This window comes from Pinus tabuliformis, chromosome X (genome assembly GCF_031772625.1).
Source record: "Pinus tabuliformis cultivar Carrire ecotype Pingquan chromosome X, CPIR1, whole genome shotgun sequence".
NCBI classification, from domain to species: Eukaryota; Viridiplantae; Streptophyta; class Pinopsida; order Pinales; family Pinaceae; genus Pinus; species Pinus tabuliformis.
The window spans coordinates 1,253,704,779-1,253,848,957 of record NC_142308.1 but is presented as its reverse complement, the minus strand read 5'-3'; the positions used below and the strand labels follow the sequence as shown (position 1 = coordinate 1,253,848,957).

Below are 144,179 nucleotides of genomic sequence, written 5' to 3'. Positions count from 1 at the left end.
TGCCAAAACTATGGGCCCCATTTGGATAAGTTGGTACATCAAATTCCGAGGTTGGTAAATATGGCATATGATCTCCATTTGACGCACACAATATCTCGTTAGAAATATATATCTAAGGAATACAAATTTCAAATGCAAACATCAATCAAGTTCTCTTATTTTCTAGGTTTTCCAAAAAACTGTTGTTTAGGGCCTCAAAATGGCTATGGAAATTCAAGACCCAAAAAACTACCAAAAAAGGTAAACTATGCTACGATTAAGGAAACTAGAAAAATGAAAGAGACAGTGGTCAGGGTCCAAGTGGAATAGGTGGGTGGCCACCAATATCCACCTAGATCAGTCCTCCCCCCTTAGGAAGAAATGGTCCCCATTGCATTGAGTGCCTCCATGAGATGGGGAAACATTTGCTGAACTTGGTCCCTAGTGAGCCACTTGCCTTGGTTCAGGAGTTGGCCAGATTTGAAAACCCGATATAGTTGGATATTTTGTGGGCAAGTTTTCTTGATTTATATGTCCATGATCTAATCAGTTGTGGCCTATTCCATGCAGCCTGGGTTTAACTCTTTCAGTGTGAATTGTTCTGCAATGTTGGATGTGTCCAACAATCTCTTGAATGTTGCAGGGGCATTCGGGAACCCGAAAGGCATGACCAACCATTTGAAAAGGCCCTCCTTGGATTTAAAGACAATATTCCATACATTGGAGGGTTTGATAGGAACTTAGTGATAACTAGACTTCAAATCAATCTTGCTGAAATATTTGGGCCACTTGAGTTGGTACAAAATGTCATAAATTCATGGGATTGGGTACCTATTCTATATAGTGATCTTGTTCAACACCCGATAATCAATAAGGAGTCTCCAGGTCCCATACTTCTTATGTACCAATACAATTGGGCTCCCACAGGGTGACGAGTTGGGCTTAATGTGCCCTTTCTTACCAAACTCTTGTATTTGCCTCTCGATATCATCATTGTCCAGAATAGAGTGTCGATAGATTGGTCCATTGGGTAGAAGCACACCCAGGTTCATATCGATAGAGTGCTTGAACTGAAAGTGCAGAGGCACCCACGCGGGTGAGGAGAAAATATCCCTGTACTCCTCCACGACCTTGTCCATTTGCTACTATTGTGCGGAGGAACCCTATTTGGAAGTTGTGGCCATAATCTTCTTCTTGCCTTGAGGGTGAATCATAAAGAAAAAAAATTCTGGTGTGAAATGATCTTGCTGCATTGCTTTGTAGTTATCAAATTTATGGCAGTAGGTGGGGCTACCTCCAGTATCCTGTACAGCTTATTTCCCAAAGTAATAATCACAGAGTGAGGTCTAGACTCATATACAACATGTCACTTGCACAAGTATGGTTGTCCTAATAATACATCACAAAATTCAAGAGTGGAACATCACACAATACTTCATCTATGAAGGGATTGATTTTGTAGGGAAGGTGGCACTGCTGGCTGATGCGAAGGTATTGTCCTTGGCGAAGCATGTTGATGGTGTATGGCTATGAATGTGTTGTAGTTAGTAGGACCAACCGCTTCACGACCTCTACTGAAATGAGGTTCTTTTGGCTCCCGTTGTTGACGATGAACTACAATGTAAAACCCTTCACCCACATCTGTGAGTGGAAGAAGCGTTCCCCCTCCTCTGGATCTTCAGGCTCATTCATATGGATCTTGGTGGTGACCATGGTGGCACTGGGCTCTACATCAATGATTTGCTTCCCTTTGTCATTCCCCTTGTTGGGTTCTGACTCAGAGTTGGAACATGCATATGATTCGGAAGCCTTTCGACCACCAATGACTCATTTCCCGACACTCGCTCATGTTGTGAGTGGAGATCTTATGGAAATCACACCATTTTCCCGTGTCCTTCTTTGTCTTTGTGGTGTTTTTATTTGCTTGAGGCTTCAGAGGGATGTCCTGGGTCACCCCACCTTGGCTTTGTCCTTCGCTCTACGGTTTGGGGGTGCCTTTCCCTTGCTTTGGATTAAAAGATCCAAAGTATCACTTCTCTTTAATCTTTTTCTCAATCTTGATAGCGTATTAGTACGTCGTTCTAGGCGAGGAGGTGTCCAAGAACTCCATCTCGTCCTAGATGTACTTATGTAGGTAGTCATAGTACTTGAGTACGAAATGTCATTCAAAATCCTTGATACCCAACTTTGTGCAAAGGGTATGAAAAATATTGGTAAACTATGGCACGTCTTGGTCCCTTCCGTACCGCATCGTGGTCCACTTTATGTATGTATCCTCATAGCTCCCGAAACGGTAGTATTGCTCCTTGATGGCATCCTGAAACAAATTCTAAGTGGGTGCGGCTGAAAATAGTGAGGGTGTACTTCCATCCTTCTTCTCACAGTAGGTTTCCCACCAGTCCTTGACGTGGGGTGGAACTTTGAGAAGTGCAAAAGTAATCTTTTCCCGACTGGAAAAATCATGAACAAAAAAATATCCTTCGAGAAGATTTAAACAGTTATCTACAACGTCCACATGTATCTGACCTTCAAATATGGGGATGTCAAAGTTAACTTGTACCTTAAAGGGTGTGGCACTTCTAGAGTAACTGATGGGAGGAGGTGCATCACCTTTTGGTAGCCGCTAAAGGATCTAGGAAAAGTTGTACATCATCACATTCCTCTATCACTCGAGAGCTTCTTCAAGTAACATTTTGAAAGGATCTCCCACCCCTCATATTTATTCTCTTCCGCCATAGGAGGTTGTCAGGATTCGTGAGTCTATTCTTCCAAAGGTTCAACAAGTTCGATCCTTGACTCCTTATATCTCGACCTCGCTGGGGACATGGAAAGAAAAATAGAGAAAGAGAAGACCGCTCTAATACCACTGATCCGAACTTAAACATGAACACAACAAATTACAGATATAACCAAAAATACATAGGTGCAACAGAAATAACACTTCATTTCATTAATATCAAATACTGAAATATGATTACAAACATAAAGGAAATAAAACTAGCTTAGGTGATGGTAGCTTATCTCTGAGGAGAGATGTGGAAGCTACACGCCTCTAATCCATGTTAAAATGAGGCTCGAAGGCCTATTTATTTCCGAGAAACAATGGAAAACCATAAACACCCAAAAACCAAACCCTAGGAGTTGAAGCACCAAAACTATGGGTCCCGTTTGGATAAATTGGTACATCAACTTCCCAGGGTTGTAACTTTGGCATACTACCTCCTTAGAAAGATCTATCTAAGGACTAAAACTTTTCAATGAGAAAATAAATTAAAATATCATGTTTTCTAGGTTTTCCTAAAAAATGTCATTTAGGGCCTCAAAACGGCTTTGGAAGTTCAAGACTCGAAAAAATGCCAAAAATAATAAACTATGCTATGATTAAGGAAACTGAAAAACAAAAAGAGACAATGGTGGGGGTCCAAGTGGAATAGGTGGGTGGCCACCAATATCCACCTGGATCAGTGTTATAGATCCATTTGGGTACATCAACCTCGACTTACATATCAGTACTTGGGCCCATCAAACCCTAATTCAGTTGTTACATGCCCTAATGAAGTCAACCATCAGAATGCCTCCTTCCTAAGAGATTCCATCACTGAAATCATCCAAAAAATGCCTCTAAGAAGATCAGTGTAGGCAGGCCTTTATCAGGGTGCACTGCAATGCAGCCCAGTACACTGCCAGGGTGCATTGCAGCGCACTTGAGCCCTCTTTGGACTACGCTGGGCGAATTTGAGCGAAATATGCATTGGGGTTTGGAATATTCTTATCCATCGGATGCTTTTGGATGTTTCCAAAGGCTATCCACTCCTTTGGACTCGAAATTGGATGAGTGAGGAAGTTAAGGAACATCAATCCCTTTATCCCTTCCTCCATGGGACTAAATCCTAAGTTTGGGAGGGCATTCATTGCCACCATTTATGGCATAACTTCCTTCATTCACTTATAAAAAGACCACTCATCTAAGTGATCAGGGGTTGGAAATCATTGAATTATAGGGAGATGCTGTTAGTATGAGACTTGAGTTGGTTTCAAGTATTGTAATGATGTCAAAATGTCTTACTTGTTATGAGGAGAGGATGGGATTGAACTAGAGGAGTGGCACTGAATCAAGCAAATTGGGTTGTAACTCTTCCTTTTACTAATAAAGTGTTCAAAGATTTTTCCATATGTTTGTATTGTTTATTGATGCTTTCATATGTGTATTATGCACTTGATTCCATTTTATGTTTAATCAATAGATCATTATCATATGCTTTGATCAGTTTTTGTCTTCTGTCTATGTGCAGGTACTTTTCAAGCGGATTAAGTACGGAAAGGAGTGACAGAATTGGTCAAGGGAGATAAGGAGTAAGAGAAAGCTTCAGGTAGGCTTCTTTACCATCTTATTTAATCTATTGGTTATAGAAAAAGTAGAGAATGCTTTGCACTGTTGTTATAGACTTAGCTACTAGTCTAGGGGTTTAGTTGTTTATCCATAGACACTAAAACTTCCAAAAACAAATTTGTGACTCCACTGGGGATTGATTATCCATCTTAGTAGCTTATCAGCCTCTTTAAGACATTTTTGCATACTGTACTTGTGGTCGTTGATTGGATTTTAGTCTTATTTGATTGAAAATTGAGTCAAAACTCTATCAAATTGCCTTAAAAAATGGCTTACTGTCACCAGCGCAGCCTAGTGAAGGACATAGTGTGCTGCAATGAACTTCCTGCACTGAAGCACACTGTCTCTCACTACAGCCTGTGTTGATCCCTTGAGGGTCAGTTTCTCATCTAGGAGCTGAATTTTTTGCCAATTTTCTCCTGTTTGAATGATTTGCTGAATGTCAATGATGTCTTATCTCTGAAAATAGTTTTTCATATCCTTAGCTAGCCCTACTTAGACTAGGATTGATAAATGTTTCTTGTGTATTTAATTTTTCATTTTCAATCTATAGTTGAAAGTTAGTTTTTTGGTCGATTGATCTTTGTCAGAAGAAAGTGTCGTAAAATCATCTTTTCCTTCGAAAATTGAATTGTCGTAAAGTCTTCATTCATGAAAGATTGATTGATTGATGTGTGCATATGATTAGTCTTTTTGTTGAAAGTGTCGTAATTCCTCATTTCTTTGAAAATGAAAGTGTCGTAAAGTCTTTCTTTCCTTGAAAAGAAATTGTCACAAAATCGTCATTTTTATGAAAAGGGTTTATTGATTGATTGTGCATTAGTTTTCTTTTTTGTTCATTCACATTAAGGGAAATCAAAAATAAATACGTGCATGTTGCATTGAAAAATTTTGTGTGTGATGAAAGGAATAGCTAGGGAAATTGCATTAAATGTGCTCTTTTCTCTTTGTCAAAGATCTGATTTCTCTATCCCTACTAGCTAAAAATTTTCATTGTTAAATTGAATGGAAAGAATGCTTATCATATTAATTGCATTTTAGGAACTGCAAACATACATCACGTAGTGAACCTTGAAATGAAAATTATAAAGAAGATCAACTTAAAATTTATCTGAATCTACCTAATGGAGCATTGTCACCTAACGAAAAAAATTTAGAGGTCTAGTCTAGAGACGTGTTCCAGCGTTGTAAAATAAAGTAGCTGTCACTAGCTTGTCTGCAATACATCCTGAGTGTGATACCTCATTCCACGTACGTGAGTATATCATAGCTCGTCCACGTACCTTCGGGTAAATAAGGCGGTGGTACAGTGTGTAAAGTATATGGAAATTCTCTCACTATGCGGTTTTGCATTAGATAATGCTTATAAGGATTGGGTCTCCACGTATTTTCGGGTATATATGGGAGGACAACACTAGGTTTCTATCCATCCTTAAGTAACTGAGTCAGCCGCCTTGTAAACTGTGATACGACGAACACAACATTCAGGGAGATTGCCTGCCCATACTTCTTGGTTCGCCAGGAGGTATTCCACAGTTCACAGTTGCTTGGTAAACCTTTTGCCTAGATTATCCCTCTTTTGTTTTGTTATGTTACATTGATTAAAATAAAATTAATTGATAGTGGATAACATCCTCCACACTTGCTCCTTATTTGATCTTAGGTTGAAGCATATGGCGACAAATCCTGGGTTCACCGATCAAGGAATTCCTTTTGATGGGAATCCTAGTCCTTTTCCTCCTTTTGGAAATATTGGTGCTCCATATATGGCTACATTGTCCCTTCTAGGATTTACCGTTGGCTTGCTAGTATGGTTGTTTTCAACCTCCTTGGTTCAAAATGTCGTGATTTCTCCACAATTGAGTACACCTCCAACTGGACAAAATCAACCTCCAATTGATCCTAAAGTTGACCCTTTGCCTCCTTCCTTAGTTGTTTCTTCCTTCCCTTCTTCCTCTTCGCCTAGTGAAAGTATTGGTACTAGTAACTAGGTGGCTAAGAAGAAGAAGAAGAAGAAAAAAATTCAGCAGAGGGCCAACCAAGCAACCATTGCTTTGAATGAAACATTTGATGAGAAACTGTCCGTCAAGCCTCACAAAGTTCGATATCCATGCAAAATTTGTACGGGAGACCATCTTTTTCGAATTTTTCCTGATATTCCTCAGATCTTAGAAGAATGGTCTTCTCGTTCACATCATCTTGTGTCATCAACTTTTGGGGATCATGTTGGTGAAACACCATCAACTAGTGGTAGTAAAGTTCATGGAAAGAAGGGTAAAGTTAAGTTTCCATGTAGGTTATGTGAAGGGAATCACCCCATTCACCTTTGTCCCTATCTGGATGAAGCCAAAAAAGTGTTGGATAACCATCCTACTTCACCGCAGCGATTTCCATCTGGTTACAGGAGACTATCCCTTAATCCTTCACTAGTTGATGAATTGATTGACTCAAATCAATCATCGGTCAAAGCCACTCTCGCTAAAAGTGAATCCTATGAGTATATACCAGACCCAAATCAATAGGTCGAGATAACAATTGACCCGATTTCACCTTCAGCTAATCATACCTTTCCTAAAGAGAGTGAATATGATACCACTTAAGTTCTTTTTGTTTCTTCAGATTCCAATGAGCTTGGGGGTAGTCCTCTTGTTCCATCAAGACAAGAGGAAAATCCTCCTACTCTCGTAACTCAAGGGGTTAATTCCTCTATTTCTACAGTACCCCCTCCAAGTAGTCTAGTCACTTCCTTTGATTGGAATCGACTGGTAGGATTCTGTCTTCCTTCTTATGTGCCTTTCTAGATCATAGTACACGTTTGTAAGATGATTGTATCTAGCACTATTATAGATGAAGGTGCATCAGTGAGTATCCTTTCCTCAACTGCTTGGCAAGCGCTCGGCTTGCTGCCGCTTGTGCCAGTTACCCAGAATATGTTTGCTTTTAACCGAGGAACTAGTCAACCATTAGGGATGTTGTCGTAGTTACCTATTACTTTGGGAGGAAAAATCATTTATCTGAATGTGATGGTAGTCCCAGGCCTTTAGATTACAATTTAATTCTAGGGCGTGACTATGTTTATGACATGGGAGGTGATTTGTTTCCCGCATGAAGATAAAATTGTCATGGTTAACCAGCTTTCATTTCCTAGTCCAAATATGGCTCCTAGTCAACCATCTTCCCTAAATGGTCCTTTTGTACCAATGGTATCATCCCCGCCATGGGTTAATTATGTGGCAACCTGTTCCGTACCTACATCAACTGATGATCAATTCAGTGATGTTGTACAACATGTACTGGGGGCATTGGAATCAGATCTCTCCTTCATGACATATTATGAATCGTGAAACAAGGATCTGCAAGGACAGTTCTTGGTCTTGTGTCAACCTTGTTAAAAAATGAAACAAGGAATACGAGGATAATTCTTTTACTATGTCAACCTTGTTAAAAAAGGAAACAGGTCTACGAGGATAGTTCCTTGTCTTGTGTCAACCTCGTTAAAAAATTAAACAAGGAATACGAGGATAGTTCCTGGTCTTATGTCAACCTCGTTATAAAATGAAACAAAGAATATGAGGATAGTTCCTTGTCTTGTGTCAACCTCGTTAAAAAATGAAACAAGGAATATGAGCATAGTTCCTTGTCTTGTGTCAAGCTCATTAAAAAATGAAACAAGGAGTCTGAGCAGAGTTCCTTGTCTTGTGTCAAGCTCGTTAGAAAATGAAAGAAGGTCCCCTGGAGAAAAGTTCCAAGTCGAGTCTTTGATTAGATTTCCTAAAATCCTAGTCGAGTCTTTCACTTGATCTCGTAAAAGAACCTTCATTCCATCCACCTGATAGCCACGAGTAGTCTACTTAGGTGAATGTAATGAAGCTTAGGGGGCATGAACGTAGTGGTAAATTTAAGTTTCCTTGTAGGTTATGTGAAGGGAATCACCCCATTCACCTTTGTCCCTATCTGGATGAAGCCAAATAGGTGTTGGATAGCCATCCTGCTTCACTGCAACGACTTCCATCTAGTTACAAGAGACTCTTCCTTTCATCATGTTGGGGGCATGTAAACCAATCTCAAGCATAGTTTTTCATTTTAAGCTTGTGTAAAAATGAAACTGAAGTTAAGCATAGTACTTTTTTTTAAGCTTGTGTAAAAATGAAACTGAATCCAAGCATAGTTTTTCGTTTCAAGCTTGTGTAGACATGAAATTGAATCTAAGCATAGTTCCCTACGGTTCAAGCTTGTCTCAAAATGAACCCATTTCCATTTTAACCCTCATGATTGCTATTCTATCAGCCTCTTTCACTAGATAAGCCTTGGTTGTTTTCATCCCATCGCCACCATCCCTTTGGCCAATCATACGCTTTCACTTGGTTGTTTTACCCTTTTTGAGGAACAGTTGCAATGAGTGGTCTTATTAGCCAACCTCTTCACATAAATCAACATGTTTTGAGAAGTTCCAACATCACCGGAACCAGTTGCTACCTTAGACACCACTCGTTCCTCAAAATGGAGTCCTCTTTAAGCTCTTTTCAGACTCTCTAAATATGAAAAGATTGTTGAGCGCTTGTCCTTTCCAGCTCGTTAATGGATTGGAAACGATATCTCTCTTGTATTATTTTACGCTTTTTCGGACTTGAGAGATTAATTTATGAAAAAGAACTTGTGGATTTTTCTTTTTGTCCCTTTTCAAACTCTCTAAACATGAAAAGGACCGAGTTATCTTTGTTGTTAAACTCGTTAAAAACATCAAATAGTGACAAACTTGTCCATCTAGACAAGACCGAGTTTCACCTTGACTCGTTAAAGCATCAAATAGCAATGGATTCACTCGAAGGGTGGAATTATACAACAAGCATATGTTATCCTCCTCAAGCTTGATAAAAATAAAGAGATACTAGTCAACAATGACTCGGGAAAATGGGAAAAAGGGGAGAACACATTATGGTAGTAAGTTGCTCTTGAACATGACACTTTCACCTCATCATCGTGACTATGTGGATTGGGTCAATCAGGTTAATGGTTATCACACCGTTGGTCTATCATACCATCCATTACTTTGTTTTGGGTCAATTCTACCAATTCATTTTAGTGTCGCCGACATGTTCAAGAGAAGTCATTCAATTCAAACTTCATCTTTTGCAATACCATAAACCTTCATTTTCATGACCACCATTTGTGAACCTTCTGTCGTCAGTCGATTTTCATCTCCAAAATCATTTACCTCGTTTCGTGTCGTTGATGTGGGATACATCAAGGCCCTCCTGCGACGAGTCGCTTCTTGTCGAAATCAGCCCATTATCCAAGAAGTTGACTTAGAAACACCCGTTTAGTACCTTGAGGCTTGCATAGATCAATGGCAGGTTTCTCACTTCCGGCAATAGGTTGACATCACTGTCCTTCGACCGAAAGAGTTTGTATGGTGTTCGACATCAAATCATTTATTCACACTATGAGAAATGTACAATAGTACCTTGAGAGTCATTATCATTATCGGTGATTCCTCTCGTATCTGTTAATAGCTTACATCATCGGCTGGTAATTAGACAATGTCTTCCCATGTTCGACTTCAGATCATCTATTCACATGGTTAGACTTGTACTTGAGCGAAAGATTGAACGAGATTGAAGGCTCCGGATCTAGTTTCATTCATCTGGGTTGCGTTATTTTCAGGAGTACTAAATCAAATGTATAATGGCCTTACATTCATGGTCATCCATTCATGGGTCTATATCTGTAGATGACTATATTTATACATGTAATGAAAGTTTATAAGTTGAGAATGGGTGTGCCTTCCCTCAGCAAGTTCATGAGAAAAAATCAAATTATCATGATATATGTATTGTAATTGATGCAGGTCTCCTTCCACTTGGAAACCTCCTCTCCACATAGTAAAGTATTTCACTCAACATACATATTTAAGACTTCATGCTTTAGGGGGAAACTGTTACAGATCCATTCGGGCACATCAACCCCAACTTACAGATCAGTACTATTAGGGCCCATCAAACCCTAATTCAATTGTTACATGCCCTAATGAAGTCAACCATCAGAATGCCTCCTTTCCCAAGAGATTCCATGACTGAAATCATCCAAAAACTGCCTCTAATAAGATTAGCGCAAGCATGCCTTTATCAGGGTGCACTGCAGTGCAGCCCAGTACACTGCCAGAGTGCATTACAATGCACTTGAGCCCTCTTTGGACTGCGTTGGGCGAATTTGAGCGAAATATGCATTGGGGTTTGGAATATTATTATCCATAGGATGCTTCTGGAAGTTTCCCAAGGCTATCCACTCCTTTGGGCTTGAAATTGGATGAGGGAGGAAGTTAAGGAACATCAATCCCTTTATCCCTTCATCCATGGAACTAAATCCTAAGTTTGGGAGGGCATTCATTGTCACCATTTATGGCATAACTTCCTTCATTCACCTATAAAAATACCACTCATCTAAGTGATTAGGGGCTGGAAATTATTGAATTATAGGGAGATGCTATTAGTATGAGACTTGAGTTGGTTTCAAGTATTGTAATGATGTCAAAATGTCTTACTTGTTATGAGGAGAGGATGGGATTGAACTGGAAGAGTGGAACTGGATCAAGAAAATTGGGTTGTAACCCTTCCTTTTACTAATAGTGTTCAAAGATTTTTCCATATGTTTGTATTGTTTATTGATGCTTTAATATGTGTATTATGCACTTGATTCCATTTTATGTTTAATCAATAGATCATTATCATATGCTTTGATCAGTTTTTGACTTCTGTCTATGTGTAGGTGCTTTTCAAGCAGATTAAGTATGGAAAGGAGCGACAGAACTAGTCAAGGGAGATAAGGAGTAAGTGAAAGCTTCAGGTAGGCTTCTTTACCATCTTATTTAATCTATTGGTTATAGAAAAAGTACAGAATGCTTTGCATTGTTGTTCTAGACTTAGCTACTAGTATAGGGGTTTAGGCGTTTATCCATGGACACTAAAACTTCCCAAAACAATCAGTCCTCCCCACTTAGGAAGCAATGGTCCCCATTTTGTTGAGTGCCTCCATGAGATGGGGAAACTTCTTTTGAACTTGGTCCCAGGATAACCACTTGCCTTGGTGTAGGATTTGGCCAAGTTTGACAATCCAATATAGTTGGATCTTCTGTTGGTGAGTGTTCTTGCTTTGTATGTCTATTATCTAATAAGCTTTGGAATGTTCCATGCAGTTTGGGTTTAGCTCTATTGGTGTGAGTTGTCCTGCAATGTCGGATGTGTCCAACAATCTCGTGAAGGTTGCTAGGGCATTCGTCAACCTGAAAGGCCTAACCAACCTTTCGAAAAGGCCCTCCTTGGATTTGAAGGTAGTCTTCCACACATTGGAGGGTTTGATGGGCACCTGGTGATAACCGAGCTTCAAATCGATCTTGCTGAAATATTTGTCCCCCTTGAGCTGGTCCAGAAGGTCATCAATCTGTGGAATTGGGTACCTATTTCGTACAATGATCTTATTTAGTGACTGATAGTCAATAAAGAGTCTCCAGGTCCCATCCTTCTTCTATACCAATATAATCGGGCTCCCACGGGGTGATGAAATTGGCTTGATGTGCCCTTTTTGTAACAACTCTTGAATCTGCCTCTTGATCTCATCATTCTCTAGAACAGAGTGTCGATAGATTGGTCCATTGGGTAGTGGTGCAGTCGGGGTCAGATCGATGTAGAGCTTGAATTGATAGTGCAGAGGCACCCCCGTGGGTGAGGAGTAAATTCCCCTGTACTCCTCCATAACCTTATCCATCTTCTGCTGCTCTGCATAGGAGCTCGGTTTAGAAGCCATGGTCACAATATTCTTCTTGCCATGAGGGTGATTCATAAGGAAAAAAAATTTCTTGTTGTGTAAAACGATCTTACTGCATCGCTTTGCAATGATCAAAGAGATGGTGATAGGCGAGGCTACCTTCGATATCCTGTACAACTTATTGCCCAAAGTAATAATCATAAAGCGAGGTCTAGACTCATATACAACATCTCACTTCCACACATATGGTTGTCCTAATAATACATCACAAAATTCAAGAGGGGAAACATCACACAGTAACTCATCCATGAAGGGCTTGATGTTGTAGGGAAGGTGGCACTACTGGTTAATGTGGAGATCTCATCCTTGGTGATCAAGCTACTCAATGGTGTATGACTGCGGATGTACTATAGTTGGTAGGTCTAGCTGCTTCATGACCTATGCTTAAATGAGGTTCTTTTGGCTCCCGTTGTTGACGATGAAATGCAACGGAGAACCATTCACCCACATCTATGAGTGGAAGAGGCATTCCCCCTCCTCTGGATCTTCAAGCTCATTCTTCTAGATCTTGGTTGTTGCCACGGTACCACTAGGCTTCGTATCAATGATCTGCTTCGCTTTTTCATTCCCCTTGTTGGGTTCTGACTCAGAGTCGGAACACGTATCTAATTTGGAAGCCTTCAACTTGCCCACCATTGACTACTTGGCCCAAAACTCACTCATGTTGTGAGTGGAGCTCATATGGAACTCACACCATTTCCCCGTGTCCTTCTTTTTCTTTGTGGTATTGTTCTTTGCTTGTGGCTTCAGTGGGTTTTCTTGTGTCACCCCGCCTTGGCTTTGTCCTTTGGTATGTGATTTGGGGCTTCCTTTCACTTTCTTTGGGTTCATAGATCCAAAGTCTCACTTCTTTTGTTTAAAATTATGCTCAATCTTGACAACGTATTAGTATGCGTGCCAAGCGAGGAGATGTCCAGGAACTCCATCTCAGCGTGGATGTATCTGTGTAGGTAGTCATGATACTTGAGTACCAAATTTCACTCAGAATCCTTGATACCCAACTTGTGATAAGGGTATGAAAAACATTGGTAAACTCCAACATGTCTTGGTCCCTTCATTGCCGCAATGTGGTCCACTTTATGTATTTATCCTCATAGCTCTCGACAGGGTAGTACTACTCCTTGAGGGAATCTTGGAAAATATTCCAAGTGGGTGAGGCTAAAAATAGTGAGGGTGTACTTTCATCCTTATTTTCGCAATAGGTTTCCCACTAGTCCTTGACGTGGGGGGTGGCTTTGAGAAGTGCAAAAGTATTCTTTTCCTGACTAGAAAAATCATGAACTGAAAAATATCCTTCTAGTAGATTTAACCATTTATCTATGATGTCCGCATCTATCTTACTTTAAAATATGGGGATGTCAAAGATAACTTGTACCTTAAAGGGTGTGATGCTTCCAAAGTAGCTGCTGGAAGGAGATGTGTCACCTTTGGTTAGCCATTGAAGGATCTAGGCAAAGTTGTCCATCATCATGTTCCTCTATCGGTCGAGAGGTTATTCGAGAAATATTCTAAAAGGATATTTTGCCTCCTCGTCTTTCTTCTCTTCCCCCATGGGAGGTCGTCGGCATTTTTGAGTCTAGTCTTGCAAAGGTTCGACCAGTTCGAGCCCTAACTCCTTATATTGTGACCTCATTGGGGAAATGCAAAGAAAAACAGGGAAAAAGAAGACTGCTCTTATGCCACTGATATGAACTTAAATAGGAGTGTAACAAATTATAGATATAACCATAAATAAAGAGATGCGATAGAAACAACACTTCATTTCATTAATATAAAATACTGAAATATGTGTTTAAATAGAAAGGAAATAAAACTAGCTTAGGCGATGGTAGCTTATCTCTGAGGAGAGATGTGGTGACTACATGCCTGTGAACTGTGTTACAATGAGGCTCAAAGGCCTATTTATTATTGAGAAACAATGGAAAACCCTAAATATCCAAAAACCTAACCTTAAGAGATGAAGTCCCAAAACTATGGGCCCCGTTTGGGTAAACTAGTACATCAACTTCCCAGGGTCATAACTTTGGCATACGATATCTGTTTGACGCGCACAATATCTCGTTAGAAAGATCTATCCAAGGAATAAAAATTTTGAATTCCAAAATCAAACAAAGTCTCATGTTTTTTCGATTTTCCCAAAAAATTTCGTTTAGGGCCTCAAAACATCTTCGGAATTTCAGGACATGAAAAGCTGCCAAAAATAGTAAATTGTGCTACGTTTAAGGAAACGTAAAAACTGAAAGAGACAGTGGTGAGTGTCCAAGTGGAATAGGCATGTGCCACCAATATCCACCTGGATCAACATCTTAGCCACATGCATACCAAGTTGTGCATGCGGTTGGAAAGCTATAGTCGCATGCATAGGCCTTCCTCCATGCAGTTGCAACCAAAATATCTCAGTCTAGAGGGTACAACAAATAAACTAGATCTAGATTTTTTGGGGATAGATATAGGCCAACTACCTAGAACAACCTAGAACATTCCAGAACTCAATTTAAGATGATAATAAGTCAATATGATGAATATTAAGGGTAGATCTTGATAATAAAAAAATCCAATGCACATACTAAAAATTCTGTCGAACACATGGTAAACAAAATAGCTACAGGTCATGAATGTATATATGTTCGCTATCTCCTTAACTTCATAAGAGTAACATCAATAAGGCTCAATTTCATATCAAACTAGCTACAAAAACACTTTTTATCCAAGGTGTTACACAAAAATATCATCACCATGATTATTTGCAGTCAGTATGGGTCTATCATCACTTGTACTGACCTCCTAAGCAAGTCTCAGACCTCAGCTCTTCAAGTCAAGCTTTGAAAATGAGAGAAAGACATTGAAAATAAACAAAGCTCTGGTTCCGCACTTTCTCTCACTGTTGCCTGCGGTCCCGCACCCCCTGTTTACAAAAATTGCTGACCTTCCCACTCTGTCTCTAAAGGAGTGGGTGCCGACCCCTGTGAAAGTCAAAAAGGCGCAAGTTTATTCTAAAAAACTCACTTTGGGTTAATTCTAGATGATTCTAGAAGGAATTTTAACGTGGATTGGTCACTCTTAGGTGGTTCGTGCATCCCAAAAGAGAAGGAGCTAATCACTTGATGAGAGGAGCTATCCCTTTGAAGGAGGGCTTTATCCCTTTGAAGGAAGACCTAGTAACTTCCGTCCATTGCACTATAAATTAAGGCATTGGGCTGGTTGTTAGAGAGGTTAGAAGCTGAACATTTTTTAGGGTAAATGCTGGTGGAATTGAGACTTCCTAGTTAAGCTTGAGAGGAGAGATCACATACCTTTTTGGCTTCATTGGGAAGAGAGTGAAACTTGTCAAAGTAGAGAAGACTTCTTGTTGGACCCTGGGAGGAGCTTGTACAGCATCAAGGCACATGTTGTAAAGTTCTTCTTTGATTTGAATTAATACAATCAGATTCATTTTTCTCAACAAATTGTCCTATGTCATTTGTTTCATGAATTCCTTGATCTTCATGTTAAGTATGCTTTATGATATTGGCTTTTCAGGTGCTATTTAATTTGTTTGCTTGTTTGTGTTTGCAGATTCGCAACAAGGTAGCTCATTTGGATCAAAGGAGCGAGGCTTCCGCAAACTTGCATTGGACCCAAGGTAGACCTAAAACACTTGTTTGCCTTTGTTTATAAATGCATGTTTAGAGAAAGATAGTTTTTGATTGGCTTGCTTGTCACTAGATATCGTTATATTCTAGGAAGGTCTATCTTGTCCGCAAGATCGCCTCATTCCTTGTGACAAAATGGCGACTCCACTGGGGACTTGATTTTTCCTTGTTTTTTACTTTGACCTGAGAAACTGTGTTTTTGTTTTTGTTTTTGGCTTGTGTGTGGAATTGGGTAGATTTAGTAGATCTAGGATTATTTTTTGTTTTTCATAACTTTGGGAGAGGACCGCACCCTAGGATTTTGACACAGTGCGGACCTATCGGCACTTTTTCTTTTAGCACAGAGCGATACTGCACCTGTGTTAACTGTGGGTCTGCGGACCCTGTCAAAATTTTAGAAATGCTAAGATTTTATCTATTAGTCAGCTTAGTTTTTTGTTTAGATGTTATTATCCCCTGCCGAGACCTGCATATAACCTGTCAGAAGCTTTCCTTAGGTTAATTTCATTGGTGTTAGGGTTTTAGGTGAAATTCCTAGAAGTTTTGATTTTTGGGTTTGGTTTTCAGTTTGGTCTTGTAGTAGCTCTGAGCTTAGAAGCTGTAGAAACCTAAGATCACCTTGGTTTTTGCTAGCCTTCTTATGAGTCTGACCATTTGCAAAATCTACCTTTGTTGAGGAATCCACCTTGTGTTTTCTCTTTACGAAACTTCAAAAAATCTTGTGTTAAAAGTTTGGATTTCATTTTTAGAAAAGAAAACAAAAATTGGTTGTTTTTTGATTGATTTGTGATTCTGCATATATTGGTCCTTAGTTTACATCTAGCTAAGTAAAACATCCTTAAAAAGACATCTTGTAAGCTTTGACTTCAAATAGGTTTTTATAGTTTATAGATCTCAAGATTAGTCATTTCCATAGTTTTGAGTGTTTTATAAAAAATAAAAAATCCCTTTTGGAAAAAGTTTGTTTTTGTAGTGGTTGAGTGTTTTGAAAGAAAAGGGAAATTTTTGTGAAAATAACTAGTTGTCTCGTTTTGAGTGCATTGGAAAGGACAAAAAGCTCTTCTTTTAATTTGTTTGTTAAGAAACATTTGTGTTTACAAGTATTTGCATTCTCAAACTCTTTCCTAGCTAGAAGTTCATTGAAGGGAAAAGATTGCTTAATCATCTTAAGTGCATTTTTTTAGTGATTTCGAGTCGAGTCTTCATACCACGAGTTTCATCTCCGCACCTCTTGACTTAAACAAAAACCAATAAAAATAACTCTTAAAGTGAAATCTATCTAGTAATATTTTTATTTCTAGGGCTCTGATACACCAATATAACTTAGGCTAGTGTCTTGGAGTAGGGAGTAATTAACTCTCCAAGACAGTAAAACAAACAAGTAGCTGTATCTTGCGGTAGGATAGAAATCAAATTGTTGCATTTATGCTCTGGGAAAGCTCCTCTTAAAGGAGAAGCACGAGATCGTGTCCAAACCAGTGTGGGAATCAATCCTTCCTCATTGGGGACGACGCCAAATATTCACGTATTAAAAATGGTAAACCTCGGATTAACCATTGTCGAGGAGCCTGGGGTCACTTGTTGGTAAACCTTGGATTATGTCAAGGAGCCTTCAAGGGGATTGAGCTTGTTACTCTACCCTTGCGTGCGTATCAGATCGTAGACTGTTCCCCCAGGTATATTTGTTTCCGTTGGTAACCTTAGTGACCATATTCTTTAGGATTCTTACTAAGGTGACAGTGGTGGGAATATCCCACTGTACCTAGAGCAGATGTCGGCTAGACTCACTTGGATTTTCTGGGGGGTTCTCTTCACTCGAGACGGTTAAGTGGAGGAACTTGTGCCAGTCTATTCATTAAGCAGGTTGTCGGGGTAACTGTTCTAACTGCCATTTCTGTATTGAACTCTGCGATGTTGGGCTTCATCACCAACTAGTGTTTTCAGTACGGAAAGTTACTGTTTGTGTGTGTTTGATATCCTAGATTCTTTAGGCGTGTGATTCAAATTTGTTTGGTTCTTTAGAGGCTTTAGGTGGTTTTCATTGAGATTTTACTTTGTTTGTGTGTGAAGTAGTTAAAATTTTTTAATCGTGGCTGAATTACTGAGGAAGTCTCGTAGACTTCGGGGCCAACCTCCTGAGTTTTCACCGAGCCAGCCTGAAGGGTTAAGAGCCCTAGTAACTCCTAGAGACAATAGAGTTGGGTCACCTGAAGAAGAAGAGTCTTCTTTGGTGGTACATCCTGATTTTCAAGCTTTAGTAGCAGATTATAATCCACAATCAGTGTATGTTTCCAAAGTTACTGGTAGCTTTTCATCTACTAGTGATATAGGTGAGGAACCTGAAATATCCGAACCTGAAAGTGAATTTGCTGCTACTCCAACATCGGGGTTTACTTCTCCAGCTTCTAGTGGTCCTGGTTCACCTAGGTTAGAAAGAATAATTACCCAAAATCTTCCTTCTGGACTTATAGCTATCGAAGAACTTACTACTCCGGAAGAAGAAGTAGGCATCCCTATCCCTGAAAATCAACCTGCTATTGAACTAAGGGAGCGTGAATCAATTTTTTACAGTCCACCTAGGAGCAGTGCTTGGTATCTTTCTTTGACTAATTTCTTGGAAAATCCAGGGCTAAGTTTTTCACCACCTCGTGTTCCTTATCACCCAACACCTAGAGGTTACTATCCTCCGTTAAATATGTCAAGACAATCGTCCATGTTTACTCAATCACCAGAATCCTTTTTGTACGGCAGTCCTTCTGTTCCCTCTGGGTATCAGTCATTTTCTGGTACTTTTGCGGGAGCATCTCCTTAACCCATTGAACAAGGGTTATTAGCTGGAAGCAATGGTACTAAGCCATTGAGTGTAGAAGATATTCTCATGATGTCAGGTACTATTCCTAATCCTCAACCTCAAGGTGGTCAATTATCGCCTGGGGGGCAACCTCAAGGTAGCCAATTTGCGCTTGGGGGGGAACCTCAAGGATAGTACATACTTACGGGATAGTACATTCCTCAAGGTCAACCCCAGACGCAATATGTACCTCAAGGTCAACCCCAATATCAATATGTACCTCATGGTCAACCCCAGTATCAGTACGTGCCTCAAGGGTATCAACCCCAAGGTCAGTACTCGAACCAAGGTTTCTAACCACCCTCCGGTCAATCATATGTTCAAGGAATGGGAAATGTACCTTTGAATTATCAACCCTACCCTCAACCTGGTTATGGTCCTCAATATTCTCAACCTGTTATGGGTCCGTACCCCGGAATGAATTTAGTGTGGGATCCATCGCAAACTCAACAGGTCTTGGAACCGAATGTACAGTTGTCATCTCAAACTGGACAACCCTTAGTTTCTAGTTCACCCCAGCAACCTATCCAGTCTACTATTCAAACTTCTGTACCTTCGATAGTTTCTCAGCCCGGGCCTAGTACGCCTCGTTCTTCACCTCAAACGGCTGCTGCAACTGCCGCAACATCTGTTCAATCTACCCCACCTACTTCTGGAGTATCGACAGCTCCAGTTTCTACTGTTCCTGTATCTATTCCTTAGACATCTTTACCTCCGTTTGGATCCACGATTCAAACTTCGGTTCAGATGCCTGTAGGACAACCTGGTTCAAGTACGGTTGTCACAAGTCAACCACAATTTACTTATCAATCATACAAGGGACAGTACCAATTCGGTCCTACTATGCAGCAACCAGTCTATCAATATCAACCGTACCCTGGGTACACATATCAACAACCTCAAAAACCCTAGTATGGTCCGGTTAATCCTGGTTTTCCGGGAGGATACAATATCCCAAATGCAATCCCTATTCCTAGTTATCCTGGATATCCTCCTCCTAGGGTTGGTCTCATGAACCAGAGTTTTAGGGACCCTAATCGTTAGTTACCGTTTATCGCAACTTTGGACTTGCCTGACTTGTCGCGCCTAACGAACGATCCCATTAATTATCTTCTGTTTTGACCGCCAATGCCGAATAAGTTTCCTAGTGATATTCCTAAGTTTGAAGGCAAATCAGGAGAGGACCCGTCGAACCATGTGATGACTTATCACCTCTCGTGTGCGTCTAACTCCATTTCAGATGATTCAATCCGTCTAAGGCTTTTCTAGTGCACTCTAATTGGTCTCGCAGCCAAGTGGTACATTGAGTTACCACGAGGCACTTTTTATAACTTTAGTCAGTTAGCTACCTCGTTTTTAACTCATTTTCAGTTGCCAATCAGATATGACAATGGAACGGAATTACTAACTTCATTAAAGCGGTCGACGTCCACTTACATTTCAGATCAAATTCATGAATGGAGACATCGACGACGTTTAGTGAAGGTTTATATTCCGGATTAGATCTTAGCTGAATGGTTTGTAAAATATTTGTTGCCAAAGATCACTGAGGATGTAGCTAAGGCCAGAGTCATTACTGAGGAGCAAGTAATTGCTTAAGCACAGTACCTTGACTTGGTTTATACTCAGTCAGCTACGTTACACGAGAAAATCCCCGATCTTCCTAAGCAAAATCAAAACACTGCAGCTCCTTCAGGGTCTCATGCCGCTGATGGTATGATTGGTACGGTTAACACCAAAAGTAAGAAGAAGTGTTCCAAGAATTCTTCTCCTATCATAACCTTGCCAGATTCCCCGACAGGAGATTCTTTCGCAGAGATTTCCGTCGATATTCACGTTGTAGAATCATCTACAGCCAAATCAAAATCAGGTGGTAAGAAGAAAGGGAAGAAGAAAAATAAAACGGATAAAAATTCAAAAGAGAAACCTGAAAAAGTGGAATCCAATGATGAAAAATGCAAACCTCGTTATCCTTGTATCATTTGTGATGAGGAGCATTTTACAAGAGACTGCCCTCATCGTGCAGAGGTTGCGAAGATTGTGAAGGGTTCCCAAACGCCTGCTGTTTTGAAGGATCCTTTTCCAAGTCAAGACAGTAAGATGATAGGTTCTTCCTCGAATGCCAATGAAGAACCCATATTGATGATGTCCCATGTTAGGATTGCAACTCGATCGCATGATTATGGTAGTAAAAGTCCTGTTGATGGTAAAGAAGCAGAATCTTCTCATTCTAACCCATCAACCTCAACTCCCGTTTCCGATCCACTACAGGTCGAGAAACCTAATCCAGACTTGGTAATCAAACCGCCCCCTAAGGGTATGCTTCGAAAGTCAGCTTTCAATCCACATGCGAGAGCGGCTCAGAACTATAACATTGTTGAGGATTTAGCTGTTTCACCTTCAACAATGTCAGCTTTGGAAGTGCTGAAATCATGTCCAGCACAACATAAATTACTTTTGTCGGCTATAGGAGCTGTTGACGTTCAGGACTTGAACCTAATAATTTTCGATCTAGAAAATAGTACACCGCGCTTACCTCATCAAATGGCTTTCTAGATCCTAGTGATAGTAAAAAATAGGCCTATTCATAGGACTGTGATTGATGAGGGAGCCTCAACATGTATTATGTCGATACAATGTTGGAGATCGCTTGGTTCTCCTTCACTAAATCAATCCCCGACGATTCTTAAGGCCTTTGATGGTCGTGGGTTTCATCCTTTTGGCATTCTACAGGATCTACCTATAGGGGTTGAAGGAAAAACTGTTAATCTAGATGTGGAAGTGGTTGATGCCCCTCTAGATTACAACCTTCTCTTGGGTCGTAGTTGGTATTACGCTATGAAAACTGTCGTTTCATCGGTCTTTCGGGTTATAAAGTTTCCTCATAATGGAAAGATCGTAACAATAGACCAGCTGGCTTACTTTTCATCCGACCCAGCCTCTTCTGAAAGTATTCAGCATGTCGGTAAAACGACTATCCCGTATAAGGACGTTGGAGTAGGACTAGTTAAAGATGCCGGTTTACTGGGAACTTTTCCTTTTCCTCCGATCAATGCATCGTCTTCTTTTGCAACCATTCATATGATTTCGTCAGACGCCATTGTTTATGATGATCCTTGGATCAATCCTTCTGAATCTGAGATAGACTCATTTGGTGATGTTATGCCTTTGAGTCCATATGAAATTGCGTATGAGGCCGTGCAATTGTTTACCGACCCATCTTCAACCAAAATTGACTTAATGAATGTGGTTCGTGAGGAATAATTTTTCACATCAAGCTCGGATTCAACAACGTTTTCCGAACTTGTTCACTTCGATGAGAAAATTCGTGAAATCCTATGTGTAGATGATTTACCATGGGAAGATCTCCATCACAGATCTTCGTTCTTACCCGAGAATGATCGTTTTGAAAATGATTTTTCATCAATTTTTACGACTGAATATGTCAAGGAACCTCAGAATCCAATGAAAAATCATGATTCAGAGTTAAATTTGGGAAACATTTCTCGAACTATTCCTATTGACATTTCGGTTAAGCCTGGAATTGTTGAAAACATTCATATAGGTGCCTCGTGTACAGAAGATGAAATTCAAATATATAAGGCCCTATTTCAAGAATTTCGCGACGTGTTTGCCTGGTCCTATGAGGAAATGCCAGGAATTGACCCTGCAATTGTTGTTCATGAAATCAAGACTTACCCGGATGCTAAACTCGTCCGGCAACGTTTGCGTCAGATTCACCCAAGAAAAGCTGCTGCTATTAAAGCAGAAGTTGAAAAATTACTCAAAGCATGTTTCATTTATCCGATCCCGTTAACGGATTGGGTATCGAATATTGTTCTGGTTAACAAAAAGCAAGGGACAATAAGAATATGTATCGATTATAGGGACATTAATCGAGCCTGTCCAAAGGACAATTACCCAACTCCCTATATCGATCAAATCATTGATGATTTTGCCGGCAACGAAATATTCTCCTTCATGGATGGTTTTTCCGGATACAATCAAATCAATATTCTACCTGCCGATCAACCAAAAACGGCTTTCATTTGTCCATGGGGGACATTTGCTTATTGCAAATTACCTTTTGGGCTCAAGAATGCCGGGGCAACTTTTCAAAGGGCCATGTCTTATGCGTTTCATGACATCAAGCACATTGTGCAACCCTATCTTGATGATTTTCCTGCTCATTCATTACATCGAGCTGATCATCTCATCCATTTACGAGCAATCTTTATGAGGTGTAGGCATTATCGGATTAGGTTGAATCCACACAAGTGTGCTTTCTGTATAGAAACGGGTCGATTACTGGGGTTTGTTGTTTCGAAAGTCGGCATTCACGTCGATCCCTCGAAGGTTGAAGCTATTGTCAAATTGCCTCCTCCTTCGATTCTTCGCCAACTCCAAAATTTGCAAGGGAAAGAAAACTTTTTACGACGATTCATTCCTAACTACGCCAAGGTTACAAAGGGTTTTACCCTGTTGTTGAAACAGAATACTCCATTCTATTGGGATGAGATAGCTCAGAAATCTTTTGATGCACTAAAACACACGTTGACCCATGCACCGTTATTGCATCCTCCCAACTACAACCAGGACTACTTCTTGTATCTCGCCACCTCTCATTCCACCATTGGAATGGTCTTAGTTCAGGAAGATGAATTCGGTACTGAACATGTGATATATTACCTTAGTCGAACTTTAAATCCAACTGAGCTAAAATACTCACATGTGGAGAAATTGGCATTGGCAGCTGTTCAAGCTGTCCAACGTTTTCGTCACTACATTTTACTACGTAAAACTACAGTAATTTCTGATTGCAACCCTATGATCTACATTTTGACCAAGCAATTGCTAGGGGGCAAGTACTCTAAATGGATTTTCATCCTGCAGGAGTTCGACTTGGAATTTGAAAAATCTAAGTCTAAGAAATCTTTAGTTTTTGCGGAGTTAATGTGTGACTTCCCGCGTGCTGACACGGAAACTGTGGTGGAGGAGCCCATTGTGGACGAATCCTTGTTTCTAATCAGTACTTTAGATCCGTGGTATGGGGATATCATCGTTTATCTCCAGACCCAACCCTTTCGGCCAGAAATTTCAAAGTCAGAACGTCGGAAAATATGATTCCAGTCCCAACAATTCAGAATTATTAGAGATACTCTTTATCACTGTGGGGCAGACTCTGTTTTTCGACGTTGTTTAACTCACGAGGAAGCTGAAAGGGTTCTAAATGACTGTCACTCTGGAGCATGTGGCGGTCATATGTCTGGGTATGCCACAGCCCAAAAGATATTGCGCGCTGGCTACTTCTAGCCGTCTTTGTTTAAAGATTGTATTAACGTGGTCCGAAAATGCCACAACTGCCAAATTTTTGATCGAAAGATGCGTGCTCCACCTGCTCCTCTACACCCTATAATTTCCATTGGTCCTTTTTCCAAATGGGGTATCGATTTTATTACATGTAACCCTCACTCGGCTGGGGGGCATGCGTATATCATCCTTGTGGTAGATTATTTTACCAAGTGGGCCGAGGCGATGCCTACATTTGAGGCAGACGGCAAAACAGCTGCAATTTTCATGTTCAATCATATAATTTCTAGGTTTGGTATTCCACAAGCGATCATCACTGATCATGGGTGTCATTTTTGAAACATTATGATGACCGAACTTATAGGCCAGCTTGGCTTGCATCACGACGATAGTTCAACTCCTTATTATCCACAAGCTAATGGTCTGGTTGAATTCATCAACAAAGTTTTAGTCATCATGATCCGACGAATCATTGGGATTCATCAGTCGAATTGGCATAACATGCTATTTTCAGCGCTTTGGGCATATCGAACCTCAGTAAAAACGTCAATAGGGTTCACTCCTTTCCAACTAGTTTATGGTCTGGAAGTTGTGTTACCCATTGAATGCGAAATCTTGTCATTGAAAATGGCCATTGAGTTACTTCCAGCCACTTCCGAAGAGGAAAAATGTTTATTATACTTGGCTCAATTAGATGAGAATCGACGTGATGCTGCATTAGCGATCAAAACTCACGCATAACGTATGAAAGCTCAGTATGATCGAAATGTGACCCCTCGAAATTTTTCGGAAGGAGATCTAGTCTTATTGTACGATCAAGCTAATGATAAATTAGGCGCTGCAAAATTTGTTCCTATGTGGCATGGTCCCTATGTTGTCAAGCGAAAGCTAACAAAAGGGGCCTATGAATTGGTAGACTTTGACGAAGACTCTTTAGGTAAACCCAGAAATGGTCTTTACCTGAAGAGATATTATGCTTAAAAAATGGGTATGGAGATTTTTAGTTAGGATAGTTTTCTTTCTAGCTAGTGTGTTTTAGTTTAAAAAGTGTGCTTAGCTTAGAGAGTGTTTTTCGTCATTATTCCTGCTTATCTTGGTTTTACTCTTGATATTGCAGATGTCGATGCCTCTCCAAACATACATTGGTTTCGCTGATGGTGCTTGTCGTAATACACGGAACATTTCTTCCGCAGCTTGGGTTATCTATTCGCCCTCTGACGAGTTGGTATCTATGCATGGGGTAAGCCTCGGTCAAACAACGAACAACATTGCCAAGTATAGTGCAGTGATTGAGTTATTATCTGAATCTATTTCATTTGGGATTCGGAGTTTGATAGTGAGGTTAGATTCTGAACTCGTTGTATTACAACTTAATAGAGTGTATGCCATTAGAAATCCAGTGTTATTGAGATTATTTTTGAGAGTGCGTCTCTTGGAACATGAATTTGATTATATTGAATATCAGCATATTCCAAGATCTTTAAATACATTAGCAGATGCAATTGCTTCTCGAATGTTAAGTAGACATTTGCAATAATCATACATGTAAATTTAAAATCATTCCATAACGTGATTTACAAGATAAGCCGGTAATAGTGATATATATATATAGGAGTGTGTCAAAAAATACATCGTCCTCGATCATAGGTTGAAAAACACCTTATAATCGGCAAAAATGATAAGTACAAAAAGCAAAAATTTCATATGTGCCTACAATAGGCGATCATCCTATCACTGGTGATGATCTCGATAAGAAACCACTGCACGGGCCACTTTGCAAAGGAACCTCCTAAAAGGTCCTGGGACCCCAATCACATAGCGCTGAAGTCGACGAGGAATGTCATCTATGCTAGTCTCCGGAATGTCTCCTGTCAAGCGCTCTAGATGACTCTCCAACTCGGCCAAGGTCTCTGCTGATTCGTCCTGTGGGGCCGGCGCAGCTGCAGCTGGTTGTTTCCTCTCATAAGTCTGGAGAGCGGCTGGTCATTGTGGACCCACATCTGCATTTGAAACTTTTACTATCAGTTTTGGGACGAGATAAAAACAAAAAATTTTAAATAGGAAAATGTTGAAAATGATTTTACCTGAGTCATCCCATTGCTCTCCTGGTGGAAGAGCCATGTCTGGGTCACCACGAAAATCTACCCCAGCGTAAGGGAAGTCATGAATAGAAAAAACCTGTTTTTCCAACCATTGGAAATACTCAAGTTTGAATTGAACAACCTCTGTCCCCTCGTCCGGATGACGGGCCATAACTGCAACCCATCGCATCTGTTTGGGCTCTCGAGGAAGCCCAGCTCCAACTGTAAGGTGCTGAGGGACCAACATTGGGACCCTCTCCAGACCAAAGCTCACAACCAAAGCCCCATAACCAAAGGTCTTCAGTTGTCCGTTCTTGGCTCTGTTCAGTTGGCCTTTTACATTGGCCAACACAGCATCGCACCAGTTGAAGATGGTGCCTCGAAAGCAGTCAACTGCCATCTGCATCTAGGATCTGGTGGCAATATGTAATGTGACACTCCCGCAAAGTCTGGTGCCAGTAAACGCGATCACCATCAGTTTAGGCCGGGATATGGTTTTAATGTCTATCCCTTTGTCTCGAGCCTGGCTGTTGCAGAATTCTAGCCGGAGGCTATCGACACACTGGCCACCTGGCCTAGTCCCGAATAGAGTCAAGTCTTCGCCTCTCTTAGGCAAACCGGTCAAGAAGTATATGTCTGCCAGCTCAATTTTAAGCTAGTGGCCACCAATGAAGAAGCACTGGTCCTGTTTGCTCCACCTGTCTACCAGCCACTGTAAGAAATCCACCTGGGCCCTCATGCCAGGTATGGCCCAGAATTTGTACAAGCCGCATGCCTTCAATGCATCAATTGAAGGTTGGTGATTCAACGCGGCAAGATTCACGTCCTCATGCTCCCGTTCACACCAATCTAGCATGATGTACACTCTACATCTAACAAAAAGGAAATTTAGAATGCAAGAAATAAATTGTTTGGGTCAATTTTGAGAATTTTTGGGTTAAAAACCCTTACTGCGGGGACTGCACCCTCTGTATTAGGGACAATGCATGGGTCTGCACCTTGCCTTCATGGAAGGTGCGGACCCCTGACTTTCCCCTTTGAGAAAAAGTCAGGGTCCGCGGGCTTCCAGTGTTATGCCTGCGGGCCCCCGCGCGCGGGTTTTTAGCTTAAAAACCCTCTAAAAAATGAAATAAAACCCTAAAACAAAAATTGAAACAGTTGAAATTGAAGAGTAGGATGATGTGGATTACCTGGAGAAGACGGCGTTCGATTCTAACGGTTGGATTTTCCGCAATCTTCACGGGAAGTTTCGGAACAAAAGCACTATTTTCTCACCCAAATTTCAAACGATAAAAATGAATTGACGAAAGCCCTTTTATAAGTTTTTTGAATAAATGAATTGCAAATTTGTTTATGTTTCACTTTAGAAAGGTAATTTTTGCAGCATTTTTATCCATTTCAAACAGGTATGAGTAATGTTTGCATTTTTGTTCAGGATAACGGATTATTCAGGCGAAATCTATCATTTTCAACGAAAAAACATTTAGAGTCACCTTTAAGCTATTTTCTGACTCCTAAAACATGAAAATATCGCCGAGTTTTTCTTTTTAAACTCGTTAAAACGGAACTAAAAATATGGTCCACTTACAACTCTTTTCTGACTGTAAAAACATGAAAATATTGCCGGATTTTTGTCACTTCAAATTCGATATTGGTTATAAAACGACGTGTCGTTGATCGCTTTTTTACTTTTTGGATCAGGGGAACTAATTACGAAAAGTACTCCTTGGTCGTAAAGATCAAGCGGTTCTCTCAAGTATTATTTTATACTTTTTCGGGCTTGGGAGACACAAATTTACGAAAAAGGTCAACCCTGGAGTCTTCTTAAGTTTTTTCAGACTCTCTAAAATAGAAAAACGCCGAGTTTCTCCTATACTGGACTCGTTAAAATTTCATAGTAAAGGACCTGTTCAATTACAAACAGGAACGAACCACTCCTTCTTAGGGTTCGAATTTAAACTAAGTTGGACTCATCCGAAGGATGAGCTTACAATCAAGCAAATGTTATCCTCCTCAAGCTTGTCAAAAATAAAGAGGTACTTGCCAGAAATGGTGGGGGAAAAGAGAGAAAAATGAGCCTGTTTGTCATACTTTGTAACCACTCTTGAACACGACATTTTTATTCACCTGGGTTGGGATATCCTTTGCCTAACAGTTGATCAAACCACATTTGAAAGTCTTCAGCCGGTTTCTGGGTATTAACTTTGGGTCAATTGTCACCAAACCATCTACTGTGTCGATATGTGTTCAAGAGGTCACTGCCAATAAAGCCATTCATCTGCAAAATATCTGTCATCCATCTTGACCATCCCTGAGTCAGTCCTTGCAACTAAATTTCTTCAACTTGATCTATGATTTCGTGTTGTGGGCTTGCCTGTGACGGATCGCTTTCTATCGACTTCAGCTCATTATCTAGAAAGATGATCTAGAAATCGTCAGTACCTTGGGATTTGCATGCCTCAATGGCAGGTTTCTCACCTTTGACGACAGGTTGCATCATTGACCTTCGATCAAAGGATTCCGTGACATGTTCGACATCAACACATCTATTCACATCTCATGGATTGTACTGGGTACTTTGAGAGCCATTGGCATCACTGGTGGTTTCTCTCACACTTGTTAACAGTTTACATCATTGACTGGTAATCAAGTGGTTTCTACCATGTTCGACTTCAACACATTCATTCACATGGATAGAATCGTACTGTTTCGGGAAGTAGAAATGAAGACCCTGGATCTAGTTTCCGCAATCCAGGCTGCGAGGAATTTTGTATTCATTATATAGTGGACTATTCATAAACATATGGCTGCGTCCATACTGTGTCCACATGAGTCTATACTTGTGATGTATTACAAGATCATTCCTGTATCAGAGCAGTAGTTAGTTTTCTAAGTCAGTTTTGATCTGAGGATAGGAATTCCTACCTCAACGATGATATGATCCATATATATATCTTGCATTGAATGTTTTTACAAGTTCTGACCAGGCTCTCCACAAGATGATCCTCGAAATGATAAAGTACTTTACTCTTCCTAAATGATAAATGAAATCCTTATCTACTACAGACTTCGCACTTTAGGGGGCAATCAATTACACAAAAATATCGTCACCATGATTATTTGCAGTCAGTATGGGTCTATCATCACTTGTACTGACCTCCTAAGCAAGTCTCAGACCTCAGCTCTTCAAGTCAAGCTTTGAAAATGAGATAAAGACATTGAAAATCAACAAAGCTCTGGTTCCGCACTTTCTCTCACTGTTGCCTGCGGTCCCGCACCCCCTGTTTATAAAAACTGTGGACCTGCCCGCTCTGTCCCTAAAGGAGTGGGTGCCGACCCCTGTGAAAGCCAAAAAGGCACTAGTTTATTCTAAAAAACTCACTTTGGGTTAATTCTAGATGATTCTAGAAGGAATTTTGACATGGATTGGTTGCTCTTAGGTGGTTCATGCATCCCAAAAGAGAAGGAGCTAATCCCTTGATGAGAGGAGCTCCCTTTGAAGGAGGGCTTTATCCCTTCAAAGGAGGACCTAGTAACTTCCCTCCATTGCACTATAAATTAAGGCATTGGGCTGGTTGCTAGAGAGGTTAGAAGCTGAACATTTTTTAGGGTAAATGCTGGTGGAATTGAGACTTCCTAGTTAAGCTTGAGAGGAGAGATCACATACCTTTTTGGCTTCATTGGGAAGAGAGCGAAACTTGTCAAAGTAGAGGAGACTTCTTGTTGGACCATGGGAGGAGCTTGTACAACATCAAGGCACAGGTTGTAAAGTTCTTCTTTGATTTGAATTAATACAATCATATTCATTTTTCTCAACAAATTGTCCTATGTCATTTGTTTCATGAATTCCTTGATCTTCATGTTAAGTATGCTTTATGATATTGGCTTTTCAGGTGCTATTTAATTTGTTTGCTTGTTTGTGTTTGAAGATTCGCAACAAGGGAGCTCATTTGGATCAAAGGAGCGAGGCTTCCACAAACTTGCATTGGACCCACGGTAGGCCTAAAACACTTGTTTGCCTTTGTTTATAAATGCATATTTAGAGAAAGATAGTTTTTGATTGGCTTGCTTGTCACTAGATATCGTTAGATTCTAGGAAGGTCTATCTTGTCCACAAGATCGACTCATTCCGTGTGACACCATGCACTCAATAACTTATCAAACCATAAGCAGAATCCATAACAAGAGCACATTATACAACAAAGTGTATCATGGATATAACTGGAATTTAACTAGAATAAATCCATGACAAACCAGTCATAAAATAAACACAATAATCCATACAAGTGCTCATTGATCTCAATAATAAATAACGCATAATAACATATGCATAGAGCCAACCAAGTTAGGGACTTCCACGTACCACTTGACCATAGATTAGGTTGAACCAAATCTCTCTTTAAGCTAATCACCCTCATTCCATATCCCAAGCATGGATGTGGGATCATATGGGTTAAACCAAAGTAGAACCAACCAGGGACTTTAGAGGTTAAACCACCTCAACCCTCAACCACAGTGATTTCACCTAAACCGGTCTAGAAATCAATAACACTAAACAAGCTTGGATGCCTTCAACTTTCTTCACCATACCCAAAGGAATTTTCTTGTCTCCACTCATCCATCAAGAGTTCCAAGAGAAATCCCATATCCACCCTCAGCCCTTGGGAATTTTCCCGAGACCACCTCACCAGGATCCAAATTCTACTGGCCATCCAAAGCTTAATCATAACAGGGAACCCACTACACCATGGTTATCCAGGAAATGGAAAGGCAAGGCTGAAACTACTTTCAGCCCAGGAAAATCCCATGCCAATGACAACAAAGCAACCAAATAACCAAATTCATGTACCATGCATTCAAATCTCAACAATTAAATCACACATGCAACATGTTACTTGCAATGTTCTCCTACTGTAGCTGCTTTTCCAACCTTCTCTTTTGTTGCCCACAAATTCCTTTGCTTGCTTCTGGCCAAGTGTTTTCTCTCTCCAAATCTAAGTGAGGATTCCTCTATGTCTAAGTGAATGCTAGAATTCTCCAAGAATGCTCTAAGTGTGTAAGAGTGTATCAATGACTAAGAGAGCAAGAGTAACTAATAGAGGCATATAATGTTCTTTTTCTCCTTTTGTTTCCTTTTCCTTCAGTTTCCCTTTTCTCCAATTTTCCTTTATTTCTCATATTAAATTATCATTTATTTCCTTTTTCGTTTTCCAATGCCTTTGCCAATTTCCACAGCCATCAATAAACCACAAGTGATGCCCACTATAATCTTTTCCCCTCCATTCAATTTGGAATACATGTATCATGGCCTTGGTTTAATTTATTTAAATAGAAAATCAAGTTGGGGTTGTTACATCGAGTGAGGAAAACCAATCTGTTATTTCTTTCACTGTCTGCATTGCCTCATGGAACATGCAATGAGTTTCTTCCTCAAAGATCATCCGACACAAAACCTTGAAGAAGTGCTCAACAAGTTTCTCATACATTCCCCTATAACTGTGCTCTGACAACAAATTACAATGCACATAGACAAAGAGCTCTCTTGGGGTCCACCTCCAATATAGACCTGAGAATTCATGATGAGCACATATTCCATCCAGTAAGTAGGAAGACATGTAAAACTGTGGTTGCTTAACTAGAGGTGGTTTTTTCACCTTATTCAAATTGATATGCAGTTGCTAGGATAATAGATGTGACCAATTGAATATCTTCCCTTTTATGATGATTAGGTACAACACATAGATCCATCCTTCGAGGAAGAATTCAATATTCCTCCATCCATAGATCGATAGCACATAGCCATCAAGTATTGGTAAACTGTTCTGAGAGACTTAGTCTTGTAAGTACTGTTAGGCTTTTGGGTGAATTTCGCTAGTTCTCGTCACCATGACTTGATTACTTCTTTGGTATTTAGATAACTCTAAGCTGCATAGAATCAAGAATCTAAGTGTTTCTCAGGCTTGGGCAAGTTGTAATATAAGTGAATGTCATGTGGCTTATAAGAGGCAAGTTGCTTCCCACCGACACTGTTCAACACCATGTTCTTGGTGTCTAGGCCCTGCAATATCCACTTGATAACATTGGCACATGGTAGCGTAGGATACTTGCAGGCAGCTTTGTGGAACCCTGATCACTGGATGTTCTCATAGACTTCCCTATCCTCCAGATCTTATGTGAACTCTGTTGAAGTGAATACATCTTTGATATTAATCCATGTGACAATATAATCCTTTTCAATGAAGCATTGGGCATCTGAAAAGATATGAACTCCTAACAAGGTGTTGTCAATGGCCTCCTTAGTACTCCTCTTAGTGACCTCCTTTGATGATCCTTTCTTTGGAGGAATGTTGTTGTTTGATAATGAAAGATTGATGTGTCTTTGACCTATAGTACTTAGTGAACAAGATGCGCTCATGGCGATATCAAGTTAGTTCTTCAAGAGATCAACTAAAAAATAAACTTACAAGAAGAAGACAGTCATTGAGAAAAGGGATTGTGAAATGTTGGGCATTGAAGGGGAAGACTGAGCACTGTGTTAGTTCCAGTCTTCGCAGCTTGTCACCAGGGATCAACATGAGCTCTTACTATGTCTGGTTTTGTTAGATGTTTTGCACATGATGTTCAGCACAAAACATGTCACCAGTGTGTCCATAAAAAGAAGCTCGGAAAAATCTTTCCAAAGGTATATCACACTCCCGTAATCGGCTCCCAGATTAGAAGATATGATCGAAAAGAATGAGTGATTCTTCGTTATGCATGTTTTGAGGCCAATTGCTACACACAATGACAAGTTTAGTACAAAATCAGTTTCTGAAATAATGGTAAGGAATTTTTCAAAAGGGAAAGAGTTTTTGTTCATCACATACCAAATAACAAAAACCTCCTTCAGCTTATGCACAGGTGCTACTATGTGGGAGATATACAGTGATATTTGGAGCCTACATTAATACAAAGCAAATTTTTCATTTTTTTACTGTTTTAGTCATTTTAGTGCGGTGCCATTTTACACCAGATGGAAATTAATTTTTCAAACCCCAAGGACTTTTTTGTTAACCACAAGCCATATAACAAAAACCTCTTTCAGTTTATTCACAGGTGTCATGAATTGGGATATGTGACTAGATCTTTACAGCTCATTTTCACAGATTTAAATTTTTAATGATTTTATGTTTTAGAGATGATTTTGTGGCACATATTACGAGCAACTGGAAATGAATTTCCAAAATTTGAGAGAGTTTTTTCTCCAAAATGACCTTATCTACAAAAACCTCTTTCAGTTTTGTAACAGGTGCTATGGTTTAGGAGATACGAGTTCATATTCAACACCTATTTTTAAAAATTCGGCCCAAGTTCAATGTAACTAATTCTATTTTGAAGAAAATGGTTGAGCTCAATTCCCTTAGTACAGGGATGAGAAAATGTATATATTTTATGAATTTCATAGTGTAGGGGTTTGACTTTGGCAGAAGGTTGGACTCTTGTGAATGCTTTGAGCATTATTGTACATTCATCTCTGCAGTTTGGCAAAGGAATAGACCAGGGTTTGCAGCATTTTGTGGGATTCTTGTGGCAAGTTGATTTGGTATTGTTTTTCCTTCTGTGATTCAAGTTTACATGTGTTTATGTGTGCCATCATCTCTCTCTTTTTAGCTTAACTAAATGAATCAAGTATAAAGGTAGAAATCATTGATGTTGCAGTGCTCTACCTAGGGTTTGTTTAGTTTTTCATGTTTTCAATTGTTTGAAGAGGATTCTTGAGACACTCATTCCCTCTCCAACTCCTCACTAGTCTTAAGACTCTCCATTTCACTTAATCCAAAGTACTAAACCATTTGCCTACCTCGCCCCACAGAAACCTCTGCAAGATTGAGTTCATTCCCTGGACCCAAAACTGCCTTTCACATTTGATCCAGCAACCAACCATTAAATTCAATCAAACTTCTCTGAGCTTATACCTAGCCTAAAATTAGTCTTTACATCAGTCATTTCAAGCCTTATTTGCTATATTTTCCTAATATTGACAAGGAGAGACCCCTCTCCCAACCTGGTAGGGCTAGCTACCAGGTTAAGCATGTTTTGATGTTACCCTAGACCTGCCTTCCTCAACCTGAGGTAGATTTAGGCCCTAACACATTGGAAATGCACACTGTGCAACTTCTAAAGGAGGATTGCACAATTCTTATTTGTAGGGGAGATAGACTATGGAATAGATATGTGTAATGCACAGTTTCTTTTGGGAGAGACCTCTAGACTGCATAGTACATAGTTTTAGTTGGCAGGGAGGCCTCATTGCTACTCATGGTTACATAATCTGCAGTTGGAGAGGCCCGTTATTGCACAGTGTGCAGTTTCAGCTGGTAGGAAGGGACCTCTACTGGAAGGGATTGTGTAATGCGCAGTTTAGGAGGGAAGAAAGGCTTGAAGATTGTGTAGTCTTCTCTGGAAGAAGGGAATACTTTAGATCTGATGATCGAAGAGAGGAAGGTTGTGGATCAACCCAAGAATCATTTAAACTAGTCACTAACATCGAAGAAAAAATAGTGAAAAGAGAAGGACATGCATGCATAAATAAACCCAACAACAATAACTACTATTAGGAAAAAAGATAAGGAATGTGATGTGACACTTGAAAAGAAGCTCAAAAGAATAAAATGACACTTGTAAAAGTTAATAATAGCATAAACACTACTTGTTACAATAATAATGAAAAAGTGACAAAAGTGAAAGAAAGAGTGGCAAAACGCGACACTTAAGAAACTTTCTCAAAAAAGCAGCGCAAATGGAATCCAAAGTTCCTTGTGCTCATGAGAATGGCTAGAGATCCAATGGCAAGTGTGAGAATGAGCTCTTTTAGCATTTATTATATAGATTAGCACTCATGAGATTAGGGTTAGGGTTTCAGGTTTACATGCCTAGAATCAAGGAGCGACCTCTAGTTAATTAACACATGTCAAAATATGAAATTAGAAACTCATGCCACACTGATCCATAAAAATGAGTACTTTATATTTTCTAGGAATGCACATTTGATTGATTATGTGGGTTGTGTAGTTCATTGGTTGAGGGGATTGCGCAGTTCACTGAGGCAAGGGATTGTGCAGTTTAGTGTCTTAATGAATTGAACACTTTTTTCTCACATAAGGATTGCGTAGTTTTCTTTCACAATTGATTGTGTAGATGCTTAAATTACAGTAATGCACAGTTCAGTCTGACAAGGAGTTGCACAGTTCATTGTAATAGAGTATTATGCAGTTCCTGAAGGTAAGGCATGTAATCCGTGCTGATCAAGGCAAGAGTTAGCTTTTGTTCAAGAATTGTTTTGCTTTTCTTCACAAGTTGAGAAACAGATGTTGATAAGACCTAACTGTCATCAAGAAGCATAGTCAAGACATCACAAGCTTAACATGAAAGAATAAGTCATTGAGACACTTAAAAAACAAGAAGAACACTTGACGATAGTTAAAACGATAGTTCTTATGGTCAAAGGTAGGCTCCAAAATCAAATCGTAGGAAAATTTTTGGAGGGGGGTTGTAGCAACTACAATGCCTTCTATCTCCAAAGTGACTATAGCGAAACCACAAGTGCTCAATGTACAACATCAAACACACTAAAAAGTATTCATCCTTAGCATCAACCTCCTTCAATCAAGCATGCTCGATTCCTAATTATTTTACATAGTACAAGGATAATGACCTTAATAATATTTTTCTTATCTTCATGGGTTGGATCAAGGTATAGTGACCCCAGAGTCATTGAAGCCGCCTTTAATAGATCAAGTTAGCAGGTGACCGACATCTGCATAGAATTTAGGGAAACACCTTAAAACCTCTATGAGTTTTAGATAAACAACACCATCTTTGCAATATTCAGAACCCTATACACACATATTTTATCTCCACATATGTCTTCAACTTGTCACACACCTGCCACATTATGTGTTTGACGAGATTTGCACACCCATAACACATGGTACATCAATAAAACATGCAATCACCATATTAATAACTATAAAATTTAAAACACATTTAACAAAGGAATTGTGCTCTTGTCACTAAAACATATTTATATATATTATATAGAATATCATAGTTAATATATTAGGTCATACCAACTTGAATGCATTGGATCCTATCAAAACTCCATATTTATATATGTTTTAACTTGAGTAGTTTTGAGTCCCCGTATGGGGTGAATAGGGAGGTGTTTGAGGAAAGGAGAGGGGGAAGCCAACTACACCCTCTTGAAGTGCCTAAGGGTAACGTGGTAGATCCCCCCCTCTCCTTTGACTATGACACGAATGCCATTTAGTATACCTCGAGCGAGTATGAGTTGGATGCAATTGCAAGAGATCGATGAAGTTTATTGTTTTTTGCGTGTGGTAATCATGATGGGAATTGCCATTAATGGTGGTTATCACCCCAGGGAACCAATGGAGTGAAAATGAATGGTAGAAACTAGTCTCATGCACTTTCCACATTTTATATCTCCAACACAAGGAAAACACTTTAGAACTATTACTACAATACAACACTTTCTTGCTTTTTTGTTTGTACTAGTCGGGAGGAAGGACCAAGTCCTCCTAGTTTGGTGCCTTCTTCCCACCCTTTGCAATCCACAATGAATTAGAGGGACATTAGATTTTGCAAGGTATGGTGTTAGAGCTTTAGTAAATGCTGAGTCACTAGCATCTTTAGTTTTATAATGCTGAAGATTATAGTTACTCTTCAAACAATGTCGATACGATTGTTGACCTCTCGAGATATGACACATCTACTTTCTAAAGTCATAGTAGTTTGTATACTATAAGTACTATACTATTCTTGTTCATTGTCTCTTTTCAAGCCCACACATTATTTGTTTTATAGGCTCAGTCAAGAGGGTCTCTATAGACTTGGTTTTGGTCTTTCTCACCGAATGATTTGTTTAGATTATCTTCTTACTTGTCACCCTAGGATAGTGAAGGACTCTCCATCTACGTCTCTTTCATTATTTTGTCCTTTACCTCCGCTCTCATCAAAACCGTTTGGCTCTTCCCATCCCCCCCATCTTTCGTTCTTTCTTCCCCACTCCTCACCATGTCAAGCCAAAGAGCCAAATCCCATAGAGGTGCAAGGGATCGTGGGGATTCTAGCAGTTATCGAGCTCATCATAGAGCCCATGCCTTAGTAAGTCATACCATCAACAAGCTCTTCTAAGGGGTGCAACAAGATCTCCAGGATATGGAATAAGAGGTCATTGAGGATGGAGAAAACCTCTTAGACTTAGATGTTATAACTGCAGTTTTAGAATGGGTGCCAGACTTGGGAAATGCTCAAGCTCGAAACAATTAATACCTACACACCATTGACCTTTATTGGCACATTAAGAAACTCTTGGGCAAGAAATATTTGAGTGTAATTAGAGTAGGGACAAGTTACTCCTTCACATGGAGGAGCTTCAACTGTTTTATCAGGATATGGGTGAAAGGATGGAGTGCGTGGAGACTGTCATTCTTCAAAGCAGGGAGCCACCTCCTCCATTAAATCTTGAACAAGCAACACTTGCAAATCTACCTTTGTGATACTCTAAGTAAAACAACATTTAGAAAGAATGTTTTATTTTCTACTCCTTTTCAATTACATGTTTATATAGGTTTTAACTTCTCTGTACTTAATCAATAAACCTCATTTTTGTATACTTGTCGATTACTATGTTATGACAACAAAGTTAGTTTTGAGACTTTGGATAAAAATTCTCCAATTCTAGATTTGATATTATTTCCAAATTAACAAGCCAAAACAAGACAAATTAAAAATTTAAACACACTGTATATAATATAAAAATTCTAAACTTAAAACAAAAAAATAATACTATTAAAATAAATAACCTTTATATTTCACCTTTTATTTCCTCATCTCACTTATTTTAATTTTTATAAACATTTTTACCATTATAAAATAAATTATAATATTAGAAAATTCGCTAAATAATTCAGGTGCAAAAACAGAGAAGAGACTTAGCACTTTCGAAAATACTAAAAGGAGAAAGGCAACCGAAATCGTCAAATAAGGCACCGACATTCATAAAAATATATTCCCACAACAATTAAAAAATAATAATTAAATACATGAAAAAATAATTAAAACGAACCATAAAAGGAATCTACATGAAAAATGTTAGCATCATTGGGCATCGGCTTTTTAGTCAACTCTTAGTTTAAGGGTTATTTAAATTTGAAAATAAAATAATTTAGTTTTTAATTTTTAAATATTAAATAAATAAAAAGATAATGTATAATATAAATATATTAAAAGTTTGAAAAATTATAATGATAAGGATATAGATTTAAGATTGGGTTTAGAGTATGTTTAAAATTGTTTTTGTTTAGTTATGAGTTTGTGTTTTTCATATGTAAAAAAAAATAGGTTAATAATCCAAAATCCAAATGTATTTAACAGAAGTGAAAGTTTGTCTTCTTAATGACTACATGTAAGTAATTTCAGATGGTGTGGTTTTCCTTAAATAACAATAATGAATCAACCTGCATTAACAAAAAGCGACTATTGATACCTATCTCACTACTAATTTGATGCCTAAATTATAATTAATATTTTTAATTTTGAACTTTTATGATCCATAATAATGATTAAAGAAAAATTTCGATGATAATTAAATTAGAACTATTTTTCTGACTTCGAACTATCTAGTATGATTCATCATCCAAACAAAATGCTAATAATAATTCGAAACACATTAATAAATTAATTATAATATAATTATAACTGTTTTTTTTAATCATTAATATTTTTATTAAAAAAAAAGTTAATAATAAAAAAGTGAGTTTCTATCATCATGCAAAAACAAGTTATGGAAAAATTTAATTAAATAAATACCTCTCAATCTCAAATTGATAGTTTGCAAGTTATAATGTCAAAATGATAGTTTACAAGTTATAGGCCATTTTCTCAAAATGGTAGTTTACAAGTTATAGGTAACTTTAACCAGATAAATAGTGATTGTTATTTAAATTGAATAATATGTTTTATTTTTTATAATTTTTAAGTTACTTGACTCGTATAACTTAAAAATAGGTAAGTGTATTAATTATTTAATTCTAGTTAATAGTATTAATTTTTTGTAATATAAGAAAATGGTTTTTTTTTAATTCATTCGGAAAGAATTTTGTTGTGATAAAGTTTTAAAAGTACGCATTTTTCTTATTTATAAACATTTCAATTTTTATTAAATTATTAATTATTAATATATTTAATTTATAAGCGATTGGACATATAATAACTTATTGATATATTTAATTTATGAACCATTAAATATATTTTTAATATGATAACAGTAATAAAAAAAATTAATTTTAAACTTCAAAGAAATTATTCTAACAATTTACTAGTTAAAAAAAAAAAAAAACCATTTTTAAATAATATTAAAAACCTCACCATATATTTTTTTAAATAATATTAAAAATTTTAATTTTTTCCCTCCCTCGGGCCCTACTACATAGATGGGAAGTAGTGGGGTGCGAATGAAAGATAGGGACATATTACAAAAGAGGGTGACATCTCACCCAAAAAAAAGACGCTGTTTGCACACCCTTTTACTTTAAAGTACAACAATATTAGGATTCTCACTTTTTCGTCCCAATGAGATTATCCTTAAAAAGGAATATACTTATGTTAAAAAGGAATATACTTATGTGGACATTGTTGTAATCATATATTTAGGTGTTTTATATATTTTTTTATAAATTATATTTTATTAGGCAGTGGTTTATAATTTTTTATTTTTTATTTTTTTATGATGTAGAAAAAGACATGTAATTTTATTAATTTTGGGAGAAATAAATTATATTTTGTATATGTTATATAATATCTTTAAGGAGAAAATGTCTTTCTGTATAGAATTCAAAACAAAAAGAAACATAACAGAGTACTGTATATGCAATAGTAGCAGGTAAATATTTGCTGACAATTATGGAATTTATCTGTCTTTTTTACTTTCTTTTTATGCACCTAATGCCATCCATTAGTAGCTGGAACAATTGAAACCACAATCAATGCACAATCTACATCCACATGGGGAGTTTCTTTATCAGAATCAAAACTCTCTGAAACATGGGCTCTTTTTGTTCCCCAAGGCCATCCAAAATATGCATGCCTACAAGAAAAGAATTTTGTTGAATATGTGTGATTGATCTTGTCTTTACTTGAGAGTCCTCTTCCATTTGATGATTAGGATGAGAGCTTTATTCTCTGCATCATGTTGAACTTGAGAATTCTCTTTGATTTCTTCTCCTGCATCATCTGTGAGGGGAATCTATGAAAACGACCATCCTTTTGGTAAGTTGGATTGCCTCTTTTTCCTTTTTGGATTTTTCTTAGCCAATGGGTAGGTATTCTGCAAGTGTCCTATTTGAAAACATTCACGACATCAGAATATCGTATTATCATAGTCCAGAACTTGCAACCACTATATGTTATTGTGCTTCAACATTATGTGGTATGGAAGTCCTTTGCTCAGATCTATTTTCACACATACTTTGGCAAAAGTGAAAAGACATTTTTCTTGTCTCTCCAAATCCATTTTTTTTAATTTGCCCAAAGCATTCCCTATGTTTTCAAGAACTTTGTGGTGTCAGAAAGGAAGGGGAAGGTTTGGAAGCCTCACCCAGATCAACATGGTAGTAACCACCATTATTGTGGCATCAAACTTCGGAAACCATGGAGTAATGAAAAACCTAACATTTCCCCAGAACCATGACCCTTCCTAGAGAGAAAAATCCAAGTCCTTTTGTGTGTCAAATTGGACTATAAAGAAACATATGGAGCACAAGTATATGTCACAATTTGGCGTCCATAATGAGAAAATCCATTGGGTTAATGCTTCAGGTTTCTCCCAAAAGCCATTTAATCTGCATATGATTGCCTACTTTTGGAGGGCAAAAAAAAGAGAAGAAACCTCTACTTTATTGACTTCCAAAGTTGGGGTTTGTTCTATTTGGTCCACAATATAGAGACCAGGAATATTTTGGCTCTATTCTACAAAGAACAAAGTAGTCGTTTATAATATTAGTTGTCATTATGTTAAATTCTCGCGTTTTTAAAATAATTTTTTAGAATTTTTTTTAATTGATAACTTACATTGTTGATGTGAGAATCGTTTTTAAAATCCTTACAAATTTTATGTTCCAAAGTGTTGATAATTCATATATTCTTTATGCTAATAATTTATATGACTTTTTATTAACAACAACTGCATAAATTTTTTCATTCCATATTTATAATTACATTGGTTTTCATGCTAATAATTTTTATATCATAAAGTTTAATTGTTTTTTGTTTTTATCTTTTTATGGAATTTGGTGATATAATTTTTTATAAGATCGATACTTTCATTATTTTAAATGCATTTTTAATTGTATAAACAAATTTAGATCCCTAAAAAAACCCTAGGGCACTCTCTTTATAGAGATTTAATAACTCAAATTTCTGATTCCAATAATATTTTGTTAGATTTCGAGTAAAAATCATCGAACAATATACCTAATACAGGACAAAAGTATACAATGCTTAGAATACACTCCTTTATAACCCTTAGGATCTATGTGTTAATATTTGTATGGTCCCTATATTAATAACACATGTAACCCATGTAACCTATCTAGTCCTTTCATAGGTAGCCCCTCTAACTCAGGTATAACTTTTATGGTTCATGTGCCAATCACATATATTATGCCTCTAATATCTGCAGATCTCATGTAAATAAACCCTATAATCATTATAATTACTATGGTCCATGTGTCAACAACCTTCGTGATCCTTATATTAATAATATTTATAAGCTATATGGTTCTTATATTAATAACTTCTGTAATCCTAATCACCTAGGTAGTTTTTAAACTCATAACTTCTATTAAACTCTTAATCATCATACTATTAACCCATATGATATGTGTGCTAATAATATTTATAGTTCTTATAACATTATGGTCTCATAAGCCTCAAAGGTTTGCTTAATTGGTCAAGTCCCCATCGTTAAAGTACCTTTTCTATTGAGATATCACAGATTCAATTCTCTTGACACTCTCAGGGTCAGGCTCTGTGGTTGAGCCATTAGGAAGTGATCCCTTCGGGTGGATCTCCCTGATACAAATAATCTATGAATGTAGAGATCATTGATCTTTGGGGTCCATGAACCACATGGAAAAAAAAACAAAAAAAAACATTATGCCCCATGCTAATATTTTTTATGCCTTCCATAATCCTCATGAGACTTAAGTTACTATAAAATATAAATATCCCTAAAATTGTTATAAACCCTATGCTTATAAAAAAAAAAATGACAAGAAAGATCCAATGAATAAACAAGATACGAAATGCCCATATTGACCATGGACAGAGTGAAAAATCCTTGGGGTTGCCTACTTGTTGAGCCTAATCAATACATGCTAAAGCATGCTCCCGAACACTTGAACCTGGGTGGATGGGATGGAAAACCACAACCCCAACCACTCGAGCTAAGAACCATTATTATAAACCCATGCTTATAATTTTTATAATGCGTGTACTAATAAATTTATAAATATCCTTATAATAATAACCTTAAAACCTATATATTACACATACTAACCAATCATAATGCTAAAATATTATTATAACACTAGTTAAAATATTATATATAAGTTATATAATGTAATGTAGAACCCATATCTTAATGAGGTCTAAATACACAAAATATGTTTGGGATTGATGGCATAAATTCAACGACATGCATCTATCGATGGTTAGAGTATTGACTCCATTTTCACCACATACATAAAAGGTACATAAATTCTTAGTGCCATAATATCTATGGACCAATGTTGTTAAGAAATCAAGATGCTAGTAGATTAGGGATGATTTCTCTTAACTTGATAATTAGTTGTTAATGTTTGTTAGCTTCTTATTAAATTTATATTCCCTCATCAAGAAATTACCAAAAATGTACCAAACATGAAGATCACAAAGAGACAAAGGACACAAGAGATTTTTCTCCAAGTCAAGGAAAAACCCCACAAGGGGGAAACCCAATAAATCCTCTTCTTATAGAATCAGATCAAAGTGAGATATCCAAGACCCAAGACCAAGACCAAGATTTCCACAAAGACCGAAGTCATCCCTCCTCCAAGTCACCTCCAGCAAATCAAAGTCAACAAAATTCAACACATGTCAACTCTTTATATTTTGGTCAATCCGTGAAATTTCGGCATTGTAACAACCTCATATAACCGCAAGAAAAAACTCGCACATGTGAACAAAAATAATGCATAAATCAATTCATCTTTTCTCTCCTTTGACCTCCTTCTCTCTCCTTTGTATTCTTTTCTTGGCATAGAAATCGATGTGAATGAGTTGGTAATGAATGATGTCAAACTTGTCTTATTTATACATGTCTAGGAGGGTCGAATAACTACCCCTAGGTACAACTTGTCCAAGGAGGGTCGACTTGGTCTATGGAGGACATTCTGACTCTTTGACTCAAGATAAAATAGTTTTTCTTTTTCTTAGAAGAAGTTCAAATGGGACTTTGACTCTGAAAATTTCTTTTTGACTTAATTGACCTATAAGCATGCAAAATATGCTTTGACTAGAAAAATAATAATAATAAATATAATAAATGAATATAATAAATACATCAAATATTGTACATTTGAATTACATTATGAAGACCTACACTAGTTACATTTCCAACACTCCCTCTTAACTAGGGAGTTATTAACTATCCTAGATCCATCTTAACTCCGGATCTACCAAGCGCCGAGAGGGGTCAAATCTCTTTTCACTCTAAAAGAGGTTTGCATCTCAAGAAATTTGATCCCTCTTGGTGCTTCGTATATTCATAGTTAAGATGGATCTAGGTTGGTTTAATTACTAATTATAATTATAATTATAAATATAATTGTTAATTTTATGTTTTTTTATAATTATAATTACAAATAGAAATATAATTATAAATTTAAATATAATTATTACTTTTATGTCTTTTTTTTCAATTAATTTTATATTTTATATTTTATTTTATTTTGACCAAGTCAAAATGTTAATTATTACAACATCTCTACCATACTGGGATCTATTAGAAAATAAAAAAGGCATAAATATTTTCTTATGTTGATAATTACTTGTGTTATTCTTGTATTCTTATTATCTTCTTTATGTTCTTCTTTTATCTTCTTTTCATCAAGCAATTATCAAATCAAAACATGAAGATCAACAACACTAGATTTAGGCACTCAACTAGGGCTAAAAAACCTCTCTAATGGAAAACCCAATGAAACTTTTCCACTAATAAAATTGAGATAGTCCAAGACATTAAACCAAAAAAAAGACCTTCCTCCTCCACTAAGTCAACCTTCCAATAATATTCTTCAACCTTCGATAGTCTCTTCTTGTTCAACACTTATAAGCCAGCAACAACTCAAAATTTTAGCCCCCAACAACTCCAAAATTTTGGCCTAGCTACTCTAGAATTTCGACCTATCCAAAGTATTGCAATTTCAGCCCTTGCATCAACCCAACAACTTCGCACGTGTGAGACAAGGAGAGAGAAAATTCAAATTCTTATGCTTGATAAATACTCTGTTCTCCTTCGCTAGGGTTTCCTTCATGTTCCTTGAATTTCACACACTTTTTTGTCTCTAACAACTATATATCGAACTTGTTGTGGATATGTTCCAAATGAGTTGAATTGCTATCCTTTTATAGTGGTTTCTACCTCTCTAATTAGGCCGACTTTTCCAGGTTGAGGTCGACTTGGTGGAGGAGGCCTAAAAGACCTAATTTACATAAAAATAAATTTCTTTCTTGATGGAAGAAACCCAATAAGGGTCTATTAAATTATGACAAGGACAAGGACTCTTGACACAATCCCTAGAAGCCTACAATGGAGGCTTTGACCTATTAACCATTGACCCAAGCATGAAACCCATGCTTTAATAAGTCAATTTCTTTTACAATAAATATATTTGTCTTCCTTTTGACAAATACATTACATCATGACTCAAACACAATTATTGAGACTGATAATAGTTACATTTTTCAACACTCCATCTTAACTAGGGAGGTATTCATAATTACATATACAGAGGTACATGGAAGATCTAACAGTGGCATACTCTATGAAGAGTTCACAGCACACGCAATGCTACAAATTAGATACCTGACCAAGGTATTCTAATTGGGTGGGACTAAGGTGTACACAACCTTTAGCCACTGTAAATACCATCAGGCTTTTAAGCAACAGATATCTGGGCCGGCTATCGAGTTTAATAGGGAGTTCCCTACTTTCCAACAGATTTCGGACTTCAAAAAAAGGGAGGGAGCCGAGTGTGTAAGCGCGGATTGCAGGTGACAGTGACAAGAATGGCGGGGAAGTGAGAAGTACCCGACGACATCCAGGGATGAATGTAGACGGACAGGGATAATCCTTTCGGAGGAGGGGACTCACCCATTTAAGAACCAGTGGCCTATCACTGGCAGGAGGCGAAGCGCACCCACCCATTGACTACTATTGCGAAAACAAGGTGCCGTAAGGCCGCTCGAATAAGGGGGACCGACAACGGAGCTCGACTAACAGGAGAGGAAATAAGGAGAAGGAGAATGGGCTCTCAGGACAGGCTGCTTGACCATAAAGGAGAGGGAGAAGGAGAAGGAGAATGGATCCTTTGCTCTGTCTCTTCAAGAAGCTGATCCTTACGGAGCCGGCTCCTGGAGGGTATATGAATGGATCCTTTGCTCTGTCTCTTCGAGTTCAAGAAAGAAATCCGACTCCAATGTTTGTCTCTTCGAGTTCAAGAAAGAAAGGCTCTTTGAGAAGCTGATCCTTACGGGGCCAGCCCCCGGAGGGTGTATGAATGGATCCTTTGCTCTGTCTCTTCGAGTTCAAGAAAGAAATCCGGCTCCAATGTTTGTCTCTTCGAGTTCAAGAAAGAAAGGCTCTTCGAGAAGCTGATCCTTACGGAGCCGGCCCCCAGAGGGTATATGAATGGATCCTTTGCTCTGTCTCTTTGAGTTCAAGAAAGAAATCCGGCTCCAATGTTTGTCTCTTCGAGTTCAAGAAAGAAAGGATCTTCGAGAAGCTGAACCTTATGGAGCTAGCCCCCGGAGGGTATATGAATGGATCCTTTTTCTCTGTCTCTTCGAGTTCAAGAAAGAAATCCAGCTCCAATGTTTGTCTCTTCGAGTTCAAGAAAGAAAGGCTCTTCGAGAAGCTGATCCTTATGGAGCCGGCCGCCGGAGGGTATATGAATGGATCCTTTGCTCTGTCTCTTCTAGTTCAAGAAAGAAATCCGGCTCCAATGTTTGTCTCTTCGAGTTCAAGAAAGAAAGGCTCTTCGAGAAGCTGATCCTTATGGAGCCGGCCCCCGGAGGGTATATGAATGGATCCTTTGCTCTGTCTCTTCAAGTTCAAGAAAGAAATCCGGCCCTCGGAGGGTATTCATCCAGCTCGAAGAGCATGAAATGCTCTGAGAGCAAGGTTTGGTTCTCTTTTTTTTTTCTTCCAAAAAAGAGAACCAGCTCGAAGAGAATGAAATTCTCTGAGAGCTAGCCATGGCTCGAAGAGCCTCTGTGCCATACCGAAAGGAAGGATTTATCTGGCTCGAAGAGAATGAAATTCTCTGAGAGCTAGCCATGGCTCGAAGAGCCTCTGTGCCATACCGAAAGGAAGGATTTATCTGGCTCGAAGAGCCTCTATGCCATACCGAAAGGAAGGATTTATCTGACTCGAAGAGAATGAAATTCTCTGAGAGCTAGCCATGGCTCGAAGAGCCTCTGTGCATTTGTTGAATTTAAAGATCCAGTCCCCTCTCCTTTCCCTTTTCTCCCCTCTCCTTTCCTTTTCTCCCCTTTCCCCCCCTTAAACCCCCCTAGCCGCTCTTACCCTTTCCTCGCCCCTCTTATGGTCCCTCGCTTATATTCCACTTCTCTCGGGCCCAGTGCTTACCTCGCCTAGTTTATGGACTTACTTATATATTTTGTGTCCTCCAGAGGCCGGTTATTGCCCTCTGGTACCCTCCGAGAGTTGCCAGTTGTTTTGTTCGAAAAAAAAGAACAATCCGCTCCACTTTGTTAGCGCTCTGCCCTACTCCGCTCCGCTCTTCTAGTTCGGTAGGAGAGAAAGAACAATCCGCTCCGCTCTGCTAGTTTGGTAGGAGAGAAAGAAAGAACAATCCGCTCCACTCTGCTAGTTTGGTAGGAGAGAAAGAAAGAATGCAAGCGCTTAGCTGATGCTTTCAGTCTAGAGAGACCGACGCTTAGCTGGGATCGGCCCCCGGAGGGTATATGAATGGATCCTTTGCTCTGTCTCTTCGAGTTCAAGAAATATCTGATCGAAGTTGCTCCTTTTCCAGGAGGGAAATTACTTCAATCTCTTATATATGTTGCGGTGGTTTCAAAATTGCATGAAAATTAGTGGGATTTAGGAGGAGAATTACTTCAATCTCTTATATATGTTGCGGTGGTTTCAAATTTGCATGAAAAATTCTAACACTAACACAAGGATTTAGGTGGGTATCGAAGGTCAAAGTTCCATGACCAACTCCACCCTCCCTACTTCTGGATCTAGACATCAACACATAGGCCAACTAGATGTCCTCCCAAGAATCTTGTTATTATAAGATGCTTCATCTCTCCTTTTTCAACTAAATCAGGTATATATATCCACCACTCCATGCATGCTTCCAAAAATGTTCAACCTTCTTATGGAGAGAATTACATGTACAAACACAACCCCAATCAGTAATAAACCTTCAAGTATATATACAAGTAAACACAAACATTCAGGGTCCTCAATCATTATGATTCTACTCATATCAATATCAAGTTATGCAAATACAACTTGTCAAAAGATTTCTTCTTTCATTTCTTTAGTAGCTCCATATACGACCTCAATACTTCTCAAGTCTTTTTCAAATTCATGAATTCATGAACATTTATCTATAGTACTTTCATTCTTCGGTTTCATTCTTTCTTCAATGTATTCATTATGACTGTCATAATATGCCCTCCCTCTTAACTAGGGAGATATACCTTTTCTTCTATCCAATCTCCCTCTCAACTTAGGGATATCAACGACTACATTCTTTTATAACATCAAAGAAATTTCAACTTTTCAAGGCTTCATTATTTCTGATGGCATCAAGGTCATCTTGATCATCATCATTCTTATGGCTTTCTTCATCATGCTCATCATTATTATAACATCTTCAACATCTTGAAGATCATAAACCTGCAAAACTTTTAATAACAACTACAACCAAAGACAAATATATAGAAGCATAAAGTTAATTATATCATAATCATATTATTACAATGGAAGCATCAAAACATTCAAACTTTTGACATCAGATACCTAAACCTAGTTAGGTTCATAATCAACAAAGGTTACATCCTTTTACATACTAAACTTCAACTTCTTGCTAGGTTTTTCTCACAAATCCTAGATTATATCTTCGAGACACAAATCCTTAGATATAATTATAGTACTATACATCTAAGGTTTCAACAATATGCTTTTATAATTACATGTCAGACTCTACTAGGGTTTATTGCAAACCCTAGATTCTATCATTAAATCATATTGATAAATGAAAACATTATCATCATGCCATAGAATATTGATATTTACCCTAGATTTCATCATTAATCAGTATATCATACTTGCATATACATATCTAGGGTTTCAGTATCATGCACTAGCATCTCATATCAATATCTTTTAAGTAAACCCATGATCAATACATCGAACAATTTTGACCTCGATAGGGTTTCGATCAAACAAATATACACCTAGGGTTTCATTCCTAGGATGACTATTACAATGGTTTGTTCATAAACCCTAATTCACCAAACCTTAAAGATCTAGGGCTTCATTATATAACTTAGACATTAACGACAAACCCTAAAGAACTAGGGTCTTTATCATAACATTATCAAGGCCCTAAACTTCAAGAGAATTGGATTTCTAGAATTTTATTAACAACCTGTAAGTAAACTAAGATTTCATTATTAACATTGACATACCCTTAGCATCAAGAGGCTAGGATTTTATAGTGAACCTAAAGACTAGAGTTTCACAAGAATAATAAGATGACAAGAGTATAACAAGGGTAGATTCAATCCAATGATTAATCACCCTAAAAAGAGTCTTTAAGATTCAAAACCCTAGACATAATGATGTCAGAAAATTTCAAAAGAGAATTATTATACCTTTTGTATGGAAATAACCTTGTGAGAAAACTTGTAATCTTAAGTCATACCATTAGTTGTTCTTTAAAAAACCTTGTAGGACTTTAGTTCTTGAAGGGCTTCCTTTGAAACAAGACTTCTTTCATGATTCAAGTCTTTTATTTGAAGTCTCCTCCTTAGCCTTTATGTATTTTGCAATCTTTCCTATCAAGGAAAAATATAAAGAAAAGGTTGTTAGTATATAATAAAAACAAATCTTGATAAGAGGAGGAAACCAAACATAAAAGAGGAAACAAGGAACAATATACTTATCTTTTGGTAAAATGGTGAAGGCTCCCACTTAATCCAATATTTCTGAGGGATACCTACAACTTATCAAAACAACTTCTATCAAAATATATTGAATCTTTGAACTATGAAAATCAAAACATAAAAGAAAACATTGTAAAACTTAAAGTAGGATATGAAAGGGATAGTATCCCTAAGAGATCTTATGTCTCGTTCTTCTTTGGTGGAGATTCATCAACAACATTTGCCTATTCTATTTCTCTCTAATTATTCCTTGGATATTCAGGTCAATGAATTTTTTAATGACCCATCTTATGAAAATTGTAGCATTCAATCTTGGATAGGTCAACTTTCTTCCTTGGTTCTTTGAACTTCTTTTATGTTCCCTTCTTGTGATGAGCGGAGTAGGCATTTGAATTGTTGTTTTCTTTATCATCATCTTTGTCACTTACCAATGAGATGCAAGATTTTTATTGATTGTATGCATTCCACATTTGTTCAAAGGTTGGAGTATATTTCAACTGCTAATTCCTTATGCAAAAGCACTCCAAGATTTTGGTAGACCTAGTAGAGCAGCAATCACTAGTTCATTTTTTGGTACAACTTAATCTATAGTTTAGATTATTCTAGAGATTCTTACAAAATATGATTACGCAATATCATATTTTGTCATCTTTATTGTCCTAAGTTCATTCTTGAGACTTGCTAGCTAACCAATGTTCTTGATGGTAAATAACTTGGAGAGGGCTTCATACATTTCTTGAGCGAAATATTAATTGGATATGTATGGGATTAGATTGTCCTTCACTCCATATAATATTAGATTTGTGGCTAAGATGTTGGTTTCCTTGAACTTCTCCTTTTGTGCATCATCTGTAGGTTTCTTAACTTTTCCTTGAACAAGATCCAAAACTTTATGCTTAGCGAGAATAAGATCTATCATCTTCTTTCATGCTCTGTATTTGGAGGATCCTTATAGCTTGTTTTCTATATTCAATGTGGTTGACATAGTCTTTATATACAGTAGGTTTCTCTTTATATGATCCTTTCCTTAATGGACTTCTCTTGTTATTTCTTCCTTAAATTTTCTTTCACTTGACCTTCAAGATGCCTTTTTCCTTCTTCACCTTAGCTCTGATACAATGTTAGAAAATAAAAAAGGCAGAAAGATTTTCTTATGTTGTTAATTACTTGTGTTATTATTGTATTTCTTATTATATTCTTTATGTTCTTCTTTTATCTTGTTTTCATCAAGAAACCATCAAACTTGTAACAACCCTCGTGAAAAGTTCATGTAATAAAAGTTAATAAAGGCAAAATAAGACCATGGTTAAGGGACACTTATTCCAAGCTAAATGTTGAGCAAATATATCCTAGTGAGCATCACTAGATGTGTGTTTTGGATAAGGAAAATTGGCAAAGGCCAAGACAAAGGCATTAAAAGGCAAAAAAACATTTTGGCACATTTATTATGAAAATAAAGGAAATTGGGAGAAAAGTAAGGTGAAAGGTCACAGGTGACATGTGAGGAGGAAATTGAACAAAAATAATGGAAAATATAAAAAATAGAGGCCTCATTCATAAAAAGGCTTTTGAGGATCAGTTGGTAACTTTTGTTAGTTCAAGTTTGGAGCTCTCTCATTATTCTCTCTCTCTCTCTCTCACTCTCTTGGTCACTTAGAGTTTTCTTGGAGCACTCTAGTTGGAGCAAAGGAAAAGGAAATCAAGAAAAGGAAAGAAAGGCAAGCAAGGAACAAGGAAAGGAAAGTAGGATCAAGAAGCTTAAATAGGAATACTTTCAGGTAATGTTTTGCATGTGTGATTTTCTAGTTGGTTTGGACATGCATGGCTTTTCATGTTGGTGTATGGTTATCTTGTTGTCGGTGGCATGGTTTTTCCGGGTTATGATAGTGGATTTTAGCTTAGCCTAGCCTTTTTCCAGACGCCATGGTATGTTGGGATGTTTATTTCGGTTTTATAACTTTGGAATTCTTGGATGGATTTCAAAATATGGGGTAGATGTGGTCTCAACATTCATTCCCAAAGGCCTAGGAATCCCTTAACTATTTTTGGCAGGATACATGGTAAAGTCTAAGGGAGCAATCTCGTTTTAGGGCCCAGTGATCCGAGTTTGGATTGCGGTAAAGCCTGAGAGACAAGGAGACAGAAAATTCCTCAAGGATAGTGATGGATTCATGATGACATTCCAAGTTTAGTTCGGTTGTGATCGAAGCACCATTTTTGGTGTGATCGCGGTTTGATGAGTGTGGAGGTGGTTTAACCTCTATATTCCCTTGGTTGTTCTATGAGATCCCACATTCATGCGAGGGTGACTGACTAAAAGAGAGATTTGGTTCAACCATGTCTATGTTCGGTTGGTATGTGGAAGTTCCAAACCTAGTCGGATTTGCCTATGATTAATAAAAGCTAAGTTCACTTATTTTTGCACTAATTTATATGTGGATTTAATGGTTTTAATATCTTTGATATTTATAGGGTTTTATGTTGGTTATAAGCATGGTTGAATGAATGGCTTATGTCATGGTCATTTCATATATTTACTTGTAATTATTAAATGGATGGATGCTAGACCTAATTGATGATGTAGTAGTTCAATGGAGAAGGAGGTGGTCCCTCTGGTTATGCTTCGTAAGTTGTTTCAATCATTTATGCTTTGTATTGTATCCTAGACCTGTAGGTTGTCTTGATGCCAAGTGTTTGACAGAATGTTAGTTTCAGTTGGGGATGCTTAGGCCTAGTCTTGAGGGTTCTTTTTGATTGATCAACATTTTTATCATGTTTTTAATGAATTTTGGAAGTTACAAAAAGTTCTGGGCAAACGCCAGAATTCTGGGCTATAAAAGTGGCTTAAATCCCGAGGTCGCTGGCACGGAACTAGCAATTTTTGTCCACAGTCTCTGTTAAGAAGGCTTGTGAGAGCGACTTTGGGTTTCTGGTCACTCCCTTTCCCATAGCATGAGAGCGACTATGGCCTAGGAGCGGCAAAATAACACTGGGACCCAGGGACATGCTGTATGAGTAGCTGACTTGTCTCCTTAGTGTTCTGTTGATGATGTTGGATGACTATATGTGATGTTCCATCGATTCCACTTCCTTAAGGTGACATAGGAGGTTGAATCTAATCATAGTAGCATCTCTCCTCATGTTTACCCCGGTTGACATGATTACTTTTGGTAGAGCTAGGAGGGGGTGTTACAAATTGGTATCAAAGCATGGTTGTGCTCTCTTTGGGTCATATTTGGTGTTACAGATATGGGTGAGTGTGTTGGTCATGCATGTATGTCAGTTGCATGTGTGGCTCTTACACTTGCATTCCATGTGCTTGTTGCACTGCATCATATTGATCATGGTAGTAGTAAGGTTATCATGAGGAACTTGATGTTGATTTTATGGAATGCATCGTCATGAGTATATGACTGGTTATACAATTATATGCAACTTTATTACATTCTTGTATGTTGGGTTGCATTCTTGGTTATTTGATTACATGCATCAATCTTGTAGGTTGATTACAAGAATTTATCGCTTATGCTTGACTACATGCAGTTATGCATATGTGTAGTTGATTAGGCATTGCTTATGCAAGTGGATAGTTGCATGAGGAAATGTGTATACTGGAGTAATGGTTATTGTCATGCATGAGGTCATAGCATGCATTGTTGATATGGCCTTGCATTGATGACTGGACCCTAGTTAGTATGATGGTTATGTGTTGATGCACTTATTGATATATGTCTATATGTTATTATGGTTATGTTGTACATGCATCATGTTGATTTGATGATATTGTAGATAAGGTATCCTCCCCGAGTTATGCTAAGGTACATTGATTTATGGTGATTTGGTTTAGCTGACATAGTATGCTTTTCAGGAAAGAGATCAGAGAGCTAGTAAGGTGGTAGACTACATAGAATCTCCCCATGAATCAGATGGGAAGCGTGGAGTGGGGAACTCTTCTGACTTGGCAGACACATTGAAAAGCCTTAAGGAAGAAATAAGGAGTTGCAAATAAGACAATGACAAAATAATACATGCACAAGAGAAACAAGCAGAGGTGGATGCAATATTACTTCAGAGTTTTTCATATTTGCAGCAACAGGGACCTCTTCAGATCAAACATGGACACTAGGATAGAACTAATGGTATAAAATCTCATAGTAGACATAGGTCAAATAGATCTGACCTATCAAATATGAAAAAATGTTGGACACTCTGGATAGGAGAGGTGATAAACACATGTATTACTCTAGTTCTGGTTCTAATAGACATCATTTTCGTCATCATTATCATCCGTGCAAGAGGAATGATAGGTGATACTTGCTGGATGAGTTCAAGAAGGAAAATACACCTACCTTTGATGAAGACATGAAGAAATAACAAGATGCAGAGGCTTGGTTTCTTGGCATGAAGAAATTCTTTAGATTGCATGATTACTCAGAAAACATGAAAGCAAGGATAACCCTTTTTAGTCTCAAAGGTAAAGCGGATATTTGGTGGGAAGACGTGAAGAATGTCAAGGACATACATGAGGATGATTTGACTTGGCATGCATTTGAAAGGCTCTTCAAGAAGAAGTACTTGTCTGAGAGGTATTATGATGACAAAGCTAAGGAGTTTTATGAGTTGTCTATGGGTTCTATGACAGATGAGGAATTTACTAGCAGATTTTGGAGTTGTTGAGATATGTACCTTACCTCGGAGAGGAGAAGGCCAAGGTTCAGAGATTCATCAGTGGATTTCCAGTTGCATACAGACACCAGATTGAGTTTGATGAACCTAGATCATTGGGGGAGGCCATTAGAAAGTTGAAGCATTGTTATGAGTAGTTGAAGCGCAAAGTTGAGCCGAAACATGATTTGAAGAGAAACGAAAAAGCTAAAGGAAAATGACCACCAAAGCGAGGAAGACCTCAAGATGAAAGTGAGAAATATAATGTAGTTCCTTACAAGAGATTCAATACAACTAAGCAGAGACATGGAGAGCAGTAGGCTAGAGGCGGTGGTAGGGAACCATTGCAGTGTTGGATATGTGGTAAGGATTATCGTAAGAGGGATTGTCTATAGTATCAGAGTGGCAGTAGACCCCGGATCTACAATGTTCAAGAGGCACATATAGTTGGTGATGTTTGTCATAGCATTCCTTGGATTTATGCAGTTGTGGACAACAGGCAGGTAGATCATTAGGCATCGATCATTGAGATGGACAGTAAGCTTTGTGATCAGTTTATTTATATTTTGATTGATCCTAGATCGAACTATAGTTATATTAATCTTAACCTGGTGGATAAGTGTGGTTTGAGAAAAGAAGTGCATGTAGAATCTTGGTTTGTACAGTTGGCTACAGGTACAAAGAAGCGAGTTCACCATTGGGTAAGAGCTTGTGCATTTGAGTTAAATGGTATGCATACTATTAGGGTCCTATAATTTTTATAGGATTTCCTCATTATAGCTCATCATTATTATGTTTGAGATGTTGTAAATAATATTTCCTCCTGTAAATTATTTCCAAAGCGACACCAAATACTAATATTTAAGGAGATTTTTTCATGTAAATGTTTGGATTATATCAGACTGCAAGTATTTTCATCAAAGAGAGCTCAAAAGCAGCTTTCTGACCGTATATCATGAACTCAAGTCCAATTCCTGGATGAAAGGCAAGAGCAAGTTGAATTCTACACCAGAAAGCACATTATAATGAGGAAGTGAGAAATCATTTATTTTGAATTATTAAAATTAATTCAAAAAATAAATGAATAAATCTAAACTCTAAAAAACATGAAAAATCCTTTATTCATTATAAATCCAAAAGTCAAAGCCTATGGCCCACCCCGCACTCATGCATTAATTCCCCAACGTTAAAGGCATCTAGATGTGTGAATATTATAATCTATGGTTATGAATATGTTTCACATCCATTAGTCTATGGTTATGAATATGTTTCGGATTCCCCCACCCCGCACTCATGCATTAATTCCCCCAACGTTAAAGGCATCCAGATGTGTGAATATTATAATTTATGGTTATGAATATGTTTCGGATTCCCCCAGTCTCTCCAACATTTAACCAAAGGGGGTTCCAAAAGTGATTTTCACTTTTACTATCATTTACAGATGACCCTCACATGATTTCGGACCCCTCCCCCTAAACCTCTTACTGCCCACCCCTCCGAAATCCATTAACTGTTTTGGTTTGACTTTTATAAATATGGAAGGAATGGATTTCATGCGATTATGAAATAAATACTTTGTGGATGGGAGGTTGAATGAAAGAGATCAGGTGAAACCAATGTTGTGTGGATGGGAGGCTGAGATCAAGTGAAAACCAATGTTGTGACCAATGTTGTGTGGATGGGAGGCTGAGATCAAGCGAAACTAGATTTTAGAGGAAATTCATGAATGGAAGGCAAAGTGGGTGAAATGAAATGACAGGGAAAGAAGTAAAATATTTTATAGGTACATGAAAAATAAATTCATGGGTGCAGGAAAATAAATACATGAGAGAAAATAAGAGGGAAATTTTGCAATAGTATGTTCATGAAAGTAATGTACAAGTGAGGAAAAATAGGGAGCTTCATGTAAACAAGTTTTACACATAATAGGACAAGTAAAAATGAGTTTTTACACTGAGGCTTTTGTTTTTACATGGATAAAAGTCAAAACAGAAATGTTTTACCAGCCATGGATTTAAAAAAAACAACACATGGTTTTGGAAATCCATCCAAAGATTTACATGAGTAAAAGGAAATTTATAGGGGAAGGTACAAGGAGAAACAAGACATGGTTTTTGAAAACAACACACGGGTTTCAAAACCATGGGAAGAGAAACAATACATGAAAAAAACCCATGGATTTTTTAAGGATTCGAAAACATGATGGATTTATAAATCATTCTAATAAATACTTTGAATTTTGAATTTCGTTTAAATATTTGGAAATATTAATTTAAATATATTATTTAAATCCAAATATTTTGTAACAAAACAAGGCATTTAAAATATAATGGATAAGACAATTCACATAACAACAACAAGATAAATAGGTACATCAGTGCATATTCAACACAATAGTTTCAGAACATAATGCAGTAGAAAGAGGGACAACATAATCATCTGCCAGCAAGATAAACAACATTTCTCATTAGAAGGTCTAGCCACCACCAGAATGCCCAGAAACAATAGATTTCAGTAGTAAACCAATATACTTTCAAGCTTGAATAGGAGATCAGAAATAATATAGACTTCCTATTACGTAGTTATATTTTGGGAAATATCTACATGTTTTTGGTAGATATTGTTTGTAATAATTTTTATTCAAGTTTTTCCAAAGATTATTAGAGAATATTTTGTAATTCAATTCTTTTTTTGGGATTTGATATTATTTTAGCAGAAGATATCTCAGGATATTTTGTAAATTAATTTATAAATATTTCATCTTCAGAAGTAAGGGTTGGTTTTTGTACAAATAACTCTATTGTATTTTTCTCTGAACCATCAACAAATTACCAATAATACAAAAGCTCTTTCACGGGATTCATTTGTCAATTTGTTGGTGAAGTACATCTATCTGTTTATGTGTTTATACCTCTCTGTTTATAGCACATATTTGTTTTCTAAATCTGAATTATTCAAAAGATAAATAAAGAGCAAAATTTGTTTAAATCTACACTCTGGTTATGAATAATTTCTATGTTTTCTTCTGATATTTGAATATAAAATTCAAGTAACAATGTTCTATATTTTAAAGTGATCCTTAAATATGTTCTTCTTCTCCATTTCACAGACTTTAAAGAATCTAGTCAGTTTGGCTACCTTGCCTTGTGAGATCTATCTATAGATACTATAGTTAATCTTTATTTTATGTAACAGACTCCATAGCCCAATGGAAATCTAGTTATCTACTAGCCATCCAAATGAAAATCAAACCCCAAACTTCATAACTACATAATACTTAATCAAACAAAGTTAACTCTTACAGAGAGAGCCCTCTCTGAAGCTCGCAGGGCTAGATCCCATCTTCCAAAGTTGGTTTGTGGTTACCATGGTGATTTTCTTCTGCAACCTCATAAAATTACTAAGTGCTAACATTCTGGCGATCATACTGGGGACTGAACCTTTCAGATTCCTTAGAAAAGCATATCAAGTTCCAGATCTGATTATTGACGGTGAGCCACTGGGCTGTGATTAGACACAAGGAGGTTGTATCATTCACCTGGCGACTCCACGTTCAAAGTATCCAGAGCTTCAAATTTTTTTTAAGGTGACTCCACTGTCAAAGAATCCAAATTCAATGGCTTCATAGACCAGGTTCCAAGAAACTTCAAATTAGATTCAAAGGAGGACAAGCCTTGTCAACACAAGGATGGGAAAACAACATGTGAAAGTCAGGTATTTAAACCTGAATTTACTTTAGGATATAATATTATCTTTGGTCAATCACCTTCTTTCTTTTCCTGAAAGTATCTTAAGGATTCCCTTTGGTATAATAAATCCAAATCAAGATGGTGAATCTGCACATGAGCCCCTTTTTGCAAATGTATATCCTTCCCTTGAAGCTGCAAGTGCATCTAGTCTTAATAGTGGTTGTCTCAAACAAGACCAAATGACCGACATAGTCCAGATAATAAAAATTCAGCTCAGACCTTAGTTATGACCATTGTCCGGTATGAATCATTAAATTTGTCATTCCTTTTGCATGAGCTACCAAAAAACTATGATCAGAGGCTACCCCATTTTGATTGTACAGGTAATATTACAACAATGAAACATGTAGACAAAGTCATTGACTTCGTTTACTTGGAGGAAGTCGATCATGAAGATGTCAAATTGAGGTTGTTTTCTCAAAGCCTTTGAGGACAAGCTAGGAAATGGTATAGAAGTTTAACAACCAGAAGTATTCATGATTTCCAACAGTTTCAAAGCATTTTCCTTAACAGGAGGGAGGTTAAAAGGAACCATTTTCAGATTATGGAAGAGTATTATAATCTAAAAAGGCAACACAATGAGACAGTCCAAGATTTCTCAACTAGATTCAATAGTGTTTATGATTCCATACCTATTGATATAAAGCCTCCCCCAGGATTTGCTATGCTTCATTATCCAAATGGTTTTGATGTTGCGATTGCCTATTATCTTAGAGAAAGAAACCTTTCCACTTTGGAGGATATGAAAAAAAGTGTTATTGATGTGAAAACAAACCTATTTATTAAAAGATCCATAATGGAAGCTGAAAGAAGGAAAGTAATTAAAAAGGAGTTTCCTCCTTTATTAAACCTTAAGTTAGAGACATTAATGAAAACCACAGAAAGGGTTATGAACACAAGTATTCTGCAAAATAAACCTGTTGTTAATGGACATCAAAAGATACCTCCTTTTCAAGTAGATATGAAAGAAGGAGTGGTTGTTGGGTCACATCACCAAAAGGTAGAAACTGGTTGTTTTGTGGATTCATTTGAAACTATATTAGAAAAACAACCGGTGGAAGGTTATCAACAAGAGGATGCCAAATTTCAGCCAATTAAGGAAAACAGTCACCATGTGTGTGTTACTTATGACAGTGATGAAAAACAGGATGAAAATATTATGACAAGTGAGCATGTATATTTTAGACATTGAACATCAAGAAAACAACGCAAATTATGCTGATGGTAACTCTTTACCACTAAGTTATGCCACATTTAAGATGTTGAAAGAAAGTCATGATGATCATATATCTTTACCTTTATATTATGATACATTTGAAGAGTCGAAAGAAAATTATAAGATCGCTGGTGAAGTAGCAAAACAAGATGAAACTATCATAACGGGGCAACAACGTTCTTATATAGATGAGGACCTTGTTTTCTGTTACATTGGAGAGTCCTTTATTCAAAAATCACAGTTATTAAGTAACCATGAGATTGAAAATTAGATAGTCTCCTCGGAACCAATACTTAATACTTTACATCAGCCTTGCAAATTTTTATCTGATCATGATATGGAATCTGAGGACTGTATTTCACTTTGGAGGATATGAAAAAAAGTGTTATTGATGTGGAAACAAACCTATTTATTAAAATATCCATAATGGAAGCTAAAAGAAGGAAAGTAATTAAAGAGGAGTTTCCTCCTTTATTAAACCTTAAGTTAGAGACATTAATGAAAACCATGGAAAGGGTTATGAACACATGTATTTTGCAAGATAAACCTGTTGTTAATGGACATCAAAAGATACCTCCTTTTCAAGCAGATATGGAAGAAGGAGTGGTTGTTGGGTCACATCACCAAAAGGTAGAAACTGGTTGTTTTGTGGATTCATTTGAAACTATTTTAGAACAACAACCGGTGGAAGGTTATCAACAAGAGGATGCCAAATTTCAGCCAATTAAGAAAAACAGTCACCATGTGTGTGTTACTTATGACAGTGATGAAAAACAGGATGAAAATATTATGACAAGTGAGCATGTATATTTTAGACATTGAACATCAAGAAAACAACGCAAATTATGCTGATGGTAACTCTTTACCACTAAGTTATGCCACATTTAAGATGTTGAAAGAAAGTCATGATGATCATATCTCTTTACCTTTATGTTATGATACATTTGAAGAGTCGAAAGAAAATTATAAGATCACTGGTGAAGTAGCAAAACAAGATGAAACTATCATAATGGGGCAACAACCTTCTTATATAGATGAGGACTTTGTTTTCTGTTACATTGGAGAGTCCTTTCTTCAAAAACCACAGTTATTAAGTAACCATGAGATTGAAAATTAGATAGTCTCCTCGGAACCAATACTTAATACTTTACATCAGCCTTGCAAATTTTTATCTGATCATGATATAGAATTTGAGGACTGTATTTCAAATTTTTCTTCTAAATTTTCACTTTCAAAATTTTTATTTCAAACAAATGATTGTCAAGTTCAAATTTCTGAAGACGTATGTGTGGACAATGTACATAATGAACCTGCACATGTAAGTTTTCAAACAAAGTCACATGAAGGTGAACATAATTGTCAACAAATTCAGCCAAATGCCTTTTCCATACAAGAGAATTGTATGAGTGAGTTTCAAGGAGATGCTGATGAACAAGAAGTTGTTTTACATCCTACAGAAGATGAATACAATATTTATAATGTTACATCCCTTGAAAACACAAGGCTAGAAAATTCAAAAAGGGATAGATACATTTTGGAGATAGTTTATGGGAATTTATTTTTAGGCATAATACAAAATGGAGAAATTCTCCATGATTTTGAGGATCCTTTGGAAAACCTATTGGAACCTTTAACAAAACTCAGTGTTGGTGATGGATTATGAAGAAATATCCGTGAGAATTTTGAGTTTCCATTTTTTGAATTTATTTTTCTATTTGGAGAAATGGAATGCAAGCTTCAAATTAGTAGTCATCTGTGTCACTGGCTACATTAGCATTTGTGTATTATTTGATTCAGCATGATTTCCAGTAGTATAGAGTATGTAGTAGTGTGTAAATAAGCTCAGCACTCTAAGAATATTTTTCAAACATTATTATCAGTTTCAGTTTCAGATAGCAGTACAATTTTCAGTCCAGTATGTATTTCATATTTCAGTTTGCAAAATGGTTTTGGTTTCAGTTTAACAGTTTCAATTGCAGAGTTTTTATGACAGAGCAGGTTGCAGATTTGGGATTGGCCCAATGGATCAAGCTACTAGTCTACAATGTTCTTGACACCTCACAAGGAGAGTGCCCTCCCTAGCTGGAGCCATTGTTAGGGTCCTATAATTTTTATAGGATTTATTGATCATAGCTTATCATTATTATGTTTGAGATGTTGTAAATAATATTTCCTCTTGCAAATTATTTCCAAAGCGACACCAAATACTAATATTTAAGGAGATTTTTGCATGTAAATGTTTGGATCGGATCGGATTACACTGTAGGTATTTTCATCAAAAAGAGCTCAGAAGAAGCTTTCCAACAGTATATCATGCACTAAAATCCAATTCCTAGATCAAAGGCAAGATAAGTTGAAGTCTGCACCAAAAAGCACATAAGAAGGCAGAATTGAGAAATCATTTATTTTGAATTATTAAAATTTATTCAAAAAATAAATGAATAAATCTAAACTCTAAAAAACATGAAAATTCCTTTATTCATTATAAATCCAAAATTCATGGCCTATGGCCCATGCCACACTCATTCATTAATTCCCCCAATGTTAAAGGCATCGAGATGTGTGCATATTTTAATCTATGGTTATGAATATGTTTATGATTCCCCCACCTCCTTTGACATTTAAGCAAAGGGGGGTCCAAAAAGTGGTTTTCACTTTTACTGTCATTTACAGATGTCACCCTCACGTGATTTTGGACCCTCTCCCCTAAACCTCTTACTCTAGGATGGGAGGCTGAATGAAAGAGATCAGGTGAAACCAAATATTAGAGGAAATTCAAGAATGGAAGGCAAAGTGGGTGAAATGAAATGACAAAACAAATTCATGGGTGCACCAAAATAACTACTCGAGAGAAAATAAGAGGGAAATTTTGCAATAGTATGTTCATGAAAGTAATGTATAGTTGAGGAAAAATAGGGAGCTTCATGTAAATGAGTTTTACACATAAGAGGACAAGTAAAACTGAGTTTTTACAGAGAAGCAAGATATTTTTGTTTTTATAGGGAGCCATGGATTTACAAAAAACAACACATGGTTTTGGAAATCTATCCAAAGATTTAAAAGGAAATTTACAGGGGAAGGTAAAAGGAGAAACAAGACATGGTCTTTGAAAAGTTTCAAAATCCATGGGAAGAGAAACAATACATGAAAACAACCCATGGATTTATAGATTCGAAAACATGATGGATTTATAAATCATTCTAATAAATACTTTGAATTATGAATTTCATTTAAATATTTGGAAATATTAATTTAAATATATTATTTAAATCCAAATATTTTGTGACAAAACAAAGTATCTAAAAGATAATGGATAAGACAATGCACATAATAACAGCAAGATAAACAAGGACAATAGTGCATATTCAGCACAACAGTTTCAGAACAGAATGCAGTAGAAAGAGGGACAACACAAACATCTGCCAGCAAGACAAATAACATTTCTCATTCAAAGGCCCAGTCACAACCAGAATGCCCATAAAAAACAAATTTCCAACAGCCAGTAAACCAATTCACAATGCAATAGAAAGAGGGACAACACAAACATCTGCCAACAAGACAAACAACATTTCTCATTCAAAGGCCCAGTCACCACCAGAATTCCCATAAACAACAATTTCCAGTAGTAAACCAATTCACTTTCAAGATTAGAAATATTATACACTTCATATTACTTAGTTATATTTTGGGAAATATCTACATGTTTTTTGTAGATATTATTTGTAATAATTTTTATTCAGATTTTTCCAAAAATTATTAGAGAATATTTTGTAAATCAATTCCTTTTTTGGGATTTGATATTAGTTTAGCGGAATATCTCAGGATATTTTGTAAATTAATTTATAAATACTTCATCTTCAGAAGTATCAAGAGTTGGTTTTTGTACAAATAACTCTATTGTATTTTTCTCTGAAGCATCAACAAATTACTAGTAATACAGAAGCTCTTTCACATGATTCATGTGAAGTTGTTGGTGAAGTACATCTATCTATTTTATGTGTTTATACCTCTCTGTTTATAGCACATATTTGTTTTCTAAATCTGAATTATTCAAAAGATAAATAAAGGGCAGAATTTGTTTAAATCTACACTCTGCACCTCACTACGAATAATTTCTATGTTTTCTTTTGATCTTTGAATATAGAATTCAGGTAACAATGCTCTATATTTTAAAGTGATCCTTAAATCTTCTCTTCTTCTTCGTTTCACAAACTTTAAAGAATCCAGTCAGTTTGGTTACCTTTCCTTGTGAGATGTATCTGTAGATACTATAGTTAATCTGTATTTTATGTAACAGACTCCATAGCCCAATGAAAATCTAGTTATCTACCAACCATCCAAATACAAATCAAACCCCAAAGTTCATAACTAACCTAACACTCAATCCAAAAAAGTTAAAATCTTACAGAGAGAGCCCTCTCTAAAGCTGGCAGGGCACCTTTCCTTGTGAGATGTATCTGTAGATACTATAGTTAATCTGTATTTTATGTAACAGACTCCATAGCCCAATGAAAATCTAGTTATCTACCAACCATCGAAATACAAATCAAACCCCAAAGTTCATAACTAATCTAACACTCAATCCAAAAAAGTTAAAATCTTACAGAGAGAACCCTCTCTAAAGCTGGCAGGGCTAGATCCCAGCTTCGAAAGTTAGTTTGTGGTTACCTTGGTGATTTTCTTCTACAACCTCAGAAAATTACTAAGTGCTAACACCTACAACAACGCATTTTAATGTATTTCTTTTGGGATCATATAGTATGATTTTGGGTATGGATTTTTTATACCTTCATAGAACCAAAGTGTATTTCTTTGACAAGGCCATTGAGTGTGTGGATGATAGTGGGGAAAATAGGACCTTGTAGGGAAAGAAGAAGACTACATCAGTGAGGATGGTTACCACTATGTAGGCTAAGCGTAGTTGCAGAAAAGGTTGTGTGATGTTTGCAATACACATTTCCAGTGACAAGGGTAAGGAGGTTGTGGATGTGGATGTGTTAAGTAGGTACCCGATTTTGAAGCAACTTCAAGATGTATTCCTTGAGGACATTACAGACTTGTCACCTCACAGTGAGGTAGAATTTTCTATTGAGTTAGTGCCAGAGATAGCTCCAGCATCGAAAACACCTTACAGGATGAGCACACCTGAGTTGGTAAAGTTGAAGTTTCAACTAAAGGAAATGTTGACAAAGGATACATCAGACTTAGTCTATCACCTTGGGGTGCACCAGTGTTTTTCATAAAGAAGAAAGATGACACTCTTAGATTGTGCATTCATTACAAGCAGATGAACAAGGTAACGATCAAGAATAGGTACCCATTTCTGAGGATTGATGATTTGTTTGATCAGTTGAAGGGAGTAGCAATGTTTTCTAAGATCAAATTGAGATTGGGATACCATCAGGTACGCATCAAGGAAGAGGATATCTTCAAGACTAAATTCAGGACCAGGTATGGGCATTATGAGTTCATTTTTTTCCATTCGGTTTGACTAATGCTTCAACTACATTCATGTGATTGATGAATAGTGTGTTGCATCCTTATTTGGACAAGTTTGTTATTGTACTCATTGATGACTTATTGGCATATTCTAAGAATGAGGAAGAACATGATGAACATTTAGCAACAATGTTGATATTTCTAAGAGAGCATCAGTTGTATGCTAAGCTTAGCAAGTGCATCTTTTTTCAGATGAGGTACACTACTTGGGACATGTCTCCATGGAAGGCATAACAGTAGATCCAGAAAAGATAAAGGCCATCATGGAATGGGTAGCTCCTAAGAATGTAGATGAGGTGAGATCATTCATGGGATTAGCAGGTTACTACAAGAGGTTCATCATGAACTTCTCACGCATTGCATATCCTATCACGTCATTGCAGCAGAAAGGTAAACAATTTGAATGGACGGCAAAATGTGAAGATAGTTTTGAGCAACTTAAGTAGCCATTGACACATGCACCAGCGATAAAGATTGTGGATCCAAATACAAAGTTTCTAGTGTGTACGGATGCTTGCAAGAGGGGACTTGGTGGAGTTTTCATGCAAGAAGGACAAGTAGGGTGCTATGAGTCATGGAAACTGAATAAGCACAAGCAAAATTATCCAATGCATGATCTTGAGCTAGCAACGATTTTACATGCATTGAAGATGTGGAGACATTATCTTCTGGGCATGAGGTTTACATTGATGAGTGATCGAGATGGATTGAGGTATTTGTTTGACTAGCCAAATCTAAATTCCAGGCTAGCTAGATGGTTGGATACCCTTAGTGAGTTTGACTTCGAGATTAGATACATCAAAGGGAAGGAGAATCAAGTTGCAGATGCTCTTAGTGGGAAGGTACAGGTAAATCATATAGCAACTATGAGCTCCTGACAAAGTTACAAGATAGGATATTGCAGGCAGGACAATGAGATGACAAATACCTAGAGATCATGCACAAGTTACAGCAGAGTATATGTATAGGTATAGGTTTAGGTGCAGGTATAGGTACAGGGGATCAGGATGCATACTATCATCTCAAGGAAGATGGCTTGGTAAGGTTTCGAGATAGGATATATGTGCCGAATTGTAGTGATCTCAAGAAGCTTATCTTCAAGGAGTTTCATGCGAAATCGTATTTGGGTCATCCAAGATATTAGAAGAAATTGATGATGGTGAAGAAGTTTTACTATTGGCCAAATTTGAAGAAGGAAGTGGCAGAGTTCGTGGCTAGATGTTTACACTATCAGCAGGTAAAGGCGAAATGCAAGCATCCAGGTGGTCTACTACAATCTATTGCGATTCCAAAATGGAAATGGGAGGTCATTTCCATGGATTTCATCATAGGACTTCCGAGGACAGTGAGGCAACATGATTATATTATGGTCGTGGTTGACGGGTTGAGCAAGGTAGTTCACTTCATTCCGGTGAAGACTACATATTCATCTAGTGAGGTAGCATAGGTGTTCATCAAAGAGATGGTGAAACTACATGGTGTTCCAAAGAAGATTGTGTCGAACAAGGATGTAAAGTTCACTTCCAAGTACTGGAAGGAGCTATTTGTAGGCTTGGGTACAGAATTGGCCTTTAGTAAAGCTTATCATTCGCAAATAGATGGTCAGACATAGAGGTCAAACGGATCTTGGAATATATGCTAAGGATGTACATGATGCACCAACATAATAAATGGGAGGAGTATCTTCCATTGGTTGAGTTCACATACAATAATGGTTATCAAGAGTCATTGAGGATGAGTCTTTCAAGGCATTGTGTTGGGTGGAGTTGTAACACTCCCATCAACTAGAGTGATCCAGTAACAGGGTACTTATTGGATCCGACATGTTGATGGACATGGAGTAGGAAATGTAGGTTAAAAAGAAGAATCTAAAGGAAACATAGGATAGAGAGAAGAGTTATGCAGATCAACACAGGGTGTTCAAAGAGTTTCAGGTTAGGGAGCATGTGTATTTGCATATCAAGCCCAAGAAAATCTCTTTAAGGATTGGTTCATGTGCCAAGTTTCACACAACACTGCGAGCCTTTCGAGATCCTTGAGAGGATTGAATTAGTGGCATATCGACTTGCACTACCTCCAACAATGAAATTCCATGATGTTTTCCATATTTCATTGCTTAAGAAGTACATAAAGGATGTTGATCATGTTATTGATTGGTTTGTATTATAGGCAGATCAAGAAGGAGAGTTCCAACCAGATCCTCAGTGCATATTGCAGTGGAAGCATCTCATGCTCAGGAACAAAGCCATAGAGAAAGTTAAAGTGCAGTGGAAGCACTTTGGGCCTAAAGAAGCTACATGGGAGATGGCAGATCATATGCAGGCCCTATATCCTTCATTGTTTGCTGGTTGAGGCAAAGCAGTTTTGGTTTAATGTTGGTTTATGTTTGACATATGTTTTGCTGATGTTTTTATATTTGTATATGTATATGTATATGGATGTAAATACCACGACAAGCTAAGTTATAAAGCTCCAATAAGTGGTATTGTTATTATCTTGTCATGATGTTTTTCTTTTGAGCAAGTCCTTCATTGTAAATACTACAATGAGCTAAGTTATAAAGCTCCATAGGCAGTATGTTTTCTTTTCAGCGGTTTTGCTGAGGTCTTGGCGAGGTTTAACACCGAGGATGGTTCTCCCTAAGGGGGAGGGTTCTGTAATAGCACTGGTGAAAATTTCATGTAATAAAAGTAAATAAAGGCAAAATAAGACCACAGTTAAGGGACACTTATTCCAAGCTGAATGTTTGGAAAAAATATCCTAGTGGGCATCACTGGATGTGTGTTTTGGATAAGGAAAATTGGCAAAGGCTAAGGTAAAGGCATTAAAAGGAAAAAAGGAATTTTTGGCACATTCATTATGAAAATAAAGGAAATTAGGAGAAAAGTAGGGTGAAAGGTCACAGGTTGCATGTAAGGAGGAAATTCAAGGAAAATAATGGAAAATGAAGAAAATAGAGGTTTCATTCATAAAAAGGCTTCTAAGGATCAGTTGGTAACTTTTGTCAGTTCAAGTTTGGAGCTCTCTCATTATTCTCTCTCTCTCTCACTCTCTTGGTCACAAAGTTTTCTTAGAGCACTCTAGTTGGAGCAAGGGAAAAGAAAAGAAAGGAAAGAAAAGGAAGGCAAGCAAGGAACAAAGAAAGGAAAGCAGGGTCAAGAAGCTTCTGATCCAAGTGGATCTTCAGATACAGTGGCATGGAAAAGCTCATAATTCAAAGTGGCAGAAAGGCAAGTATCTTGACATCAGATGGAAGTGCTCGTCACCTTGATTCCAATGGTGTGAATGGCACTCCAATCTGAGTCTGGATGATGAAGTTATAGCAGAAAGAAGGTTGCCTTGTTCCTTTGGAAAAGGAGGCATTTTCTCCTAAAAATGGGTTTTTAGCCTTTAAAAAAGGAAAACGCATCAAAAAACGTGCAAAGGGTGGACTTAACAACCCCCGATCAATGATCACCGCTCTATCGGGTCAGAGGAAGGCAGGCAATTGATGATATCAGGGACTTCAGACCTGCGATGTAGCGGTCGCCGATATCGGCGTTGGCGGATTGGGTTAGTGAAACACAAGGCACAAGACCAAGACCTCCGGGCCATTATGATTGCGATCTGCCGATCAGTGACGGGCAATCTTAGCCGTCGTATCGGGAAATAGATCAACGACTAGGATTAAATAGACAATCAACGAATCGATAAATCCATGATCGGCGATCGTCGAATCGTCGCGACAGGGCCCTTGAACAGTGTGATAGCGACATTTAATGCAATTTGGACTATCCGATCAAGGAACAGATCAATGGTCCAGATCTAATTGGTGGATCGACGATCGGCAGATCGACGTATCGGTGATCGGTGATCGGAGATTCCCGATATATAGGGTCGATGACATTAGCAATAGTGATTGGTGATAGGGATTGGACTCGATGGATTTATAGGTCTAATTTGATATATTTTGAGGTCCGGCCTTTCATATTTTTCAATGTTTTCATGTATATCGCTTGAGCAAAAAGGCTATTTTTAAGGGTTTGTTGTGCCCGCCAACCCTTCCACCTGAACGGTTTCTATTCCAATAGAATAGACCTCTGATTGTTAAGCGACCTTTGTCCTAAAAGAGACATATAAAATCCCGATGATTGGAAAAAGTACAAGAGAGAGGATTTTTGGAACGTAGTTCGAGGCAAAGCTTATAGGAGGGCTGATAATACATTTTATCTGATCTGATTTCTCCTTTTCTCAGCCATATTCTAGAATGGAGGTATAAGCCTCTTTTGATGTACTGATGATTGTATTCTCTTCTTTTCATGCCATCTAATGAATGAAGGCCTCCCCATTGATCGAGCAGGGCCCGGAGACGTAGTCCAAGTTGAACGAACTTTGTTATCAAGTCTTGGTGTCTTCTTGTCATGCTTTTATGTATTTCTTCTCCTTTCTTGTGTGCACATTAAAATCCTGTGTTAAACTGCAATTTTCACATGTGATTCCTTTCATACATCTATAAGTGAAAGATCCCTGGATCAGCTTCAGCAGGAATAATTGCAGGTAACCTTTTGCATGTGTGATTTCCTAGCTGGTTTGGACATGCATGGCTTTGCATGTTAGCGTATGGTTCTCTTGCTATCATTGGCATGGTTTTGCTGGGTTATGACAATGGATTTTAGTCTAGCCTAGCCTTTTTCTGGATGCCATGGTATGTTGGGATGTTTATTTTAGTTTTATAACTTTGGAATTGCCAGATGGATTTCAGAATCATGGGTGGAGGTGGTCTCAAGGTTCATTCCCAGAGGCCTAGGAATCCCTTGACTAGTTTTGGCGGGATACATGGTAAAGCCCGAGGGAGCAGTCTTGGTTTAGGGCTTAGTGATCGGGGTTTGAGTTGTGGTAAATCTTGAGAGACAAGGAGACAAAAAAATCCTCAAGGATAGTGATGGATTCCATATGGCATTCCAAGTTCGGTTTGGTTGTGATCAGAGCACCAATTTAGGTTTGATCACGATTTGATGAGGCTGGAGGTAGTTTAGCCTCTGGATTCCCTTGATTGTTCTTGGATTGGTTGTTCTATGAGATCCCACATTCATGCTTGGAATATGGCACGAGGGTGACTGACTGAAAGAGAGACTTGGTTCAGCCATGTCTATGGTCTGGTGGTAAGTGGAAGTCCCAAACCTGGTAAGATTTGCCTATGATTAATAAAAGTTAAGTTCTCTTACTTTTGCATTGATTTATATGTGGATTTAATGGCTGCCATATCTCTGATATTTATATGGTTTTATGTTAGTTATAAGCATGGTTGAATGACTAGTTTATGTCATGGTCATTTCATATATTTACTTGTAACTATTAAATGGATGAATGCTAGACCTAATTGATGATATAGTAGTTTAATGGAGAAGGAGGTGATCGTTCTAGTTATGCTTCATAAGTTGTTTCAGGCGTTTATGCTCTGTCTTGTATCCTAGACTTGTAGGTTGCATTGATGGAAAGTGTTTGACAAAATGTCAGTCCCGGTTGGGGATGCTGAGGACTAGTCCTGAGGGTGATTTTTTATTGGTCAACATTGTTATCGTGTTTTTAATGAATTCTTGAAGTTACAACAAGTTCTAGGCAAAGGCCAAGATTCTGGGCTAGAAAAATGGCTTAAATCTCGGGGTTGTTGGCATAGAACTAGCTATTTTGGTCCACATTCGCTGGCAGATAAGCTTGTGAGAGTGACTTTGGGTTTCTGGTCACTTCCTTGCCCATAGCATGAGAGAGAATATGGACTAAGAGTTGCATAATAGCAGTGGGACCGAGGGACAGGCTATTTGAGTGGCTGACTTGTCTCCTAAGGGTTCTGTAGATGACGTTAGATGACTGTATGTGATGTTCTATCAATTCCACTTCCTTAAGGTGACATAGGAGGTCGAATATGATCATAGTAGCATCTCTCCTCATGTTTACCCTAATTTTCATGCTTAGTTTTGGTAGATGTGGGAAGGGGTGTTACAAAATCAAAACATGAAGATCAATGACACCAGATGTAGACACTCAACTAGGGATAAAAACCCTCTCTATGGGAAAACCTAGTCAAACTCTTCCACTAATCAAATTGAGATAGACCAAGACCTTAAACCTAAAAAAAAGACCTTCCTACTCCACCAAGTCAACCTTTCAATATGATTTGGCAACCTTCGGTAGTCTCTTCTTGTTCAAAAGCTACAACCCAAAAACATCTCAGAATTCTGCCCCTGAACAACTCCAGAATTTCAGCCCAGCTACTCCAAAATTTTGACACAACTACAGTACTATAATTTTAGCCCTTCCAACAACCCAGAAAATTCATACGTGTGAGATAAGGAGAGAGAAAAATTGACTTCTTATGCTTGACAAATACTTCCTTCTCCTTCGCTAGGTTTTCCTTCCTCTTCCTTCAATTTCACACCCTTTTTCTTCTCCAGTAACTGCAGATCGAACTTTTTGTGGATGTGTTCCAAATGAGTCTAATTGTTGCCCTTTTATAGTGGTTTATGCCTCTCTAATTAGGTCGAATTGTCCAGGTTGAAGCCAACTTGGTGGAGGAGGCCTAGAATAACTAATTTACATAAAAATAGATTTCTTTCTTGACCCAAGAAGCCCAAGAAGGGTCTATTACATTATGAAAGGACAAAGACTATTGATAGAAACCCTACAAGTCCGCAATGAAGGTTTTGACCTATTAACCATTGACCCAAGCATGAAACCCTTGCTTTAATAAGTCAATTTATTTTACAATAATCGTTTTTTTATTTCTTTCAACAAATACATTAATGATGATTCAAACATCAATAATTATTTTTTTCTTTCTTTAAAAATACATTACATCATGACACAAACATAATTATGAAGACTGACACTAGTTACATTTTTCAACATGATCAAATGTTTACATAAGAGTTAAGTTTACTTATGAACCTCAAATATAAAGAAAATTTATAATAAAAAGTGGATTAGGTGAGGGGAAAGCTTGACTGAAATATAATAATATTATATTATATTTTACCCAATATTTATTGTCACCCCTACCCAGTAAAAAGTGGTAAAGGGTGGGGGGAAATACTAGGCAAAATGTAATATTATTATATTTGATCTAATATTACATTTTACTTAATATTTCCCATGACCCCTGCTAATTTTATACTTGAGTTTATTTACTTTTAAACTTCAAATATAAATATAATTACATTTCACCTAATATTTCTCCCCACCTCCTTTCCTCACCCTAGCTCACTTTCATAGTTAAGTTTATTCATTTCTAAACTTACTAAAAAGCTCAAAAATATTAAAACAATTAGTTACATTGAAAGAAATGAGAGATATTCATGATAATTCATTATGAAAGATAAATATCCTTTTAATATAATGTACTTTTTGTATTTTTTATCATCAAAAACATATTGCCAACATCGTTTCTTATAAAACCAACTCACAAAAAATATATTAAAACATTGTCAATGAATCTGTTGAAATTAGAAACAAGAAATGCTAAATATAGAAGTGCTAAAAATAGCATTGCTATTAAAAGCATTTCGGGATACATTCCAATTTTAGTTAGTCCCTCAACTAAAATTGAGAATTAAAATTTGAATTTGAGCTTAGCAGCTATTTGAAAAATAATTAATTAATTCATCTTGAGTTAATTAGTTGGAGAAAATCAAACATGAAGTCTATGTGAAGACATGCAACAACTTTCCCTTTGATTGACGAAGTTATCCTTTGATTAAGGAGATTAGGATGAGTTGTACTTTGAGTTGTAATTAGTTAGCTCAGTTAACTGAGTTAAGTACAGTTAGATTAGTTCCAAAAGTTTGTGGAACTGATTGTGAGTTCAGTTAGTTAATGCATGCATGCATGTAACTACTACACTTCAGATAATTGAATATTCTCTCATAAATAACTCATGCATGTCAGTTCAGTTAGAGACCCAATTGAGATCAGATGGTGGGACAATGTACTATCAGTTGCAAGAATATTCCATTGAGGATATCTCTTGCATGCAAAAGGAATTCATTCCTTGGAGATTTCGCAGTTACTTTTGAGTTTGGTGAGTTGTGTGAGAGGTCAATTCACACAGGTGGCAGCCAGAGGACCTAGGAGAAACTGCACAAGGAAATACGAGGCTTGGAGGACTGGAGGAAGGCATATGTTGTTTCTATTTAGTCTATGAGCAACATTGAGGGATTGTACTAAGAGCTGGATAGCTTGTGAGCTAAAGCTTTGTGTAATCCAGACATATTTCCACTTGTATGATAATACAGAGATCGGGGTTTTTTTAGGTAAGGTTTTCCCCAAAGTATTCTTCTGTGTTCATGTGTGATTGATTTCTCATTCTGTATTATATGTGTTCTATTTGATCTTTGCTCAAAATCGATTAAGCTTCCGCAAGTTTGTTTGTAGAAGTAGATCAAGTATTTTGCTTTAGTATATTGCATTATCAAGTGATCTACAGTGGGAAATTCTACATGGTATTAGAGCAAAGGTGATCAAAGCGACGAACAATATACAAAGAAGGGAGAAGGGAGAAGTTTGAAGTTCCTTATTATAGAATTCAAATTCTTATCACATCTCAAATTTCACCAATGGCATTCAATGGTTTGAGACTCGAGTATGCCCTTGATGGCAACTCGAATTATATAGCCTGGAAGGATCACATGGAAGTAGTATTAAAGGACATCGATTTGAAGGACTTCAGTGATCAAGAAGTTCCCAAGCTAGTAGCTGCTAATGCCCAAGAATTGGCTGAATGGAAGAAATGTGTGGCTAGAGCGAGGAGAATCCTTCTGGAGGGAGTTCAAGACCACATTGTCTCGAGTCTCCATGGGAAGGAGACACCGTTTTCAATGTGGAAAACATTGAAGGATCTATATCAGAACAACAACAATCAGAGGAAGCTGGCGCTGAAAGACAAGCTTCAGAAAATCAAGTGTGAAAAGGACGACACGATCTCTACATATCTGAACAAGCTCACCACCTGGAGGGATGAGCTTGCAAGTGTAGGGATCATGAAAGTTGATGATGACATAGTGAGTCTTGCTCTCCTCGGTCTTCCTAAGAGCTGGCATAGCTACCAAGACTCAGTAAATGGAAGAGAGAAACTGCCAATCGGGGACGACTTTGGTCGGATCTGATGCAAGAGGAGATAAGGAGAAGCACCAGAGATGGATCTTCATCAAAGCAAGATGATGAAGAAAATCTAGCCTTAGCGAGTAAGGAAAGGAAAGGGAAAGGGAAGGCATCCCATTCCAAATCCAATTCTTCCCATGGTGGGAAGAAGATTGACAAATCGAAAGTGCGATGCTTTCATTGTCATGAGGTGGGCCATTATGCTACGAATTGTCCAAAGAAGAAATCCAAGAAGGGATCCTCGAGGGATCAGATGGTGAGGCACTAGCCTCATAGTTTGAATTGGATTTCACCCTCATCGCATGTATGGTTTCATTGATGGTGGGGTGTGTTTGGTACCTGGACAGTGGAGCTTCATTCCACATGACGGACAACAAGAATATTTTCAGTACCTTGGAGGAGAAGGACCTCCAGATGCGCATCGAGATGGGAGAGGATGGAAAGTACCGTGTTTTAGGTGAAGGTATGGTTGCGTTTCAGAGGGAGCATGGAGCTCCTCTCACCCTGACTTATGTAAAGTATGTGCCTGGTCTAAACAAGAATCTTGTGTTCATCACTATGTTGGAAGATAAAGGCTATGATGTAGTCTTTAGTAAAGGAAAGGCATTCTGAAGCATATCGGCACTGGACAAACCAAGAGGATTGGGATTTGAGTTAAGAATCTCTACAAGCTGGAGGTAGATGACTATGTTGCATTGAGTTCCAAAGCAGAGTTGGTGTAGAGCCAAGATGTTGGAAAGTTATGGCAGAGAAGATTGGGCCACTTGCACCATGGGGCCTTGAAGATCATGCAACAGATTTCTACCAGACTTCCCAAGGGAAAATTGGAGCAAATGGATACATGCAAATGTTGTACCTTGGGTAAGTATGAAAAATATTCCTTTCAGGATCGAGACAGTAGAGCTGGAGCAATCCTGGAGCGAGTTCATACAAATGTTTGTGGACCATTCTCTATAGCCTCCACCGCTAAACAAAGGTACTATGTTATTTTTAGTGATGATTTTTCTTGTAGATGTTGGATCTACTTTATGCAGAAGAAGGATCAAACCTTCTCAAGGTTTTGTGAGTTCAAAGTCTTGGCAGATAAAGAATCTGGAAAGAAAATAAGGGCCTTGCAAAGCGACAATGGTGGAGAGTATGTCTCCCAATAGTTTAAGGACTTCTGCGCAATGGAAGGAATTAAACGGGAGTTGATGGCACCCCATAACCCACAGCAGAATGGGGTGGCCGAAAGGAAGAATGGATTGATTGTGGGAGCAGCTTGAGTGATGCTGCATGACCAAAGGGTACCACTTCATTTGTGGGCTCAGGCATGCAAAATAGCAGTATACTTGCATAATAGAAGTCTGCATTGTATATTGGGGATGAAGACATCAGTGGAGGCCTTGTCATAGAAGAGACCAGATATGAGTCACTTTGGGATCTTTGGATCATTGGTTTATTGCCATGTGACCAAATATGCCCGGAAGAAGCTAGATCCAATCGCTGAGTTGGGGATACTTGTGGGGTACGCGGATACACCCCACAACTATCAGGTGTTCTTGCCTACTAGTCAGAGGATAGTGGTACGCAGAGATCTGAAGTTTGACGAGAAGAAAGCCATGCGAGTGTCCCTCGAGAAGGAGCTTAAGTTGCATGCAGAGGAGGAACTTTTGGTTCTTAAGGAGGAGGAGCCTAAGACTGATGCAGAGCAGCCACATGTAGAGGATCCGGGAGTGGAGACATCCACTCATGCTGAGTCTTCCAGAGATGGGAGGAAATGCTCAACGGAAGTTGATAGATTGATTTTGGATGTGAAAGAGAATGTGGGACAACCATCTTCTTAGCACAGACAGAGGAGGTCACTCGAGCAGTACACTGGTTACATGGCCCTGGTTGGGGAGTGTGTAGAGACCAAACCTTATTCCTTTGAGGAAGCAGTGCAACAGCTAGTCTGGGTTGATGCTATGGTGGAGGAGTACGACTCCATCATTTGGAACAATGTTTGGGATGTTGTCCCAAGACCAGAGGACAAGTCAGTAGTGAGTTCCCGATGGATTTACAAGGTAAAGCAAGCATCTGATGGGAGTGTTGAGAAACATAAGGCAAGGTTTTTTGCCAGTGGTTTTTCACAGGTCGAGGGGATTGACTACGATGAGAATTTTTCTCCTGTAGCAAGGTACTCATCTATCAGATCGATGTTGGCACTATTAGCTCAGATGAGTTGGAAGATCCATCAGATGGATGTGAAGATTACATTCCTCAATGGGAAGATTGACGAAGAGGTGTACATAGAGCAACCGGAAGGTTTTGAGACCTTCGATCATGAGTCACATGTGTGCTGACTCAAGAGAGCTTTGTACGCGTTGAAGCAAGCACCTCGTGCTTGGTACACTAGGATCGACAACTATTTCACCAGGTTGGGCTTCACAAAGAGTGAAGCGGATGCAAACCTTTACCACATCATGGTAGAAGGTAAGCCACTGATCTTTGTTCTTTATGTTGATGATCTTATATTGACAGGTGATGATAAGTTGATCAAGTCTTGAAAGGAGGACCTTACAAGAGAGTTCGAGATGAAAGACATGGGTCTCATGCACTACTTTCTAGGCATGGAAGTGTGGCAGAAGGATGGGGAAGTGTTTGTGTCTCAAGGCAAGTATTCCAATGAGATACTCAGGTGATTCCACATGGAAAAGTGCAAGCCCGTGCAGACTCCTCTAGCTGGTAACTAGAGGAAGGAGGATGCTACTTCAAGTGAGGTAGTAGCTGCTACTATTTATCGACAACTTGTGGGTTCATTGATGTATCTAGTGAACACACAACCAGATTTGTGCTTTGTGGTGAACCAACTGAGTCAAGCTATGGTTCAGCATACCAAGCTGTTTTGGAAGGCAACGAAGCATGTGCTGAGATACCTCAGAGGCACATCTCAGTATGGATTGTGGTACAAACGGACAGAGGGAGTGAAGCTTCAGGGCTTCACAGATGCAGATTGGGCAAGGAGTCCATCAGATCGGAAGAGCACTTCAAGAGGAATTTTCAATCTTGGTTCAGCTGTAGTTTCTTGGTACAACAGGAAATAAAGGTTAGTTGCACTTAGCTCAGCAGAGGCTGAATACATGGCTGCCAGTCAGGCAGCATGTGAGGCCATTTGGATGTGGAAAATTCTAGTTGGATTGTTTGGTCAGAGGATGGATCCAGATGTGATCTATTGCGATAATCAGATTTGTATCAAACTCTCTGAGAATCCATTATTTCATGACAGGTCCAAGCACATCAATATCCAATATCATCATCTTCGAGACTGTGTGGTGAAGAGGATCATGTTGTTGCTGTATGTTTCGACCGAGGAACATGATACAAATATTTTGACTAAGGCATTGTCAAAATGCAAGTTCAAGTTCCACAACGATAGGATTAGGGTGACAGATAGTTCCTTTCTTGTTGAGAGGGAGTGTTTAAAATAGCAACAAGAAAAGATAAATATAGAAGTGCTAAAAATAGCATTTCAGTATACATTCCAATTTTAGTTAGTGCCTCAACTAAAATTGAGAATTAAAATTCGAATTTGATCTTAGCAGCTGTTTGAAAAATAAATAATTAATTAATTCATCTTGAGTTAATTAGTTGGATAAAATCAAACATGAAGTCTATGTGAAGACATGCAACAGTTTTCCCTTTGATTGAGGAAGTTATCCTTTGATTAAGGAGATCAAGATGAGTTGTACTTTGAGTTGTAATTAGTTAGTTCAGTTAACTGAGTTAAGTCCAGTTAGATTAGTTCCAACAGTTTGTGGAACTAAATGTGAGTTTAGTTAGTTAATGCATGCATGCATGTAACTACTGCACTTCAAATAACTGAATATTCTCTCATAAATAACTCATGCATGTCAGTTCATTTAGAGACCCAGTTGAGATCAGATGATGGGACCATGTGCTCTCAGTTGCAGGAATATTCCATTGAGGATATCTCTTGCATGCAAAAGGAATTCATTCCTTGGAGATTGCGCAGTTACTTCTGAGTTTGGTGAGTTGTGTTAGAGGTCAATTCACACAGGTGGTAGCCAGAGGACCCGGGAGAAACTACGCAAGGAAATAGGAGGCTTAGAGGATTGGAGGAAGGCATATGTTGTGTCTATTCAGTCCATGAGAAGCATTGGGGCATTGTACTGAGAGTTGGATAGCTTGTGAGCTAAAGCTTTGTGTAATCTGGACATATTTCCACTTGTATGATAATATAGAGATCAGGGTTTTTTTAGCTGAGGCTTTCCCCAAAGTATTCTTCTGTGTTCATGTGTGATTGATTTCTCATTCTTTGTTATATGTGTTCTATTTGATCTTGCTCAAAATCGATTAAGCTTCTGCAAGTTTGTTTGTAGAAGTAGATCAAGTATTTTTCTTTAGTATATTGCATTATCAGGTGATCTACAGTGGGAAATTCTACAGAATCAATTATGTCAAATTGGAGGGTAGATTTTAGTAAAAACATCTTAATCACCTTAAATGAAACCACAACAATACAACAATTCTAACTCTAGTTTTGAATTGCTCACTTACTACTCTCAGCCAAGGGAAGGACAACTCTTGCAAGGATGTTTGATGTATTCTCTCATCTCATCTAAGGCCTGCTAATGCATACAATCAAAGTTATCGGTCTTAAAATAATTAATGCAGTGAAGAACCTTGAGGTTTTAGCCCTAAATCTTAATATGTACTGCATAATTAATGTCGTTAGGGCAGCATAGCGTTGTAAGATACAAGTTCCCAAGGTCGGGTAAAGGTTCTTGACCAACAACAAAAAATGCAACAAGGATAACACTGAAGTAGGAAGCTATGAAGCTTCTACGCATATATACATTATGTATTCATCAAATCAACTATAGAAACAAAACATACAAAAATACATAAATCCACCCAACAGATCCATACAAATTCCCATCATGAAAAGATCCATAAAAACAGTTTACCTTTAAGGGCTACATGGATTCAATACCATCATTTCCTACAACTAATTATATATCTAAATCTAACATCAAACTAATATGGATTTAGGCTAGTTTAATCTCCCCCTTAAATAGGTTATATTCCACATGACTACCATGGGTCATTTTTATTTTTATAGGGTTATTTTTATTTTATTTTCAAGTTAAATTTCTTACATTACATTATATTACATTAAGTTACACATCTCTACCATATTTTAATTTTAGTTTTAATTTTATTTTGATCGAGTTAAAATATTTATATTACATTATGTTACGTTACACATCTATAGCATACTTGAGTGGAGGGCACCCATAGGTGCAATATTTTTTTTAGCAATTTTATTAAAAAAATAAAAATGATTATATTATATATTAAAATATTATATTCAAAATCTAGAGTCCAAAAACTACCAACTCTAAATTAACTATTTTACTTTAATTATTATTTTATTTTATTTATTTTAATTTTATGTAATTTGACCAAGTCAAAATGTTAAACAAAAGAGGATAGGACAACATAAGACATTACAACATCTCTACCATACTAGGATGGAGAGTGTCTCTCAGTGCAATAATGACACAACAAGATACTCTCAAATTGAAATATTCTCACAAGAAAGGATTCATATTGATAATCATCATCATAAATAACATTGTCAAAAATAGCAAGGCCTTGACTAATAAGCTCTATCTCTCCACTAGATCATAGCAAAATGTTGGGAGACACACATTTTGACACCACCACCTTATAGGCACATACCCCATCCAAATGTTCACAAGGTATGTCCTTACATGACTATTATTATCTTGGATACCCATCCTTAAAGAATATTAGTCCTTGGGACTATTCTTATCTTGGATACAAATCCTCAAAGAATATCGATCCCAGATGCTTATCTTATCCACCATTCTCCTTACCTGTGCCTTCACTAGGCTTACAATTGTTAGTCCTGGCCATAGTGCATGACACATGGAGAATAAAGTGTCCACCCTCACTTCCTCTCAATTAGGGAGGATATCTTCACTCCCTCTCAGACAGGGAGGAATAACCACAAGCCTAATCTTACCTAAAAAATACTCATCAATGTATCGACAACATGTTCTTCCATAGAGATCTGTCGTAGCTTCTTGGCTCCTATCCACATCACACAATAATGAGCTTTGACCTTCCTGTTTTTTTTTCAATCTTCACGTAGCTTCAACATTTTATCAAGTAGTTCATCAAACATCTTATGGAGCCAAAATTGTTCACAACTGATTGCACAAGCCTTTGTCTTCTTCCCTCGTAACATAACTCCACTTTCACGCTTTCATCAGTAGTATCTCTGTCAGCATCAGTACTGTCAATCAATGTGTTCCTGGATCGAACCAATCAACTACTAGTACAAATTCTTGCTAAAGGATCTTGCCATATATTTGGCATCTGTATGTTTGATCCCAAGCTTCTTTGCCAAACTAGTAGTGTTGTATTTATCCAAGATCTTACAGCTCCCTCTAAAATGAACTTCTTCCCTTTTACCATCGATTTCTTTGATGCATAAATCAAATTGCTTTCTTCTTGTCTACGTGGTTTGCTATGTTCTTTCAATTATTCCATCTTTTAGTTAAGCTTAGATAGATCTTGTCTTGACCCGTAACCTTTTTCAGAAGACTATGTAAGAACAAAAAGTAAAGTGCATAGAAAAAATAACATAAATAATAATTACAAAAAATGGGTGTAGAATACTTATCTCTTTGAGGAAAGTCAAATCTCTCTTAATCTTGGACCTTTTTCATCAACCTTGTCCTCACATCATAATGTCATTCCTATCATTCTCAAGAGCTAGGTTTTTCCTTTTACAAAGAAAACAATTACTTAGGGTTTATGTTCCTAGGGTTTCCTAACTCATACTTTTGCTAGGGTTTACAAACCCTAGTTTCTTCAAAGTCTACAAGATCTTCCATTTTGGAAATGCAAATTATATAAACATGTTATTGATTTAGTTACAAAACCATAGAGACATTATTGATAAGCCTCCTATACCAAAGATTTCATTCCTTGACCATAACACCTAGTCTACATATGCAAAGACATACTATAAATGTTAACATGTCAATGATCTTTACATAGGCCTTTTTATGATGCATCGATATCTTACAAGAGATTGGTATCTTAGCATTACATGTACTTTAATTGACATTCATTGCTAATGAACAAAGTTTCATATGCACTTATTTTTTTTAATATTACTTATCCATCCTTGCAGAGTTCTGATCATTTGACCTTCTCTTTAGTTGACATGTGTCCTTCTTTTCCAATAGAGATACTATAGATTAGAGTTCGGTGAATTGGTTTTGTTGATATAATCTATGACTGATTTATGTATTGGTATCATAGGGATAAGCTTCATATGTCATGTCACAGTTCTTCCATAGAGCTTCCAACATCTCAATCTAGGATACGAACCAAGGAAATTCCTTTGGGATGCTTTCTTTGTCTTAAGTTCTTTCAATCTTCATATATGGGTTGGCTTCTCTTATGTATAGGAGAGTGGCATAGAAACTTCACATACTAGTGCCACTAAAATGAGCTTCATGTGCCTTCAAATGTCTAATCATAGTTCTGTCATAGAGTTTGCAAAATCACATGGTCCTTTATGTACCATCTTCCTTTAAAACAAGATACGTTACACCTTCAGTCTTCGAACTAGAATGATGACTATAGAGACTTCCCTGAACTGCTTTCGATGTTCTCCAACTCTAGAGGAGGATATAATCTCTCCACCAATCTTCAGTCCTCTAACTCTAGAGGAGGATATAGTCTCTCCACCAATCTTCAGTCACTTATCGACTTTGATGATGTGATTAGTCCTTTTTCTATGTAAATGAGGTGAGTCTTTTTGTCACAAAGATGATGTGATTAGTCCTTTTTCTATGTAAATGAGGTGAGTCTTTTTGTCACAAAGATGATGTGAATAGTCCTTTTTCTATGTAAAGGAGGTGAGTCTTTTTGTCGCAAAGATATCTTTTCTTCATGGAGTTCACACGGTTACGATTTCTACAGAGATGTTTTATATAGTCTTGGTCCCTTCCACTATATATCACTGACTTTTCGGTCTAGCAAGATAATCCTTCAGGTTCTCTTAAGCAAATTCACTCTAATCTAGTCTTGAATCACTACCATGGATAAAATGTTGGCATTTTGGCACAGGTGCGGCGCTACGGTACAGGTGTTGTCCTTGATGGCAACTCTCCTTATGACAGATCTCAGTCCAGACTACAAGAATGAAGAGAATTTTCATATACGCAGGTTCATTAAGCCCAAGTTGCGTATACACACTGGTACGCTATACACTAAGTCGCGGATACGCAGGATCGCTATATACGAAGTCGCGTATACACGCAGTTTCATGAACAGAAAAGGGCGTACATGTCGAGAAGCTTCCTTTTGGTCCGTGGTAGTTAGTCCTCGGTACTTGAGCCTATGTTTTTGACCAAGGTATCTCGACAGGCGTGTTGATCCCTAGTTTTGAAGTTGTTGGTATTGGATTACTATGGTTTTGGCCCGTGGTATTGAGCAAGGCCTAAGACTATAAAAGGAGAAGAAGATCATTAGGCAAGTGTATTGAAAAAGTCTTGAATATCTGATAAAGAAAGAGATCTAGTATGCAGGTTCTGGGTTGCTTGATCTAAGCTAAGGAGAGATCACACCGGGTGATGGAAGACTAGATCTAAGGATAGATCGGGATCAAATGGCTTGAAATGAACTATTGGTATATGGTTGATTATGAGTAATTTTAGATCTAAATACTGACGCAATGTTATGTTCTGGGTATGACTGATGTCTGGTACAGCTGCAAGTTATGAGAAATTATTTTTAGATCTGTACGCAGGTTGTTTTTGGTAAAAACGTGTGTATACGCGAGTTGGTCTCATTGAAGTAGCGTATATCTTTTGAAGTTTATTTTTTGGGGTTGCAGTTCGGTCTGACTGTTATTGCAGAGTTCTGTAGTCTGCTCTGTGTTCTGGTGACTGGGTGTTGACAGGGTTTCAGTGGTTCAGCGATTCAAGATTGATGATGCTAGTATTGGTTGATTTGTGCTTCAATGATCTGTTATGAAAGTTGAATGAATTGTGGTCTTCAAATTGTAATGTTGTGCTTCAGGAATATCCAGTCTGAAAATGTATGAAAAGTGGTACCTGAAGGAAAGAAGATTGTAGGCCACCACCTACGTACTAGAGCAAAGGGGGTTGGAGCTCCCTTCCAGGAGAGTTTGGTAAACGAGAGAAGGTTGTAGCCTTCTGCAGGTTGTAGCCTGCGTACTGGTATAAGGCTGCACTAGTACAAAAGATTGTAAACTGAAGTTTCATATTAAAGAAAGATAGAGATGACTTGCAGCAGGTGGTTTTCACCCACATTGGGTTTCCACCTTATATCATGGTGTTCATGTGTGTGGCTTTTGTGTGATGATCTGTTCTGTTATACTGCATCTGTTTACTATTAATATGGTTAGTAATGCTCTGGTGTATTTACTGAAGATAAGCTAACTGAATCATAATTTTTCTGGTTATACGCTGGTTGCTTTAGACACAGCAGCGTGTACACGCTGGTTCACTTAACTGAAGTAGTGTATATGTTTCTGAGTATGAAAAAGTTTTATTGATCTGATAATACTGATTCACCCCCCCTCTCAGTATTATTTCCGACATAAAAACCGTAGTGCTTGGATCAAACCTCAAGACTTCGCATTCATAAATGTATACCTCTAAGGCTAGGATCACATAGTGATGAATTTAAACTATCCCGCTAAGGCTAGGATCACATAGTCAGATCAAAATGTAAATATTTTTCAGAGTTATAAGACTTGGATAAGGAAGTAACTTCGAACCCTTGCATATAGGTTATGTCATAGAGTAATGTTCTCAAAACAATATAACTTAGAGTTCTCATGGAAAAGTATATATGAATGAAACAAATTTCACATAGTACTTCATTCAGGATGCCACATAGAAAATGTCACATTGTCACAGAGGATTTCGTATACCATAGTGCCATAGAAGGTTTGGATGTTACCACAAAAAATTTGGATTTGTCATAGGTTCATATTTTTCTCGTCTTTTTTCATTGTAAACACTTGAGAATTTTGATGTAGATTTGTATATAAAATCTTCTCCCAAAATTAATTGCTTCAAAAAATTTGGATACCAGCTCCCTGAATTAGTTTAGTCCTTAGCTCAACACCTTTATTGTCTTGGTCTCAAAGAATTTAGATTACATAGACTTTCTAAGGTTCCATACATAAAGTGCTTTGTGTCATAGGTCTGCAAAACTTTATAGAAGATAGATTCTACAGGTAACTCGTTGGAATGCCATGCCACTAACAAGAAGCTCAGATCCATCAAATCTGATCTTATCATGGTTTCATGAAGGCTCCTTAGAGATGGTCTCAAATTATGGATATGATTCTAAATTGCCTTTGAAATGTTGTCTTAGTATATAAAATGCTATACGAACTATCTCAGGGATATTAGTTAATCTGCTTTTGGAATGGTATGTGAGCTCTCCTTTTTTTTTTTTTTTTTCCTAAGGGATAACTCAGACCATTATTACATTTATTCACAGGTTCAAATCTTCTTGCACAGTTAATGTGATACAAGGCCTTTTGATATGCTTCTAGCCTTCGATCTCTCATAAACTTCTTCAAGATTGCTTCTACACCTTTGCTTTGATAGATGGAGAGATAGTTGTTGTAATAGAGTCTTCAAGATGCCAACAAGATGTGATCTTCAAACTGCCTTTCTTTCACCTTAACTTTAATACTATGTTGAGAAATCAAGATGCTATTAGATTAGGGTTTATTTCTCTTAACTTGATAATTACTTGTGAATTTTTGTTGGCTTCTTATTAAATTTATATTCCCTTGTCAAGCAATTACCAAAAACGTACAAAATATGAATATCATAAAGAAACAAAGGACAAGAGATTAGGCTCCAAGCCAGGGAAAAACCCAACAAGGGGGAAAACCCAAGAAATACTCTTCTTATAGAATCAGATCAAAGTGAGATATGTAAGACCCAAGACCAAGACTACTACGAAGACTGAAGTCAACCCTTCTCCAAGTCCCCTCCAACAAATTAAAGTCAACAAAAGTCAATGTTGGTCAACTATCTGTATTCTAGTCATTCCCTAAAATTTTAACCCTTGAAATTTTGGCCTTGTAACAACCTCAGAAAACCATAGAGAAAATGTGCATGTGTGAAATGAAATAAGGCAAAGATCAATTTTCCTTCTCTCTCCTTTGACCTCCTTCTCTCTCCTTTAATTTCACATAGAAACCGATGTGAATGAATTGGTAATGAATGAGGTTGAACTTGTCTTATTTATACATGTCCAGGAGAGTCGAATAGTTTCCCCTAGGGCCAACTTGTCCAAGGAGGGTGACTTGGTTTGTGGAGGACATGTTGACTCTTTGACTCAAGATAAATTATTTTTTCTTTTTCTTAAAAGAAATCCAAATGTGACTTTGACTAATAATAAATTTTCTTTTTGACTCAATTGACCCTATAAGCATGAAGAAAATTCTTTGACTAGAAAAATAATAATAATGAATATAATAAATATATCAATAATACATTTGAATTACATTATGAAGACCGACACTAGTTACATTTATAACAAATACAAGGAGTTTTATTTGAATTACATTCCTTGGGAAATCTTTGAATACAAAAATATTTGAGAGAAGAAGCTTAATTTCAAATAAAATACTAAAAAAATTATTAACCTTTTTCCTTTAAATTTATAAAAAAAATTATCCATATTCTTATCCCTAAATCTACAATGAAACATAAAATAGACATAAAATGGTATTATGAAATCCTCTCGCATCAACTTAACTTACTAGTGTTAAATAATTAATCCAAGACATAAGCTTGTGACAAGTTGGAAACATCCCATAGAAGGGTGACATAGATTCAATTTTGATAGAATCCTAAGAAAAAACATGGATTAGCAGGAGCAAGGATATTCTTAGAACACATGACACTAAGATAAAATGATATTGGGAAGATTCTTCAACATTACCTCTAAAATTCAAGCTAAAGGAATGGCTATCAACTAATGTATCAATAGTGTTAGAGCCTAGATTGACCTCAGGCTAAAGGGAGGCAATCCTAGGATAACCACAAACCAAGCTTAACCTGGTAGCTAGCCTCACCAGGTCGGGAGAGGGCTCTCTCCTTGTCAATCTCAGTGGAGATGACTGAATAAAATATGCATTTTAGGCTAGGTATAGTAGCTCTAGGCTTTTTGGTTGATTTTTATGGTTGGTTGCTGGATCAAATGGAGCAAGCAGCTTTGGGTCTGGGAAATCAAGTCAGAATTGCAGGGTGTTCTGTGGGGTGAGGTAGGTAGGTGTTTTGGCACTTGGAATTGAGTGTGATGGTAAGTATAAGACTAGTGAGGGGCTGAGGAGGGCATGCAAAGGTCATGAATCCTCTTCAAATAGCAGAAAACATTAAAAACTAAATGTATTCCCAATGCAAAGCACTGAGATCAATGTATTCCACCTATATATCTTGATTCATTTAGTTAAGTAGAAAGAAATATATGCTGGCACATATAACACATGAGAGAAACTAATAACAAAAAGGAGAAACAATGCCAAGACACATTACCACAAGAATCCCACAAAAATAGCTGCAAACCCTGGTTTATTTCCTTGCCAAACTGCTGTAGTGATGTACAATGAAGCTCAAAGCATCCACAAGAGTCCAACCTTTACAAATGACTAAGAAAGTACATAATATAGGAACCAAACCACCTGTGCTAGCCATCAGGGGTCGAATCCATGAGAAGATGGGTGGTTTCAACCATATCTAAACTAAGAACAAGAATATAGGCAGTGGAAACAACTTGCCTCTAAAACCAAGGAAACTGATTCATTTACCCCCAAACCACCTCAAATTGATGAATCTACCCTCGAGAGTAATTTTTCAATTACATTTAGATACCATAGCATCATTTAAATTCATAGATTTACCTAAAAAGAGCCCAAAATTCAAATTACAAAAAAATCTAGGCGAAATTTTGATTTTGGAGCCAAACTGGCAATTTTCATCCAATGCGCAGTGATCTTTCCAAGCCAGTTTTGGGGACCTTCCTGGTGTCCAAATTGGGTGCAGGATAGCTCGTTGGAAAGCTTGTTGAGCCTACTTTTTTGAACAACTTCGATTTCTAGATTTGGATGTCATTTGCCCCCTCAAAAATGGTATCTCCCAAGACTGCTTTTTGTGTGTCAAAAAAGTGGCAGAGAGGTCATTTTTTGATGGTTTTTTGGCCTTTAGGTGACCAAGATTTGCTCCAAAATTGATGAAAATTTCTGGGTTTTGTTGTTTTTTCATGCTGAATCCAAAATTCAAACCATTATCTCCAAGGATGCTCCAGTCAAAAGCGCAACGACAGTGGCGCTGTGCACCTATTGGGTTTTCACGTATTTCCAATTTCAAAATTTGAAAATTGCAAAATTTTCTCAAAATTGCCCCAAATTTGGTACAAGGAACCCTCAAGAACTACTATGATGAGCTAATGCAGCGTCAGCTAGGATTTTCAACTTGTTTTGCTCCTTTTTTCTTCTCAAAGCCTTCCTTAATCTTGCCTTAAGCTTCCTCATCCTTATATTACACATTTTGTTCCAGGTCATATAGTGATAGGCCATGTGATGAAGCATTTCATTTTCTTCATTTCCCTTCTCAAGAAACTTCTCCAAGTGTATGTTAACCTTCTCAAGACAAATCTCCCTAGGATTCTCAATTTCCTTTACCTTTTGTCTTCTAGCCTTGCCTCTTCGCTGCCTAGTCTCTTGGCCTTTTTCAATTGTTTGTGAACACTTGTGGTGAATGATAAGATAGGGTGGATAGATGAAATATGATTATGAAGAGATTTTAGGATGAGTAGGTGAGAGTGAATGGGAGTGTGAATGGGATTTAGGGAGTGAAGGGTTTGGGGATTTAGGGAATAAGGGGAGTGAGTAGGGTTTTGGTATGTTTATGTATAGGGTTTGGGAGTTTATGTGTGGGAATGAGGTGTATGTAGGATAGGGTTTATATGGGGGGTAGGGTTTTAATTTGTAGTGTATGGAAGTTTAGGAATAGTAGCAAAGATGAATGAATGATCTTGATAAACAGTGAAACCACAGTGAATAAATAGACTTTAAAAACTATGGTGAACAGTGAAAACTAGGGTTTTGATCTCATGGATGAAAGACCAACAAGACAAGAGCACTCTTCAACAAGGAGGATCAATGCATTTACTTGTAAAGAAGGTGAACTTGGTGATTTGAGGTGAGTTTGAGCGAGTTAGTAGTGTTTTGGGAGTGTTTAACAAGTGTGCAGCGCCCTTAAACAAGTGTGAAACGCCAATTGTATGTGCAACGCCTTTATTAATTTACACTGCAAGAAAGCATCCAATGTGCAGCACCAAATGAATGCGCAATGTCAGGCAATAGGTGCACAATGCCTGCGTTTTTCTCCAGTAACACCTCAACTTGCTTCTTTTGTCCAATGACACCTCAAAATCGCCTTTTGGATTCTCCTTAGCACTTTGAACTTCATAATGAGGTGATATGAGAGATGAAAAGCATTTATACCTTTCCAAGCCTTTTGATTTTTCATTTAACATAACCCACTTTCTAATTTTTATTTGCTCCCCTGAAATACTATGTTTTAGTTGATTTTTGACTTTTGGCTTTTGACAGGTGGACTGACGCTAATCTCTTTGACTTTTTGTAGTGGCAGGTGCTTGGCAATATCACCGGGTGACCAGGAGCAGCATGGAACCATTTATTACATATGAGAATGATAAAATTACATCAAATTTAAATATGAAATACAAATGTTCTGTTTTCACCTCAAAACTATTTTTGAGGTGAGCCCTTCATTAAGCTTACAAATTAACACATTTTGACTTTTCTGATCATTATTAACCTCCTCATGTCTTTGCTGACCATTATTAGCAATAATCACTGAAATTTGACCATGGAGGAAACCCTAGACCTAATGAAACTAAAACCCTAAGACCTAAGACCTATTTAAACATGAACCATTGACCTGAAAAGTATGAACAGAGGTTAGCGGATATATGTCATGAGGGAAAAAACTGAATTGAACCCTTCCATCAGTTGATCCATGAACTAATGGAATGAAACTCATCAGAATGGGACATCTAGTATGAAATGCAAAAGAGTAATTTTGATCATTGATGGCAATGTGAAGACACTGACACTAACAAATAGCACTAGACCATCAGGTTTAAAAAAATAATCATTGAAGAGAACTCAATTTTTTTTTAAAGATTAAATTGATGTTATTAAGGATTTTTTTTGAAATTTTAAAATAATGTGGACAATAGAGGAAAATGAGATTTGGCCATTATTTTTGTTCTCTACACTTAAAGTTTCATGTATTTAGGCTGACCAACCCATTGCATGGAGATCCACGTGTCTTTTGTGATCAAGGAGTTCTCTTCTTTTTTCAAGGATGTTCTCAACAATTTCCAAGCTAACATAAGTCATGATTTCACTAAAATGACTAATGAAAAGATCCTTACATCCTCTACCAAGGTGTTCATAAGCAAGGAGATTGTTCGATCACAATAGTGAGCCTTTGACTATAAGAAAAAGTGGGAGGATGTTTAAATGAGTCCTATGGATTTCTAAGCTATGTGGTCACCTTAGGATGTGTTAGAGATAGAATGAAATAAATGACATAAGATAATTTGTAAATCTTTAGGCATGCGTCCTTCAAAAGAAATGCTAAAATGGTGGATCAAAACCCATTGGAGTCTCAAATGACCTATTGGCATTAGACTAGGTGTAAAAGGTTTTTTTCACTACTATTTTCTCTTATATAGAAGATAACAAGGCCATTTTAAACTATATCTATACATTTTCAACTCTAATTGAATGTACAAGCCATCAAGCCATACTAGGTAGAGAGAGATTTTATCCATAAAGACTTTATCCATATAAGACTTATATAAAGAAGACTTCTTGAAAGCCCTTATTTTAGACTCTATTTCTTGTATTTGGTTTTTTGGACAAAGAATTTTTGACATGTATTGGAAAGACATTGATGTCGTATGTCAAATATACAGAGGCTGCCAAGCTAGGTAAGTACACTTTTCGTGCTTGCATTTTTGTTTAAATTAATTCCTCTAAATTCCTAATAGCTACTATAACAATCTCCTTTAAAGACAATGAATAGCTTAAAATCATAGATTATAAATACATTTTGTTTTTGATGCCACAAATTCCATGAGCATGAAAACTTATTTTGGGACCCTTCAAACAAAAATCCCAAATCAAGTTTGAATTTGAGGGCAAAGATGTAGAAAAAAATAGGTGTTTGATCATAGCCAGTTAGAACTTCAAGCAAAAAAAAGTATTACTTGGAAAATATTTAACGAGTTACTATGCGTTAATCCCCATACAAAGCCTCATATTAATCTCTAGATAGTGAGTTATATTTGTCCAAGGCTTCTTATTTCAACTTAAGGTGGATGAAGATCTGTTGACTTCTTTTTTATTTTTTAATTGATGGCCTAGATTGATTCTCAAGGGAATATGATCTGGATTTAAACAGGAATGCAACAAATTATAGATATAACCATAAACACCGAGATGCAACAAAAATAACACTTCATTTCATTAATAGAAAAATATCAAAGTATGCTTACAAACAGAATGGAAATATGACTAGCTTAGGCAATGGTAGCTTATCTCTGAGAATAGATGTGGTGGCTACATGCCTTTGAACTGAGTTACAATGAGGCTGAAGGGCCTTTTTATTATTGAACAATAAGAGAAAACCCTAAGCAACCAAAACCCTAACCCGAGGAGATGTAACACCAAGAGTTTATGGGCCCCGTTGGGGTTAGTTGGGCAGCCAAATTTCTTGGGGTCGTAACTTGGCCATATTATCTCTGTTTGATGCGTACGATACCTCGTTCAAAATATCTCTCCAAGGACTATAACTATCAAAGTGATTGCAATTGCAATCATTATTTTTCCCAAAAAACATCGTTTAGGGCCTCAAAATGGGTCCAGAAGTTCAGAACCCGAAAAACTTCCAAAAATAGTAAATTGTGCTATAATTAAGGAAACATATGAAACCGTCTAGGGGGTCTAGGTGGAATAGGTGGGTGGCCACCAATATCCACCTGGATCATTCCTCCCCCCTTAGGAAGCAATGATCCCCATTGCGTGCAGAGCCTCCATGAGATGAGGAAATTTCTGTTGAACCTGGTCCCTGGTGAGATGTTCTACAATCTTTGATGTGTCTAATAATGGTGGGAAGCATGGTCAAGGGAGGTCCATATTGAACAATCGGTGCAAGCCAAGGAATTGAGGAATGTTGTGCTCTAAAGCATTGTTTCCCATAACCTTGGTAATGGTGTAAGGACCAGATTGGAGTGGTCTGAGTTTCCAATGGGCTCTTGTAAGGCATCCTTTCTGCAAATGTAACCAAACTTTGTCGCCCACTTGAAACTTGTGTGGCACCCGATGTTGATCATGTCGTTTCTTGTACTTGGCATTTTCCACAATGGAGCGGCGATATATTGGTCATTGGGTAGAGGTGCTCCAGGAGTCAGATCGAATGAATGCTTGACTTGACAGTGCAACGGTACCCTTGTGGGTGAGGAGAAGATGTCACTGTATTCTTTCATGACTGTATCCACCTACTTCTGCTGCATGGAGGAACCCTTCTCGGGGGCCATGGATGTGGCTACAATCTTCCCCTTACTTTGAGAGTGAACCAGAAAGAAAATAAATTTCCTAGTATGGGAGATGATCTTACTGTATTTCTTGGTAGAGATCAAAGAGGTGGTGGTAGGTGGGGCTACCTATGGTATCTTGAATAACGTATCACCCAAAGAAATAATCACAGAGTGAGGCATAGACTCATATACATCATTTTGTTTCCACAAGTATGATTGTCCTAATAATACATCACAAACGTCGAGAGGAGAAACATCACGCAATGCCTCATCTGTGAAGGGCTTGATGTTGTAGGGAAGGCGACATTGCTGGCTGACTTGGAGATATCGTCCTTGGTGAAGCCACCAGATGTTGTACAACTGCAGATGTGGTATAGTCAGTAGGCCCAGCCACTTCACGACCTCTACTGAAATGAGGTTATTTTGGCTACCACTGTCGACAATGAATTGCAGCGGCGAACCCTTCACCCACATTTGTGATTGGAAAAGACACTCCCTCTCCTCTGGATCATCAAGCTCATTCTTATGGAGCTTGGCAGTGGCAACAATGGTGTTGGGCTCCACATCAATAATCTGCTTCCCTTTATCATTCCTCTTTTTTGGTTCTGACTCATGGTCAAAACATGCATATGATTCTGAAGCCTTTAACTCAACCACCAATGACTGCTTGGTTCGACACTCACTTGTGTTGTGAGTAGGGCTCTTATGGAACTCACACCACTTTCCTGTGTCCTTATTTGAATTCGTGGTGGTGTTCTTTTCTTACATCTTCGATGGGTTGTCTTCGGTCACCCTGCCTTGGCTTTATCCTTTGTTCTTCAGATTCACAGATCCAAAGTCTAGCTTCTTTTGTTTAAACTTCTACTTGATCTTGATAGTGTATCAGTACGCCATACCAAGCGAGGAGATTTCCAAGAACTCCATCTCATCCTATATGTACCTGTGTAGGTATCTGTAATATTTGAGTACCAAATTCCATTATGAATCCTTGATACCCAAGTTTGTGCGAAGGGTATGAAAAATATTGGTAAACTCTAACACGTCTTGGTCCCTTCCTTGCCGTAGCATGGTCCACTTTATGTGTTTATCCTCATAGCTTCCGACAGGGTAGTACTAATCCTTGATGGCATCCCAGAATGAATTCCAAGTGGGTGCGGCTAAAGACAATGAGGTTGTACTTTCATCCTTCTGCTCGCAATAGGTTTCCCACTAGTCCTTGACGTGGGGAACGACTTTGAGAAGTGCAAACGTGATCTTTTCCCAGCTGGAAAAATCACGAACATAAAAATATCCTTCTAGAAAATTTAACCATTTATCTACAACATCCATATCTATCTGACCCTCAAATATGGGAATGTCAAAATTAACTTGTACCTTAAAGGGTGTCGCGTGAGTAGCTGTTGGAAGTAGATGTGTCGCCCCTGAGTAGCCGCTGAAGGTTCTGGGAAAAGTTTTCCATAATCATGTTCCTTTGTCGCTTGAGGGATTCTTCGAGCAATATTTTGATAGGATCTCCTACCCCCTCGTCTTTATTTTCATCCACCATGGGAGGCCGTCGAGATTTGTGAGGCTGGTTTTGCAAAGGTTCAACTAGATCGAGCCCTAACTCCTTATATCACAACCTTGTTGGGGACATGCAAATAAAAACAGAGAAAGAGTAGACCACTCTGATACCACTGATCTAGATTTAAATAGAATGCAACAAATTATAGATATAACCATAAACACTGAGATGCAACAGAAATAACACTTCATTTCATTAATAGAAACATATTGAAGTATGCTTACAAACAAAATGGAAATAAGACTAGCTCGGGCGATGGTAGCTTATCTCTGAGAAGTGATGTGGTGGCTACATTCCTCTAAACTGAGTTATAATGAGGCTCAAGGGCCTTTTTATTATTTAAGAATAAGAGAAAACCTTAAACAACCAAAACCCTAACCTGAGGAGATGTAACACCAAGAGTTTATGGGCCTCGTTGGAGTTAGTTGGGAAACCAACTTACCGGGATCGTAACTTGGTCATATTATCTCCATTTGACGCGTACGATATCTCGTTGGAAAGATATCTCTGAAGAATATTACTGTCAAAGCAATTGCAATTGCAATCATCATTTTGCCAAAAAAAACTTTGTTTAGGGCCTTAAAACGGCTCCAGAATTTCAGGACCCGAAAAACTGCCAAAAATAGTAAATTGTGCTACAATTAAGGAAACAGATGAAACTGACTTGGGGGTTTAGGTGGAATAGGTGGGTGGCCACCAATATCCACCTGGATCAGAATATGCTCAGCATATGCTTAGTCTTAATGCTTATCAATGACTGTAGTGCATTACAGAGTTTGTTAGGTTGCATTGAATTTTAATATATTTAAGAAATTAGATTTGTGCCACTTGGCTCCCTACTCACAAATTTCCTAGGGATTTGAGATTATTCCAATTCTAATAAGTTCGTATTCTAATTATATAGGGAAATTAATATATAACCAAATTTTGTTTAGAAAAATGGTCAATTTTACATTAAGATGTGTAATTCCTTTTTTTCTCAAATTCTATTAGATTTGTGCCACATGGCTCCTCACCCACCAGTTTCCTATGGATTTGAGATTATTCCAATTATAATAAGTTCATATTCTTATTAGATGGGGAAATGAATATATAAGAAAATTTTATTTCGCGAAATGGTCCATTTTACAATAAGATGTGTAATTCCTTTTTTTTCTCAAGTTAACGTTGACCCATAACCTTTTTATAGATGGTTAATCAGGTAAATGTGTACATGGATACTAGGAGATTGGTCACTAACAACTATAAGGAGTATCATGCTTCCTCTCTTAACCTCACTTAAGTGACAAGGTTGACACCTTAGCAAATGGATGAAAGAAGAGGAAGGGGATTGTGTTTAAATTGTGACAACAAGTAAAGTGAGCAGCATAAATGGGGTTAAAATAAACTATTCTAAATATATTGTGAAGATGAAGATGATCAAGTATTTGAGCCATCATAAAATCTAGAGCCAAAAGAGACTACTCCAATGATATCTTATCATGCATTTGCTAGCATTAGTACTCTACAAACCCTCAAGATAAAAGGACTTAACAATATGAAAAAGGGAATGTTGAGGTGTTTTATTCTTTGTAGGTAATCTTAGTCAATTGACTAGTTAAGCATGTCGACTAGAGATGAACTTCAATAGATTTAGTCAAGGACAATCAACTAGGGAAGGCAATCAACTGGGTGGTACAAATAGATTTGATGGGTTGGTTAGTTAATGTTCAAGTCGAAGACAAATTGATGGTCGATGATGATGTCAAGATCAATTACTTAGATTGAATTCAACATATCACAATAGTTAATCAATTGATGAAAGTTAATAATCGACTAAAAGCAGTCAAAATCATTGTGGTTGGGTACACACACATGGTCAACTTATACTAGTGATCTACTAATAGTTGAAGGATCAACTATAGTTAGAATTATGTCAAAAATGGTTAGGACTCCCAAAAATCCTGGGATCTTGGCCAATAGGATTCAACCATCTATAACTTATTCAAGAGCAACAAATTAGGGTTTTTTGTGCCTTTAAATACAACTGATGCAAGGTTGATGAAGAGTAATGAGAATTTCATAATTAGTTGAGATTGAGAAATCTAGGAGCATATTGGTTTTAGATGTGGACCAAGGTCGACATTCATTGTAACTTGGATAAGTAGTTGGTCAAGAATATAAGAGTCGTGAAGCTCAATAGTTGGTTGGTTTTCCCAGTTCAAGGTTTTCTGCGTAAAATATCTACGTACTATATGCATATTCCACCTGTAACTAATTAAGGAGCTACAAATTAGGGTTTTTTGTGCCCATAAATAGAGCATGATGTAAGGTTAATGAAGAGTAATGAGAATTTCATAATTGGTTGAGATCGAGCAATCTAGGAGCATATTGGTTTTAGGTGTGGACCAAGGTTAACATTCATTGTGATCTAGCTAAGTATATGGTCAAGAATATAAGAGTGGTGAAGCTCAAGGGTTAGATGGTTTTCCTTCAAGGTCTCCTGGGTAAAATCTCTACGTACTATTGAATATTTATGATGTGTCATTGTTAATATTTTGTTCTTTGAGTTCTCTCATGCACAATTAAGGTTTATGTTAAATTGAGCTTCTAGACTGGTTTATATGTTTGGTTGACTTTGCAATTGGACATAAAGACTGTTCAATATTATTAAATATCACTCAATACTTCCATAACTTTGTATCAAAACTATAAAATTTGGCACTTGACATTCAATATGTAATACTGTTAATTGATTTGAGTAGTTTCCATAACTTCATCAATTTCAAATTACCAAAACTTCTCAATTTATTTATATTTTTAACACCAAAATTTCAAATAACAATTCCAAATAAAAGTACCATAAAAAGTTCAAACAAATTTCATAATATTAATTTTCATTTTTATAAACATTATTCTCAACCATATAAATACATTATAGCATTAATTTTCAATTTGTAAATATTATTCTAGACATTATAAAATAAAAAATAACATTACTCTTCATTTTTACAAACATAATTATTTAAAATTATGATTTAACATCCTTCTTTAACATTATAAAATAAATTATAATGTTACATAATATACACCAAACAAATTTGATGAAAATAAGAAAAGGATTTAAAACCTTCAAATATGCTATAAAGGGAAATACGTAAAAGAACACACATCAACATTCATAAAACCAACCTATATTTATCTTAATTCTGGATCTACCAACACTGAGAGAGATCAAATCTCCTGAGATGCAAACCTCTTTACCATCCTATATTCATCTTAATTTTGGATCTACCAAGCACCAAGAGGGATCAAATCTCTTGAGAGATGCAAACCTCTTTTAGAGTGAAAAGAGATTTGATACCTTTGGGCGCTTGGTAGATCCAAAGTTAAGATGAATCTAGATTGGTTTAATTTGCCCCTTTAAATAAACTATATTCAACATGAATACCATGGGTTCTCATGGCATGATCAACACCGTGGAGTTATTTTTATTTTAATGTTTATTTTTATTATGTTTATTTTATGTATTTTGAGTCAAAATATTTATAGGACAAGACATTACAACATCTTTTCCATACTAGGTTGGAACAAAAATATATTTCCACAATAATTAAATAAAAATAACTATACTTCCACAACAATTAAATAAAAAATAGTTGACAAAGATACCATGACAACAATTAAACTAGTACAACCATGTTAAAAATATTAATGTTGCTGATATAACCAAGAAAACTATTGCAATAGGAAGAATGCCTTACTAATACACGCATTTACTTACAAAGATGCCATCTGTTCATAAGCTACTCCAAGGTTACAAAAATTTGGAATACCTTGGATGTCTCATTTGGGTTACAACTCCCGTTGTTGTCTGATATTCCAGAGTGTCTTGAATGGTGGAGTTCGTAGCATGGCACTAGGGGCTTCATTCCACCCATTGTTCTTTGGGAGATCTGGAGGTGGAGGAACAATATTATTTTCAATGAGTACCGTGAAAGCTGAGCAGTGGTGATGGAAAAAATTCAAAGCACAATCTCGGCTGAAATACATGCTGGTACATCCAATAAACTGCGCAAAAACCCCAAATCTGGCCGCAGATCTCCTTCCCTACGAGCTTTTTTGACGGAGCATCACAGTGTAGCAGTTGTGGATGTGGATTCATTATCCGATATTTGCTAGAGTTAACAGATCTGGTACACTAGGGGGCAGGAAAGGGCTCCAACACGAAGGCTGAGGCCATGGTATTATGGGGACTCCTCTAGTTCATACATTATCTGAATATTCCTACTATCCACATTTATGGGGACTCAAAGGTCATCATTGATTATGTCTGTGGGAATGCCAACATCAACAAATCCTCTCTTCAGTGTTGGCTACAACAGATCTCTACTCTCTGGAACCCTCTCCAATACTCCACCATACAGCAAGGACTTCAATGTAGAAGCGGACTGCCTCTCCAAAAAAGGCATCATGGAATATCTGGATGGACTCCACATAGAGATTAAGATGGATGAGACTTGGTTGGAGACCGAGATTATGCCTTTACCAAGATAACTACACCCGGACATACTCTTTTTTTATTGCGGAGTAACTACTCTGCATTACATCTTGCTCTTCATGTTTGTGAAAAAATACAGATGTATGCCTAACATATGCTACAATATGCTATGCTGATTTATCTAGATACAACAAACAACCTAGAATTAGCATAGAAAATCTTTTATGTATCCTGGTCTGGTTATAAGGTTCATTTTTATGCATGTTTGCTGATTAGCTTGGATATATAATTTTGATATGCTCCTATGAGATGCAGACTTTGAAACATATGTAATTTCTATACAAAATAAATATATCGCTTTTTTCATCTGAAAAAAAGAAGCAGCCAACTTCGTGTTTTTAGCACTATTTGCAACAGATCAGTTCTTAATCCTGCAGTGTTGTCAGCTATGCAAGGAATTCAGTCAAGGAACAGTAACATGAGCCAAGGTAAGATGATACAAGAATGCGAAGTAGACACTATTAGCTTGGCTTCCATGAGTATATTGGGATGTAATCAAGTTTTTCAGTATGGGTTAGTTTATTTTGAAGGAGGGATGCAGCTCCCTATCATAAACATGATATCATCTGTGTGTATAATGTGAATTATGGCATCCCACTTCCTGACATAATTTATGTTTTCGTATGTTAACTCATGCAGGCATTGTTGTACTCGTGTCATTTTTTAACCTGTTACTACTGTTCCTTTTTCAAAAACTTGGTACAAGTAAAGTTAGCTTCATGTTCTCACCCATAATGATTGCCTAGTTCGTGACCAACATCATGATAGGACAGTATAATATTGTGAAATATTATCCTGGAGCATTCAAGGCATTCAACCCATATTATATATACTGTTACTTTCATGAATATCACTAATAAGGATGGGTGATGCTTGGAGGTGTAGTCCTATGTATAACAGGTATTGATTGATGATATGTGTCTCATTTTATCATATAGTATACTTGGAACTGTTTTCTAACTCAATTGATAAATCCATACCAATGATTTTCTCAAACACAATTCATAACTTCATCCCAATTATTTATGCTAAAGCTATACAAATAGAAACACTAACATCAGTTCTTTGTTTTGACTGGATCCAGGTGTCGAGGCCATGTTTGCAGACTTGGGCCTTTTCAACAGGAAATCAATCCAGGTCCAAGCTATATGTCAAGGACAAAATTATTAGTATTTCATCATACCTGTGTGCTTCATCCTCCTTAAGTTTTAGTAACATAATGAGAAATTTGGGTTTTTTGTTGCAGCCTGCTTTCTGTGTGTTGGTTTACCCATCTCTACTTAACACATATACGAGACAAGCGGCTTATTTGATAAAAAACCTAGGGGACATAAGCTCTACATTTTACAAAGAAATACCACAGCCTGTGTATTGGTCAATGTTCATTGTTGCCACTTTAGCAGCCATTGTAGCCAGTAAAGCATTGATTACAACAACATTCTCAATCATAAAATAGTCCATGGCTCTTAGCTGCTTCCCTCGAGTGAAGATTGTGCATACCTCCCAAAATTACGAGGGTCAAATCTATTCACCTGAAGTTAACTATGTTCTCATGGTTATCTACATTGCAATTATCGTAGGATTCTGGGATGGAACACAAATTGGTAATGCACATGGTAAGAATATCCAAATTTATATCTGACAATAGAATTTGGTAGTTTTTATGGATTCTTTTGAGTTTCCAAGGATAATTTTAGGTATTTGGTGGTGCAGGGGTTGCAGTTGTTGGGGTTATGTTCATTACGATGTGCATAGTAACCTTGGTCATGCTTGTGGTTTCGAACATACATGTTTTGCTTATACTACCCTTCACTTTGTTTTTTTGCTATCTTTGAAGGCATTTATCTATCATCTGTATTGAATAAGTTTCCACAGGGAGGTTGGTGTCCCTTCCTAATTTTCTGACCATAATGTTCTCTTCGAACTATGGAAGGCAGAAAAAGTATAAATATTTAGCACAAAGAAAACTCAGCATAGAAGTTTTGAATGGATTGGTTATCCGAGTGAATTCACATGTACCAGGAACTTGTTTCTTCTGCAGTGACCTTATTTCTGGCTTACCACCGATTATTGAACATTATGAAAAGAATGTGGGGTCTCTGCATGAAGTTCTTGTCATTGTCATCATAAGAATGATTCCAGTCAAGACAATGCTTTTGTCGGAGAGATTTATGGTTGGAAAACTAGAGCCAAAGGGTGTATATAAATGTGTAGCCCAATATGGTTACAAAGATGCCCCAAACATTGAAGGATCTGAATTTATCAACCAGGTTGTTGAAAGCATAAAAGACTATCTCAAGCTCAGAGGAACTTATTCCTCCTCACATGACAGAAGTTATGCAAGCAGAAATACAGTGGCAGAAAGTAACTACTCTGTAGATGAGGAATTGCAGTAGCTTGAATTGGCAAAGAATACAAGGGTTGTGTATGTTCTAGGAAAAATCACATTGAAGACTAATAAGAGCACTGGTCCTTTTGAAGGATTACTGATTGACAAGCTCTACAGATTTCTCCAAAACAATTGCAGGTTTACTCTGTCTACCTACCATATACCACCTGCGCATTTACTTCAAGTCGGAATGGTGCAAGAAATTTGGAGTTCGTTCACACAAAACTATTAGAAGACAATGAAATCAGAAGCTTTTACTCATAATAAAGCTTTTAGGGCCGTAAAGTTCCTGATCACTGGAAAATAGGATATAATTTTGTACTATTGTTACTATTTTAATAGATTTAGAAGATTTCAAAATGCGAATTTCCGGTGAGATCAAAAGAAATGAGCATTGAGTTTTTTACCATCTCTGCAATAAATCATGCATCATTTAGAGTGAACTAGTACATACATGTTTTCTGACTCTGGTAGAATGGAAAAAAATGATAACAGTTCATTACTTTTTAGTTTCAATCCTTCTTTTACACTAAGGCTCTTATCTTTTGATGAAATGCACAGCCTGGTAAATTAAAATTTTCAAGAAATCCCAGGTAGAGTTTGTTAAGAGGGTATTTTAAATTCTAATAGTAACTCCTTTTTATCCTTTGTCCTCTGAAATTTGTACACTCTCGAGTTGTCTGGGGCTAAGTACCAGTTCATGTGTTACAGGCCCAAGCCACCAAACAACACTTTTCCCATGTTGGGTCCCTTCAAATTCTGAATCTAAGAAGCCCCATAGGAGCAACAAAATGAAAATGATACCTAGAAAATCACTCTTCTTGCCTAAGCCACCAATCCTAGCAAGGCTTAAGGAGGACCAACAATAACTATAAGGATCCCATGCTTCCACTATACTCTCTATTGCTTTACGATCCAATATTTTTCTCATCTTATCTTTCCATTTTGTTTTGAATGTGGAGTCTTTACAGCCTGCAATATAGTATGCTCTAAGCCCCTGTAGCAATATTCAAAATGTGGCTACATTTTCTTTACAGTATCTGTAGATGAGGGTATGCCCCCTTTGTCTGCTATGGTGGAGAGCTGGGCTTTTGATATGAGTACCTCATAAAACTCACCCTCATATGTCAGTTGCAGTGTCTTATTTGGGGACAAGAACACAAGTCCTTGAGCTGCGGTCATGGTTTTAATACCAATCCGCTTTTGACTTCTTCCTTGCTTGGTAGCAATTTACAGAAATCTCTATAACCCAACAACCAGTATGTTCGAAACCTGTTCGGATCAAACACTAATATATCAAGGGTTTTCAAATAGGCATCTTTGAAATTTTGGAAAAGAAATTGAAGCATTTGGCAAGTTTTGGCCTACTACTCATAAACATCAATCCGAAAAAGGGGTATGTGTTGTAGTATTTGTAAATGAGTAAACATTTAAAATTTAGTTTTATATGAAAAAAGATTTAGTATGCATAACGAAACATTAAATTAAAATAATAATAATAAAACAGTTTAATTCAATTTATTATATTAATTTTTCATTTTTATATTAACAAAATTATAAACAATTTTTTAGAAAGGAATCATATTATTAATGATTCATCTTCATAACCATCAAAATTTCATATTAAAATTTAATTAACATGTTTTAAATTTAATCTAAAACTTACTATAATGGATATATTGTACTCAAGAAAAAGGGGTTTGGTGCAGTGACCATTCCCATTCTACCCAGCTCGTAGAACAATGGAGTTGTGTTAGGACTTCATCTGTAATACTGGGTAATTGGGTCTCTCAGCTGACACATTTACTGTATATGATATGTGGCCTTTTTTTGGAGTTGTGTTAGGACTTGATCTATAATATTGGGTAATTGGGTCTCTCAGCTGACACATTTACATTTACTGTATATGATATGTGGCATTTTTTGGTCTGTGACAAGCAGGGGAAGATAGTATTCATATCGTATGTTCTCGGATGGGGTCTTTTTCAACTTATTTCATCGAAGCAATTTTGTTATTGGTAGGCACTTTAGGCCTTGCTACCATGGGCTTTGAATGGAAATGAGTGGGCAGAGGTTGTCAGTTAAGCTTGTGGTTGCTACTTTGTAGCATTATTTTTAATTATCTTTGACAAAAGTGTATCTTTATGATACATTTCAGCCATCATATACAATCAGAGGTATAGATTTTCGATGATATTTCAACTTGTTATTTCATGCTAGTTTCTCTTTCTTGGGCAATCTCAGTATTGTCAGAGGGGTTTAGTTGAAGATAGACAAATTGGCAATTTGATAGCTGTCACAAGTGTTTTTGCTAAGCAGGATTTGCTAAATAATGCAGATATAATTTGCATTGGTTGTCCTAAGCATGTTCTGTGCATATGTTCCTTATAAAGTTGTGGCTTGAACCATAATTTGCATTTCAAGCCTTTAAAAGCAAGCGTTACAGAACATGAATTGGGATATTAAAAACACATTCGAGGTTTTATCCAAAAGAAAGTTCATGACATCTCATATGAAGTTAGTAGTGAAAAATGTCACTTTAATAGAGTTTTGGCAAGTTAAGGAATTTGTGCATCCCTATATTTACGAAAATTTCACCGAGAGTTTGATTTCAGTGAGGAGTTTGATGGCATTCACTTGTATTTTTGGAAACCCCTAGTTGACAGAACCACGTAGTAGGAAAAGGACATTTAATTTTTACTCGCACGATGGTAAATCGAATTATACAACAAATAAAATCATATTTATAGTCAGTGGAATATTTTGTGACAGCTAGCAACCTTGTGTGCCCTCTTTAAAAGTGACAATTCATTCTTAAATATGTAACATATGGAAAAACAAAATCTCCAAATACAAAAAAACATGTTCACATAAACAACAACTGCTACATGAATAATGGATAACCTCTATATGACATTAACTATAACTCATTATCATCCACCCTTGCTTTCAAGAATGTCCATTCACATGTTGCTATTCTTCCACACACTACTATTACTTATCCATATTCAAAACACACATAACTAATAGTTTCAAGTGTAACTCAATATCATCCACCCTTGCTTTCAAAAATGTCCATTCACATGTCACTATTCTTCTACACACTATTATTTACAAAATATCTATATTCAGCATACACATAACTAACAATTTCAATTGCAACTCATTATCATCCACCCTTGCTTTCAACAATGCCCATTCACATGTCCCTATTCTTCCACACTCTATGCCTTATGGCGTTTCCTTTGCAACATCAGGTGAAAATGCTAGTACAACCATGTTAAAAATATTAATGTTGTTGATATAACCAAGAAAACTATTGCAATAGGAAGAATGCCTTACTAATGCACGCATTTACTTGATTAACCATGTATAAAAAGGTTATGGGTCAACTTTAACTTAAGAAAAAAAGGAATTATAAATTAATGTTATAATAATAATGAGGAATTTATCATGGAGGAACTTATTAGAATTATTCAATCCCTAGGAACACGAAGAATGCCTTACTAATGCACACGTTTACGTGATTAACCATGTATAAAAAGGTTATGGTTCAACTTTAATTTAAAAAAGAAGAATTATAAATGAATGTTATAAATAATAATGAGGAAGTTATCATGGAGAAACTTATTAGAATTATTCAATCCCTAGGAAATTGGTGGGTGGGGAGCCATGTGGCACAAATATAATTTTTTAAATTTCTTAAAAGTAATGGACCATTTTGCTAAATAAAATTTGATTATATATAAATGGTGTTATGAATAATAATGAGGAACTTATCACGGAGGAACTTATTAGAACTGAAATAATCTCAAATCCCTAGGAAATTGGTGGGCACCAGCCATGTGGCACGAATCTAATTTTTTTAATTTATTATAAGTCAATGCAACTTAATAAAGTCTTTAATACACTAAGACTAAACATTAAGACTAAGCATATGCTGAGCATATTCTATTGAGAATCGATCTAGATGTTCAATTAAAAAAAAAAATCAATAAATCCTCATTCACTTTAAATTGAAATAAAAAACATTAAACAATAAAAAAATAATTAAAAAACCCAATAAATAACCCAAAAAAACCATAAAAAAAAAAGTGTACCTTCCACTATATCTAAAACATGTTGCATCTTTGGGGATTGGATTCTTAGTTAACTTTTCAGTTGAATTATTTTTTAATAAAATTAGTTGGAGGGTTATTTAAATTTGAAATGGAAATTAATGTATTTTTTATTTAAAAATTAAAAATAAAAATATATTAAAAACTGGGCAAATTTGTGATGATAAGGACATAGATTTGAGATGTAAGAAAATAAATTTTAATAATAAGGAAATGAGTAAGTTTTTATAATCATTTTAATAATAAAGAGGGGTAACTTGAAATAAAGAAATATTTTTAATCTTAAACTGATTGTGTGCAAGTTATAAATACCTCTCAATCTCAAATTGTCATTTAAATTGAATAACATTTTTTTTTTTTTTTTAAGTTACTTGACTCATTGTCATTTAAATTGAATAACATTTTAAAAATAACATTTTTTTTAAGTTACTTGACTCCTTTAACATTGAAGTTAATTACGTAATTTAAGAGAACCAAATCATTTTTACAATCAATTTGTGAGGTTAGGAAAATGGTTTTTTTTTTTCATCCTCGATTTAAATTGAATAATATTTTTATTCTTTATAATTTTGAAGTTACCTAAATAATATTATTTTTTGAGGTTGGTTTTAATGGTTAAAAGATGATTTGCTTTTTCTAGATTTTTTTTGGCAAAGGAATATGCTGAGATGTTGTTATGAGGTTTTAATAGTATGTTTTTTGGGTGAATATTTAAATTTTTGCTTAGTTATATTGCTCTATCTGATTTGCAAATTATTAGATATAATTTTAATTGTATAAAAAGTTTTTTTCGAGTTAAATATGATATTAATATTGTTAAACCAATATAAACATTTTGAATTGGTATAAAAAAACTCAAATTTATAAATAATTAAAATTATACAAATTTAAAATAAAATTAATAATATAATTTTAACTATAAAATTATAAAGTTAAATTTAACTATAAAATTAGGGTGGTTTATAAATATATGACATTCCATGATCTATGGTATTTGTCTATAGTAATTGTTATTATGAAACTTGTTTAACCCTAAGGTATAGCTCAATTGGTTGAGTCCCCGTTGTTAAAATTTTTTTGCTATTGAGAGTTCACATGTTCAATTCTCTCGACACCCTTGGGGTTAGGTTTTGTTGTTGAGTCGATAGGAAGTGATCTTAGATCCATCTTAAGTCCAAACTTCACCCTCTAGGTGTTTGAAAATGAAACTAGACTAGTATCATAATAACAACTAAAACAATTATGATGAAGCCTATTTAACCCTAAGGTTTAGCTCAATTGGTCAAGTCCTTGTCGTTAGAGCAACTTTGTTATTGAGAGGTCACAGGTTCAATTCTCTTGACACTGTCAAGGTTCTGTGGACATCCCTTTGGGTGGATCTTCCTGGTACAATTATTCTGTGGACATAGTGGTCACCGATATTTGAGGTTTGTGAACCCCACAACAACAAAAATGATGAAGTCTATTCAAAAACATGACAAAATCGATTATAGAATGCGATATTTGAGTTTTGTGAACCCCACAACAACAAAAAAATAATAAAATCTATTTAAAAACATGACAAAATCCATTATAAAATACATTTGAGTTTTGTGAACCCCACAACAACAAAAAATAATAAAATCTATTTAAAAACATGACAAAATCCATTATAAAATACAAAAATACGAATTTATATCCATCATAATTCTAAACGTGATCCTTCTAAATGTTTAATAAATCAAAATTGAAAATGAAACTAAACTAATATCACAATAATTACTTAAAAAAAATTAATTCTAAACATCAATATAATTAGGCCGATAGGCCTTCCTATGCATCAACAATTGTCAACACTTTTAACCTGAACCATTTGATTAAGTTTGACACTTTCAACCGTTGATTTCAAGTTCACTGTTTTTTCCAAATATATAAGTTGCCTTCTTTTCACCTCCAGTTTTGCTGTGCATTGAACCTGGCCCTTTGATTTGCATCACTGCTTTTTCCAATTCTTTTGTGTCTTAAGATATTTTCACTGTGGAAGATATTTTCACTGCTTTTTCCTTGACAATTGTTGTTGCTGTTTTTGGCCAACACTGAGCTTCATCTACCATCACCTTACAAATTCTCATGAGAAACTTATATTCCTATACTTATCTTTTAACTGCATTTTCACCGGAACTTTCTCTGTTTTTCGTTAATAGCTGAGGCGTATTTGATCTTTGGTACTTGGTACACTTCTATACTTTCACTGCATGCTCATCGGAACTCTCTGTTTTTTGGTTCAAAGTTGAGGCCTATGTATCATAAAAGTATTTGATCTTTTTGCACTTGGTAGATTATCATACTTTCACTGCATTCTCACGGATCTTTCTGTCTTTTGGTTGAAAGGTCAGACTTATGTACCATTAAGATATTTGATTTTTTTACTTGGTACACTGTTATACCTTCTTGCAATTTTTTAGTTGGATGGTGAGGCTTATCTATAATATGTATATTTTATCCATTTTATACTCGAGTTTTTTGGTTGAACCAGGCTTACTGATCATAAAGATATTTTCTTTATTTTGTACTTGGTACATTTTTGCCTTTTATCTTTTTCTATGTTGGTGACACAGTCCAAATTGATCACTCTCACAGTTACTACAGTTCTCTTCTATTCTACCTGCATTCTTGTTTTGTTTTTTCGCTCGAACTAGGAATATTTTCCATTGTTTGTATTGTGCTTATGCCACTGAATTTGTAGTTGTAGTTTATAAATGCATATAAAGACACTTGCATACTTGATAATTTTTGCTTAATTATTTAAAAAAAAACGTGATACATATTGCAAGGCTTTTGTTCTCATTTTATGTTTTATCACTGAAATAAACATATTTGTTTTTTTTCTTTGTTTTCATGAACGATTTGTAAGATTTTGGCGCAAATATGAATATTGTACATAGTTTCGAATTTTAATAACTTTATTTCTTTCGGAGAGGGTTTTCAACTAGCATAAGGCTAAGCCTCACCTCGTAGAAATGTAACAGTTTTTGCCATGGTTTTCTTTGGTGAAGTTTATTTCTCGACTTAATCTTTATACTGAATAACTAGTACGTGCTGCAGGTTTTGTTCGGTTCAGAAGTTCTCTGGTTGTCGGTTCTTTAGCACATTTTGTTGGTCGAAAGATTGGTTTCCGAAAGAAGACGTGCTTTGTCTCAAATATTTGTGTTCCTGCTTCAGATTTTGCTTGGCTTTGTCCTTTTTCAAAGCTGGTTGTCCAATATTTCCAGCATTTGACTGCTGCTAGAGGTCCCTGAATAAGGTTAGTCGTGCTTAATTTTTTCCTGTAAAGCGTGTGTTTATTCTTTAACTAGTTTGCCTGCGTTTCATTTCCATTTTCGGTTTTGGCACAAGGATTTCCCATTTTTTTTTAAATCAATTATTGACAGTTATAAAATGCGTAAATGTCATAGTTTAAGTTTCATTCTTTAACTTGTTTGCCTGCGTTTCATTTCCATTTTCGGTTTTGGCACAAGGATTTCCCATGGTTCTTATGTGTGTACTATGTATTTTTTTTTTAAATCAATTATTGACAGTTATAAAATGCGTAAATGTCATAGTTTAAGTTTCATTCTTTAACTTGTTTGCCTGCGTTAGGTTGTCTTATAATACTCTTAGTGAGGACATATTGGTTCTTTCTCAGAGTTGAAAGAAAGAAAACAATAATCTCTGTACTGGTTATATATGTTTATAACGCTCCTATTCAGTACGCATAATGATTCTTGCTGAGACTTCAGATTGAAGATTAATAGGACCGTCGGTAGACCAAATGCAGACACTTTAACTTGTGAGTCAATATAATGTGAATATTGATTATTATAATAGAAATATATTTCATTTTTCTAATGATAAATTTGTTTTATAATATTTTGTTTTCAAAATTCAATGTGAAACTGTTGTCCAAGTAAAGTTGGTGATAAGACGATTACTAAATTCGTAATTTATCAGCAAGCTTTTGAACCACTACATTAGTTCTTTAGACCAGATGTGATACTTTCAAAAATATATAATTTCCAGCGGAATTCCGATATGATTCCTTTATATCAAGAAATAATTTATTTTGTTTTTTACATTAATTTGGTGTCTATTTTTACTGTTATATATAATTAGTATAATCAATTTTAACACTGAATTTATAAGATTTAATTTCTCTTCATGCTTTATGGACTTTTAATTATAATTAATATAATCCATTTTAATTATAGATTTATCAGATTTGATGATGCTTGATAAATACATAGTTAAAATGCACACACAGACATATACATTCTTTCATTTTCAATTATAGTTAGTATAAATCACTTTAACTATCTATTTATCAGATTTGATCTCTTTTCCTTCTCGATAAATACATAGTTAAAATGTACACAGGCACACATATATAGACTCCTTTATTGTTTAAATTGCATGTTTGAATAAATAAATGGTTTCAAAACCTTAAAATTCTTCTTCTGCATCTTAATTCTATAAAACATGAATTTGTAATTTTAACATGCCTTTGTTGGATTTTAGACATAATTGATTAAATAAAATATGTAAAAAAAGAAAAAAGACTAAAATATTAAATATTAAAATTACTTAAAAAAATTTATTGTTTTCTCAATTGCGTATATGTTATGTAGATAGATTTTTTAAATTATATACAAATAACATTAAAATATTTTATTTAATATAAATTTTCAGTATCTAATTTATCAACTACATTACACACATTATATTTTTTCTTTATTATTATATTTTATATTTCATGTATAACCTTATTAATTTGTTATTTTAAATATTTTTTAATTCTTACTTATTAATTTAATAATAAATATAAAATAAACCTTACTTTTTCTTTTATAAAAAATATATATATATATTTTCATATTCATTTACTTTTTTATTTAATATTAAAATATGTTATTATGATTAACATGAAAATGTTTTTTTACAATATAAATTGACATGAATATTTAAATAATTTATTAATCCTTTTATTAAATTATTTTTAAAAGTATAAAAAATAATTTTTTTTTCACATTTAAAAATAAAATATAAGAATTTTCAAATCTTAATTACTTTATCTTGCTTCAAAGCTAACATGCAATTATGTTATTTTACATGGACATTGAAATATATTATTTATAGTTGTGAAAAAACCATTTTTATCAAATATTTTTCAAACTACTTATAACATTACTAAAAAACTTATTAAATAATACTTTTAATTAAAACTAACTAAATGTATTAAATGATTTATAATTATTATAAATATATAAATTTATTTTTATTTATTACCATTAACATTATTTTTTATTTAGAAAATATGTTTATTTCAAAAAGATAAATATCAAATCAAATAGAAAAAAAATATGAATATCTTATGAATTATACTATATCTTTAAATCTATCTATATATAATTGGCCTTCACACACATTTCCTATGATATATAAAATTGACCTTCACACATTTCTTATAATTGATAGATATTTAATTAGTTCATTTTTTAAAATATTTTATGATGACATTTATTTTTATTTGATTATTATCTTAAATCTTTTGGGGGTATATTTAGTATTTCTATATTAAATTATTTTTACTTTAATATAATCATAAAAGTCTGTAAACTATACGCATCTTTTGTTATTTGAATGAGCATAAATGATGTATAGAATAGATCTTCAAACACATTTGCTATAATATATAAAATTGACTTTCACACACATTTCCTATAATTGATAAATATTTAATTAATTTATTCTTTTTGGATATTTTACCATGATATGATCTTTTGTTATTTGAATGAGCATAAATGATTTATAGAATAGATCTTCAAACACATTTGCTATAATATATAAAATTGACTTTCACACACATTTCCTATAATTGATAAATATTTAATTAATTTATTCTTTTTGGATATTTTACCATGATATGATCTTTATTTTTATTGATTATTAAGTTAACGTCACAATCGTTAACTTGTGCAGGAATCATCTTGAAGCCGGTCAGGAGGAGTTCTTCTTACCGCACAAAGATCCCCAAGTGAATCTAGAAAGAACCAAAGGTGATCCTTTCTATACTGCTTGTCAATATATGTCAAATAGATGAACATGTGTGTAACAGGTACCTCTTTTCAGATAACCTTACGGTTTGTAAATGCTTTAGTTTTTCTCTCATAAAAGAAATTCTTTTTGAAAGAAAAGCCGATAAATGGTATATCTCCTCCTGTCGAAATAGTTGTAGGTTTCTTTGTTTTGTTTAAATAGTTGTTAGGGAATGTTGAGAAAATGAACTTTCAGTTGTGCGTTAGTGACCCATTTCCATGTTTTTCAAGTGACTTTGTGGACCAAAAGGGGGGGGGGGGGGGGACTTGTCCCAAGGGCTAAATTAGGATATACAACATTATTATGCTAACAAATTTGATGTATTAAAATTTATTTTTCAAGAAAATGCTTTAGTTTTTCTCTCATAAAAGAATTTTTTTTTGAAAGAAAAGCTTATAAATTGTATAGCTCCTTCTGTCGAAATAGTTGTAGGCTGCTTTGTTTTGATTCAATAGTTGTTAGGGAATATTGAGAAAATGAACTTTCGGCTATGCAAAGTGTTGCCTGACTTTATATGCACTGATGAATACATGAATATTTGAAATAATACATGTGTAGAATAAGACTTGTTTGCATAAGAAATTGATTTTTTTTTTTAAATCATTGTTCTGCACGGTTTAATGAGTCGAGAGTCTCATCATATTCATACGTCAATACCCTCTCCAAAGACAAATAAGAAAGCACACTAAAATTTACACTAAAATCAATCAGATACTCTTTCTTAGAGCAAACCAACATTAGATATATTAGGACCTTGGGATAAGATAGTGAGTCAACTACCCAAGGTTGCAAATCAAACTAGTGTCGTTAAAGAGTGAAAAATCCTTCTGCACTCATATTACCAGGACCACTCCACTCACAACGGAGCAAAATACGAGACAACATTGGATTGTAATTGAAGGTAGCCCGCCTTCTTTTACAGCTCCTTTGGGCATTCTGTGTAACGGGGGTCCCTTCGAGGATTTCGGAGCTGAGTCGGGGACTCAGGTATCCTGCCCACACAGCGTGCTGTCTACGACTATGTCCCCCCTGGTAATGTCTGTGATTTGAGGTATCTCTAGTGGCCAATACTTCTAGGTACTTACCTAAGGTGACTGGGACGGGTTGTCTTGGTACCTCAAACAGACGGACCTACTTTGTCTTCATTTTTTGGGAGGGTGCTCGTCTTCACGAGAGTACTTGGCCCCTCAATCTGAGGTTCGGGCGAAGCTCAAAAGTAACCGTAACTGTACATTTGGCCATCCTTCTCTGTTACTCATTGAGAGACTGGGTTTCATCTCCAGTAATTGGTGTTTATCAGACAAGATAATTTCACTTTGTTTGCTGATTATCATTTTTAGTGTATTTTTTCTTTTTTAGTACTCGAGTGCTATCATTTTTTAAGACTTAAAGAATATCACCTTAAAATTTATCTGATAAAATATACCATTCATTGTGACTACATCCGTCCCTCACCATCAATCTAGATGGTTGTTAGGACTTCCTCCACTCACTGTGGAGAATTTGCCGAGATCCACTGACTCGAATTCTTCATCCTCGAGGAATCATTCTCCTAAATTGTACACGGGATCTATGTGGACAACCAACAATTTGTTTATTTGATTCAGCAACGGCTCTGATTCAAATCTTATCAGAATTGATGGAAGCAATAGGTGTTACTATTGAAAAAACAGATGAGTCCAAATTAATATCACATGGATCTTTTGATGCATTAGTACTTCTACCTAAGGTAACCATCACTGACCACACCTACAAGGTCATCTTATCTTTAACAGTGTTGTGAATGACAATTTACTCTCAAACCTTCTGCCCTTATTATTGTTTCACCATCAAAAGTTAGCCTTGCTAGCTTACTTCCCTCATTCACATCACATTATTCTTTACATGACTTTTGTGCTGTGGTAATTTGATGATTTACAGGTACTATTATCACAGAAATAGAATCCCTCTATTAATATTATGGAGCCAGCATTGACTACAAATTCCATTCCTCTGCTGTTGAATGGTTCCACTGATATTCAACCACTGCTCCAGATAATCGATATTGGTTCTGTTACATCATTAAAAAAAACATCCTCGCACTTTTTCATTACTATATCTGATGGAACACATCAACACAAGACTTTGCTACCATCAACATATAGCCAACAAGTTGCATCTGAAGACATTCAAATTGGCTCAATAATTCTGCTTAAAAAAGCCGCTTGCACGGTGCTTCAAAACTCCTCGTAAGGCCCAAATTTTGAATTTACCCTTTTCTATTTTTTTGTCTTCTATACGCTTCCTGCATTACACAAAAAAATAAAAAAATCTTCATTAATTCATTTCTCATTTGTTTACATAAGGTCCATCCGAGTGGTTGAGCTTGAAGTTGTGATGCGCTCAGCAGCATTGACGAAGGACTCATCGACACTGCTACATGCTAAGGCAGGTACATCCCAAGTTAGCTCTTCATCAACAGAAGATACCTTGCCCTCTATAGTAACTCCACCAATTACTGCAACAACTACAACAACTCCATTCACGGCACTCAATCCTGCTCGAAAATATTGGTCAATCCAAGGTAGAGCATCTGCAAAAACATCATTGAAGACTTACAACAATGTGCGAGGATCAGGAAAAGTTTTTGGGTTTGACCTTATCAATCGTGATAGGGAAGAGATCCATCTTTCTGCATTTGCTGAATTGGCTGAATCTCTTTACAGTCTAATTCAAATTGAGCAGCTATACATTGTTTCAAATGGCACAATTAAAGAAGCAAATCCAAACTACAACCACCTCAAGAACAAATGGGAAATTTACTTGTTTGCTGCTTCCACTATCAATCCATGTCCCATAGATGATCCAACGTTTCCTTACCAGAGCTTTCACTTCAATACTATTGCTGAAATAAAAAGTGCAAGTCCAAATACGAATGTGGATGTCATTGGTGTTGTTACTTCCACCTCACCTGCATCAACAATTCGACGAAAAGACGGAAGTGAGACATTAAGGAGAACACTAATCTTAAAAGACAAGTCAGGTTTTAGCATTGATGTAACATTATGGGGAGACCATTGTGACTCTATAGGACAAAACCTTGCTGAATTATACTCTTTCCACAACCCACCAATCCTTGCAATCAAAGGAGGTCGTGTATCTGAATTTAATGGCACCACAATAGGGACGATATCAACAAGCACTCTCATCATAAATCCACAAGTTGAAGAAACTCATCAACTACATGCATGGTTCCGTGAAATAGGTTATAGTTCTTCTTCTCCATCTTTGAGTAGAAACTATGGTGTTGCTTCGAAACATGCCCTACCACGAAAGACGTTTCATGAAATTGTTGGCATGAAAACCTCCGCTAAAGCAATATGGGTTTCACTTCGTGCAACAATAACTGCTCTTCACATGGACGATTTCTACTTTCTAGCATGTCCATTAGATTTCAATGGAAAACAATGCATGAAGAAGGTTGTGGAGCATTCTAATAATCTTTGGCATTGTACAAAATGTAACGGCGACTTCCCAGAATGTGACTACCGTTACAAACTTAAAATTGAGCTACATGACCACACCGGGCATCTGCAGAATGTCACAGCATTCAATGATGCAGGAAACGAGCTCATGGGCATCACGGCAAAAGACCTGTTCCTTCTTTCTATTGAACCAGCTGATCTGCAGGAAATTTGTGGCCGAATTTCAGGACATCGCTTCCTGCTAACACTTTCCATTAAAGAAGATTACTTCAATGGTGTTCAACGCTTACAGCCAATACTGATAAATTCAGAAGAAATTCAATATGCCTCTGCATGCAAAGAAGCCCTCAATGACATTCAAGCAATGTCCACTTCAAAACGACTTGTTGTTCGCCGCCTTTGAAAAGTTTTTTTGGGTCTCTTCAAACACTACTATTTTTACATAAACAAACATTTTTGCACAACTCATTGTTTCATATTGTTGTAAATTACACCCATGTTATTGTGATGCACACTGTCGCTGCAAATACTCTCTTCCAGTTATTCCAAAATATGTATGTTTACCACTTTTCATTTTACATAATATAGATATCAACATTTGTAAAGACTTACTAAATTTTCCCGTTCGTTGTTTACATGTCTATACATTGATCTCTTGCTTGCTAATCTATTCATGCTATCGTTCAAACTTGAAAAAAAAGAAGAAGGAAGCAAAATCTTGGTTATCTTGCTCCTCTCCTCTCAATAATAGATGCCATTATAACATATGATTTTATAGTACTCCTAATTGCATGTTTTTCCTTCTACCTAATCTACCTACATTCACTGTTGTTCAAATAAGAAAAAAAATTTCTAGAAATTGTAATACATTCTCCAAACATGCAATACTTGTTTATGAAAACTAACACAATTTTTTTGTACTTGTTTAGATATGCCAAAAAACAATCAAAATGTGGACAAACACGAGCGGCAACGTCTTCTTTATGCACAGCAAAAGGATACAATAAATGCACGGCGACGACTACTTTATAAAAACCGCAACAACCCTACTACTTCCTCTACATCCCTCCCCACCTCAAATGCTCTCCCAACTATACAAACCAACCCATCTCACCTTCATCAAATCCAATATAACCCTCCCCTTAATGAAGAACACCGTCGCTTTCGAGAAAGGATTGATGAACTTTCTAGCATGCACGTTTGCACAATATGTAAAGAAGCATACCCAGGAATGAAAACAAAGCTTTTACACGGTAGACTTTCTTGTTTTCGTTGTGCATCATCTAAATCTACCAATCGTTTTTCTGAACTAAACAACATGAACCCTGGTGAACAACCCTATGTCCTTCAACAGTTAACACAAGTTGAAGAAATGCTCATTGCACGTGTAAACCCCATTCTACAAGTCACTCATGCTCGTGGTGGTTAATACAAATATAGTGGCCATACAATTAGCTTCCCTCAAGACATCACCACTATTGCCAAATACTTACCCAGAATGATTTCTGACTTAGACATCCTCATTGTGAAAAGGCAAAATCCATCTGAAAAGGCTTATGAATTCTTCGTTTGCAAATCACGTGTCCTTGCAGCACTTGAATACAAAACAAAAAATGACCCTTACTACTGTGATGTTCAATTCAATTCATCTGCTATTTTTGCACTACCGGATCACCCTACTGATATTTCTTCTCTTCTCCATAATGTAACCACCTCCTCTTTTGAACCCCATCAAACCAATATTGGTTCTACTTATGATACTGATGTCATGCTACCTCCATTAGAAATCCAACCCTCTTCTTTCGTTCCAATACTCCCAAATTCAAGTACTGAGCTTGAGCACATTTATAATTATTTTCACTTGACCCATTCAAATTCAACAAGCTCTATCGATTGCCCTCCTATATCTTTAACAGCTATGAATGAATACAACACCATAGGCCTCTTTGCCATGGCATTCCCCACACTCTTCCCTACAGGCATTGCCATGATCATGCAACCAAGAGTTACAAAAGTTGAGATGCATGAATATGCTTTACACTTGCTGCACTACCATGATAACCGATTTGGCCAACACCCAAGATTCCGCTACTATCTTTATAACATTCTAATGCGCCATCGTAGCCAAACTACTGCTAGTGTTTTTGTGAAAAAGTACATTGAGAACAACTTGCCAACAACGGTTTCAGACCTACGACAATGTCTTCATGACTCTCCAGATTCAAGATTGCCAGAGCAAATAATGCGATTCGGTTCAGCCATACGAGGAACACGATCTTTCTGGAACAGACGTCGATCTGAGCTAACTGACATGATCACGCAAATAGGAAGTCCTACATTCTTTTTCACTCTCAGTGCAGCTGATACTAAATGGCATGACTTGCACATGATCATGCCTCCCAGTGTTCCTTCCAATTCAGTCAACCACTTCCAATGGAAAATCCAAAATATAATTAAGAACCCACATCTAACAGCCCAATATATGCATTGCAGATTTACAATTTTTCTCGAAGAAATCCTGCAAAAAGGCCTCCATGCAGTAGACTATTGGTGCAGGTATTTTTTAATATCCATTTTCTTCTACATTAATTTTCTACATTTGATATATATGTTTTACCGAGATTTTACCTTCATATTATATCCAGGTACGAATGGCAACATAGAGGATCCACACACATTCATGGCTTCCTCTGGCTGCAAAATGCACCAAACATGGACACAATTGACTGGAACAATGCATTAGAAATTGCTAATGCACAGAAATATTTTGACCACTACGTAACTGCCTGGAATCCACGTCAAGCAGAACACCGAAATATTCCGCTTCAGCAATCAACAATTCATAACCCATGTCTTCTTGACACAGCATCAATATTCACATCCAATCAGTTTGAAGACTATACAGAGCTTGTCAACTGCATTCAACGTCATACAAAGTGTCATGAGTCTTCTTGTCTTCGCAAGAAAGACAATGTACTTAGCTGCCGGTATGGAGTACCATGGGAGTTGAAGTCCACATCTTCACTTTCCATTGATGATAAAGGTCATAAAACCTATGTCCCTGCACGCAATGATGAAAGATTGAATATTCACAATGTCGATCTACTCTCTATTTGGAGAGCAAATGTTGATTGCCAACCAGTCCTTTCTCGCCATGCTGTGTTAAAATATATTTCAAAGTATGCAGCAAAATCAGAAACAAGATCTGAAAGCTACCGTCAAATGCTATCACGGCTATCACAAAGTGCCATTCCAGAAGCACCTACTATTGCTGTTATCCGAAAACTCCTTACAGAAACCATTGCAGATAGAGACATTGGAGCACAAGAAATATGCCATATGTTACAAAAGCTACCTCTTTCTCTCAGCAGCCGTACATTTCGGTCTTTGAATGTTAACAAGTCTGTTTTCAAACGCGTTTCACAAGATATTGAGAACCCTTGTTTGACACCAAACTTTATCCTTGCATACATGAACAGGCCTGTCTCCTTGGAATCACTGCCCCTCCTTGAAGCTTCACGCTCATGGTCATATTCTTCCCAGCGAAAAAAAAAACCAATGGAAACACATATTCCCACCAATGATTGTACATGTTTTGCCCCGTTACAATGCCATTCCTTCCTCTGATGATCCTTCTTATGCCACTTTTTGCTGGAGTGAATTACTATTGTATTTCCCCTTCCGAACACTCCCCAATGATATTGGTTCAACTGATGCAGAAATTATTGCACATTGGGAACAAAAAAAGGGTACATATACACCATGGCATGTCCATCGAGAAATTGAAAACCCACAAACCCCACATACTGAAGATCAAACTACCCCCGACATCCCTCCTGATTCCATGCAGATGAACGAATGGCAAATCCTCTCTCAGCTGCACCCAGGTTACAATATTTCAATTGATGACCTTGACATGATTGGCTACCGCGACTTTGATGCCAACCACAATTGGTCACATAATACTATCCCTCCCCACTTGCAAGAAACTGCCATAAATTTCGTTGATTTCAACCGCTCAATGATTCAAAGTGAACATCATTCTTTTTGCAACCTTCCCCAAGATCACACATTATCTCCTACCCAGAACATAGCCTTCACCACTATTTTTTCACACTTTAAAACCCCTTCGCCAAAACCCCCACGCAAAATCATCATACAAGGAACAGCTGGGACAGGAAAATCCCATTTGATTAAATGTTTGCACCATGCATTTGTGGAAAACTCACCAGCAAACAAAAACCCTTTGTTGTTACTTGCACCAACAGGTGTTGCAGCTTTCAACATAAATGCCCTCACAATTCACTCTGCCCTTCGTATCCCTATCCAAACAATGCATCCTCTTGAAGGCCAACCACTCCTACAACTGCAAGAGAAACTCCGTCATGTAGAGTACATTCTCATTGATGAAATGAGCTTCATTGGTCCAAAAATGCTTACTCGCATTGATGATCGTCTAAGAGAGGCATTCCCTCTTCACCGAAATGCACCATTTGGTAATCGCTCAATTATCCTTGTCGGAGATTTAGGCCAGCTACCACCTGTAAAAGACATTCCTTTATATGCTGGGACATCGCGTGGCACTGCACTTTGGCGCAGCTTCGACATATTCATAACACTTTCAACCGTTTTTCGTCAACAAGGAGCTAGCCCGTCCCAGGTTGCTTTCCGGCAAATACTCACAAATCTCAGAAATGGAATATCTACACTTGAAGATTGGCAACACCTAATGTCAAGAACAAGTTCGTCTCTTACACATGAAGAGCAACGCACATTTGAAGAATCCATGCACCTATATGCAATAAATAACTCAGTTGTTTTGCATAATAAGAAAATGCTTAAAAAATTGAACATCCCAGTAGCGATTTGCTCTGCAGAACAACAAAGTCAGAGAACTCCTACTACAACGGAAGATGAGCATTTGCCTGCAAAAGTGCTCTTATGCAATGAACAAAAAGTTATGCTCACTAGCAACTTATGGGTACATGCAGGCCTCGTCAATGGTGCACTTGGAAAGGTCATCTCAATATTTTATTCTATTGGTTCAAAGCCCCCAGAATTACCATCCTTCGTGGTTGTCGACTTTATACAATACAAAGGAACACCATGGGACATTTCACACCCAACATATGTACCCATTTCTCCCATCACAAGGGTTCACGCCGTCAGATACCACTTCAAATGGCATGGGCTTTAATGATACACAAGTCACAAGGAATGACATTAGACAAAGCAACAATAGACATCGGCTCCAAAGAATGACAAGGGCTAACGTTCACTACAATTTCAAGAGTGCGTTCATTGGCAGACATTCAAATCAATCCAGCATTCCCATTCTCGCACATTGTAGAAATGCACAAGAATCCATATCTTAAGCGTAGACAACAAGAGGAATCATTGCTTGCATCAAAATCTATGCAGGATAATATACTCTAGCCAATCGTACAACCTGTTTTCCAGAATTACCCACATGGTAAACACCACTTGCTGCAATAACCAAATTTCACATACATTTGCTTTCTATTACATTTAACCTCATATGATTTTATATTATCTTGAAATCATTTATTTTATTTCAAATATTCAAACATAATATTTCCTGCCAAGAACAGCAAGGTCTAGCATTCGCTGTAAATTAGAAATTTCTTTAAAAAATCATTTATTTTACTTTAGCGCTTTAAAAAACATGCTTTTGTCAAACACATCCATTGTCACTTACAATATTTTATTTTTTGATGGAAACAGGTATGCATACAGGCTATTTATGATTTTTGTATGAGTATTGCCAACAAATTTAGCATCCTGCCCCAGCAAACATTGCCCCATCATGCCTATATGATTACCTGCTCATTGTCAATTACATCTATATGTAATAAAATGCTCTTATTGTACATATGTTTAGAAGCCAACTAATACTTTCATTGTATATATGTTTAGTTCTTAGCTACCAAACATGTCTCTATGTGTAGACCATATGTAAAATTTCAAAAAAAAATGCAAAGCATTTAACTATCTCCTGTATACTTAGTTCTGATAAACGCATAATACATGTAAAATATTTAGATGTATTCAAGTGTTATAAGTCTACTATGTTCCACCAAACATGATGCATAGTTATGGAGTGTCATAAGCTTTTTTGTACCTACAATCTTAATAAAAAAAACTCAGTTTACATAGATTTTGGGTTTCTAGTGTGGTTTCTATTGTTCATGGAATGCTAGATGTTATGCTACTCACGTTAAGTTATCTTTGTTTCTCTTTTCAAAAAAGTTATATAGGAATATGTTTACCTTACATGGGCTTCTGCAATGCCATTTATAGAGTGGTTAGTTGTTTGTTTTTAAAATGTAATACATTTACATGAAATTTTCTAATTCTCTTCTTTTCTGTTTCAGTCATGTCAACATCTTTAAATACATGTGATTGAATAGAAAGTCTTGTGGTTCTCTTTAAGTATTTCTGCTTTGACATGCTGCTTTGTTCTCTTTTTCACTTCCAGTATAAATATCTTACATTCCCAGTCTCTACTGTCTCCTATATCTTTTACTCTATTTCATATTTAATAAACTGTACAATATCAATAGCAGCGAAGAAAGTGGCCCGAGCTTTTCTAAAAATTCAACAATTCCAACTTCATAAATCTATTGGCCTCTCTTTGTACCTTTTGGTACAATTGCTAGTTTAATTTACTCTAATGATTTTTCGATAATCGTCTTTAGATAATATTAAGAATTTTTTTCATGACCACTTACATTTATTTTCAACTCTCCCTTGTGCCTTACTACGTAAAGCAAGATAGGAGAAATATTACAAAAATAGGGTGACATCTCACCCCAAAAAAAAGCAACGTCCCTTGCACCGCCTTTTACTTTAAAGTACGAAAACCTTAGGTTTCTCACTTTTTTGTCATCATGAGATCATTGTTAAAAAGAATATAGTTACGTGGACATTGTTGTACTCATATATTTTATAATTGTTTATTTGTTTGTAGTTGTTTTTGGGTAATATCTATATATTAATATTTGCATTAAAATGGTGTTAAGACATTTCAATAGAAGTGTAGATGAATGTAGAGTGATTGAGAGGTAGCATTGCAAGAAAGAAGGATGTGGACGTGGAAGGCATGAGGAATCGGGGGGCTAAAGTATTGGTAAAGTAGAGCTTTCCAAGTGGGTAAAAGTGCATTATAGAATATGCATTATATCATATTTCTATCACCGAACTCGTAGCTAATCTAAAAGGAATATTCGAGGAGACATCACTGTGATATTCTACCATCTTCTCTGAATAACATTTTGGAGATTATAATGAGAAGTTGTTTGGATGGGGAGAAAAAAAGAAATTAAGAAACACTCATTTCATGGGGTGCTCAAAAGCCTAAATGAAATGAATTAGTGCCCTTCTCTCCTGCAATTTAAGGAATCCCTGAGTATTTTTATCATGCTGTGATTTTGGATGGGCAACAAGTGGATTATGTGCTCCCATTATTGTTTCAAAGTTTAGAAAATGAAGCTTGGAGGACTAGATAGGTTGAAAAGTACAACAATTTGTTTTCAAACAAAACATGGAAATTTTGAAAACTTGATGCCTATTGGAATTTGGGAGCATGCGGAATAAATATTTCCTCAAGGATGAAGTTGTAGATTATGTACTTCATATTACATGTATCAATGATTTCATACCTTCTTTTCCAATAGTTTTTTTGTTTCAGAAGTATGAAGAACTATAATGTACAAGAACACAACGGTGAACATAGTTCTCTTCACTTTGGAACCCTTTTCAAGCGGAGATCAATTTCACTATAATGCACAAGGATACACAAAATACAAAATTTGAGCATCATGAAATTGCTTTTGATTATGACCTAGTGTTTCTAGTGGGTTACCAAAATGACTTAATGAAGGTAATGTTTGTTGAAAAAATAAAAAGACAGTTGAAAAAACACTTGACCTTCTACTTCAGCTCTCAAACAAAATTTGCAATAGAATTAATCTCACCATCTGAATTTTCCTTAGTGTAAGACTTTCTTTTCATCTTCTATTCATTGTAAATAGAAAATTACAAAAAACCCATTGCATTCTCCCACAATGATATTTACAACAACATTATTTTTGTGCATTTCCTCTTCTTATTTAGCGCTTCCCATTCTCACATTTACAACGACCTCCTTCTGGTAAGTATTTTTGGTGTGGGTCAACCATACAATAACCTTACATTCAACTTCATTAGTATTTTTACTTCTGGAAAGACATGAAATAGAGGAAACGAGAACCAAACAAGTAATGAGTTTGAGAGAGGCCCCATGTGAGTAAAGTGTGAGAGGAGTGACTGACGAAGAGGATAGGCTTTGAGCACGGTGAGAGAAAGTCTCTAATATCCATCTGTTGCAGATGCTAGGAGGAGTGAGGTTTTGATGGCAGTGAGGAGCAAAGAGAGTGAGGAAGAGCACACAATGAGAGTGTGAGAAGGGGTGAGACTCCATAGTTCATTCTACCATCCAATCACGTCACTCGCGAACACTGACGCAACGGTATCTACCAGTAACCAATGTCGGCAAGCGACATGAAAGTTGTGCTTGGTATTCCTTAGGATGTCGACACTGAGGGGTTACAGGATTATATGAGCAAGTTTGGAGAACTGGATGATGTGATTTTTATGCAAGATCGTGCAACTGGTCGTTCTTGCGGATTTGGTTATGCCACATTTTATTCAGTTGAAGATGCTATGAAAGCACTTGACAATGAACATGTTCTAAATGGTCGTACATTTGAAGTAAAGGTGGCTACACCCAAGGAGGAGACGAAGGCTCCTTCAAAGAATATTACTCAGATACTTGTGGCTAGAATTCCTCCTTCTGTTACAAAGGATGCATTCCAAAAATATTTTGAAGAATATGGGAACATTGAAGATTTATATATGCCCAAGGAAAAAGGCTAAAAAAACATCGTGGAATTGGGTTTTTCACTTTTGAAAACTATTGGCTTAGGTTGGGCTAACCCAGGTTCGATTCTTTACTGCACACCAAAAAAGCCCTCAATCAGTGGCCCTTTCAGCAATGACCTGCAAGCAAGTCACAGTCTCACCCGAAGTGACTATGGGAGGTTGCAGAACCATGTTTCTATAGCCTTGAGGGATACTACGATGTGGTAATGTGGTATTTTCTTATGTTTTAACACTTATAAACTACTTCACATTCATGAACTACTTCACACTTATATATTACTTCGTAGAATTACATTCATCACTTAAAAATATCATAAACATCCATAAATTTCACAATACTAAAATAAAGTGCAGATAATAAGAAAATCAACACATGAAGACACATATTTTACCATGGTTCATCCCAATGTGGGACTACATCCACAAGAACCATTGCTTATAATAGAGAATTTTGTACAACAAATAGTTCTTCACCTGCACACACAATTGCAGGTTGTCTGCGCACTAAGCTGCAAACCCAGGCCTCCGTGCACTTAGTTGTAGAGCCTTGCCCCTTTCTCCGAAGTATAGATCACAAAAATACAACCATAAACATAGATCTGGATCCAATTGATTCACGTCTTCCTTATTTATTATTCATCCCTATATATACTATTACATTGAGGGATTATATCACTATATTACCATGGACCCAATACCATGGTTTCCAAAATACAAGGGACTATGGTCCAAAACCATTCAACTTTTACAATATTATATAAGTTTGCAGAAAGGGAGAGGCTTCGATGCGAAGCTCCTATACTGTGCAGTGAGTTTGTTGTGTGGTCCTTGTTTTGCTCCATTTCTCTACTGCGCGGTCCACTTCACATTTCGCGACATCCTTTCTACTGCGCACTCTACCCACAAAAATCAGATTCCTTACCCAAAATTTGGCCAAGTTGGGCTATGCCCAACAGGCCCCCAACGCTCACATGTGACTTGTCCCGAGTCACTCAGCTTCTTTGCCTCTAATCTTGTTTGCAATGTTGTTGTATGTCTTGTTGAATTGTTGCAGAATCTCTGCCAGCTGCTTTTCCTTGTTGCACACTTCTTCTAATAATGCTTCTGTGACATGTTCTACAACCTTCTTTGCCAATTTTGTCTCCCTTTGTTGAAGCTGCTGAAGCTTCTCATCCACTGCTTGTGATAGTTGGAGGGCCTCATCCTGCCAAGGCTGAGTCCTTTCTATCAAACTTTGCTCCTCCTTCTTCAACTCTTCAATTTTCTTTTGTAGCTCCTTTGACTCATTAATTTTTGTGAGCCTCTGCGAGATTGGAAAAGTCTTCACAGTTGCCCAACTCTCCTCCAATTGATGCTTCTTTTGCTACATTTCCTCCTGCAGTTTCTAAACATTTGGATCTTCCTACAGCGAAGTCCAAATTTTCATGCTCTCATCCAACAATTTTCCATAGTCTACCAATGTTGCAGAGATGCTGGCCATCCCAGTCTTTAAGTCAATCTCCCTCTAGTCTCTTACCTCCTATGGCATAGTTGGCTACAACTTCATTTTCATTTCACTAATCTGTATCTCATACTTGAATTGCACTGCGAAAATTTTATCCTTATGCTCCTTGACTGCAAGGCCGAGCTTCATGACCTTGTCTCCTGCTGGCTCTTCTTTGTAGACATCAAGGTCTGGAATTCCCTTACATGTTGTTTCCACTGCGTCCTTGAGCTTCTGATACTCTTTTGCTATCTTCTCTTTTTCTTGTATTGTCTGCTCAAGATTTTGGCACAGCGCAACCCACTCCTTTTCCACCTGTATATTAAGCTGCGATGTTTGTTGTTCCCTTAGCTTTAGTTCTTCTATAATTTCCTCGTGCAGCTTGTGTAGTCTTGGCAGCAACACTATTGCGATGTTCATGTTGATATGCATCCACTCCTTGGCCTACTGCTAGATTTATGCTGATTCAAATTGTAGAGCCCTTGTAGGTATTTGTGTCAGCCTTGCTGCAAGGGTAGGCTCTATCAGCCTTCCTTCTATAACCCTTTCCTCTATTTTTGCAGGTTGTCTAACTGATAATGCCAAAATATTTAACTCTGCAATCCTCTCCTGCACACCTATGATAAGCTTTCCATAGCAATCTTCCACCCTATTCCAAGATTCCATTATTATCTCCTGAACCTTGTCTCTAATTTGATCCAGGTCACCCTTAGTGAGAACCATTGGTGTGATTTCTTTTGTTTTATCTACCTTATGCTTATTTATGCTCTTAATGGTAGCTTCACCTTGGATCTTTCTTTTCTCCATGACAATTTTCTTTGTTTCTGCCTTTTCTATCTCCTTAGTCATATCCTTGCCTCCTTGAGGGTCCTCCTCATGGTGTTCTTCTTCATGGTGTTATTATTCATGGTGTTCTTCTTCCTCTTCCTCTTCCTCTAATTCCTGCTCCTTATCTTTTCCACTGGCTTCGCCATGCTGCGAAGTGTCCAACTCTTCTTCTTTTGTCGCACTGTCTCTTGCTTCCTCTAGTGGAGTCATCCATTATGTGGGCCATGTATGTACTAATTCTACCAGATCATCCTCTTTGACCATATATGGAAATGCATGCCATTTCTTCTTTGTGTCTCTGTGCGCCTGTATGTACAATTTATGAAAATCTACCTTGAACCTCGCCACAGTACTGTACTATTTGTGCAAAATCAGCGAAAGGCACGGATGTTGGTTTACTAACATGTGTAGATCCATTTAATATAATATGAAAAATATTCTATTCTCCTATGCTCACAATGCTTGAGTGGTATGCCACAACGAAGCATACCTCACGACCTCACATACATCTGAAGGCACCGAAGGGAACTGTGTATCCTCCAGCTCTTTCCACGCTAAAATAACAATGATCAAGATTAACTAGGCATAGTGGAAAGATGTACCTTTCTCCTAGATCTCGCGGCATTCGTCTAGGAATTCCTTGCATAAGTATCCAACCTAGTTATACTGAACTCCATTTGCGCACTACATGACTAAAGACACCACCGATGCAAGAAATTCATTTACGTGACACTTCCTCATAATCTTTCTGGCCAAAATGTGTGCTGCACAGCGGACTTCTTGGTTGCCAGTCGAGTTTATGTCATAGCCCCTTTTTCCTTTGATCAACTCATACTTCTTCTTCATATTGTCCGCCAAAGTGTGATCCTGATCCTTTCCCATGAACTCCTTCGTAGGGTTCTTCCCTTGGTATGGTAATCTTGTGATCCTCCAGATCAACATTTGGTCTATGGGGATCTTATTCCCCATCCATAGGTGTCCATCATGTATTAATACCAACAATTGTCACACACACGCTGTGTTTGCTAAACTTCTACCGAAGTGCGACACATTCAACATATTGAGCAGTCCTAACTGCACCAACCCATTCGCCCACTGTTGTGGTTCTAATATTGTCACTCTGCTCTCTGGGTAGTGAACCTACTTCAAGTACTAGTCTAGTGTGAATTGAGGGTACTTATTCCGGTCATTAAAATCATAATATGTAAATTTGAGCTGCAGAATTTTCCCTAAAATCTCTCCTGAAAATGACACAACTTCTGGAAATAGTGGTGTAAATGTCCCATACTTTGTGTATTTGGAATCCTTTATTGGTTTAGCACTTGGCTTCCTTAGCGAGATTTATGAGGGGAAAGGTGAGATGAAAACTATGCCACCTTCCTCCACTTGTATTTCCTCCACTTCTTCTTTACCAATATTGACCTGCTCATGTTATTTATGAGGTTTCAAAGGTTTGGCAAGCTTCTTGTCTTGTTTTTTCTTGGTTCTTTCTTCCTTGGTGATTTCCATTGTTTCTGTGGCGATGGTGCTGCTACTGTGGGTGTTTCAACTGCTGGTGCGGACATATCAACGACTTCCATGACTCCAGAAAATCCCTTCTCATGAAAATTTTACACAATCTCCTCCCAATATCGCTCAAACGACATACACAATGAAGTCTCCTGTAACTTCTTCACACTATTAATCACTCGAGCTCTTGATTCAACAAATTTCTTAATCTGAGTGAGAGTCAACTATTTATAACAATTATAGCCTTCAAACCTCATCATTAGATTTGATTTTGTCCCGATTTTGTTCATATTTTGTCATTAAATGCATATCTATTATTAAATGCTGCCTATATGTCGTCTTAAAAGCAACTTCACACATGTCTTTTCCCTTTTAACGGTCATATTTCTACTTTCTCGATGAACTACAACACATTCCCTATTGTAGCATACCTTTGTCTTATGCTGTGGCTTCCTGCGAACTTTGACATATTCCCGACTGTAGCGAAGTACTTTCTTCGTTGAAGCTCTTTCTGCAACGTAGTTTATTGTCCAATGCCCACTTTCAACTACATGTAACACTAATACTTTCCTTCTTTCTTCTTTAGGGAGAAGCTATAGGGGCAGGGTTGTCCCTATACAACTTCAACCTACTACCATTTACTTTTCCCTAAATTAATTCTCCATTTAACTTCACTAACTGCACTGTGCCTCCATTAGTAATATACTTAATAACATATGGGCCTAACCAGTGTGTTTTGAATTTACATGGAAATTTCAAAAACTTACTGTCATAGAGGAGAACGAGGTCTCCTACCTGAAACTTCTTTTGCTTAATGTGTCTTTCATGCCAAACCTTTTCTCTCGCTTTTTGTACTTGTTGATGAAATCCTGCTATAAACTTGTCTTCTTCCAAAGCAAGTAACTATGACATCCTTTCTTCCATTATGTTGGGGTCTTCCATATTTGTAAAGTCTACAATTCTTAGGTTAGGAACAATGTATTCCATGGGCATCACAACTTCTTACCCATAAACCAACCTAAAGCGTGTATGACCTGTCAACTTTTTGCATGTAGCCATATAAGCCCATAATACTACTTGAATCATAAGATCCAGTCATCCCTCTTTACATTACATACCTTGGTTAGTGCATTCTCCAAAATTTTATTGAATGCTTCCATAGTTCCATTTTCTTGAGGATGAAAAGGAGTGCTCTTTTGGTGGTAAACTTGAAATTCCTCAGTGAATGCTCCAGTGGTCTTATTCAAGAAATGTGACCCTTGGTCACTTATCAATATCTCTAGACACCCAAATCTGGACAATATGTATTCAAAGATAACCTTTGCAACAATTTCTATGCTGCAATCCTTCACTGGTTGTGCTTTGGCCCACCTTGTCAAAAAATCAGTTGCAGTAATTATATACCTTGCACTAGTCCTTTTTCCTAGTGGATTGATAGGTCCAACAAAATCAATAGCCCATTTATCAAAATGCTTTAATGTTACTTGTGGCACTAGTGGCATTTCATCTCTTCCTAAAGTTTTTCATGTTCTTTAGCAGACATCACAAGCTCGATAGTAATCCTTTGCATCTTTGTGTAGTGTAGGCCACCTTAATCCTGGTCTTAAAATTTTTTGTGCAGTAGCTTTCCCTGCATAATGTCCACCAGCTGCACCACTATGAGCTTTTGTTAAAATTATTTGTCTTTTGTGCTCAGGAACATACCTGCGTAGTATTTCATCTGGTCCCATCTTATACAAATGTCCTACTATTAGTGAAAAATTTGTTGCCTTAACCACCAATTATTTCTTCTGCTACGTATTCTGAAGGAGCCATCCCTTTGGTTAAGAACTGAATAATATTAACGAAGTGATCATCAACTATTCTGATTGCAAACAGCTACGCAATAGGAATATTATCCTCTATATTTGTTGGTTCTTCTCCTATTTCCAATCTTGACAAATGATCAGGTCCAACATTTAGTTTTCCTGGATTAACAACAACTTCAAAGTCATATTCTTGAAATAATAATAGCCATTTGCAAATTTTGCCTCCTAAAACAGGCTTATTGACCAAATACTTTAGTGCAAAGTGATCTATGAACATCTAGAAATGTGATCACAATAAATAATCTCTAAAATTCTGTAAAGCATATACCATAGTCAGTCCTTTCCTTTCTGTAGTTGTATAGTTCTTCTCTACTTTAGATAGTTTCCTACTTGTAAAAGCTATAGGATGATCGATTTCTCCTACACCAGGTTGTGCCGATACCACTCCTAAAGCTATGCATGAAGCATCCACATGAACATGAAATTCCTTATTCCAATATGGGAATACCAGTATTGGAGTAATTACCATATTTTATTTTAGTGTGTCGAGGCTCTTTTGACATTCTTCATTCCATGGGAATGTTACATCTTTCTTCAACAATTTTTCCATAGGCATAGAGATCTATGCATATCCTTTGATAAATTTTCTGTAATATCTTATATGTCCCAATGTGGTGCGAAGCTGTCTCACTGTCTTTCGTGGAGGTAAATTCACAATAATAACAATCTTTGCAGTATCCACCACCAATCCTTTCTTGCAAACAATATATCCCAGCAATATACCAAAAGGTACACAAAATATGCACCTTTTGATATTTAGAGAAATCTTATACTACCTGCATGTGTTGAGCATCGGTCTTAAGCTCGCCACATGTTTCTTCAATGACCCAAATACTATACAATCATCAAAGTATAATTCTAAAAACATTTGAATATATTCTTTGAAAGATGTAACCACCACTCTTGAAAATATTGCAGGGGCATTCTTTAGTCCAAAAAGCATCATTGTATACTAATATGAACCCCATTTTGTAGCGAAGGTGGTCTTATGTCAATCCTCTGGTGCAATTCTAATATGATGGTATCATGAAATTCCATCTATAAATGAATAGGCTTCCTGACCTCCTACATTGTTGAATACTTCATCAGTGAAACGAGTAGGGAATGGGTCATGTAGACATGCATTATTTAACTTCCTTAGGTCAACACAAATCCTGATTTCTCCTTGTGTTTTTTTTCGTGTACCACCATAGGACTTACCCACTTTGATTCTTCCACAGGTTCACTGATTCCAGCTGCTATCACTTTGTCAAGTTCTCTCTTCATTTTTTCTTTGTATTTTGGATTAGTTTATAAGGCCTTTGCTTAACTGGCTTCACATAAGGCTTTAGAGGAATATTCATAACTCCTATATGTACTACTATGCCCTTCGTATCTAAAAACTTAGTGGGAAATAACTTCTAGTATTCATGCAAAATATCTGTCACTTTTCTAACTGTTTCTTCATCCCAATAATCTCCTATCATTGTAAACTTTAGCTCCTCTTCTGATCCTATATTAACCTTCTTTTTATTCAATGGATTTTTTATATCTGACATTTCTAACTCAGGTCCATTCACTTCATGATAGCCTTCAAATTCTTCTATGTCAATATTGCAAGGGTCTTCATCTTCTTCTATAGTGATGTTGTAGCATTTCATCTCAGGCTGCCAAGTGAGTGGAATTTCATTTTAAAAAATCTTCTTTTTAACTATTTGAAGGGCCGAATCTATATATGGATAATAATATTCAAAACTAAATTTCAATATAAACCCATCAACCATCTCTTCTCGGTTCACAGTACCATGTCGAAGTTTTGTTTCCAGATACCAGTTTTGAGGAATTGTCTCCAATGTATGGAGGAACTTATGCACCCATTCTTCCCATGGAATCTCCTTCCATGTTGTCGTGCAAAGCTAGATGTTCTCTCTAGGATCAACTTGACCATCATATTTATCTACTAACTCTGTTTCTACCTGACCAAACCTTATCCATATCAACCTTCGACATTCTTTCCAATTTCCTATATTCTTCTTATGTGTACCCCACCATCTAGCATGAGTCGCTCTTAGGGCTATATCCAAAGATGAAAATATTTGAAACTCTGGTACCTATTCTTCATATTCTTCAAGAAGAGTATTTATATCACCCAAACCATCATAAAAAGGTAGGTCACATACCCCAACTGTCATACATCGAATTGCTTTAGTAACTCTTGCACATCGCCTCGTAGATACTTCATGTAACCTGTTTTTTCAATTTTCCAATTCTTCTTTTGAATCTAAAGCACACGAGTTGTCATGCTCCCAGCTCAAATTTCCTTCAATAGGGTTAACACAGTCTTGTTATTTTGTTGTCATCTAATAGATGTTATCTATATCAGCTGTGTTGTACTCCTCTTTAACTGATTCAGTATACCTTGCTCCTTCTGATGGATCCAAGGGAACAATCACTCTCATATTGTTGCTTTCAAATATCATTTTCCTCTTTTTTAAGTTGATTATAGCCATGTTGGAAAATTCCCAATCCAATCCAAGTAATGTAGGATAGGGGTTACTATCATCCACAACTTCTATCACTTCAAAATTAGTGGTAGTACACACCCCTTCAATGTCCACTGTAATGTTTGATAATCTTCCTATAGGAACAATCTTTTGTTGATTCACCATTCTTAGCTGGATAGGTGACCACTACAACTTCAGTTTACCCATTAACTCCCATGTTTGTTTTGTTAGGATGTTAGCTTCAGATCCCAGATCTAAAATAACATGGTTCATGTCATATTCTCCTATTTTTGCATTAATCCTCATTTCCTTTCCACTTCTCTTCTGTCTATGTCACTCCATGGTACTTCTTTAGATTCACAGGAATTTATCAATTCCTGAAGTCCTTCTACAACTATTTGATCTCACAACAATTTCATACAAGTTTGAAGAAAAGATTTTAAAGTATCTACTTTATATGATGCATCCTATTCCTATATTGTCAGAGCTTGGCCTTATGTCGAAGATGATACACCGCAACTATTCTTGTGATTCTGTTGTGTGCTAGATGTCGAAGTTTCTGCATCCATAAAGCTTCGCTTCACTTCCATAAAGACTTATTTTCCCTTTTGAATATCAAACACAGAGGATTTTTCAGTAGTCTTTCTAACCCATGCATGCTCAGTTTCTTTCTTTCCATCTTCTTTATCATTTCCAGTTGCTACTCCACTTCTCGTAACAATACTTATGTGAGGTTCATCAATTCTTCTTTTAGCAGTCATCATCTGAATGTTTTGTGTCAATTGATGGTTCCTTTTTTCTTGCATATTTGCTATAAGTATAGGACAATATTCAATTACATGATCAAAATCTTTGCAATACTTACATGTCGTGGTAGGATTCTGACAATCTCTTGAAAAATGACCTGCTTGGCTACAATTATAGTAGATAATTTGTCCTCATCCTCAACCAGACCCGCCACATCAACAACACCTCGACCTCGGCCTTGATAACCACCTCGACCACTGTGTTGTCCATGTTCTTTAGATTTCATTATATAGGCATAAATATTGTGTTCCATCATCAATTCACAAGCTTGAAAATTGTTCTCATCATACCCTATTGATTTGCAAAATTTGCAATATAAGTTTCTTGGAGTCTGGACATACTTATGCAATAAGTAGAAATCTTCTGAGTGATGTTCACCTCTAGTTTTACATATCTCACACCATAGGCTAGATCTAATGTTCAAAGGGTTTGGTCCTCCAATAGCCATGTATTTTATGAAGAGAGGGCATTGCTCTTTAGAATGGCCTTTTTATTTACACTTTGTACACCACACTTCGTCTCTTACTTCCTTACTTTTCTTCATATCTTGCATCTGCAGAGTCAAATTTTCTAGTTGGCTCTAGATCTGCTGCATACCTACATTGGTATCCCCTATAGGCAAAGCTTCTAATTTCATTGCAAGTTATAAAGCTTTCGCTTGAGTTTCTCTCTTTGATTGTGACAAAGGAAATCTTATATGTGGAATTAACGGAGCTATAAACCATTTTTTATGTTGACGTGGAGCTATTTCGAAGCTCACATGATCCAATAATATCTTGAATCTTTGGTCAAATTCCCAAACATACTCAATAGGTTTTTGTTTTATTTATTTTAATTCTATGATACCCTACAACTTAGACTTCAAATTCTTAAATTATTTTACCAGTGTTGTTTTAATGTCTGCAAATGATCTGATCTGATTGCTCGAATACTTCAAGTACCACGTCAACACTCTATATTGGAATGTCATGACAAGCTACATTTTCTTTATATTTTTGTCATGGACCTGCTTTTTTGTCCATATTGCTTCACATAAGAACTAGAACTACTCTGGATCTTCTGATCTAGTCCCTTTAAAGATAGGTAGCTTAATATCATCGACCATAGTTCTTCTCAGAGGGGGAGGGGGATTCGTAAGGGGAGGGGAGTGAGGGGTAGGGGGCCAGGGAAACCCGAAATCACCCTAATTACTACGTGATTCTAGCTTCGGCAAAATTTCAGGCTGGAAGGGTGAATGCTATGAAGTTACTTCAGGGTTCTCAGGGTGGTTTTCTTCACTTCCAGACTAACTTAAAAGAGGGCTATAGTCAGTTTCTATAAAATTCTTTGGATCTTGGCCATGAAATCTCTTCCTAGTGTCTAATATATATCTTTTTCCACTTCATGTTGTTCTAGTTTCTTCTTTAGATCTTCTCCCAAACATAAGCAACTAATAATCTGACTGCACTCATAAAGTTCCCTTTTCACACAAAATCATCTTAATCCAAAGTTTTAAAGATCTCAAGAACTTACCTCGTGGTCCTTTGAAAAAATTTCATTTTGCTTCACTATAGGACACACTCAAGTCTACTGCGAACTCAGTAATGAATCCTTCCAAGATGCCATCGATCCAAAAATCAACATCTATTGAGATCCTATTGTCGGTTTTCTTGAGTCGCTGTATTAGTTCAGGAGTCAATTCCTTAGGTTCGTCTCCTTTAAAACAATCCTTTCTCTCGATCGACCTTGATATGCACTCATATATCTCCACATGGAATGAACCAAAGAAGATTTCGTATTGATCTTCCAAAATATACTTCTCCAACCACCTTTCATTTGACGGATGAGAGCTTCTATTTTCTTGTTCTACAAATTCTTGTTCCTTTTGTTCTACCCAATCTTGAATTTATTTCTTCGATGGATGCCAATAAACATAACTCTCAAACAGATCCTCATCCCAAAAATGGAACCATTTGTTGTCTTAGGTTGGGCTGACCCAGGTTCGATTCTTTATGGTGCACCAACAAAACCCTCAATCATTGTCCCTTTCGGCAACGACGTGCAAGCAAGTTGCAGTCTCACCCAAAGTGACTATGGGAGGTTGCAGAACTAGGTTTCTACAGCCTTGAGGGATACTACGATGTGGTAATGTTGTATTTTCTTATTCTTTAACACTTATAAAATACTTCGCACTTATATATTACTTCGCAACACTACATTCATCACTTAAACATATCATAAACATCCATAAACTTCACAGTACTGAAATAAAGTGCAGATAATAATAAAATCAACACATGAAGACACATATTTTATTGTGGTTCATCCCAATGTCCACACACTCAATTGTGTAGCCTTTCCCCTTTCTCTGAAGTACAAATCACAAAAATACAACCATAAACAAAGATCTGGATCCAATTGATTCATGCCTTCCTTATTTATTATTCATCCCTATATATACTATTACATTGAGGGATTACATCGCTACATTACCATGGACCCAATACCATGGTTTCCAAAATACAATGGACTATAGTCCAAAATAATTCAGGTTTTACGATATATATGCTTTTACAAAAAGGGAGGGGCTTCACTGTGAATCCCCTATACTGCGCGGTGAGTTTTTTGTGCGGTCCTCATTGTGCTCCACTACTCTACTGCATGGTCCACTTCACACTCTGTGACATCCTTTCTACTGCACACTCTACCCACAACATTTAGATTCCTTGCCCAAATTCTGGTCAAGTTGGGTTATGCCCGACAAAAAATCAGAACCTCTAGACGAGTTGATGTCAGAAACGCATAAGTTGGGTGGAGCTACTATTGCAGTGTATCGAGCAACACCAAAGGAGGAACCAACAAAGCAATGGGAAAAACTAGTTTCCAGTGGGTATGGTGCATATTTCATATACCAATGCTGCGACCCGGTATGGGTCATTGAGCTCTGCTACACTATATAACCATCCAAGCTCAGGATTCAAAGATGATCATCCATCAGAAATAGGAAGTGGCTATAGCAGTGGAAACTCATGGCCTCTACATGGAACTAGTGGTGTGATTGGAGGGTCCTCCTATGGCATGGCTGATCATGGTGCAGGGTATGGTTCAAGAGGTTTTTCTGGCCTACCACCATGAGGCATGGGCAAGAAGATTTTTATTGGAAGGCTTTTACAGGAGGCAACAGTTGGACATCTTCATCGATATTTCAATAATTTTAGCACTATTGTAGATGTTTATGTGCCAAAGGATTTAAGGAGGTCAGGACACAGAGGCTTTGGTTTTGTGACATTTGCTGAGGATGGAGTAGAAGATCATGTGGAATGAAGGTCACATGAAATTATTGGCCAGTAGGTGTCTTGGAATCGTTGTTCTGTATTTGGAGAATAACCATCTTCATCATCTGAAATTTCCTGGAGAATTAGTCTTTGGCAATGTTGAATGCCTTCAGATGTTCGTGGAGGGTTTGGTGAAGGGGAAGCGTAAAATTTAAGATAACTTCCATGATCAGAAAAGGGATGGGATTCCAATATCGGCCTTCTAGTGGAAGCACTTGGATGCTTGCACACACCCTCAAAATAAAAGGCTTCACCATTGTCCATGGCCCCGGAGATATGACGACATTGACGAGAATTTGTGGCTCTGGGAAAAAGTGATAGAGAGAGTTGAATGGGGTGACACTATTGAGATTATGGACAATTGTTGAGGATGAAAAATATCAACAGTGTCACTAACAAGAACCTCACAATAAAATTCCTATCAACATAATTATATCACATCGCATCATAGTTGATAGATAGTTGTGACTGTTGGTAATCTTTGCTTTGGGATATCATATTAAAGTTGATACTTGCTATTTATTTGTTATTTTTATAATTTTAATTCTTATTATGCCTTTTTAAATAATTTTTAACATTTTTATGTTGATAATTTATATGGTTAATGTAAAAATAAATTTATTTAGTTTTATAAATTTTATGATCTATGTGTTAATAATTTATATTCTTCATGTTAATAACTCATATGACCTTTTATGATCTCTTTGGTCCTCATACTAAAAATTATATTGGACTTCATGTTAATGATTTTTACAAGGGGAAGTCTAATTGTTCTATGCTTTTACTTTTTCCTCATAATTTGGACATGCAATTCTTGGTGATATCGATATTTTTCATTATTTGAATGCATAAACAAAATCAAAGCTCTAAAAAACCTCGGGGCACTCAGTGTACAAATAATTTAACAATTCAAATTTGTGATTCCACTAATATTTTGTTGGATTTCATGTAGAAATCCTCAGAAATATGCTCATTAAGGGAAAATAAAATAGAATGTTGAGATGGTGATCCTTTAGAACCCTTGGGATCCATGTGTTAATATCCATATGGTCCCTATGTTAATAACACATTCAACCCATGTAACCTAGTTAGTCCTTTCATAGATAGCCCCTATAACTCAAGTAGAATTCTTTTGGTTCATGTGCTATTAACATCTATGATGCCTCTAATCTCTATGAACCTCAAGTCAATAAACCCTATAATCCTTGTAACTACTATGGTCTATCTATCAACAACCCTTATGGACCATATATTAATAGCCCTCATTAGCCTTATGGTCCCTATATTAATAGCTTTTATAATCCTAATCACCCATATGGTCTCTAAGCTCATAGCCCTTATTAAACCTTTGATCCTCATACAAATGATATTATATGTATGTTAATAAGCTTCATAGTTCTTATAACACCATGGGCCCATACTAATATCCCTTATGAATTTGATATTCCTTACAAAACTTCTATTAATAAACATTATGAATATCCTTAAAAAATTTATAAGCTTTATGCCTTTAATAAATATATTCCATGTACCAATAACTTTATAAGACTTCATATCCTTGTAGTAACAATCCTTACCATATATATTCCACATGCTAACAACCTATAATACTAAAAGGTATTGTCTATCTCTTCTACATTTTGGGGTTGTTTCTTGGAATCTCGCGAACAATTTTTGGTCAAATCCTATTTTTTCGTTGCTTAAAATTCATTTTTGAATGCATAAATAGATTCAACGCCCTGAAAATCCATGGGGCACTTGAATTGTGTAGAGTTCACAGATCAAACATGTGATTCCAACAAATTCATATCATATTTCAGGCCAATTTGACCAAAAAATATGCCTAACAAAATTCCAAAACATAAAACAATTAAACTAGGGCATACTAAGATATTAATATAACACTAGTTAAAATGCTATATATAATGTAGCTTTATGTTAAAGCACAATAAAATAGTACCCATATATTAATGAGGTGTGAATACTCAAAGCATGTCAGGAATGCATAAATTTAGTGGTATGTTATTTATTGATGGTTGGGATATCAACTCTGTTTTCACCACATTTGTAAAAGGTACATAGAAATCCATGATACCATAATGTTAAGGGATCATTACACTATCTTTTATTATTCCCTTGGGAAATCTCACAATAGAAGAATATTTATGGAAGAAATCTCAAGCTTGAACATTGTTTAGACAAATATCAAAGAAATACCAACATATTAATCTCATTCTTAAATTCAGAAGGAAACATATAACAAGATCATGAAATCCTCAAGAAAGAGCTTATTATTGTTTGATAATCCATCCAAGGCCTATAAAAAGGTCCAATATATAAAAGGTGACAAGTTGAGAACATCCCAGAGAAGGGTGGCATAAATTCAACTTTGATGGAATCCTGGAAATAAAATATGGATTAGCAGGAGTAAGGATATCTTTAGAATACATGAGAATAATATAGAATGGATATTGAGAAGATTCCTAGACATATAAGCTAAAGGAGTAACCATAATTATTCTTATATCATTATATAAATGCATCAATATTGTTATACCATTGAGTTTAGAAAAAAATAAGTATTGAAGAAACTTAAACATTATTATAAACCAATGTTTTGTTAAGGATTTAGTAGAAATTTTAAAATAGGATGGAGAATAAGGGAAAACGATCTCTAATGATTAGGTCATTTGCTCACATTTAGGGTTTCATTTGTCTTATGTTAGCCAACCCATTGCATGGGGAGGCACCATGTACTTGATGATTGAGGGGGTTTGTCCCCCTCGCTCTCTCTCCAAGGATGTTCTCAATAGTTCTCAAGTTGACACGGGTCACAATTTTGCTAAAATTTCAAAAGGTAAGATCATTACAACCTCTGCCAATGTGCCAGTAAGAAAGGAGCCTATCCATGGGGGCTTCACTCAATGAACCTCTGGCATAGCATGTGTGTTCATGGCATACTAAACAATACCCTTAATTTGACTACATATTGTAAAATACATCTAAAAATCACATTATTTAATCCCCTACCAATACGAACCCAATACACTTCCCAATTTAAAAATCCACTACTGTCACTAGACATTGTAGGTATCAATTTTTTCATTAACTTTGAGCTCCATTTTTATTCCTACCAATATAAAAACATTTTAACACCTATTATATGCTCAATATATTATGTCAATTTTTCCTCAATATTTATCCCCCAATATGAATGCACATGGTATTGTATCTCTCCCCCAATGAAGCCCCCAAGAGCATGTCTGGCCACAATAGTTAGACTTGAAATTCAAGAAAAATGTGGGAGGATGTCTAAACTACTCACATGTCATTACAAGCTAAGTATTCACCTTGGGACATGTTGGAGGAAGAATCCAATACATGATATGACATGATATAATTTGCAAATTTTTAGGGATGTGACCCTCAACAACAATGCTAAAATGGTAGGTTGATGTTGAAAGGAGTCGTCAACATCACACAAGGTGCAACATTTTTTTTCACTACAATTTTATCTTGTGTAAAAGATAGAGAGGACATTTTTGAAGTAGGCTTGTACTTTTTCTAATTTAATTGAATATACATTCTGTGTTAGGTGGAGGGTTTGATCCATACAAGGAATATTTCTCAACATACACTATCTATATAAGACTCTACTACTTTCTACTGGATTTCTAGGACAAGGAAACTTTGACATGCATTGGCAATAAATTAGGTCATGTGTCAAATCTTCAAAGGATACAAGGCTAGGTAGGTGCACTTCTCATGCTCACAATTTTGTTCATGTCAATGTTTCCCAAGCCCTTCTAGCTACTACAAAAATATCCTTCAAACATAATGAATGGCCACAAACCCTCAACTATGAACACGCCCCTTTCTGATTCCACAAATGCCCTGAACATGGCCACTTATTTTAGGAATGTACCTTCAACCAACAATCCAAAGACAATAGTGAAGGTGAGGACAAATATGTAGAAGGCTTCACTCTTATTATGTTGATGTCTAGAACTGACTAATCCAACATTAGGGAGATCACCTAGTCAAATCCTCAATTATACCTTTATTCGTTTAGGATGGTGATTCTGACTGGTATGTGGGCCCAGTTTCCATTGAATGAAGTGCTCCTCGAAAGGAGACTTTCTAATATGATTACTTAAATCTAAATGCAACCTCAACTAATATGCAAATGATAGAAAGATATATCATATTGCTAACCTAAGACTAACTCTTCTAACCTACCTTGATTGAGAGAGAACAATGCAAATTTTAACCAAGAGCAAGGTAAAAGGACTAGAATTGAATCTATGATTAAGATGAGTCAACAAATCATAGGAATAGTTCATATTACTCATAAAAATTGAACACATATGTGCATATGTAGTTAAATGAATAAGTAGTTACCAAAATAAATAAAAAACACATGCTTAGATTCAAATATTAATAAATGAATTCAAGATTAAGATGAATTATTGTATCAGAAGTAGTTCATATGATGCAAAAGCGATGGGGTCAAAAATAAGCATGTAATTGACTACATAAATAGTTATAAGTAAGGACATACAAGTCTACTTGAATTCATGATTTAATTATGATCTAAATTTGACCAACCATGAAAAGGTAATTCTTCATTGATTTTAAGCAAACATAAGTTGACATTAAATTAAAAATAATGCTAAAATCATACAATAAACACTTATTTGGAACAAGAAAAACAAGTCAAAATTGAAAGGCATCCTTCATTCATAGCCAAATCTGAGCAGCAAAAGTCATATTGATTACAAAATAGATTTTTTAAGGCTTTACACCAGTTTTTTAACTTTGACAACAGTGCACAAAACTTGAATATGGCTTCAAGCCTTAGGGTATAATATTTTTCAAGGATCAACTATGATAACATAAGTTTCCCCCTTGCTTAATATCTCCCCTCTGATATGGTCCTGCAAGTTCACAATTTCCTCCAATAATTGACTCCACAACAATGTAAGTCTTCTCTGTAATTCAAAATGGAACCTTGCCCATTCTTCATTCCGTATACCTATTTAAAAAATAATACAATTTAATTCTCCCCTTATGACATGTTGAACAAATAAAATTAAAAAAGGAACTACAAACTTATTGTGATATTTTTCCTTGAGTTGGAGGATTTCATCTAAAGCTTGCGATTCCAATCTTGAATCCTGAGAAACCATTTGGTAGTTGCCTTAAAAAAGAAATAGACTTCTTCTGGTCTTGAGCCTTCAATTTTGTTGCAAAAATATCCACAAAAATTATCATTAAAAACCATATTAAAACTAGAAGTTATTATTAAAAATAAGATCTAAAAAACATTCAAATCTAATTATTCAAAGAAAACCAAATTCCTGTAAATTAGAAACAAATTCCTAAATCAAGGCCAAATTGTTTTATGTTGTCTCATGCTTCATTTACTATTGCATTTCTAACTATTAGACAACATTTCAATGATATTCAAAGAACAAAACGTTTTTCCATACATTTTCATTTCTAAAAATAAATTTAGTGGTATCAATTTGGTGCAATTTCGTGGCCCTTTTTAGATCAATTTTCAAGCATTTAAATTGCATATTTGACCATATAATCATTCCCAGATTATTCTCCTCGATTTTAGCTTTCGAATGAGCACTCTTGAGCCTAATTTGGTGCCCTGGAACTTGAGATATGGCCTTTAGAATTCGTGACTCAACAATCGTTCATCAATTTCATGGATGAATGAGGGCCATTGAATTAAAAAGTATTAGTTACCATGAAGTCTAGGTTATGGTATTATCGAGTTATGTTCTTGTTGGAGGCATGCTAACAACGATAATTCCCTTATTGAGGTTGCATTTTATTCTTGAATGATCATGTTGGCATGAAGGATTCAATTTAGTTGCAATAATAGTACTGAGCAATGTTCGAGATCAATAAGGGCTTCTCAAAGCCACAAAATTCTCCAATACCTTTGAGCTTGAGTTTGTAGAGTAGTGGGTCCATAATTGGTTTGAATAAGGCCTATTCAATTCGTAAAAGGAATTCTAAAATATTCATTAAACATAGAGGAAGTCTTGGATTTAGTTAATCACAAACGAGTCCTTGCTTAATTTTTTTAATCACAGGGCCTAACTAGCTAATTAAGAGTTAATATGGGATTTGTGCTAATATCGTGTCACGTTTAATTTTGGCAGGAACCTCCATTGTGCCCCGACATTGTGATGTGATGACATGTTGACATGGAGATAGGGTGGAGGTGATTACTGTGGGGCCACAAAAATTTCATATAACATAATTTTGTTTCTTTACACGAAGGATCATTCTATCAATTAATGAGGGCCATGCCTTCTATTTGGCGTTGAGCTTTGTTGTGCCCTTCCTAGGTTTGGTTATGATGGCATAAGTGCTGGACCCAACATCACAGGATCTCCCCGGTATGAAGTCCCAACTAGACCTCACACCATTTGGTGTGGGAGTCCCATCCGGTACGGTGGCCTGGTTGCCATTATCTTAAAGATTTTCCTCAACTCTTGCTTGTCCGCACAGGTGAGTGGTATGCTTTGTCTTGCGAGAAGTGAGGTTCCCGTGCCTGGAGATTGTAAGTGTATCTTGTGTCAATGGTTCTTTCACTATCGAGGGAGAGGGTGAGGGTGAGTTGCAGGTCGATTGGAAGTAGTCCCAATGATGCTAGGAACACACAACACAATAGGACGTACATAGCTTCCAGTGGAGTAGTCCACACGGATGTGACAGTCACAACACACAAGGGAAGATAACACGTAAAACTCAGTGGATTAGTCCACACGAGTGCAATGGTTTTTTATAGAAATTTTTATGTGAAAGGTCTGTCTGATGTCTAGGAGAGTAGTCTACACAGGCGAGACAACGTTAACAACATATACAACAAATTTCCATTAATAGATTATGTATTACAACAAGTGAAATAGTTCAAATGTAAAACACATTTTAGAGAAACATGCATCAAAAGTGTTAAATATTAGTCTTACAATAGTTACAATACATGTGTGAAAACGTGTTGGCCTGTTAGCAGCCTTCTGAATTAAGCGAAAGTTCCAAGACACATTGTTACACCATACATCACTAACCCTGCGTGAGGGGCATTGGAGCCACTGCTTACTCCTCCAAGGAAAGATTAGAGACTCTCTTGGCTATGTGGGAGGAGCTGAGGTGAAAAGTCCCTTGCATGTAAAAATGAGGGGGTATTTATAGCCAAGGGTGAAACTCACCCTTGTGGCTGTTCGACTACCCTCATGGTTGTTTGACTTCCATGAATTTTTGACTTTACATGACTCTTTTTACAACAAGTGGGTCTCTTGGACTTCCACATTAAATTACATTTATTTGACAACATGGCCCACAGTGGAGATGTGGACAACATGACTCATGACATGAATCGACATGATAATGGTGGTAGATTCGTGTTGTTGCTGGAGTGCATGTCGAGCTACAATGCTACTAGGTGATGGATGTCTTCATGGTGTGTCACAGCTTCACCTTTGCATGGAAAAGTGTGCGGAGTCTTCGATGGTTGTTGGTTCGCTTGATGTTTCTTTTGCACATTTCTCCTTGCTTGTATGTTGGAAGGCTTGACAGGTTCATCTGTTCGTGAAAGGTGCATGTTCGTCCGTTCGTGAGCACATATTGCATGTTTTCGCATCCATCTATCTACAAACACATCTTTGCATGATCATCTATTCACAATCACATCTCTTCACATGTATCATTCATTCATCCATTGGTGAACATGTCCTTCTACATGTGCTCCCTTCGTTCATCCCATTCGTCGTTGCGCCATGTTTGTTAGTGTACCTATACCTGCAGTCACTCATGATGAGACGACATCAAATCTAAAAATCTCCTAGTATACCATGACACATGATCATTTCGGATGCAGGTGACCAGGAGAGGCAACAAGGTTGCGAGGCAAGATGATGGCTCCAGGCACTACTGATGAAAACTGCGCAAGAGTCACTAGGTGATGAAGATGGGAAATCCAAGTCGACAGTGACTGTCCACGAGGTCTGGCTCAGTTGGAAGGAAAAACTACACAAATTTTGGGAGGGACAATCCGGGCTGCAGGAAGGCAAGGTAGACAAAATCTGCGCATTTTCTAGAACGAGCAGGCAGCAAGGGCTTGACAGCAAAATTTGTGCAATTTTCTGGAGGAACATGCCAGTCTGCATGGAGGATTAGCAGGCAAAAATTACGTAGTTTTTTGGAGGAACTGGCCGGGAGCCTGGAAACCAAAACTACACAATTCCTGGAGGGAATTGGTAGCTAGATTCTGGGTCATTGGCAGCAGAAACTGTGCAATTCCCAAGGGGAATTGGCAGTCAGTTGCTAGGAGCTTGGCAGTAGAAACTGTGCAATTCTTGGAGGGAACTATCAGTCTGCTGTTGGGAGTTGCTGGCGAGAGAAACTACATTGAGAATGGGAGGCCAGCCTGCTGATCATCTCTACACAATTTCTGAGCTAAGCGAACTGCTGAGAAGCAGAAGGCTTGCTCATGAAAACTATGTAATTTCCTAGATGAGCAGCTGGTCGATTGTCAGGAGGACTGACTGAGAAAACTGCACAATTTTCTGAGGCAGATAGGGACGGGCACTGGGTGTTTGTTCAGCCTGTCTGCACAATTTCCTCAGTCAGCAGAGAAGGCAAGGTCAGCAGCCTCTGCGCAATTTTTGAGGGGAGTCAATCCCAAGGTGGCTATTGGGTCCAACTCTTCAGATGGCCAGCATGAAGGTTGAATGAAATGCTTGCAAGTAGCGTAGCTTGAAAAGACTTGCTTGGTGCTTCTGCGCCATTCTGGGTGACAGTCGATTGAGTCGATGGCGGGGTGATGGTCTGGCTATCAGAGGGGAGTTTGGTCATTAGAACTTCAGCAAAATGACTAAGTGTGTGAATGAGTGAAAGATGCAAATGTGATCTTACAAACACACACCCTCATGACTTGACAACGAGATGACTCAAACCAACCAGACACACATGTTCAACATGACTGACCGACGGTGCAAACGAAAAGTGCAACACTCAACTGTGATGACACTTGTGCGACAATGAATGTGACTTCGTGTGTGAGTGCGAAAGATGTTTTCATAGCGAACATAACATGTACACACAAAGTGAAGACCTTGAGCATGACCAGAACATGGTCACAAGCAAGACATTGACATCA

General features: G+C 36.8%; 2 pseudogenes; both read left to right on the top strand.

Moving 5' to 3' along the window:
* Positions 1–46,444: 46,444 nt before the first annotated feature.
* LOC149144542 (potassium transporter 26-like) lies at positions 46,445–100,300 on the top strand (annotated as a pseudogene).
* Positions 100,301–122,308: 22,008 nt separating this feature from the next.
* On the top strand, positions 122,309–135,151 carry LOC149144541 (heterogeneous nuclear ribonucleoprotein 1-like; annotated as a pseudogene).
* The last annotated feature ends 9,028 nt before the right edge of the window (positions 135,152–144,179 follow it).